The sequence below is a fragment of the Leopardus geoffroyi genome, chromosome B4 (genome assembly GCF_018350155.1).
Source record: "Leopardus geoffroyi isolate Oge1 chromosome B4, O.geoffroyi_Oge1_pat1.0, whole genome shotgun sequence".
Classification (NCBI taxonomy): domain Eukaryota; kingdom Metazoa; phylum Chordata; class Mammalia; order Carnivora; family Felidae; genus Leopardus; species Leopardus geoffroyi.
Window position 1 is genome coordinate 26,536,854 of NC_059341.1, and position 144,179 is coordinate 26,681,032.

At 43.5% G+C, this 144,179-nt stretch overlaps 2 long non-coding RNA genes and 1 other non-coding gene across 8 annotated transcripts; all 3 read left to right on the forward strand.

Annotated features, from left to right (window-relative positions):
• Positions 1 to 247: 247 nt before the first annotated feature.
• On the forward strand, positions 248 to 30,605 carry LOC123591461. 6 transcript variants are annotated; one of them, XR_006709344.1, is made up of 6 exons: positions 248 to 1,152; positions 1,781 to 2,181; positions 2,401 to 2,500; positions 6,077 to 6,137; positions 23,005 to 23,165; positions 30,218 to 30,605. It is a non-coding gene; the product is annotated as an uncharacterized LOC123591461 (long non-coding RNA). The 6 variants fall into 6 exon arrangements; XR_006709339.1 differs by lacking the exon at positions 248 to 1,152 and adding an exon at positions 5,414 to 5,503 and having other exon boundaries at positions 2,015 to 2,181; XR_006709343.1 differs by lacking the exons at positions 248 to 1,152; positions 23,005 to 23,165 and adding an exon at positions 5,414 to 5,503 and having other exon boundaries at positions 2,015 to 2,181.
• A 29,908-nt stretch (positions 30,606 to 60,513) lies between these two features.
• On the forward strand, positions 60,514 to 119,649 carry LOC123590872. The gene is made up of 4 exons (XR_006709010.1): positions 60,514 to 60,609; positions 91,278 to 91,393; positions 97,186 to 97,281; positions 119,278 to 119,649. It is a non-coding gene; the product is annotated as an uncharacterized LOC123590872 (long non-coding RNA).
• Positions 94,721 to 94,867, forward strand: LOC123592317. Its single transcript, XR_006709706.1, has one exon. It is a non-coding gene; the product is annotated as a small nucleolar RNA SNORA62/SNORA6 family (small nucleolar RNA).
• Positions 119,650 to 144,179: the final 24,530 nt, after the last annotated feature.

Below are 144,179 nucleotides of genomic sequence, written 5' to 3' on the forward strand. Positions count from 1 at the left end.
GGCTTATGGCTCTGCGTAAACTGTAAAATGCACACTCAACACTTGATACTTTTCATTAAGATTAAAGAACTCTCAAGTGCAAGTGACAGAGTATGTTGATATATGATTATAGTCATAACACTGTGCTTTTTTGTCTTCAGAAGAAAGTTTCCCAGTCATGCCTTTAACCTGACATTCAGACAACAAAGCTCCCTGATTACATTTAATAAGAAAATTTAATAACCCCCTTATTGAGTATTTTTGCTTCAGCCTTGGATTAACCTTTAACAAATGAAGCTTTAGTTGCCACAGAGCCTCAAGAATGTTTCCCTGTGATGAATGTGTCTGTCTGTGTGTATTCGCGCGGACCCTGGGGGCTGGGAGAGTCACACTGTGGTCGGAACGACCCCTAGGAAGCCAGCTCGACTGAACTGACCATGTTAAGATATTAGGAACGATTTCCAGGGCCCAGAGCCCCCTGATGGCCCTCTGCCACTAAACTACCAAATACAGAGAAAACTATTTCTCCGGCAATATAAATACTAGACACATCCAAACAGCAGAATAGCCCCCAAAAGATTTCTTTGTAAATGGTCATCTACTTAAAAATTGAATGATGGCTTGCCGTGGGTCATGGCATTGTTGGGGGTGATGATATGACTGAGCAGCTGGTGTTGTCATGGAAACAAATTTACATAACACAGACAGGAGAAAATGGATCAAATACGCCCCTCTTTCATGTTGTGAATATCTCATCAATGCTATGAAATGAGACTGACTTACTGTTTAGAAAAAGTCCAGATGTACAAGCTTGAAGAGAATTTGGAAGAATTTAAAGGAAAACCCGTAGAAAGAATAGATAATACTGCAGGATCTTTCCAAATTCTCATTCCATCGCTCTTTGGTTTTGTTGGATGAAATTACAGCAGAACTTCCTATGTCATTTTGCCATGCTGCTCCGTAGATCAACAGGAATTTTGATTAACTATGATTTTTATAATGACGGCTTTGAGGATCTTGTAAAGAAATGTGCAATGCAAATTTGTATTTTGTTTGGTGTGGTTAGATTGGATAAAGTTTGAATTATGTTTAGTCTTTAACAGAGTGTAATGTTATGAAATTTTTTTTAATTTTCAGGTACGTGTAGAATTTTATGATCGACACAAAATGACAGTAAGTACTTATTACCTGCTTCAGTGTATTTGTATGATACAAAAACGTTTTCCAGTATATATCAGTATACACACACACACACACACACACAGTATATATATTATATATAAAATATGTGTGTAATATGTAATATATGTAGTTAACACTTATTTGTTCTAACAAAACCTTATATCCCGTATTATTATGTACTAGATCTTATGTGCTAAAAGTTCTTTTTTGTACCATTGGGTCTGTTTGAAATCAAGATCTCTGGCTTGCAGATATATTTTTAATCGAGAACAGATGTGCCCCTGGCCATTCTGGGTAAATTATTTTTGGCTGTGGTGTGTGTGCCTCTAGACTCTGCACCCAAATGCCTGTTTTCTGCTCCCCCTGGGAGGTGACTGTAAGTGTTAGGGAGGGGTCAGCTCAGAGGTCCCAAGGCCTGGGGAGGACAAGTTATGGTTCAAGCGAACACGGAACATCTCTCAATAAGCCCTGTCCTCTCAGGCTGGACAGACGGCGAGGAGGGAGCCAGCCTGGTCCCTGGGGGAGTCTGCACCTATATATCTGTTCTCATCGTGTAAACTAGGAGACCCCTGTCTACTGTCGGGACTGGACAAGCCCTGGAACAGAGTGTTTCCTTTAGCTTCCAGATTCAGTGTCCACATCATTGACTCCAGGAAAATCTGTTCATCTGACTCTACACGTGCAGCCAGCGAACAGACGTCCAAATCCCAATGTTTCTTTGTTGAGCACGGGCTCACGCTGTAGCGGAACCCTCGGAGTATGGGCTGGTGCCACGGGGAAGCCATCTTCCAGGAAGAGAAAGACAAGATGGGTGGAGCAAGCCGCTAGGAAAGCTCTTCTCTCTGGCTCAGTGTTCTGTAGAAGATGGAAGTAAAATGGGCGCATGTGGACTCTGCCGTTAGCCTGCCTGGGACTTTGTGACCGTCAGTCACCGTGGCGACTGTGACCAGTTAGGCCACAAGAACACAGCAGCCTCCCCAGCTCCCGCGCACCTTCAGATGCACCCATTCACGCAGCAAAGTGAGTGGGGCGTGGTTGGTGGGATCTCCCAATCTCCCGTCCCTCTGGGGGGCGTGTGGGCGGGGGAGGGGGCACTGCTAATGGCCTCCTCCAGTCTTCCCCCAACTTCGCACTTGCCCATTCAGGTCACATACACGGCTGCGACTTCTTTCTCCTCTTTTCTCCTCCCCCTTTAACTTCACAACCCAAACCCGAAACACACCTGTCGTTCTCTTGTAGGTGGACGTGCCTGCCCAGACAGCCGGAGTGAAGATAGTTACTGGGCCCGGGGGAGAAAAGCCCCACCATCTCTGGGACATTGTCGCAGGCCTGTGGGAACGTAAGTTATTAAACGGGAGCGGCCCCGTCCTCACTGTGACTCAGATAGGTAGCACGATCTGTGCCCCCAGCTCGTCCCGGGGCCGCGTCTTCAGTGTGAGCAATGCCAAGGCCTTAGCGACCTATTCCTGAGCCCTGTGGGTGTAGGGGCGAGGGGGGCCCAGCGGATCCGGCCAGCCCAGCGCCGCAAGCAGGCCCATGCCCAGCCGCCCGCTGTTTGTGAAGCAGCCCCGTAGAGAGAGCGCAGGAGAAAAACAGTCCTCTTATCTGAGCAGAGGGCATTCACCAGTTGCCAGAGTGATCTGGTCCGAGGGCTTGGCGGCAGGTGGCCGGAGGAGGAATCATGAAGCGAACTGGGAGGTCGGAGTGGACACGGAACAGCGATTAACGGTCGCGATTCCTTTGTCAGGCTCTCTCTTGGTCGGCGGGGGGCTCTCAACTTGAGCTTGCGTGGCAGCGTAGGGTTAGGGATTCCAGACACTGAGCTTCCGCAGCGAGAAAGTCCGCCCCCGCTCACGGGGAGCGCTTCCATTTACAAGGCTGATGCTCTGGTTTTATTTCAATTTTCTGCAACATGAAAAACACTGCACATGGGGAAGGCAACGCTTCCTCATTATGTATTTGCCCACTAATGACGCACGCTGGTAATGCAGTCTGGTTGAAGCAACAGAAACATTAAAGAAAGAACTGTCCATAATTATGTATGTGCGTGTAGATATGTATCTATAAATAGATAATAGCTTAGATCTCTCTTTCTCTCTGTCTCTCTCTATCGATCAATGTATCTATATACCCAAAAGCAGCTGCATGTTTTACAGATTAACTATCCAACTGGTCAAGGGCAGTTAAGCTTAATTAATGTGAACTTAGCCCCTTAAGTTAATGACCTCTCCTCTGGAGCTGAGTGGGGACCGGGAAAGGAAGCTGTTTAATAGCTAACTTGATGGCTAGTGCTTTCTTACTGTACCATTTTCTAGATTGTTTTCATACTAACAATGAAGTATTGTTTTGATTTCTTTCTTAATCGAGAGTTAACACATTTTCTTGTTTTGTTTCGTTTTGTAGAACTAAACAAGTCATTCATATAGCTTTTCCCGGAGATTGGAGTTTTTTGTTTCTTTTCGTTTTTTGTTTGTTAGCTTAGCAGTAAACATTTGGCTTAGCATTTTTTCTTGGGCCTGTAACCCCAAAAGGAAACACATTCCTGTTGGATTACCTACACTTTGATTTTGGTAAATACTATTTCAGCTAAGGTGAGGGAAAAGTCTGTAAAGAGGTCAGTGAAAGCCCAGGTTCCCTGGCCCCCAAGGCTGTTTTTAGTAATAAGTGCAGAGCTTACAGATCTGGCTTCTGCACTTAACATCTGATAGAATTAAGAATCTTTTTTGGGTGCCTAATAGCCTGTCAGAGAGGGACCTTAAATCTGGGAATTTTAGGCATTTAAATGTACTTATTGATTTAAATTCAGTTGTGGGAAAACGAAGGGAGAATTCTCTTTAGAATCATGCGACCACCAATAATAAATATTTTTTATAACACTTTACTGAGGTAAATTTATTTATTTATTTAAAAATTTTTTTAATGTTTTCTTTATATTTGAGAGAGAGACAGAGCATGAGTGGGGAGGGGGCAGAGAGAGACGGAGACAGAATCTGAAGCAGGCTCCAGGCTCTGAACTGTCAGCACAGAGCCTGATGTGGGGCTTGAACTCATGAACCACGAGATCGTGACCTGAGCCAAAGTCAGACGCTTAACCGACCGAGCCACCCAGGCACCCCTACTGAGGTAAATGTAAATGCAGTGAAGTGAACACATCTCAGGCCTAAAGCTCAATGATATTATATGTATGTCCACAGCCACATGGCCCCCATAACGGATCAAGATTGAAAGCTTTTCTGGCCCCTTAGACAATTCCCGTTTTCATTTAATGTTATCACCCCAATTTAACTACTATTTTGATTACTTTGACTATAGATTAGTTTGGTCTGTTTTTTGACTTTAGATAAAAGGAATGCTTTCTTTTGTATGTCTGGCTTCTTTCATTCCAGGTAAATAATTTTAAATTTACATGCAGTTGTGTTCACTTTTTTCTATGTATACAGTTCGTAGATGTTACACACGTATAGATTCCTGTAACTATCACCCAGGTGCCCCCCAAAGATGCCATTCTGTGAGTTCCTCCAAATGTTTTATAGTTTAGCCTTCACATTTAGGTATTAGACCCATCTCCACTGAGAATTATTCTTTTTTTTTTTTTAATTTTTTTTTCCAACGTTTATTTATTTTTGGGACAGAGGGAGACAGAGCATGAACGGGGGAGGGGCAGAGAGAGAGGGAGACACAGAATCGGAAACAGGCTCCAGGCTCTGAGCCATCAGCCCAGAGCCCGATGCGGGGCTCAAACTCACGGACCGCGAGATCGTGACCTGGCTGAAGTCGGACGCTTAACCGACTGCGCCACCCAGGCGCCCCATCCACTGAGAATTATTCTTGCGTGTGTGTGTGTGTGTGTGTGTGTGTGCGCGCACAGTGTGAAGTAACAGGACATCCAGGTGATATCCACAGCTGCTCCCACACTAGATCAATGAGTTTTCTTTCCCCTATTGATTTCACTGGTGCCTTTGTTGAAAATCAAATGATCGTATACGTATGGGTCTATTTGGGGGCTTTTTATTCTGTTCTGTTGATCTATTTGTCTGTTCCTATGCCAATACCACACAGTTTTAATTAGTATAATTTTATAGTATGTCTTGAAATAATGGTAGTACAAAGTCCTTCTCTGCTGCCTACCCATCTTCTTCCTTTTCCTCGTCCTCCTCTTCCTTCTTTGCCAAGATCGTTTTGGATATTTAGATTGCTTTTAGGTCACATAAATTTTATAATCCATTTGTTTATTAAAAAAAAAATCCTGCAGGAGTTGTCACAGAAATTGCATTGGACCCACAGATCAACTCAGGCAGACTTGACATCCTAATAATATTGAGTGTGTCTGTTCCCAAATGAGGTAATTCTTTCCATTTACTTATAAAAAATACCCTTAGTAGAGCACCTGGTGCCTCAGTCGGGTTAAGCGTCTGACTTCGGCTCAGGTCATGATCTTGTGGTTCGTGGGTTCGAGCCCCGCATCAGGCTCCGTGCTGACAGTTCAGAGCCTGGAGCCTGCTTCGGGTTCTGTGTCTCCCTCTCTCTTTGCCTCTCCTCCACTCATGCTCTGTTTCTCTGTGTCTCTCAAAAATAAATAAAAAACGTTAAAAAATGTAAAAAAAAAAAAAAAAGAATCTCGTTTAAAGAATTCCCTTAGCAATGTTTGCATGTTTTATAAAATTCAGTATAGAAGACTTGCACATCTGTCATTAATTTTATTCCCAGGTAGTTGATGATATTGTAAACGATATTTTTTTTATTGTGATAAGAAAGACATAACACAAAATTTATCATTGGAACCATTTTAAAATGTCCCCTTCGGTGGCATTGAATACATTCACATTGTTGTGCTACCATCACCTACTTGCACCCCTTTTTTTTGAGCTGGAAGTCTGTACCCATTAAGAAATAACTGCCCATTCCTTTCCCTTAGCCTCTGGCAACCACATTTCTACTTTCTGGCTCTAAGAATGTGACCACTCCAGGTGCCTCGGGTAAGTAGAATCATACAGTATTTATCCCTTTGTGTGTGTTTCATTTCACTTAGCCTGATGTCTTCAATGTCCGTCCGTGTTGTAGCAGGGGTCAGAATTGCACCCCTTGCTACGGCTGAAAAACATTCCATTGTACGTGTATATCACACCTTGTGTATGTACTCATCTGTCAATGGAAATGTAGCTTGTTTCCATCTTTTGTCGATTGTGGATGATGCCGCGTGGACTCTGGTGTTGAATATCTGTTTGAGTCCCCGTGTTCAATTCTTTTGTTTAGATTACTGGATCTTATGGTAATTCTATGTTTAACCTTTTTGGGGGATGTAAATGGCATTTTAGACTTTTATTTTTTCCATTGTTTTTATTGTCACTTAGAAGTAACATGGATTTTGGGGGTGTTGACTTTATACCCCACCACCTTGCTAAGTTCACTCACCGGTGCTAATCTATTGTAGATTCCTTTGGATTTTCGACGTGGACGATCACGTCATCTTTGAGTAAAAACAGTTTAGCTTTGTCTTTGCTAATGTGTATGCTTTTTAATTTTTTCCCTTATTTCACTAGCTGGGACCTCCAGGGCAATGTCAAGCCAAAATGGTGAGAGTGGATGTTCTTGCACGCTTAATCGTAGGGGAAAGGAATTCACTATTTCACTACTGTTATGTCAGCTACAGAACTCCTTTGTCGGATTGAAGCAGTTCCCTTTATATTCCCAGTTTGCTAAGGATTTTTATTTTTTACTATATTGTCTTTCTTAAATGTTTACTTATTTATTTATTTTGAGAGAGAGAGATGGAGAATGCAAGCAGGAGAGGGGCAGAGAGAGAGGGGAGAGAGAGAGAATCGTGCCCTCAGCACGGAGCCCAACTCCGGGATCAGTCTCATGAAAGGTGAGATCATGACCTGAGCTGAAGCCAAGAGTCGGACGCTTAATTGACTGAGCCACCCAGGCACTCCACTCATCATATTCATGATTATACGAATATGATAATTGGAGTGAATGGTAATTATTCGACAAATACGTATTGAGTATCTACCATATGCTGGTAAATAGCCATAAACAAAGCACATAAAACAAAGCACATAAAACAAAACACATAAAGCTTATGTGTCGTGTACAAAAATAAACAGATAAAATGTATATTATACTGGAAGGTGGTAACTGATGTAAGAAAAATAAAGCAGCGGATCTCCTGTTCCCCTTCATGGGTAGCCCCGAGTTCCTCAGCAAAGTGTCGTTCTGGCCATGAAGAGGTTTGTTTGTTTGTTTTTAAAAACAGCATGATGTTTCAAGGAAAGCCAGGTATTTCATCGGATATACTCTACCGTAGTGCTAAGAATCTTTTCTATACTGAGGAAAAATAGGCTGTGATTGGCCTTGCCAGTAAATAGTAAATTGAACTTCATTTTGTACCTTCTTAAGGAATTTCAAAGGCTATTTTTGGCTCTATGTAATTTTTGCTACAAGGAATGACTTTACTCCATCGAAAGAAATGGTTCCTCTATGATCTCAGAGCAAAGGATAGTCCTTTAAACAGAATATTTCAGCCTATGGGAAACATACTTCATTGCCTTTATTGTTCTCATTGTGTTGTGGATGGGTAAAAATTTCATTATGGATGGTCATCAGTTCTCAGCCCTGCAATTAAAACTCAGTAATTGAAGGGAAGGGCTCAGTGTTTCCATTTGGAAAAACACTTGGGATCTTGGTGTATGAGTTATTTCCTGACCCAAAGTCTCAGACAGTGGATGTATCATCTCCTTCTTCCCTGGTGTTCTTGAGAACAGAATTAAAAGCGGTAACATATGCAACGGCTGGGCACAGAGCCAGGCACAGAACAAGGGGAGAAACGAGTGTTAGTTCCTTCTCTTGCTTTGTGATCCTTGCCCTCCTTGATCTCACTTCTAAATGTCATAGCTGGATATTTGTAGCTGTGGCTAGACCAAGAGATGCCAGATGGTGGAGACAGGTGAGTCTTGAGTCCCAGCAGAGGTCATTCTGAGGTGTCCGAGTGGAAATCCTAGGCAAGTTCAGGGTCTAGAAGGCAAATTGAGCTGGTGTCTTAGGTTATAAACCTTGATGGCAAATGTGGACAATAGAAGGTCCAAGAGATGGTTGGTGGTTACCAGGGTTCAATTTGGTATTAAGAAACAGGCAAGCAAGGCAGATTAGCCGAGAACAGTGATTCCATTCAATTTAACAAATGTTTATGGAACCGCCCCTATGTGCAACTAAATGCTCTTAAGATCTCCGAGTTCGGAACAGCCTAGCACGTGGCACGTATAAGTGACGTTTGATCTGTGGCAAGGACGAGCCTCTGCTCGGGCTTTAGTAACCCGGTTTGGGCAGATAAGTCTTACAGTGAGAGTTGTGTGGGAGGTTGGGTAGGAATGATGAATTTCTGCATGTGCCGATGGTTGTGCCCAAAGACAGGGTCCCTGGGAGAGGTGGGCTGTGCCCATTTGTATCTGCCTCTCTCTGGTGCTAGGTTTTTTGTTTGTTTGTTTGTTTTGGTTCTCTGTGTTTCTAAAACTAGAGTTTAGGTTGGAAGGGACATGCTGTTGTAGTTTGGCAGTTGACAACCATATTGTCATTAAGTTCCATTATTTGGCTTGCATACCACACCTCCCTCACCTTGTGAAGCAGGCCATTGACTTCAAGACATTACAGAATATTATGCACGTGGAAGAAAATATTTCGATTGTCTTTTTCTTTTTCTTCTTACTGTGTAAACAACCACTTTGGAGGGAGTAGAGCTGAAATAATCCCACCAGGAATGGGCACTGGGTTTCTGGGAACTCACGGCCAACACCTTTTTTTTTTTTTTTTTTTTTTTTTTAATACAGTGTGCATGTCTGGGAATTAGGGCGAAAGAAGCTTGTTTGTTTATTTTGTTTCCAACTAAGAGTAATTTTGGAAATGCTAGAGATTTTGCAGGGGGAAAACCCTCTTTTCACTAAATGATTGATTTTGAAGAAAACTTATTTTTATTTGTTTTGAGAGCCAGAGAGCTAGAGGGCAAGCGGGGGAGGGGCAGAGAAAGAGGGAGACAGGCTCCCAAGCAGGCTCTGCGCTGTCAGCACAGAACCCCATGCAGGGCTCGAACCCACAAACCTGTGAGATCATGACCTGGGCGGAAATTAGGAGTCTGACCCTCAGCCAACTGAGCCACCCAGGCGCCCCTGAATGATCGTTAAGCGATGTTTGGACGTGTGGAGACTCAGCTTCTTTGAACTTTTTGCATGCAGCACTTTTTATTCAGAAGCAACCCCCGACGTCTGAGAATTTGTTTCTGGCAAGAAACCTATTCAGATTAGCGTTGCCTCTTCATTATAAAAATCCCCACAATTGCGTGCCTGCTGGAACCATAAAGAGTGGCGTCCTTCCTCCTGGTCACCTGTGGGGGGCTAGCCGGCCAGCCTGTGAATGGGGGGCGTCCAGCCGGACACCCACCACTAGGCTGAGAGGCCTCCCTGGTGGCAAGGCTGACCTTGTGTTTTGAAGAGAGGGCACTATTTGCAAAATCTGATTGAGGAACCAATGGGCTAAATTTAACATTATGAAAATAGATGGAAAGAAAGGCATTTGGCAAACAAGTTTCCCTCGTGGGAGGGGAAACCCTTCCGGGCCCTGGGCCCTCCCCCGCAGAGGCCCAGGGAGAACCTCTGAGGAGCCGGAAGGCGACCCCAGGGCCCTGGCAGCCCCCGCGGAGCTCCAGGCCTCCATCCCCGGGACGGCCCATCGCGTCCTGGCAGCGCATGCGCTGCGGTGACGTCACCGCGCAGGGTTTGCCCCTGGAGCCAGCGTCACCAGGAGCCAGCGCAACATTCTGCATCCCGGCCCCCGGCACGGAGGGAGGCCTGCGGAGCGTTTCCAGGGGCACTTCCGTTTCAGCTTGTTTCTATTTTCAAGCCTGGAGACAATTAAAGACCAGGGTCTGGTGCCAGTATTTTTTTTTTTTTTCCACAGTTCGCGCTATTCTTAGAAACAGTTGAGCCGGTGGTGGAGTCTCAAGGCTCTGGAATCTTTTCTTTCGTGTGGCGACAAGTTCTTTTTCCTGGGAAGGCTCAGTGGTGCTTTTCTTGGGCTCAGCAGTGCGGCTGATGCGGCCTGGACAGTGTAGACAAGAGGCGCGGGGAGGACACACACGACCCTTTGGAACTGACGCTGGACGGGCGTCGAGGACGGGCCATCCCTGGGCAGCTACTCTAGAGCTCCGAAAGTGGTGTTTGTTCAACTACCCTGAACTTTTGTGGAAGGCCAGATGCGGGCACTGCGATAAAAGTGCTGAAGTAGAGTGATAAAACTTGTAATTTAAAAATTCTTTTTACCAGGCCATGTTGCTAAGGTTGTGTTTTGGTAAAATAAACTGCTTTTCCTAGGGTCGTATGGAATTAAAGCTTCATTCATCCGGATTTGGTTGAGCACTTACTGTGTGCGACCCAAGGCTATTTAGCGTGTGGTTTTTGTCTTCAAGAAGAAATAAGACACGCGCATGAATTTCTAGCATAAAAATAACCAGGGAACACTATTACCCAAAGGCCGTTTGCATGTTGAGCTAGGAACTTTTCAGAATGATTCAACGTGAAGCAATGTTTGCTTCTGGAGATGTTTGGAGTTCTCTCTAATAAAAATCAAAAATTAAGTAAAAGTTAACAAATTAAAAAAAAATTGAACAGGAAAAAACCCCTGTGGAGTGCAGCCTAACTGGGACTTTAAATGAATATTTATAACCTTTGTTGCATCCATTAGAAAATGAGAAAGACTAAAACTCATGAGCTAAGTGCTCAACAGAATACAGTAAAAAAAAAAATAAATAAATAAAAAAGCAAGCAGAAAGAATGCAGAAGGAAGGAAATCATAAAGATAAGGTTAGCAATTAATGAGCTAGAAAACAAAGTAATAACACAGAAAATCAACTAAACTAAAAACTAGTTCCTTGAAAAGAGTGATAAACACTTCTGGTGAAAATGACCCAAGACAGGAGGAGGCATGAAAGAGACATGACGTAGCTACAGATGGAGATTTAAGAACCTATCTGAGAATAAATATTGTGGACGAGTTCCTGACAATATGTTGGGAAACTTCCAGAGAAATTGGACAATTTCCTAGGAAAATGTCAATTACAAAAACGTAACGAAACCAAAAAGGCTGAATATACCACAAAAGAAGTGAATCAAGTTAATCATCTGTGGCTTTCCCCTGGCCCCGTCCCCTCTTTAGAAAACAAGCCAGACACAGCCAAGATTACAAAATCTTCAAAGAACAGATAAGCACTACTTTGTATAAATGTTTCCGAAGAATGGAACCAGAACAACTCCCCACAGCACTTTATATGTATGATCTTGATAACAACACTGAGCAAGGGAGATAAAACAAAGTGAAATCGTTGGCCCATACGAACATGAATGCAATGATCTGAAATAAAATGTTAGCAAACTAAATCTATCAAAATATTAAAATTTTTTTTTTTTTTTTTTGTCCAACGGGTATTTAGTGCTAGTGGTGCAGGTGATCTTGTAATTTACCTCATTACAACAGAAGACGAACTGGAACAAAGATTCAGTTAGAGGTAACATTTCTTAGAACCAGTGGTCGAGTCCATTGGTAATTTTTTTCTCTATTTTTTTTCCCCGAATTGTTGAAAATGACACAACTGAACCTTTTTAATTTCAGAAAACAAAGAGAAAAGGCAAAATCCAAAATTTAAATACATGGTGACTGGCAGTGTTCTATGAATCTTTTCCGTATTCGTTGGCTTCTGCCCTAGAAGATGTTCACTTGATAATTCACTTTGCTTGTAAGACTAAAGAAACTGAAGGGAACGTCTTCGTGGCTTTGGTTATTCATAAAATGTGTAATCACTTTTGTGATTGGTATTTTATTTTATTTTATTTTTAATTTTTTAAATGTTTTATTTGTTTTTGAAAGAGAGACAGAGTGCAAGTGGGCAGAGAGAGAGGGAGACACAGAACCCGAAGCAGGCTCCAGGCTCTGAACTGTCAGCACAGAGCCCGACGTGGGGCTTGAATCCACGAACCGTGAGATCATGACCTGAGCTGAAGTTGGACGCTCAACCGACTGAGCCACCCAGGTGCCCCTCTCGGGGTGGACTATTGGGAAAAAGGCATCCCTGTCGACTGATGTAGGCAATGACCACAGCTTGGCAAGGAAACAGGGCTGGGTTTGGACACCTGCTTGTCTCTCGCTTTGGAACTTTTTAAAAAAAATGTTTTAATTATTTATTTTTGAGAGAGAGAGAGAGAGAGAGAGAGAGAGAGCAAGCAGGGGAGAGGGGCAGAAAGAAAGGGAGACCGAGAATCCAAAGCAGGCTCCAGGCTCCAACTCAAACCCATGAACTGTGAGATCATGACCTGAGCTGAAGTCGGATGCTTAATGACTGAGCCACCCAGGCACCCCACTAGCTTTGGAACTTTTATGTGGCACACATACTTCCCAAATGACTGCCATGCCTGACGGTGCCCTTTTACTGTGTTTGTAAAAATATTTTCTTCCTTCCCTCCCTTTTTTCTTCCCTTCTTTCCTTTTTGCTTTAGAATAAAAAGCTTTACCTTTCTGGTCATTATATTTCATTTTATAGTCTGTTTTCTAGCCGTTCAAGACAGTGGTTGGCCTTTCATTTGCATATATTTGCATCTCTTCTGCATCTTGCTACCAGTAAACTTGATAAACCTCCCTTTTCTTTGTGCTTCTCAATTTTCTGATTCTGACCTTTCCCGCTTTCGATGATATTTAAGTAAATATCTTTCGAGCTGAGAACTTAAATTCTCTCTAACCTTAAGGTTCGAGAAAATTGACTCTTTATGAAAACTCCTGTCTGACTGGCTGCAGAGATTAATAGAAAAATTAAAAAAATGAAAAGATCCAAGGTGATAAGAGATAAAAGTGTAACTTTCTTTAAAGTTTATTTATTTGAGAGAGAAAGAGAGAGCGTGAGATAGAGTGGGGGAAAGAGTGGGAGGAGGGGCAGAGAGAGAGTGAGGGGGAGAGAGAATCCCAAGCAGGCTCCACACTGTCAGCGCAGAGCCTGTTGCAGGGCTCAATCTCACCAACCACGAGATCATGACCTGAGCTGATATCAGGAGTTGGACACGTAACCTACTGAGCCACCCAGGCACCCCACTCCTTAAACTCTTTAAGCTTGTTAACCATCCAGTGTCTTTGCTCCCAGGGGATGGCCTTGGTGGCGCCCGCTAATATTTGAGTGGGTGCTGGGGTGAGTTGGCAAACAGCCTGGAGGCCTGCAGGGAGCAGACACTGGGCTAGATGCTCTGTCATTTAATGTTCGGGTCAATCCTGGGAGGTATCACTCCCATGTTACAGAGAGGTAAACCGAGGCTCCAAGAGGGGTGTGATCTGTCCAACTTCTAAGCAGCAGGTCTCCTGGTTCCCAGACGTGAGACCATTTTCACTCATCGGAGTATTTGGCCCATTTAAGTTCACTTTTGTTTACTTTTGACCCGTTCTTGAGACTTTGATGTGCCAAACTGGAAGGAAGTGCTCATATTGTCAACACAGTGACAGTAAAGTCCTCTATCACTACCCCCAGCACTGCCCCCAGATTCAGGACAGAGCTGTCTTTATTTGTGACAGGTGATGATATTTTGAGTACAGTATGAAATGAAGGGGGGAAAGAGCTTTCTGAGGGCGAAAGCTTGGAGAAGGCTGAAGTCCGGGAAGATGGTGTAAAGATTGGATGGAGATAAAGATTGTATTTTATCTCTGGAGTTTTAAGGAAATCTCTTCTCTTGAAGCGGGCTCATTTGAGTCTGATCCCACCAGCGATGCGATGATGGATTCTCAGAGTCTCACGAGCCCTAACTGCTCTTGAAGATGATTCTCCCCTAATCTGTGAGAAAAAAGAACCAGGATGGGGGCCGGACTCCAACACAAAGGCCAGACACTTTTTAGGAGTGTGGGAGGGGCGCTTCTTTTACGTTTTTCTCTTTTATGTCTAGTGAATGAGGTTTTTCTAGTGACCTGGAGTGCCCTGCACAGAATAGATTGTCTCCTCAGTTTTAAGTTTTTCCTTAACTACCCTTCTGTCCTGCAGTTATTAATGTGACTCCATCCAGCGTTCACCAAAACTCAAATTGATTATAAGCCATTGACTGGGAACTTTCTGTTTGCCCCTGCTCCCCTGGGAATGTTGCCATCCAGAGGTTCAAAACCGATAAGTGTGTTGGTACTGAGTGGGTCAGCGATTTTTTTTTCTGGTGTGGACTCAAGGTCCTGGGTTCTCCTTCAGTCTTTTTGGGATGTAGGAGGAAAGAACCATCCTTAACCTTTGGGCCGATGGTGCGACCTTTCCTCAACAGAGACTCAGTAAAACAGAAGACACTCTTCCAGCCAAGGTTGGAGGCTGGCTAGCCGCGTGGCCAAGAGGACAGCAGGAGAAGGGACATGTTAATTGGATAAATCTGTCAAATTTCGGTATTTCCAGTTTCCTAGCTGTTTGTTTCTTTGTTTGTTTTTAATGTTTATTTATTTATTTTTTAAAATTTTTAATGTTTTTATTTATTTTTGAGACAGAGAGAGAGACAGAGCAGGAGCAGGGGAGGGGCAGAGGGAGAGGGAGACACAGAATCCGAAGCAGGCTCCAGGCTCTGAGCCGTCAGCACAGAGCCCGATGTGGGGCTCGAACTCACAGACTGTGAGATCATGACCTGAGCCAAAGTTGGGTGCCCAACCGACTGAGCCACCCAGGCTCCCTGTTAGCTATTCATTTAGAAAAAATCTTTTCTACTTGTCCTCAGAGAAGTCACATCAGACCCTCTCAGTCATAGCCAGGTCTCTCTGCATTTGTTGCTTCAACGTGTATTTCTTGAGTGTGCTGTGATCCAGGCCTTCTCCTCTGCTGAAAATGCCATGGGGAATGAGACCCACAATGGGGGGGGGGGGTGTTCAAAATCCTTGAGGACTTTGCCTCTGCCTGGGTGGGACAGATAAGCACTGAAGGTAGAGGCTATCGCTGTCACTACTAGCTTTATTCTTCCTACGATTTGCGGTTCATGTTTTTTCTTACATCCTAGTTCGGATTCCAGCTCTCTTGGGAAGACTTCCCAGATTCGCCTCTCCTCTGGGCGCAAGCATGGCATGTTGTTCCTGGGTATGTGGGCCTGGTACGTAACCCACCCCCGCATGGTTTGGGGGGAAGACCCGGGGCGGGCGAAGGGACCTGGGTGTGCCCCCTGATGCCACATCTTCTTGGTTGTGTGACCGCACTTCAGATCTGTTCCTCTGTCCCTTCATTGCAAATGGAGGATAACGTGTGTGTCTCACAGAGCAGTGAGGAGAACCACGTGGCATCAGGTATAAAAGGTCACGCACCATACGTCCTCTGCGTTCTAGTAGCCGGTCATTACATATCGGGTTTTTTTCCTCCTGTTTTTCGTGTCTTCACTTACTCACGTATTAAAGGGTTAACCTATCATTTCTAATTTCTCCTCTGCCTCCAAGATGCTGAGATGCTGATGTATTGTTATTTGATTATTATAAGAATAGTTCTCTCATGGGTCTGTTTTATGTTTCTGGCAATCTTCTAAGTCTCTCGAGAGTTGTTATAATTTTGGCAGCCCTCGCTATGGTCAAGTCAGTGGAGGGCTCTCTGTATTTCCAGTGGATATCTTTTATGTATGTGTCATGATATACCTATTATGTCTGTCTGTCTTGTTTTCCATCACGAAGCACAGACGCTTTGAGACGATTTCCTGGCCCGCTACACTTATCCAGAGGGGTGCTTGACAAACGCAAGAACGGATGGGGACTACCAACTGTTCTCCATCCTAGGGTCATGTTTTCTTTACACGTTATCTCTGGAATTACTTATATTCACAGTAATTAATCTTCCGTGGAAACTTTCGGTCGGAGTGAAACATTCCTCAGATCTCCTGCTCCGATAATAACACGATTCCAAGCCGCTGCCATTTTATTCACCTGATCCATTCCTGAAGAGTGTCCCCATGAGCTGTTGACATTCATGCGCTCGCCATAATTGAATTTCAAATCTTAGCTCTCTATTATAATCTGATAGGTATTCCTACTGTGCTTTGGCTCCGAATATAATACAAATCACATTTCAGGAATCCAAACTTTACCTCCAGGGATATTTCTGCTCTCGTTAACGAACGGTTTGTGTACATTGAACTCTTCTGAAAAAGTTTAGTCAAATGGGCCTCAAGACCCTTACTCTTTGGAAACTCATTATAGCACACACTCAATACAAAACAAACAGCAAATCTTTTGTTATTGGAAATTCTCCCTGGGGCTGAACGAGGTAAATATTTAAGAAGTGACGCTCAGGGGCGCCTGGGTGGCACAGTCGGTTAGGCGTCCGACTTCAGCCAGGTCACGATCTCGCGGTCTGTGAGTTCGAGCCCGCGTCGGGCTCTGGGCTGATGGCTCAGAGCCTGGAGCCTGTTTCCGATTCTGTGTCTCCCTCTCTCTCTGCCCCTCCCCCATTCATGCTCTGTCTCTCTCTGTCCCAAAAATAAATAAACGTTTAAAAGAAGTGACGCTCGGCCATCGTTCAGAAAACTTCGTTCTATCAGTAAACACATACTCGCTTACCGTTTTCACAGACAGCAAATATGACGAAGATATTACAGCATTTCCTTCTTTGCACTCAAATAGTAAAAGTACCACCTCTTTAAGCGAGATCTTATCCCCTGTTAACAATTTAGTTAATAAGTAGTTAGTTTAAGCCTCTCCTGGCCCTTAACACTTGACTTAAGTAGGCCCTCGGCCCCTGGTAGTCTCGAAGATACCTGGAGATTTAAAAAAAAAAACAACAACAAAAAACTAAAGTTTAGGAACGTCTAAGAAGAGTGCTCTCGATATGAACCTTTTTATTTTTCTTTCTTTTTAAGACAATAGCCAGAAGTTTGCTTGATAAATAATCTCACTGTATATGACATCTCCAAATTTCCTTGAAATCACTCAGCTTGTGTCAAGGACTGATTCTGAATTCTTTGGTCTCTAACAGCTATACCTGATAACTTGAAAAGATTGTGGTTCGTTGTGGGTATGTACCAGATATTAAAATAAATTATTATTATTTTTTTAATAATTTTTAATCGTTATTTATTTTTGAAAGAGAGAGAGACAGAGCACGAGCAGGGGAGGAACAGAGAGAGAAGGAGACGCAGAATCCGAAGCAGACTCCAGGCTCCCAGCTGTCAGCACAGAGCCCAACACGGGGCTCGAACCCACGAACCGCGAGATCATGAACTGAGCCAAAGTCGGACGCTTAACTGACTGAGCCACCCAGGTGTCCCAAAATAAATTATTTTGATGCCCAGTAGCTTTTGGACTAGTTGGAGATATTAAGGGTTAAATTATGCCAGTCTAATTAAGCATGCTTAACTGCAGGTTCTTAAAATAAGAAGTGAGGTCTCTTTTTATATAATTCTGACTCATCCATTCCCCCACCTCCCATCCCTCCTTGCCCTCATAACCTGAGCATTTTTCCTCACGACGGAGCGGGCTTAGGACTTTGAGAGTCTATGCCCTTTGGATCATGACCTGTCTGTCCTGAGCACCTAATGATGTTTTTTCCCCCCAATTTTATATGCTTACTTATTTATTTTGAACTAGAAGGTGAGTGGCGTAGGGGCAGAGAGAGAGAGGGAGAGAGAGAGAGAATATCCCAAGCAGTCTCCGCGTTGTCAGCACAGAGCCCGATGCAGGCTCGAACCCATGAACTGTGAGCGCATGACCTGAGCTGAAATCAAGAGTCAGATACTTAACTGACGGAGCCACCCAGGCGCCCCACATCCATGGATGTAAATCCTTTGTTTGGTCTTCTAAGAAAAATTTTCGGGCTTGGATACATGGTCATTTATTTCTTATAACCCACTCTGTGATTAGGAACTATCATTTCCCCCATTTTATAGATGAGGAAACAGGCTCAGGGAGGTTCAATAATTTGCCTCAGATACTAAATATTGAAGCTGAAATTTTGAAAAAGCGAATCTTGCCTCAAATCCCTGATCTCAACCATTTTGTCATAGATAACACACAATATATTCAGCTAAAAACATTTTCATACTGCAATCGAAATTCCCCCTGACCCCCATCTTAAATCAAGCCCCCTCCCAGAAGCACCTGCTCTTAAGATTTTCCAAATCTTTCATGAGTTCGAGCCCTGCGTCGGGCTCTGTGCTGACAGTTCAGAGCCTGGAGCCTGCTTCCGATTCTGTATCTCCCTCTCTCTCTGCTCCTCCCCTGCTCACACTCTGTCTCTCTCTCAAAAATAAAGAAAGATTAAAAAACATTAAAAAAAATAAAGTTTTCCAAATCTTCATTTTTATCGTGGGATAAAAAAAAATACAAGCCATCTCACACTGTATCTTTTCATCGGTAACTTGTTTTTTAATGTAAAAACACATTTTAGAGATTTTTCTAGTTCAATGCAAGGGTTGGGCTTTATTATCACTATTATTTAAAAATTTTTAGATATTTATTATTTATTTTTTTGTGAGGCAGAGTGTGAGGTGGGCGGGCAGGGAGAGAGGGAGACACAGAATTGGAAGCAGGCTCCAGGCTCTGAGCTGTCAGCACAGAGCCCGATGCAGGGCTTGAAGCCACAAACTGTGAGATCATGACCTGAGCCAAAGTTGGACACTTCACCGACCGAGCCACCCAGGTGCCCCTTTATTATTATTTTTTAAATGGTTGCATAGTATCCTATGTCATGGGTATACTGTGGAATATTCAATCACTTTTCTATTGACAGATGGTGATTAGCCTTTTTTTGTTTGTTTTTAATATATAAAACCAAAGGGCTTCAATAAACCACCTTGTGTGGGCCCCCTATGCAGACTCCTCATTCCCTTTAAGAGGGTAATATACTAACATTCCGTAGTATGATCCGAAAGCCCTGACTTCCTTTGCCTTTTCTTGTCTTCCCAGCAAGAGAAGTTCAGTTAGAACCTTAGACAATGTTTCACTCATTCGCATTCTTGCCCCTAACTGTTCTGGAGTTCATAGGGTAGCACAGGACATCCAACCCAACATAAGACTTAACCACGTGGCCACAATGAAGTGAGTCCTTTGCCCATGGCCAAAAGCTCACTGGTTTCTTCTGCCTGGAGGAGAAAATGACCTGGCAAGGGATTTCCTCTACCATGCCAGCTTTGGTCTCCCCTGAACACCGGCCAGGGACCTTTCTTCTCTTGGATGAACCACTGTAGCTCAGGAGCACACCCCTCGCGCAAATGCACCTTGTGTAGGCTCTACCTCCGGCAGGGAGTACTGGCTTCTGACCTTCCCATCCAGTCCGTGGATGGTTTAGTAGCAGCATCGGTGGCTTTGCTCCCCATGATGTCACTGAAATGTGCGAGCAGATCCTTGGCTTCTTTCGAAACCACGTTTCCATGGAGAACCACACATTTTTGCTCCGTAGTTTCACACCAGAAAATTTCAACTTTTGCTAAAATTTTTCTCATCCAATAAATAGTTTTTCACACTGGCCGAACCACTTATGAAAGCAGTTCCCAAACGCAATTTTTTTTTTTTTTATGTCCTTGTAAAGAATATGCAGGACTCCTTTCTACTATAGATCTGAGCTAACGACAGAGCTCTGTATCCTACTCTTTATCTAAAACTCCTTATCAGGACCCTTGATTTTCTTAGGTATCATCACCTCTTTAATTATCACTAATACTAACACCAACAACTCTCCCAAAACTAGCTAATTTGTCCATTTCTCGTCTTTCAAGTAGGACAATTTATTTGTTTTTAAGCCCTTCCCCAGGACTTTGTCAATTTATGTAGAATATGGTAGCATCCTAGATTTGGTCATTTTTCGGACAGTCATCGAATTTGCAAGCAGGCATTGTTCCAGCTTATCATTTACTTTCCATAAGAGACTGGTTACATGAGTTTCCTAATGATAGACTAGAACTCAGCTCACCTCACTCCAGTTCAGTGCTGTTCCATCGCACTTACAGTGACCTGAGTTACGGAGCCGGAACTTGGTGCACAGTTTACCCTAGAAGGAGATCCCAGTTCTCTTGGCCAGTGGCTAGGGCTTTGTTGAGGGGGAGGCGGGGGGTAAAGGGAACGGAAGCGTCCGTGGGGTGACAACGCGCAGCCAGCCCTAAACGTAAGTAGAGGGCTCCTGTAGATTGTGGTAGTTGGTGGTTTTGAGTGTATCGAGAACCACTGGGATGTTGGTGGTAGTGGGTGCTTTTCTCTTACCAGTGGGAAGTATTGGAAGGCTAGGGGCCTAGCCCTCATGAAAGATTTGGAAAACTCTTAAGAGCAGGTGCTTCTGGGAGGGGGCTTGATTTAAGATGGCGGTCAGAGGAAGGGCGGGGGCAAGGACATAGGAAACAATCAAGGAATCAGACCCTACTGTTCGTGCTAAGTTTAGAAGGCAACACAACATCCTAGAGAAAAGAAGAAAAGCATCTCTAAGAGTTGCCTGTGATAACTTTGCTTCCTGATCTGTCCTGGGGGCACCCGTGTATGTGAGCGTTTTCCATTCAATATTGACGATATCATAACTGCATCGCAAGGTACATTTTCCTCCAGCCTGACCACAAGAGGAAACTATTCATGATACGGCTGTGAGGATATTCCACATTCTCAGCATATTTTTCTAATGATTCGCTTTTATTCTCCAGGCCACAATTACCTCCACCCCTTTTGGACAGGGGAAGACAGCCTTTCCCTAAAAGCACCCGGCAATGTGTCAGGGTGCAAATGTGGGCTAAACTTAAATGTGTCTTTAATTAGTATTAAATCAGAAGTCAGAATGTGCAAAGCACTGCCTTTGAGACGGCTCCAGATTCTTCATTATGGAGTCTATTTTCTGTGGCTCTCTGGCCCCAGAACTCTCTTTTTTTTTTTTCCCCATTTCTCTTTCCCACTGAGCCTCATGTGCCGGATATAGTGTATCCTGTATTCGCCAGTTATGGCTTTTGAGGTGAAATTTAAAAATGAAACATGGCTTCTCTGAGACTCTGGGAAATTGAGTCTATTGATTTGCCTTTACCAGGTAGGAAAAGGCTTTGATTTATCTACCTTTTTAATCTTCTCATTTTGGCACCAAATAAAAGTGACACACGAAGGAGAGTTTTGGTTCTGTAAGACAAATTGGCCAGGGCGTTTTCCATCCCCTTCTGGGCTGTGTAAGGGTAAAGTTCTGATGGGAACAGACACCTTCCAAATGTCATGACAACGCAGGGACTGAGAGCAGGACCCTGGCAAGGAGAGCAAGGGGCTTTCCAGGTCTGGAATGTGGTTTGTGGGGGCACGAGGAAGGAAAGGCATTCTTCCCCACGTGTCTCCTACCAAGCAAGTCCCACAGCATCTCAGATGCTGAAATTTGAGATGAGCTCTCCCAGGTTAGGTACCTTTTCCTCTGGGTCCTTACCAAAAGAGGGAAACACGCAGATATTGAAATATATTGTCACTAACACTTTGGTGTCAATTTATTTCTCAGCCTCGGCAGCTAAAAACATCGTGGAAAGTATTTAGAAATTTATCGACGAGGCTCAAACAGCCCCCTATTTTTGCAAAAAAATCCTCACCGTACGCAGCCACGCCCATGAATTTATATATTGTCTGGGGCTGCCTTCACCCTGTAGTAACTGGACTGAGGAGTTGTGAGACCATGTGGTTCTCAAAGTCTGAAATATTTATTATTTGGCCCTTTTCAGGAAAACTATGCTGAACAAAGTTGTGATCGCCAAGAGAGTAGCCAGTAGTCACGTATACCTATCCAATGATAAGTTCCTTAAATTAAATACAATTAAAAATTCAGGTGCTCGTTTGCACTAGCCAGATTTCAAGTGCTTATTAGCCACTTGTGGCTAGTGGCTACCATATTGGATAATGTAGATATAGAACATTTTTCTCGTTGTAGAAAGTTCTATGAAAACTCATATATTAGTTAATAAGTTGCATAATTAGCATATATTAATCCACTAACAACCCAAGCATATCAAGTTCTTTGATCTCTATCGCTTAAAAAAAATTTTTTTTCACGCTAATTATTTTTGAGAGAGAGACAGAGACAGCGCGCGAGTAGGGGAGGAGCAGAAAGAGGGCAGAATCTGAAGCAGGCTCCAGGCTTCGAGCCATCAGCACAGAGCCCAACGCGGGGCTCACACCCACAAACCATGAGATGGTGACCCGAGCCAAAGTCGGAAGCTTAACCGACTGAGCCACCCAGGCGCCGCTCTATTACTGTCTTTAATCCAAGATAAAAATCATCTCAGGGGATGATAGTTACATTCACTGACTGTCTCTGGGCAGTATGACATGTCTTGTTCCATGAGTAATTGCCATCCCATGGACCCATGATCTGATTTGCAGAAGTGATTATTTTCTTCTCGTATGTGAGTCCAAAAGCTATAAGCATTCTAGTATAGTCTCCACATCTTTCCTCCGGCTCCTGCATTTCACAATTCCTTGCTGGCCTTTTGGTGAGAGAAACAGACTCCCCGGACCGTGGACCCGACCTCCCTAGCTTGGAAGGAAGGTCACTTCGGACCCGGGCCTGAGAGCCCGTGGCTATGCCCTGGATGAGAGCCCAAACTTTCCCCCAGGGACTGCTGGAGACATCCCTGCTGCTGAAAGTGAGCCGCTTCCCGAGGAAAGATTTTCGAGGCTGGGGGAATCATTGCCATCAGTCTGGATAAAGGTTGGGCTTTCTGCGAGATGTTATGTGATGTATGGGGAGCCGGTAAAGAAGAGAGTAGCGCCTGGGGAAGCCCCTTCTGATGTGGGCCGAGAATCGTTGTCTGTATTAGCGTAGAAGGCCAAGTTGTTATTCAGAGACTCAACAGTGCAGTGGCTTAAAAGACTAACAAGTTTATTTCTTTCATGTGACAGTCCAAGGTGAAAGTTCCAGAGGCAGGCTGCTCTGACCCACTGCTGTTTAAGGACACAGGTTCCTTGTAAATCTTTGCTCTGTCCTCCGCCGTCGCTGACTCCCCGGAATACTTGTCATCTGCACGGTTGAAGGTGGTTATGCGCACATCCAAGTTCAAGGTGTAAGAAGGGGAGCAGGTATGGAGGAGGTGGGCCCACTCGCTCCGCAGAGGCCTGGGCCCAGCCACGGTCCGGCGGCCCGGACAACGACATCTAACTGCAAGGCGGGCTGGGAAGGGCAGCCTGGACCTGTGTGGACACGTGGAATGTGGATTTGGGGAGACCGCTGACTCCCCACTATCCTATGTAGTTTGCCTTTTAAACATCAAGGCTCCACACGCACCAAGAAACTGTATTGTGGCTCTTCCCTTTCTACCTTCCTCTCTACCTTCGCAAAGCATTCCAAGGAAGAAAGGGAATTCGATTTTCAACCTTTTTGTTACCGCTGAGAAAATGACAAGGCCCCAAACACCTACGCCTAGAGCTGAAAACGGATCGCATTTCTGTAGGGAATGACCCCTTTCTGTGAATGCTAAGGCTCCGGAATGGGAGCTATTTGGTGTTTTTCTGGAGCAGGGGTGTGTGGAGCCGCTCTCATCGTATCTTCGACGGCCGGAAACAGAGACTCAGGCGGAATGTTCTTCGGGGCCAGTGAGCCGTGTGCAGGCCTCCGAGCTCCTCATTACTTTTCTTCCCTTCATTCCACTAGAGCAGCTCCAAGTCGTGACAACCCGTGGGGATAATTGACGTGAAAGTGCTCAACCCCGAGTGCCCAAGCTTCCCCCGGACAATCGCTGGATTGTTCCGGGACCTGTCGATGCCACAAACCTCATGCTGAGGAGTTGGCCCCATAATTAGCAAGCAGCGGCTGTCAAGCCCATGAAATGGTTTTAGGTGACGAAGCGAACGAGACAAAGCAGTTTCTTCTTCTTCTCTGGCAGGGAAGACAGCCGGTGTCCGAGTGGGGCTGATGCTTCTGTAAAGGAAACTAAGTGAATCTGGCTTCCATTTCACACTCGTGCTTTCCAGACCGATACCGACTCTGTGGGGCTCATCTCCTGAGCCTGGTTTCCCCCGGGTTCTCGGCTGATGGGGCGGCAAAATCCCGCTGCAGCTCAGGGAGGGCAGTAGAGGCTGCGGGCCCGTAAGCCCCACCTGCCGCCCGCTTGAATAACCCTTAAAAACCTCTGGGGATTCTCAAAACGGAGAGTGTTTTGCACTCTCTCAGCACTGAAAGGAAGCTCCATATGTGAGAGCTCTAGCCTGGATGTCGACTTTTTATATGGGGGGGACGCTGGACAGGAGGTAGGGAGAAAGAAAATCTGGGGCTGGAAAATTCACGGGGTACCTGTGATTCAAACAAACGTGAAATATATCTTATCGTTTACCTGCCTCGAATGAAAACATACTCTCGTAAACAGACATTGTGGCACGACGGGAAGAACAGCAGATGAGGGGGAGCCGGTGGAAGTGGTCCAATTTCTGTAGGCCTTGGGAGCCTCACCTGTGACTGGGAATGCTCAGTAGACAATTCGATCGGATCCGGCTCCAGATAGATGTGAAGAGATGTGACTACATCACCAAGCATGGTAATAATCAGTTATGTTCTTGAGGTGGTTTCGTATAAAATCTCCCTCTTTATTAACACGTATTTGTATGTTGGGATATATGGATATCAGGAAGCATTAGGGACGCACTGATGCTTTAGAACTTTCCCCGATGTGTGGATATCAGGTAGAAATACAGGAGTTTAAAATGTGACGTGTAGGGCTCCTGGGTGGCTCAGCCGGTTGAGCATCGGACTCTTGGTTTTGGCTCAGGTCGTGATCCCAGGCTCCGAGCTGTGTGTGGAGCCTGCTTAAGATTCTCTCTCTCTCCCTCTCTCCCTCCTATGCCTGCGTGGGTGCATGCTCTCTCTCCCTCTCAAATAAAATGTGTCCCACGTGTTTCTGAGTTGAATGAGAATGGAAATCAGTTACTTAGCCTTACATATACTGATACCCACGTAGCCCTTGTTATTGATATCATCCTGCTTATACCCAGGACAACTATCACACTACAAGTGAGTTATCTAAAAAGCAGAAAGTCTGGGGACACTTTACGTGCGCTAAAGGGACTGCGAGGGGGAGTTTTCCAAAATAGAAAAATTTCCAATTACTTAGACTCTCGTGGCAAATCTAGTTCTTAAAAAGCCTTCAGCCAATCGTGTCGTTACAGAATTGGGGGAACATATCCAGCGCGTAATTGTCCGTTGGTTTTTATACTTTCCAAACCAGGCCATTTCTTGGTAGGCTTTAAATTGTAACCAGGTGACATGAAATCAAACCGCTGGCATCGGTAGCACACGGGCACCTGTGAAATGAATCGAATGTGAATAGGTATTTGGGAATTTTGTTTGTAATTTCCCTCTGTTTCAGATTATATAATAGCACAACAGAACAGCTGGTGCATGGCCTCTAGGATAATGTAGTGAAGGAAAAATACCCCTTGTAACTTAGAAAAACAGCCAAGTTGCAGGGTAAAGGAATAGAGTTTTATTTTTCAATTAGTACACTTAAAAAAACATTTGTTTTAATGTTTATTTAGTTTTGAGAGAGCGAGAGCGCGCGAGTGACGCAGGGGCAGAGAGAAGGGGACAGGGGGTCCGGAGCGGGCTCTGTGCTGACAGCAGCGAGCCCGAGGCGGGGCTTGAACTCACAAACCGTGAGATCATGAAGTGATCTGAAGTCGGACGCCCAACTGACTGAGCCACCCAGGTGCCCCGGGAACGAAGTGTTTTAATGTCAGCTAAACATAGCCTGTGAGGTTGTCTGTCATGGAAGAGATTCAGATTTACTTACTTGGACTCCGTAGAGATGGTCTGCAAGATTGTGCTGGAATCTGCATTTCCATCCCGTTTCTCTCCGAACCACAGACTTGAACATCCCTGTTGGAACCGAACAACATTTGTTTGCTTGTCAATGACTTCAAACTATTTGCAGAATACCCACCGTGTGTGGAGCACGCCGCTGAGTTCTGGAGATTCAGAAATGAGTGACACAGGTCCTGCCCTTCGTTGGGGGGTTCTCAGTTTGTCAGGGGAAAGGAACACATAAAGAGACACAGTGATGAGCAGGAGATCTGGAGACGGGCTCCAGCCTTTTCTGGCCACATGGCTGTGGGTCAATGCTGTTTTAGTTTCTTCACGAACGAAGTGGGCAGTGGCATACACGTATTGATAGTAAATGGCATATTTGAACTCTGATCTCTTGGAATCTCACGTCTGCTGTGTCCTTTCTATTGAGTACAGCTAATTAAAGTAGGCTGCAATAGAATTATCCTTTATCACCATATCTGGGTCCCTTCCTGGTTCGGATTCTCCCTCCATCACGTCCTATGCCCAAAGGACTCCAAGGCTGGCTTTTCTGCTCATGGGTGCCTTTCTGCTTCTTGTTGTTTTATATTGGGGTTTCTCCGTTTTTCTCTTTCTTACCCCACTGTAAAAACAGAACGTAGTCTTGGTGCTACTTTTCTGCCCTGCTGTACCTGAAGCGAATTTACAGCTGGTTTGAAATTTCTGTGATTCTTTTCCACAGTTGCCGGAAGCAAAAGTCAAGGAGGGCATGTGTGGGTTTAAAAGTTGGGTGCGAGAGTGCACTCCCTTTTGGGTTGTTGCTTTGTTCGGTCATTCCTTACAGGTTCAACTTTTTTTTCTAAGCCACGAGTTTTGTTGTTGTTTTTATTTTGTACAAAGGAAAAAAACACATCAGGTATATTGCAGAGAAACGTAAGATATCAAGTAAGTGTCTTGGGGTGAAGAGCATGAGAGAAAGAGAGAGAGAGAGAGAGGGAGAGAGAGAGAGGATTGATGAAGGAATGAATGTGAAGACATTAAGAATGTTGAATGTTGCCTTAGAAGGATGAGGTTGATAAATGTGGTGATTTTTAAAAAAGACTGCAAATTTCTTTTTTTAAAGTTCATTCATTTATTTATTTTTCCAACGTTTATTTATTTTTGGGACAGAGAGAGACAGAGCATGAACGGGGGAGGGGCAGAGAGAGAGAGGGAGACACAGAATCGGAAACAGGCTCCAGGCTCTGAGCCATCAGCCCAGAGCCCGACGCGGGGCTCGAACTCACGGACTGTGAGATCGTGACCTGGCTGAAGTCGGACGCTTAACCGACTGCGCCACCCGGTGCCCCTCATTTATTTATTTTTGAGAGAGCGAGCGAGCGAACGAGAGAGAGACAGGATCCCAAGCAGGCTCCATGCTGTCAGTGCAGAGCCTGACGCAGGGCTTGATCATGACCTGAGCTGAAACCAAGAGGCGGGTGCTTAACAGACTGAGCCACCCAGGTGGTGCCCCACGACGGCCGAGGGTCTTGACACCATTCTTACTGAGAGGTGGGGGTCAATGTCCTCTCTCCTGAAGTCTGGGTCGGTTTGTGATTTGCTTGTAGCCAGTACAATACTGCACGATTTTCACGACTAGGTGGAAAGTACAACGTAGCTTTCACTTTGTTGGAGCTCAGAGCTGGCGGGAAGCACAGACTACATGGAGAGGACATATGTAAAGAGGCAACTGACATCTCAGTGGACAGCCAACATCAAACACCAGATATGTGAGTGAAGATGCCTCCAGAAGATTCCATCCCCAGCTGCCGAGTCACCCTTAGCTGTGGAGTCTTCCCAGTTGAGATTCTAGATACTGCTGCGCAGACATATGCAATTTTCATTGTACTCTGACTAAATTCCTGACCCAGAAAATTTGTGAGCATAAAGAAATGGTTGTTTTAAGCTGTTAAGTTTTGGGGTAATTTGTTATGGAGCAATGGGGCACGGGAATAAGGATGTGGAGGGGGAGGGAGTGACAGCCGGCATGAGGTGTTACCCTCCCTTTTCCTTTGGCACCACGTATTCTGCCACGGATGGTTTTTCCCTGAATAAACACTTGGGTAAAAAAAAAAGAAAATTGCGGATAAGGGTCCAGAAGAGACCTTAGCATCCATTTTAAGGTGAAGAAGGAGATAGAGAGGAAGTTCTTATGGCCAACAGCTCCGGGCAGCCATTGTAGGCAACCCAACAGACATCCAATGTAAACAGATCGGTGGGGACCTCTACAAAAGTCCCTTTATAAGAACCAAAGTTTCAGGAATGGCGATTCTATTTTTGCAAACTCAGAGATATTCATCGGTTTCCTGGTCCAGACTTTTCAAAAGGCAGGTTTCAATGGCGACTGTGGGAATAATTATTCTTTCGAGTGTCTGAGAGTGGAGAGGAACAGCGCAGGTGAAATAAAATCAAGGATCCTCTGTTCAGGCAAAGTGAGGTCCATGGAACCTAAGCAGAGAGAGTGGCTGTGATCTCAACCCAGAGCTGGGCCAGCACTTCTGCTCCAGAACCTCCCATCTTGGGGTACATCATATTTCTCATGAGGCATTGAGATATCCTGCTACACAAATAAAAAGTGCATAGGGATTTGGTGCTCACTGTCCCTAGCACGAAGTTTTCCTCTAGGATATAATTTATAGATGAATTAAAAAAAAAAATAAATAAATAAAATGATCTCAACCAGGGGAGAAAGGCTTCCAACCCAGTAGATTTCTTAAATTGTTCTTATGAATAGACTGTTTTTCTAATTTCTTCCCTAAGTTTGTGTATGATATATTATTACACCAGAATGTGAAGCCAGCCAAATGAGCCCCAGGAAAGAAATGTTGCTCCAAAGTAAATATAGGAACTTGGTTAATGCCACATGATCAGATATCTTGCAAATAAGACACACAATTAAAAAATCATCGTGTATGACATTGGGAGTTACAGATTATATGAGATAGTCCTCCCATGCTGAAGTGGAAATTTGATATCCTTATTGAGCCTTGAGACGAATTCTGGGAAAATGGAACTTTGAACTATATGAAAAGGAGCGAGTGATTATGTACAAATGTGGCCAAAACCTAGGGGACACACAGGAACAAAAGCGGATCGTAAATCTCTAATGTAGAGCAAATGTTCAGCAAACCGTTGTCTCTGTGTGAAAGGATATGACATTTGTAGACGTGAGACAGTTCTCAAATTTTAGTTAGCACCAGTCAACGCCAAACTGCCAGGTGAAATTCTCTTAAAGCATACCTATGTATTTAAAAGGATCCTCTGGTAGAAAGGAAATGCAAACTGAAATAGCCACCCACTTATTTTAAGTAAAACAATGAAGCTCCACTAAATGGAAGAATTAAGGGGAGGGTGGCATTTTTTTTTTTTAAACTCACCATACTGTGATTTTACCTTGCAAAGTGTATCATTTAAGAGATGCATGAATAAGTTTATTTTTTATTACCATCAGAAAAATAAGGGTAGGAAAATGGAAACCATGAGTGACAATAACACAACACTCTACGAGAACATTTTCTTATCGCACAGCTTAAAAGAAGTCACAACTTGGGATTGGAAAACTTGTTATTGTAAAGACTTTTTATATTGTGATATTATTTTACTTTAATGAACCAACCTAGACGACGTGGGATATATATTTAGATAAAATGTTAGGAAGGGGACTGTCTTCAAATGAAGGTCATTAGACACAAAAGGAGATTCAAAGGTTTCTCTAACAACCTCATGCTAACCTTTCCCCATCTCTTCTGCTGGGGGAGAGTTCATGTAAATCCTTCCTTTTATGGGTAACGATCAGCTTTGTTCTTTGCTTAATGTACATGGAACCCTGTTTTCCTGACACTGTGCATTTTTACATTTTTAGGGATAGTAAGGCTTTTCCTTCTCTGGAGTCTTAAAACGATTGACACTAGTCCAGCAAAGCTGTAGACCGTGGTCTTAAAGGATCAAAGACTGAAATGGAGCTAATTTCCTACGGTGATTCTACAGCCTGGGGAATTACTTAAGGAAAAAGCTGCCTATTGCCATTTATTGAACTAATTAAAAATAAAAACATAGCTTTCAATAAAAAGTATATCTCAGAGCATGATACTAATTAGGTGTTTTTTTTTTTTTTCTTTGCCTTGAAAAAAAAATGTAACCTGATCTTTCTCTTTTGAAGGGTGCCAATGCTCAGTACATTTTGTTAATTGGTTTATTAACTTTTCTGATTCTGGGATTGTTCATGTTCAGACTTTCTCATATAGGCTCACACTGATATCCCTGTGTAAACTCTGACTGCAGATTGGGGTTTTCTTATTACAGACCAACAAAAAGAAGAGAATCCGTGTTGGAAAGGAACTTGAAAGATTATCTGATCATCTCTGCCTTCACGCAAGTGTATTTATTGTAAGCTAATGAATGAAGACGTGCAGGTATATACTCAGATGTGACTGAGGTTAGACCACGGGCAGCTGGTGAAGTGAAGATGAGACAGAATCATACTGCCTGGGTTCACGATCCAGAAATCCAATATTTACCTATTTCAATAATAATCATGCTGTGGGGAAGAGGGCGCAAACTCACGATGCAGATTTCCATCAAACAGAATGACAACTGCTAGAATTACTTTAGTCTAAAGAGTGCGTTTCAGGGGCGCCTGGGTGGCTCAGTCGGTTAAGCAGCCGACTTTGGCTCAGGTCATGATCTCGTGGTCCGTGAGTTTGAGCCCTGCGTCGGGCTCTGTGCTGACAGCTCAGAGCCTGGAGCCTGTTTCAGATTCTGTGTCTCCCTCTCTCTGACCCTCCCCCGTTCATGCTCTGTCTCTCTCTGTCTCAAAAATAAATAAACGTTAAAAAAAAAAAAATTGGGGCACCTGGGTGGCGCAGTCGGTTAAGCGTCTGACTTCAGCCAGGTCACGATCTCGCGGTCCGTGAGTTCGAGCCCCACGTCGGGCTCTGGGCTGATGGCTCAGAGCCTGGAGCCTGTTTCCGATTCTGTGTCTCCCTTTCTCTCTGCCCCTCCCCCGTTCATGCTCTGTCTCTCTCTGTCCCAAAAATAAATAAACGTTGAAAAAAAAAATTAAAAAAAAAAAAAATTAAAGAGTGCGTTTCCAATGACATTTGATTGTAGGGTCCTGCCTTCCCAAAGCTGTGTGTTGAGGTCCTACAGGCCTTCTATTCACCTTTTCAGGAGTTTTTAAGCAGATGGTTAAGTTAGGAGATACGCCCCACCAGCCAGGTCTGTTAAGACCTTATATTCTATCTTTTAATATAGTGTTTGAATGGCTTTCCTGGTCTTGGAGAAGTGTGTAACCTTGTATTATAAAACCGTAGGCCTTTGAGTAAAGAGCCCTTGCTAGTTTTGACTCATTCAAGGTTTCTAAGGGGAACACGTTTTCATGAACACTTTCAGCTGTAACCAAGGAGCCTGGAACTCAGAAGCTAGGTTTTCCTAAATACTTGTAAGAAAGAGACAATCGTGGGACAGATTTTATCTGGAGCACTGAGTACTTTTGAAGCCTTGGTTAAGACTGGACATTTTGTAGGCTTTCCTTTGTATGTCAGGGAAATTTTCAGCAAGCCAGGCAGCTAGATAAAAGAGAAACCCTGGCCTGTTCGGAGATGAAAGTCTTCAAACGAGGGCATGCCAAATTCATCGGAGAATATCGCCTCAAAGGAAATATTTGCTTTCTTTTGAAAATGCATTATTATAAAGCCCATTGTGTGATTAGGCCACTTGTGCGATTATTGGGAAACAACTCTAAATCATATATGAGTGCCTCATCAAAGGCATGTTAATGTTGGGTGATCTTTTTTTATTGAAATTGTAAGATGTGTAAATCCTAAATGCCTGGCTTCCTGATGAAAAGACACAATCTTTACCCATCGGTTACTAACTAGGAAAGCTCTTGTCCAGCTATGGTATGGAGAAAAGTTGAGGCTTTTAAAAAAAATTCTTGGGAACATGGAAAATATTTTACATCTGAACTTCACAAGAAAGATGTATTTTTTCTGCTTTGGTTTTGGCTCACCAGAGTGGTCCTGCCCTTTCATAAATGGCAAAGTTACCTTGTTAACCAGTGCTGAGCACTGCTCGGGCTCTGCTCTGGGCAGGAAGCATTTTTTTTTTTTTTTTTTTTTTTTTTACCCCAGGCCAGATCTCATATTCAAGACTGAATCTTGGGAGATCTTGAGGCCCTAAATCCACAGCTCTTACACACTCAGTCCTGAAAAGGAGGAAGTTATCCAAAGGAGTACCGGTGAAGGCAGGTGACCGCAGATGAAACTGCTTATTTTCCAGAAGAACAGCACGCTCTGGTCTGGTGATGCTCTCTTGACATTCCCCAGATCTTCCTCCTCACAATCCCGTTTGGGGCCACGCTGTGCCTGTCATCAGAATTTCGTTCTTGAGACAGGAAAACAAGCGAAAAAATTCACGTCCCACTAACCAAGTCAACATGCCTGTTGGGCCAAAAATAATTGCCTACACTAAAAAGAAAGAAAAATCATCTCGAGAAGACATGAATATCACGTAGAACCTCTGTGATCAGACGTGGCTTATTACTTCAACAAATGTGTTCCCTCTCCAACCCCCACCCACACACCTACCTAAAACAAGGAACTCAAACATAAGCACAGAGCTTTTAAATACAGAAAGGGTCCTTTGATTAAAATATACAAAGGAAGGCATGTTATAATAAGAATGAGGAATTGAGAATGGAAAGACCATTTCCACCAAGAAGTCATCCAGGATTTGGCAAGAATAGCATTGGATTTTTCCCCCCTATCATTGTATGTCTTCTATTTAATGCTGAATGTTACAGCAAAGCCAAAGAAAACATATTACACAGGCCTTGATTTCAAAGCTTCAGGAAGCTCAGATCCCAAAATAGCAGAGAGGGAGGAGAACTGAAGCATTTGCAAAAGTCAGATAACTATCAGACCCAATATATGCAAATGGATCAAATTTCCCTATCAAAACAAGGCTTAGGCTTTTTTTCCCCTTTGTACAGAAATACTTTTCCTAATGTAACAGAGAGATTCACAGAGAGTTGTGTGTAAATCAAGCGTTTGTAACTGCAATCATGTTTGAAATACTTTACTTTTTTAAGGGAAGTCTATGACAAATCCTTCCTACAGAGCAGGATTATTTTGTAATATGCAAAACTCCCTCTAAAACATGCGAGTGTTGGAATTTTTTATGTTAAAAGGAGTCTTCTCTGTACGAAAGCTTTACCAAGTGAGTAACTCTTTGTCTGATATGTATTTTTCTATTAACTCCTTACATTTAATTCAGTTTACTGCTGGTTCCACTTTTGATCGTGTTTAAGGCACGTCTACACCCAGGGAGATGGGAGACAGTGGAGGCTATGCCTTGAAGTTGCTTACAAACCCAAGGAACCATAACATCCCCCTTCTGTGTTTGCTTCATGTATGGGTTTCCACGTCTGTCTGTGATAGGTTCATACACCTTTAGAGACCAAATTTTAATCTATTAGCTATTGAAAAAAAAGAGACGCACGCAGGATTCAATCAGTAGAATAAAAGTAACCTCACCCACAGATGAATTCATCTTGTCTAGACTGCTGACCACTGTGCTATGTACTTTTACAGAAGCTAGAAATCAGGACAATTAGTTCAGAAGTCAATAAAAGTCAGATCACTGACTTAGATCAGAAGACACTTGTGTATATTTCTGAAGCGTGCAACTAAAACATCCAGCTTGGTGAAAGACCCTTTGGAAACATGTCCTTCTAAAATCAGTGGCCTATCATTCCCAGAATGCAGTAGGATGACATTGGGGAGGATAGGAAGCAGGGCCTTCCCTGTTTGCAGGAACCTGAGTGCGAGGCCGACATCAGGGATCCAGGCGACCGTGGTCTCTTTGGGATGAAGCAGGAAGTCACCACACACTAAGCCTCTGAAACGTGTGAGCCAGGAAGCTCCAGGTCCGGGGCCCAGACTAGAGAGTTCTGACACTGTGGAGAGAAGCTCCAAATCAACGAGAGTTGCTACGTGGAAGCCATTTTTCCTGACGGAGGACTCCCAACACTGCAACCAAGAGATGAGTTTGTCTTTTCAAGGAATCCTGGGTAGAGTGCGTTCTGTTCAATGACATCTTAAAAAAAAAAGAGAGAGAGTAAAGAAAAATCAAGATCCCTGTGGTAGGTATCGGTCATTGGTTTCCAGTTACTCAACATTTTTACAAGTCTTAAGGATCCTATAAACTTTGAAAGTTGTAGTAAAATATTTATAGAGCAAGTCAAAGAAAAGTATAAAACAGTAGTCTAGGTGACATTTTGACATGACTAAAATTCCTTTGTACCTCTCTTACTTTTTGATTCGTGAGGGCTGTAGGTACCTGGCCTGGTGAAATTTCAACTCATTTCACCCCATAGACTCAGAGCTGTGTGATTTCCACAGCTGCTATATTATTTCACTTTTTTTTTTTTTTTTCCTTTCTAGCGTTTACTTTAGAAATCCAAGAGATGATTTTGATGAGAAATGACAGTCCAAAGTCACGGTGCCACTGCTGAAATCTCTCAGGTCATTACCCCTTCTGAATTTCCAGGGAAGGGGCGTTGGAGCTACTTTTCCACTGGGCATGAGCGACCCTAGAGTAGCAATTGCTGTTTCAGGTTTCTGGGGCAGATATAAAACGGAGGCCTGAGTGGTGAATTCTGCCACCCCAAAGCCCCAAGATAGTCTTTACTCAAGCAGTCATAGGACCCTGGTGGACCTCCATCTGGAGCAGTCACATTATGTCTTTGTGCCTTCCCTTGACTGGCCAATGAATGTTTAGGGTCCTTCCCTTCCTGGCCAGGGTTCAGGGCCTCTAATAATAGGGTGCTACTCAACAACCACTGTAATGCCACGGAACAGTGGGGATTGATTTTAAGCAAAGTAGTATGGGGTTCATAAACATGCACGGGGCAGGAAAATGCTATCGCATATAAATGTGTGCAATATTATTCCAGGAAAAACATATGAATGTTTTGGAAGTCATAAGGGATTTCCTAAATAACTATGGTGCATGGCAGCCAAGAGGTTTTTGCTCAAAGAAAGCCCCAGATCATAACTGAAAGTGCGTTATGAGGCAAAGAAAAGGTCGAGAACCATGGGCAAAAGTAATGTCTTGTTTGGTCCTGCTACCATAACTTTAGGGGTGAAATGAAGTTCATGTCCTTTTATGCAAAACTATGCTTATAAAGTAAATGGGGTAGGAACCTCGACAAATATATCTGAATGAAAGCCTCTGAGTAAGTGTGGCCTTCAAATTAGCCATGGTGGAGACTCTCATCACTATGACATATACATTTGCCTACACTCCTTTTTGTTGTTGCTTAAACCATTTTTGAAACTCTTTGCTCAACCCCACTCATTCCCTAGATTAAAAAAAAAATCCCCCTTAGATTGTGATACATACCATGCCTCGGAGACTCTTGAGGTTTTGTATCCATTACTATTGGAAATATGCCTATTTCACTGTATAGTGAGTTATTTTCTGGGTTTATGCCCCGTACAGGAATGTATACTGGCACAGAGGAAACGTGTACAAAAAAGCGTGTTGCGTGAATGACCTTCAGAGGCAGTTTGTAACCCACGTAAGAAAATTCGCCTAATGTTGTAGACTTCTGTGTGTTTTATCCCGAAGCAGTATCACCTGATTTGATCACCTATATTCACCAGCTCGGTTTCCGAATGAGTTTTGGGTGACTTTAAGAATCAAACGCACCTTCTTGGTATAAAGATTTATAACCACTGAGACTATTTTAAAAGAATGTGCTCTTGGCTCTGGAGGCATTCCCAAAGGAGGAATTTCCAAAATATTTTGAGCCATGACTGCATCATTGTGTAGTGATGCCCAGTGGAAAAATATTTTTTAAAGTAATAGAACCATTCTGTAAAAGTTACTAAGAGTTACTAGAGGCTGGGAAATCAACTCGCCGTTGCGGCAGACCTCTTTTGTTTGGGGGAAAAGTCAGCAGAATTTCTATTTGTCCACAAACAATCCTTTGTGCAATGAGAATCATTGTCAGTTTGACTCTGGGTATTGTAAGATGAGATGTGATGTGTTCTCTTTAGTATCAATCAAGTCTAGTTTTCGTAGGACACTGTCCGCGCAGCTTCTCTGACTCTGGATTTAGATTTCAGTGGTCGTCTCTAACGTTGTTCCGGGAAAAGGTGTGCGTGTGTGTGAGTATGTGCGTGTTGGAACACATGTGCATTTTGGCAAGTTATTTGTTGAAGGACCTTGCAGAACCCAGAAGGTAGCGTGACCCTCTCCTCGCTTCGCATTGGGGAAAAGCCTGGGAAGAGCAATTGAAACAGGGGTGGCCCAGTGCTCTCGGGGTCAGAGCCCCAGGCGTGGTGCTATTAAGGCCAGTGGATGGAAAGAAGCCATTGATTATTGTGGCTGGTGTTTGGAACCACGGAAGCTGCATCGCAGCTGGTGCGGGTTTAAAGGTTCCCCTTGTAGGAAGGGGAAGCTCCCCTTGCCAGTCATCTTGGGGTGAAATAAGCAGGCTTGGCCTTGAGGCCTGGGGCTCTGAAGCCAGCACCGGATCCAGGGGTGGGAAAGAGACCTGGGGATTTGTCGAGAAGAGGCTGAGCCAGCTCACTCATGTGAAAGTTAGCCAAGAGGTACAGGGAAGGTCTGAGGTTGGCTTTTGGAGCTGTGAACCCCTGGAGGAGCCACTTTTAATAAGCATGTAAATGTTTCTCTGAGTGCAATGGTGTCAACCCTGAGTTGTGCTTTGGGGAATTAAAGGCAGGGTCGGTGTCTGCACTTGACTCGCTGTGCAGGAAGGGAAGGCGGAGTGGCCTGGAGGAAGTCAGTTTCCAACCCCCTCCCAGCGACGTATAGAGCTGGGTGTCGGGACAGCTGGATGGATGACAGATGGCCCCTGGGACAGGTGGGTGGCACACCCAGCATGTCAGAAATTCTCCAGAATGTTCACAGAGGAAAACCAGGGAGAAGGTAACTCTTGAGTCATGCAGTTGGGCCTCAAAGTGGTGGCCTTTTTGGTAATTCCAGGCGGGTGAGGTCGGGGACATATTGATTCTAACTGGAATAAGTCGACCGACATATAAGGTAACTGCTATGAAGGTTTTGTCTTTGATACCTGAGAGCTAATGAAAAAGAAAACTTAAGAGTGGAGAAGAAAATAGGGGCGCCCGGGTGGCTCAGTCGGTTAAGCGTCCGACTTCGGCTCAGGTCACGATCTCGCGGTCCGTGAGTTCCAGCCCTGCGTCGGGCTCTGGGCTGATGGCTCAGAGCCTGGAGCCTGCTTCCGATTCTGTGTCTCCGTCTCTCTCTGTCCCTCCCCCGTTCATGCTCTGTCTCTCTCTGTCTCAAAAATAAATAAACGTCAAAAAAAATTTTTAAAAAAGAATGGAAAAGAATTAAATCCCCCATTTCACCTGTATTTAGAGCTTCTCATTATGCAGGTGAAATCCTCACAATTTAACTGAAATATTAGTTCTCAGTGAGTTGTTGGATACTCTCCACTGTAATCCTTCTTCCTCTGCCCTTATAATTTCCCACTCCCCACATCTAGTCTTCTATGTGTCAAAGACGCCTCACATTTGTCCCTTCTCTCCATCTCTGTTGCTATCACACTAGTCCCAGTCACCATCCTCCCTCCTTGGCTTTTGGTAAATGGCTCCCTAACAGCATAGTCCTTGGAGGGCAGCAGAGAAAGCTTTCAAAAAATGTGAGCTAGAACCCGCCATTTCCTGCTGAGAACGCTCCACGAGCTCCACGAGCTTAGAACCCCAAAAGGCCTTGTTCTTCTGATTCCCTCCTCTAAGGGAATCCCCCCGTCTCCCCTTTGTTCGTGCCTTACAGCCACGCAGGCCTTTTGCTGCTATTGGGTTTCCCTGGGACCAGCTCTTTCCACTTTCTGGAATGGTTCTTTCTTGGGCTTTTGACCTGACAGCTCTTTCTCTTCAATCGCATGTCACCTTAATGTCACCTCCTCAAAGAGGTACTCCTTGACCACCCCATGCAACATCCTCCTTCTACCCCAGTTCCTTCTGTCACATCACTGTGCTTATTCTGAGAAGTTAGCGTGACTTCCATGAATCCATTACCTTTTGTTTGTTTGCCTGCTTCCAGTTTATAAGCTCCATGTGTTCCAGAGCTTGTCTGTCCTGTTCACTGTGGTGTCTGTCCCTCACACCTAGCGCATGGTTGGCTTCATAAAATAAGTGCTAAATAGATTAAATAATGAATGTACATTGGGGACATTGGAAAGGCACAACAGTGGAGACCATTACTACGTAAAAAGCTTTATTGCTAGCTGAACAAGTGTATACATGGGGTCAAGAAGTGTGGGCTATACATATATCCTAGAAGGGTGGACTCTAGGAGGATACACACACACACACACACACACACACACACACACACAGCTCTTCACTTCAGGTTCAAGGTGTCCCTGCCTTCCATTCAGAGTCCACTTTGGCTGGCATTTGTTGACGTCAGTCCACACACCCAACCTGCTCCTCCATGGGCAACGTGGAACTTTATTCTCCATTCCTCAATTCTGAGCTCTGCTTCTCTGGATCTATTTGGGAGCCTCTCCCATGGGCCTTCCAGTGTTCCTCGGTGTCCTCAACCCTTCTGGTCCATCCGTGGGGCCCTGCCCACCGCCACTCATTGTTCTAGCTCTTCCTGTCTTTGGCCTTCTTGTTGAAGTCTCAGCCATTCCATTTCATCTTTTCCTCTACCCACTGCCCTGGATGGAGCCGAAGGTTCAGCTCCACTTGTTGGGAGAAGGTGGGCGAGGGACAGCAACTCTCCAGTCTGGGCTCAGCCTCCACATAGATGGTCTTCAGACTTTTCCAACTGCTTCCCTAGAGAAACTCTTGGGTATGCTTACACTCAGAGTCTCTTTTTGTCTACTTTAAGTTGTTTTGCAAAAGATCCCCTAGTGTGACATCAAGAGGGAAAAATGCATCACACTACACTGATACAAACAGAGAAGTGTCTCAAAGATGCTAATTGCTTCTTGATTTTTTTTTTTTTTTAACCTACACAAACATTTGGGATGTGTGGGTGGCACAGTTGGTTAAGTGTCCGACTCTTGATTTCAGCTCAGGTCATGATCTCACGGTTCATGAGTTAGAGACCCAAGTTGGGATCTGTGCTGACAGTGCGGAGTCTGCTTAGGATTCTCAATCTCTCTCTCTCTCTCTCTCCCTCTCTCTGCTCCTCCTGTACTCTCTCCCTCTTTCTCTTTCAAAATAAATAAACTTGAAAAAAAATTGATCGACACAAACATTGAAAACTCATGAGGTGCTTCCTAAGTATCATCTGACACATTCAACATCTCTGGATCTCCAGGGCACCCAGCAGAGCTGAGAAAGCTCTGCAAGTCAGCTTTCCCCTTTTCCCAGGCCCAGGAAAACCAACTTGCCACAGTTAGGTTACCTTCTTGGTAGAACTGAGTGCGAAGTGCTGTCAGCAATTTTCCAGCAGATGGATTCCCACACAGGGAGCAGTTTGTGTATCAGCTTATTCTGTTGCGTTACCACATCAGAAGATTGTCTGGTCTACTTACGCGGATTCTTTAAAAATAAGAGACAATTTAAAGACGTTCTTGTTTTGCAAGACACTCTTTGAGGAAACTGTCTTAGGAACGGGTTCGGAACTTGGTCTGGAATTATGCCTGGTTCCTGTCAGTGAGCCTGCCCCTGAACTGCAGAAAGAATCACTTTATGGTGCTCAAGTGTCCTATGTATATGATGAGGTGGGTGGAGGGCCTTGTTAATGGTGATGTCACACTCAATGACCTTCTTATGTTCTTATGTCCTGATTCCCAGGAACAGCAACTTCATAAAAATGTTCCTCTCACTTAAACTACCCATTAACCTTTCTAAGCTGGCTAATGATTAATGTCATTAGCTTCGGGATGGGATTGACAACTCCCAAAAGGTTATGGCACCCACAAGGGGGTGGCTGTAAGAACTCTAGCCTGCTGTCCTCGGTCTGTCTGGGTGTGGACATAATGGCTTTACCCTTCCATCAGAGCCGTTTATTGCAGTCATAATTATGCATCTGTTCCGTCAGCACCTGCCCTACTAGAGGGAGAGAGAACCCAAATAACGATGTCAAGTTTATTAGACCTGCGTGATGTGGACATCACAAATGACGTGGCAACCTTGTGTTTGGGAACCACAGTCTTTAGTTTCTGAGTCTACTCTGATTTCTTTTATCCTTGGCCTCATTCTATCAGGTTAAACTTTTACGATATTACCATTTTCATAGGTCAAAAATGGCCAAATAGGAGAAATTTCATAGGTTCAACCCAATATGTTTTGTCCTCGATGGTTCTTGACCATAGGTCACGGGTCAAAGGTAGCAAGTGAGGAGACTCAAACCCAAGTGAGAGAAACCTCCGAGTTAGGGATAGCCCATCTCAAATTCTAAATTGCCCTGGAGAAAACTGTATGGTTTTTGCACACTTCTGTGCCCATGTTATATGCCTGTGGCTTTTGAACTGTTTCTACTTCTTGGGTTGAGACATTTAAGGCGATGAGTTCATAAAGTTTCATGTCATGATAAAGCCTAAAAATAGTTTCCAAAGCATTTGCATCAAGTTATGAGGGACAAGAAGGTTGTATTTACAAAAGAAATGGTTGCAGTCTTAGCGGTCATGTGCGACACTGCAAATCATGAAGGCCTACGCTCGGGAAGACTTGTTTGAATTAGTAGCAGGTGTACTTCGAGACAGCAGAAGGCACAACTTGTCCTGCTCTTTAGTGATGGATAAGGGAAACAAGAAAGGAAGAAGAACTTGTGTTGCTTTCCTACCCTGTGACTCATCTTTCTGTGGATTTTATCTTTCCATCCTCATAAAAATCCAGTGGGACAGACATTGTTATCACCCGAAGTGACCGATGCTCCAAGCAGGGTTAAAAACAGTGCCAAGGTCCATATCCCTAGACGTTGGCAGAGCCAGAGTTTACACACCCAGATCGGTCCTATTCAAAACCTCACCATGTCCTTACACCTGGAATGATTGGATGACCCAGTTCCTGGGATGGTCCGGGTTGATGCCTTTGGTTCAAGCATACTCAGGAGTGCAGTTTGGAACTCTGCTTACTGCTAGTACTCCCCTAACTCACTGGTCCCCTCAACACATATTTAAGGAGGCCTCTTCCAGGATAAAACACTGTGTTTTGGGGTTGTATCAACATTTTGCCTCCCGGCATTCCTCTCCAGGGATCTTAACTTTAGGGGCTGCTGCTCCCAGGGGAGCTTGGAACTCATAGTCAAAGAAGCATATTCTTTTAGTAGTGTCTCTGATGGCTGTGTTAGCTGTATTTTCTCGTCAGAAATCCAGGATAAAAAAGATTTCTAAATCACTTTGGTACAAGACAAAATGGAACGGTGTTGGAACCCTAAACCACCAAATTGTTTGTGGGTCACGTGATTGCTATGAGTTGATGAGCCGCGAAAGCAAGTCAGCTATGCCAGGCACTTGAGAAGGAGGACGGGGGAGAGGGAATAAATAGTTTTGATGCTGGCTTTATGGTTGTGCTGCTTCTCAGAGTGATTCTGTTTTAATCAGTGCCCATGGTAAGGATCATGGGTAAATCCCATTTTCACATGTGCATGCAAGTACTAAACTTGGAACTAATGAAGACTAATGCGGTAATTTAATACATATTAATCTGTTTGCTTACTTATTCTGCATCTGTCACAGCCTATAAACCCCAGCAACCTAGAAGTTGCTAATTCTACTCAGTTGCCAGACACACAAAATATAGAAATGCCAAAGAGAAAGCATGGAAACTTAGCTTGTCCGTGGATGGTTAAGTGGATCCATTGTTACTCACAATGGCTTGTCTCTTTATTCTGTTTGAGCTTGGGTCGGCTGTGTGCACAGAATTTCCTCAGAAAGGGAAAACAAACGTACATTATGTAGCATGCACTGCATAGTTTTGGCCATTTGCTCCTTAAATGACTAGCTGTGACAAGTTCCAGCAGATTTAATTCAGCCACTGAATACAAGGTCTGGCATAGTAGGAGTTCAAAAAACATATCAATGGTAAACATTTGCTGAGTTCCTATCCTTATATTATCCAGAAGAAGTATAAGTACTTATGGTGTTTTTCTGGACATGATGGGCATAAATGAAGTAGTTAGACATGAGGCATTTACAGAGCAAAACTAGAAAGGTTAAAATAAAGTGAATTGAAGATAATCAACAGCCAAGTTAGTTACTACAGACCCCAAAACGGTAATATTTGTCCAGTTGGTTGCATTTTGTGTGTGGGGGGTGGTGGTGGGGGGACACATGTTTCATGGATCTGAGCTCCAAGGCAGAAAGGGCGTGGACAGTGGAGTCTGGGTCACCTACACTTAGTCATTGGACAGCTCAGAATATTGCTTTTCTCCTCTCCACAGTAAGGCTAACAGTATCTACTTTCAAGGACTGTTGTAGAGATTTGCAAAAACGTGAGCAAGGCTGTGTGCAATGTTTGGCTGAAGCAGGAGTCAACACATGGTAGCTGTTATAGCTGTTACAACCATTGTGGAGGAGGTAGGACTTGAAATGGGTCTGAGAGACTGATCAGAACGTCAGTAAGTGGTGAGAAAGGGTAAAGGCGTCTTCCATGCTGATGTGTGGAGTTCTCATTCATTTATCGTCACAGTCATGTAGTTTTTCATTACATGAATATTCCACAGTCTATTCAATCTTATTTAAGTTATTCCCATTTTCTGGCCCCTATGAACAATATGATGTATTCGTTTTCTAGGGCAGCCATAGTGAACTGTGCAAATGGGAGAGCTATGGACAATGGAAATTTTTCTTTCACACTTCTGGAAGCTAGAAGTCCAAAATCAAGTGTTGGCAGGGCCATGCTGTCTCTGAAGGCTCTATGAAAGAAACTGTTCCATGCCTTTCTGGTAGCTTCTGGTGTTATCAGCAGTCCCCAGTGTTCCTTAAGTTTGCAGACTTATCTTCGTTTGTCTCTGCCTCTGCTGCCATATAGGATTCTTCTTGTGTGTATGTGTAGCTTTTCTACTCTTTTTATAAGGATCATGATACCGGATTCAGGGCCCACCCTGTTCCAGTATGGCTTCATCTTAACTTAAATAATGATATTTGCAACTACCCTATTTCCAAATAAGGTCATATTCTGAAGCTCTGGGGAGGACACAAATCCATACAGCTATGAACATTCTTGCACCTGCCTCCCGGTGGACCTGAACCAGGTGCTTTGAGCCACCCCTCCATGTAGATGTTCTTCCACTGAGATCACTGGGTCCTAAAGTCTGTGTATCTTCACCTTTATAAGATTAAGCCAAATTGCTTTTCCAGTTAGTTTTGCCAAATCACTCTTCCACATGCAGTATGTAAGAGCTCCTGCTGCTGTCAGAGCTAAAAGAAATGTTGCTAAACTAGTGTTTGTAAAGCGGTACATAGGTATGGCTTAATTTGCATTTCCCTGATTAATGTCCTCATTAGTTTTCTCCTTTGTAAAATACCTATTCATATCTTTTGCCAATGTGGTTGTTGGTTGGTTTGTTTTATCCTTAACTTTTTGGAAAAATTCTTTCCCAGTTACGTAAGTTGTGAACATTTTCTCCCGGTTTGTGGCTTGCTTTTTTACTCGATGGAGTCTTTTGATAAAAAAAAGTTGTGAATATTAACGTAGTTCTTTTTCTCTAAGGTTGGGGATTTTGGGTCTTAAGAGCCCCCACCCTCCACTTTGAAGCCATAAAGATCTTTCCCTCTATTTTCTCCTGAAATTTAAAGTCTACCTATCCCATTTAAATCTGTAGGCCTGGGGCGCCTGGGTGGCGCAGTCGGTTGGGCGTCCGACTTCAGCCAGGTCACGATCTCGCGGTCCGTGAGTTCGAGCCCCGCGTCGGGCTCTGGGCTGATGGCTCAGAGCCTGGAGCCTGTTTCCGATTCTGTGTCTCCCTCTCTCTCTGCCCCTCCCCCGTTCATGCTCTGTCTCTCTCTGTCCCAAAAACAAATAAACGTTGAAAAAAAAAAATTAAAAAAAAAAAAAAATCTGTAGGCCACCAGGAAGTGACTTTGGTGGACAGCGTGAAATCAGGATTCAATTTCATTTTTTTCCATGTATGGATTACCAATTATCCTTACATCACTTTTCTGTAATTTTTTTAACGTTTATTTATTTTTGAGAGAAAGAGAGAGAGACAGAGCGTGAACAGGGGAGGAGCAGAGAGAGAAGGAGACACAGAATCCGAAGCAGGCTCCAGGCTCTGAGCTGTCAGCACAGAGCCTAATGAGGGGACTCAAAGTCACAAACCGTGAGATCATGACTTGAGCTGAAGACGGACGCTTAACAGACTGAGCCATCTGCGTGCCCCACTTTACATCACTGTGATTCCCTGTGATCTCCTGTGTCACCCCAGTCACGGTACTTAACACAGGTAAATCTGTTTGGGCTCTCTAACCATTTGTCTTCTGGTTGGTCATTTGAATTGTCTTCAGATTTTTGCTATTATAATGATCGTGCATGACTAACAGTTTTGCACGTATGTGTTTGGTCCCCCTCTGCCATTTATTTCCTTAAGATGACCATCTAGATGTGATTTTGCTGTACCAAAGAGTAAGCACATTTTGGTTTTCTTACTTTTTTCCCATGGCTGGACACCTTCCTCACCCTGCTGCCCCCCACGTGGGTGTTCTCACCTCACTCAGGCTCTGACTCCTTGCACAAGGCCAGCCCCGCCCCGTGTGGACACCGTCCTCACCTCTGAACCGCTCGCACTGCATATTCCCAGGGCCACTGTCCTCCTCAAGGGCCCCTCTCCCCACCCTACTTGCCTTGTTCTGCACCATCTGTGGCTTTCAGATAAAACTGTTCAGGAAGGAAAGGGAAGAGAAAGGAAGACAACTGGAAGGATTTGGATGCATTTTAGAGGGTTTTTAGTGATAAATTGAGAAACCACTGTCACAGAGGCTCTACCAATTCCCAGTTCCACCACTCATGTATGGGGGGCGCAGGTGACTTGGGGGAGGCTCCAGGAAGACAAGGGCTGGTCTTGTGCACCGCTGGATCCTTCACAGAGTCCCTGTCACAGAGCCGATGCCCGATACAGACTTGTCAAATGCATGACTGTATTTCTGATTTTCACCAGCTGGATTCTATCATTAAAAAAAAAAGAAATCCACTTCATCGATGTGGTGTCAAGATGGTGCCATCTTGGAGCACCTGAGTGGGTCAGCCGGTTGAGCGTCCAACTTCGGCTCAGGTCATGATCTCACGGTCTGTGAGTTCGAGCCCCGCGTCGGGCTCTGTGCTGACAGCTCGGGGCCTGGAGCCTGCTTCGGATTCAGTGTCTCCCTCTCGCTCGGCCCCTCCCCCGCTCATGCTCTCTCTCTCTCTCTCTCTTAAAAATAAATAAACGATACGGCGCCATCTTGTCCTCCCCAAGGCCCAGCACGCTGCTCGGAGAACTCCGTTTTCTGCAGTGATTTCCATCACCTCAAATCAGAAGTCATCTTCCCAGGTCGTCTGCTTCCCGAGTGAAATGTAAGACCAACGTGTGCCCAGCAGGTAACTGGTGACGTGATCTTCTTTACGCCATTGTGGGCGAGGCCACCAGCCAGGGAATCTAACAGATGTGGGTTACATGCTGGCCCCCCCTACGTGGTAGCTGAGAAACCTTGGGAAGTTTGATCTCTCCCACCCTCAACCACAATTTCCTCATTTGTGTAACGTGGATAATAATGCCTGGCACGGAACAATAACGTCCCCAGCCTGCTGCACACAACAGTTAGGAGCCTCATAGGAACGTCAGCCTCGGAGAGCGGGGAGGGCCTGCTGGCCTCAAACTTCTTCACTAGCTCAGTGGAAATGGAAACGCATTGCCAGGGGTGTCGAAGGACCAAAAAAAAAAAAAAAAAGCTTCATTTTTAATTTGGTTGAACAAACTGCCTCTTAAAGTTGTTGTTGCTGTTACCGAGGGCTTTGATCCCTATAAATGTCTCCTGCCTTGCCCAGGAGAAGTGTACCGGGGGGGCCAGTAATGACTTCATAAAGACAAGTGTTAGGATGGGGGGCAGGAGCTAAGTCACTAATAGGCTTCCCCCCCGCCCCCCCACCCCTGCTCCCCGCGGGCTGTGCCCCTTCAAAGCTCCAAATCATCCGCGGTCCATCTCCCCCCCTCCTCTGTGGTTTTGCCTTAAAGCACAGGTCATCAAAAGCCACTATCCCGGACTTCCTGACACACAGCTAGATGATAATAAGGTAGGGAGGGTAGAAAGGAACTCAAAGACACTGCTCATTAAAGCCGAAGTGGAACATAAGAAATCAAGCTAAGAAACGGTGTCCTTGCAGATGCTATAAGAAGTCGGAAGAGGTTTTGTGAGCTGTAATATCCTTAGGAGGACTTTTTTTTTTTTTTTAAGGGTGTCTTTTTTTTTTTTTTTTTTTTTAATTAAAAAACCAATCTTTCATCTCTGACCAGAAGAAATAAAAATTCTCTTTCAATGGGACCCAAGACGGATGAGCCCCTCATTAGCAAGGCTATCTTCTTCCCTGCCTCGGAGTGAGCGCAGAGATAAGAAAACAATTTATTTTTCATTAGTGGAAAAATGATACGACTTCTAGGAATCCGAGGTAGTTGTCGTCTTGCAGGCTTGGCAGACTGGGAGCTCGCTTTACTCATCAAAGACTCACTGAGCTTTTTCTCCACAGCTCTCAGGACGATGATAGGGCAGCTCCCAGAAGGGTAAAAATTAACAATATGTGCCATCCTGTCGGACTTCAAGCTTCTCGAAAGATCTTTAAGACTAGCCGTCCACGGGGCACCCGGGTGGCTCCAGCCTTGGTTGAGCGTCCAACCCTGGCTCAGGTGGTGATCTCACGGTTTGTGAGTTCGAGCCCCGCGTTGGGCTCTGCGCTGACAGTGTGGAGCCTGCTTGGAATTCTCTACCCCCCCCCCCAAGCCCCTCCTCTGCTCCCAAAATAAATAAACTTAAAAAAAAAAAAAAAAAAGACTTGCCCTTCTCCCTGCTCTCCTCACACGTGGATGGAGGCAGGAGACTTTGTGGGAGGTTTGGAAGGAAAGGAAGGGGAGGGAAGAGCAGCAAAACAGTTCTTACGACCCTTTCCTGTGCTCTCGCCCCTAGACGTTCTCCAAGCTGCCTGTCTGCTGCGTCTGCTTCTCCTGGATTGCTCTGGAAGCACCCCCTTCTCCCTCTACCATGCAGAACACTTGGGTGCGTTCCTGCCAGGACTCTCAGTGTCTGGGAGTCCAGGGCCCAGAGGCAGTAATTGCAGGGAATAGCTACCACGTCTAGGATTAGAAGGGTTTAAAATTATGAAAACACAGAAGCTTAAAGGTGGGCCTTGGGGAGCTGGCGTCTCTGAGCGTGGGGCAGGGCTCTGCAGGGCTGCGACCCAGACTCCCCGAGGAGGGGGCCTCATCCAGCGGATCCTGGGGGTCACTGAGGCTGCCGCTTGATGGAGCTGGTTCTGCAGGTGTGGAAAAAACTGTCACCTGGCTTCAGCCGTGGCCGCGGGAAGGGGCTGCCTCTGCTGGGGTGAAGTGCTGGGGTGAGGCTCCCAAGAACGAGAAACAGACAGGAAGCAATGAGCCCCCTCCTGCCCCCCTCCCCAGCCCCGCAGCCTCCTGTTTGAATCCCCTCTTGGTGGAGCCTAACACGAAGCAGGTGGCCCCGGTGCCACAGAGCAGGGGACAAGGGGGGTTTGGCAGTAAGAGATGTCAGCTTAAGGATGCACGCGTACCCAAAGCTGTTAGGGCGCTCGAGAAAGTCCCAGGGCTCCCACCCGGCACGGGTCACCTTTCCTGGTGCACAACTGTGGTGATCAGTACCAGCAGCGACACGATGCCCTGTCACCATCATTTTAGACAGGCAAACTTTTACAATTTAGTTGCTCCTTTTGGCTGCATTTATTTACCTCCTTCTCTCCCGCCCATCCCTCTCGCTCGCTAGGATTAGATTCACCATCCATCAGTAAGCCTCTTATGGTTTGCCTCCTTCTCTACTCACATCTTCTTCGCGCTTTGTATAACACAGTTTGCCCCTTTGCTATATTAGAATATACTCGGCGAGTTTTACCAATAGTTTTATGTACTAATGTTCTAACTCGTCAGCTAACGCAAACCCTTTGTGTCCTTCCTGCCCTCCCTCCAGGCCCCCTTCCTCCCTCCTTTCCTCTCTTTGCATGACACGGCATTTGCTTCACAAGAAGTACCAATAAATAATACATATTTATGGACATGACACAAGTCTCAGTACCTTCTTGCAAGTGATACAGCTACGCTTATTTAAGAATATTCCGCAATTCCTCCTTTTTGCTAATCACACAGGCACCTCTCCTTGTTTACAGTATTTCACAAAAACACTGAGTGGTGATTTTGGTCATCGTGCGTTACGTGTCTTTTTCTCAGTCCCCAGGTGATAAACGAGAAGCTTGTTTCTGAGTCAAGAGACTGGCGTCCGAGAGGGGCAGTAGGTCCTTGCTGCGCTTGGTTTTGCTCCCGCATTTTGCTCTGGGCGTTTCCTGAGGCAAGGGCAGGGGTGGGCTCTCTCTCTCCCGGAACCTTGCCCTGGGATCTGCCCCGATCCCCCCCGCACTGCTCGGCTTCCAGCTGCCTCTGCGGCCTCTCGGCTACCCAGCGGTATCTGGACCCTTCTGGGTCAGGCTTGCCTCCACCCTGTGGCTGGGAAGACGGCACCTCTGACTAGAGTCCCTCGGCAGGCAGAGATGGCCTGGAAGAATCGGCGGGAGGGGACCAGACTGTCCCAGCCATCGGTGTCATTCAAAGGCAGCAACGCAGTGAAGGTGTTGTTTCCAGGATTTCCTTCCCTTGGTGCCAGTGGTCTTTCCCTGTCACAGAAACCTAGCTAGCATCCCACTGTGGAGGAACTGGTGGGGCGAGGGGCAGGGAAAGGGGGGAGAGAGGAAATATTTAAGGTACGCTGCCTCCGCTCGCTTCTGCCAGATCCTTCAGCGTGCACGATCGAGTCTTCTAAGCGCTCCTGGGATTCCAGTGGAACCTGACACAAACCCCTGCACAGCCGTCCGCTCTAGCTGGGAAGCATTCCCCTCCCCAGCCACATGGAACTCTGATGGTTGCCTCTGGCCCCTGTTCTCCCGCCTGCTCTCTGCATCTAGCCCGCCGCACCGCAAACCATCCCCTATAAGGCCCTGTCTCTGCTGGTGGCCCTGCCGGCCTCCCCCCCCCCCCCCCCCCAACAGTCATGACAGAGTCACGGTCTCCTGTCCGTCTGGTTTCAGGCCTGTCGATTAGCCTCTGCCTCTCAGAGTTGGGGTCTTGGCGCTCTATGGATGTGAGGTTTATCTCCTTCGCAATCATTTCAGATATGTTTCCTGTCGAATCATAGGGTTTTCTGGGGCTCAGAGAGGTCAAGCAGCTTGCCCAAGATCACACCGCCGGGCAGTGGTAACGCTAGGCTGGCAACGCCTGACAGTTTGACCCCCAAATAAGCGTTTGGTCTCCTACGCGGAAGATGGCGATTACACGAACCTTTGTTACGACTTCGCCTTCCCCCCGTATGTCACCCATGAAGGAAATTGGTAAAAGATGCACTCCTTTCTGCTGATTGAATTCAGCCTCAGAAGCCCTCCTGACACAGTGCTCCCGGAAGCCACTGGCAATGAACTGCAGTTGGCAGAGGAGACGAAACTTGCTGACCATTGTTGCCGTGAGCCAGCCTGTTGTTTTTTTTTTTTTTAATTTTTTTTTTCTCAACGTTTTTATTTATTTTTGGGACAGAGAGAGACAGAGCATGAACGGGGGAGGGGCAGAGAGAGAGGGAGACACAGAAACGGAAGCAGGCTCCAGGCTCTGAGCCATCAGCCCAGAGCCTGACGCGGGGCTCGAACTCACGGACCGCGAGATCGTGACCTGAGCTGAAGTCGGACGCTTAACCGACTGCGCCACCCAGGCGCCCCGAGCCAGCCTGTTTTCGACGTAAAGGAGTGACTCCATGGTGTTAATCAGCGGAGAAGCTTCTTTTCTCCTGTCTCTTAAGGCAGGAATCCTTTTGGGTAGGATTTGAGGCTTGGCAGCGTGCTCCAGATCAAAGCACAGGAACTTGTGGTGAAGGGAGGTGGGAAAGGTGGCAGGGTGACCACGCAGGAGAATATCCCCTGGGTCCCTGCGGTGGCAGGAGCCCCCCGAGGGCTCCCAAAGGAAAGCTGCGCTGCCTTCAGCGCCCGGGGTTTTGGACAGCCGCGGTTGCCTTCGGTGAAACCCGATGCCTGTCAGGCCGGCTCCCCGGGCCACCTCAAAGCTGGACAGGAAAGAGGTAAATCAGATCTTGGCGAAGGCAGCCGACTGGCCCCTGCTGCTAGAACAGGCCTGCCCGCGGCGGATTCCGAGCAAGGTATCGTTGACATCCTGGGGGGGGGGCCCTCTAAGGCTCCCCAGGGTTTGCATCGTCCAGGGCACTAGTCTGCGGAGGTGGGGTTGTTGGGGGGGGCCCAGCTGCTTCCTGTCCCTCTCCCGCTCCGCGGGACTGGGTGTCTGAGCGACGTGCCAGTGCAGTCCCGGGGTGATGCCCGCGGTGTCTGTGACAGCAACTGTAGAGCAAGGCGAACAGGGCACTGCAGCGTGTTGGGCTCAGCCGAGGGAAATAAGGCGGCGGGGCTGGGCTGCGCACTGGAGTGGGGACCCAGCTTTCCGCAGGGAGCATCCAGGGCAGAAGTAGCAACAGACCCCCGTATTCATAAGCTCGTGCCACAGAGAGGTCACTGGAAGACCTTTGCCCCACCACCATCTCGTTTTGGGAAGTGCCACTCAACTCCCGAGTTAGCACAGCAAGGCCGTCCGGATACCTGAGACGCGTCAATCCGGGCCAACTGGGCTGAACGCGAGCCAGGCGCCCGGCCAGGGCTCAGGCTGTGATTGGGTAACGGGGCCGGGACAGGCTGCCTTGGGTTTCGAGGTGCGGGAAATGGGGGCTGTGTGGTTTCTCGAAACCCACTTGGCTGCAGAGACAGAACCGAGCGATTCGGTAGGTGGGAGAACGCGGGTTGTTGCAGCGTTCGGGAGGAGTCAGGGCCTCGGGATGCGCATTTGACGGCGTCTGATGGCCTCTGTCACCTGCCCGTGGGATTAGATCTGGGTTATTCATTGTCCTCTGTTTGCTTTACCAGCGTTTGGTCAAGGGATCAGCTGGCAGGATGCAAGTGTGTGTGGCAGGATGTGTGTGTCTGCGGTGGGAGGATCCGTCAATAATTTCACTCATTTTGGGATTCTCTGGGAAGCTTGATATTATAAATAAATATACCTGAAATTCCCTGGGTTTCCCAGGACTTAGGGAGGGATTTGCTTGCTTACCTATCCCAGGTTTTCGGTGCCCACTTAGATAGAAATAGGGTGGGTGGGCGTGGTCCATAGAAACCTGGGAAAGGGTGGGGGGAACTGATGTTCAAGTCCTCCCTCCACACCACGTTGTGCACGGAGGCTGGTGTGAAATGTGTTTCCTGCAGTGAGTTCCTCTGTCGGGATGCAACAACGCTATTGTGTTATTTAGAGTAACCTTGATGACGATCTTTTAGGATTCCCTTTGTGGTGAGTGGAAGTAATTTGTTAGTTTTAGGTCCTTAAGGAAAGAACACCGTAAGAACACCCTATCAGAAAGCTGTCCTGATCTCTCCTAATTTCCCTCATTGTCTTCCGAGCTGTGTAAGCTTTAACAAGATTCTTAACTTTTCTGGGCCTTATCAATACACACACACACACACACACACAGATACATACATATACACACATGTGTATGTATGTATATGCATGTATGTATATACCCATATTCATATCGCACATTCCTAAAAACTGCAAACATTGTGATGTGAAATCATTGACTGGATTTGCGTTCCAATTAGAAGTTAAAGATTAAGATATTTATATGTACGTTACCAGTGTTTGTTAGGGATTGAGACTATGGCTGGTCGTGGTTAATAATAAAAGTCCAAGTTTCTGATGATCAGCATTTCTAAATTTTCTTTCCTTTTAGAAAATGAGCCAGTGGCCAGTACACTTAGGGAGTGTGAGTAAAATATCAGCCCTGTAAATTCTATTGTTGACGCTTGAGGAAGAAGTCATTTGTTCCTGTGCTCGGGAGGAGTAAAACCGGGTGTCTGTGAACATGAACTGTGGAGGTAGATAAAGCAGAGTTCAAGTTATGTGTCTACTGCTAATAGCTGTGTGATCTGGGGCAAGTCACTGGACTTATCTGAACATACCTACAAACTTCCCTGTCTATAACTTTCCTTATCTATAGAATAGAGATGATAATGCTTAGCTCATGGGTGGTTGTGACCAGATGTGTCCACTGGATAACGTCATGTCTGGTTGTGGCTGGTTGCAACCGTGGGGGTCAAGCTGGCCTCCCGAAGATGGTGGAATTGAAACATGCAAAGGATTCACGTCCCTGATGACATTGTTGAGCTACTGAATTCATCAACCTTGAAGCCACTCGACTTTCAGACTTCTTGGCATAGGGCTTGGTATGATTCCTTACTAGTTTAAGCCAATTGAACTGATGTTACAGCTGAAAGCTTCCTGACTAATACAACCCGAAATGGAATCACTTCCTCTTAAATGAAATTTGGCTCAATATAGTAAAATTTGGACCAAATCCAGGCAGGATGCCTAGGTACATCCTAGATAACGTTAAGGTGATAACAATTGAAGAGACTCTCAAAAGATACCCTTCCAAGGAGAGGGATCACAAAGGTAGGTCTCTTTGCTTTTGTTTCAGGAGGTCTTTAAAAGGTCTGGATCAGGAGAGTGCTACATTTAAAAGTTTTCAGGGTGGTATGCTCCTGAGTTGTACGAGTGGGGACAATGGACTGGAGTGAGTGAAGATTCCTGGCAGGGATGTTTCCCAAGAGACTGTTGTGATAGTCTAGGGAGCAACAATGTGGGTTTGAACTGTTTTGTGCCTGTGGGAACACAGGAGGAGATTTGAAGGTTTGGTTCACTGAGCAGGAATGTAATCAAAGATTCATTTAACATAAATACCAGGAAATAACGTATCCCAGAAACCAAAGGAGGAGAGAAGAGACTATCATGAATGAAACAGTGATCACCACCATTGCTGGGCACAGAGTGACCAAATAGTGAGGGCTTGCCACATGACAGACACTGTTGGAGACTTTACATGTATTATTCCATTTCATCCTCACAAGAGACCCATGACATAGGGTCTCCAGACCCTCCAGTCATTGGGCTCCAGGCCCTCCAATCAGGGCCTCCAGATTGTTCCTATTTTCTGATTAGGACACGAGATGTTGGAGAGGTCAAATCCCACTACTGATAAAAGTGGACCCAGATTTCAGGCTAACTGCTCCTGAAGCCTCTTGGGTTAGCCAGGGGATAAGCCCCTGATATACAGTGATGCAGAATGTCAAGCAGAAGGGAAAGCTGTCGGACTTGGCAATTAGGAAGTCACTGGTGAGAGAAGCTTCAGGTTTGGAAGTGTGAAAGGCAAGGGAGAGAAGGCAGTGGGTCTTTGAAGAATCCTATGCACGGAGATAGGGTGTTCTTGCCTAGAGGGCAGATGAGGGCATAAAAAGATTTTTCCACCGGGTGTCATGAGAATTGCTACTGTATTTATTAGTCGTGATTTTAGTGGTTTGGGAATTACATGCAGAAAGAGTTCACCCCAATGTCACTTAGAAATCAAAGTGTTTTTTTTTAATCCCTAAAGCCAATTTTTCTTTCATTTCTTATTGAATTATAAGTAGGAAATTCAGCAATTCTAAGTCTGGTTAGACTGGGAAGTCAAGAGAGCTGTTGGTCAGTCGTGCTTGGAAATATAGCCTCCGTCTCACCATGGATGTTGAATGACCATCCTCTGGTTAACCAAACAATTATCTAATCAAATTGATAATATCTAGTCAAAACTGAGAGCCCCTCAATCACTAGCCCAGTGATGATTTACATGTATGAGATTTCTCTTGTGGGGCGGACTCCTTTTGGCAACACCTTCTAGTGAAATCCAACTCAATGTACTAGACAAGCATTCTGGCTGGGTTGCTGGCTCCACGAGCCAGTTACAAATGCCAAGATTGCCATTGAATTGCTTTGGTGTAAATCCCGGTTCTCTTCTGGGGCTCCTGAAGAATCAGAATCCTTATGGTGTTCCCAACGCTGCTCTTGTCCCTTGGGAGGCTGTCTACTTGGTAACGGGGAAGGGGTCTCACTTCCTTAGTCTGAAATTAGGAGAGAGATTAGACACTGAATTATTACAACCGCTTGTTTGCTGAGGGTTAAACGAATCTGAAGATCTGGCTTTCTTGTTTCCTTGGATTGCGTGTGACTAGGGGAGAGGAACCTTTCTACTTCTGTAACCCCTCCTTCTCCATTATCTGGAAACACTCCATGAAGAAGTGGAGGGCAAGTTGAGGGCATACTTTCCAATTAAACAGGAGGTTTCAACATGATGATGTAAATAACTAAATAATTATACTTCCCCAAGGCATTGTTAAACTTGTCCTTTAAGAAGAAGGCAGAACTTTTAGTTTCTTTGTTGATGAAACAAATTTTGTGTTAGCAGGCAAGCTTCTTGAGGCCAGAGACCAGGTCTTTTGGCTCTTTTATAGCTCTAATAATCATTACTGCTGTTCATGAACTATTTCCAGGTCTCTTCCCTTCCAGGCACTGTGGGATTCCACTTCCTGCTCCCTTGCGGGTGGGTGGGGCCCTGAGACTAGTCAGGCCAAGGAGATATGATAGAAAACAAAAGGCCTCGGATTTTAGTCTCCGATCAGTTTGTCTCCTATCATTTAGGGAGATTTAGCCTCCTATGACTTCACAGGATAGACAAATCTTGAATCACTATGTTGTACATCTGAAATGAATATAACGTTATGTGTCAGTTATACCTTAATAATAAAATGAAAAAATATAGAAAATGATTTGGTCCCCTGTTTGAGCGTCTCCAGAGCGTTGTTTTCTCACTGGCATGGCAACCAGTAATATTCAAGATGGTGGCTATTTTATCCACTTGGATAGCTGAATATTTATGGAGAATAAGCTCCCCAGCCCAAGTCGCCTGCTAACTCTCAGTGGACACGTGGCATTAATCACAAATAAACTTTGGTACTTTCAAGCCACCCCCAGTTTGGAATTGTTTTCTACTGCGGCAGGAATCCTGATGAGTACAATGTAAGACCTGACCTATATTTCAAGTATATATGACATCTGTTTTATTTAATATACTCTTAGGTCCACTAGGCTATAAACACCTTGAGAGCAGACACGGCTTGGTGTCCATTTTGTGTCTGTCATCTAGCAGAGGCACACAATGGTTCTTGATGAAAGTTATTGTATGAATGTTTGGATACCCGAAAAGATGGGAAACGTTAAGAGCACGAGTAACTGAAATCCACTGTTTTTCCTACATTGTATTTGCGCCAACAGCGTCGGCTTCCTCACCGCCCTTCAAGAGAATAGCTTTTGGGACTAAAATTTCACCGAGGGTATTTCCTCTGTCTCTTCACAATCTCTGCAGTCTCTAGTGGAATCATAGTAAGTCACAGTAAAATCATCTTTGGCGGGGGGGGAGGAGGACAAGGAGAAGAAGGAGGAGGAGGAGGGCGAAGAGGAGAAGGAGGAGGGTGAGAAGGAGGAGGAGGGTGAGGAGGAGGAGGAGGAGAAGAAGGAGGAGAACAAAAAGAACAAGAACAAGAAAGAGGAGGAAGGGGAGGAGAGGAAAGAGGGAGAGAAGTTGAGAGAGGAGCTAGTTGCTGCACGGTTGAGAATTAGCTACGTTTAGAACAAAGGCACTCTTTCTGTTTTGGACAATAGGAACAGGTTCAAGATCCATTCTGGAGACAGAAGTGACCAGTCTTAGGGGCCTCAAATAGTTCATCTCAAGTATTTATCACTCACAGGCACCCAATAACTTCGTAAGTTCTAATTCCTTTTTCCAAATTTCAATCAGTTGAGTGCATTGGGATCCCTAGTTTGGTTGACTGGAGAGTGGGAAAATAAGTAGAACCACATCAAAGGGTTCTATTTCTAGTCCAAAGCTAAGAGTCATTTTTTTTTTATTTAAAAAAAATTTTATTTTCAACGTTTATTTATTTTTTGGGGGACAGAGAGAGACAGAGCATGAACGGGGGAGGGGCAGAGAGAGAGGGAGACACAGAATCGGAAACAGGCTCCAGGCTCTGAGCCATCAGCCCAGAGCCCGACGCGGGGCTCGAACTCACGGACCGCGAGATCGTGACCTGGCTGAAGTCGGACGCTTAACCGACTGCGCCACCCAGGCGCCCCGAGTCATTTTAATTAACTTATGCAGGCAGAATGCAGTGTCTATTAAGCTTTCTGAAATATTGACAATAACTGGAAAGATCTCCACTACTCCCTTTGAATAACAGCCTAGAAATTGCTGTGGCTCTCTCTCTCACTTCATCCAAGCCCCTGGCTATGCTACCTAACATAGCCCTAACCTCACCTCTGGGACATACCCCTTTTATTCTTCTTACAGAATTTATGACCCAAACGTTATTAATTATACTTGTTTACTTGGCTATTGTCTACTTGTCCCCACTAGAGTGTAAGCTGCTTGAGGGCAGGAGGAGGGTCATTTCTGGCTTTCACTCTGGCACCTAGGACAGTGCCTGGCACACATTCACCACTCAATACATGCTTGTTCAAGGAATGAACACATGAATGAGTGAATGAATCCATTTATTTAGAAATTACTTGAATCAAAGAACTCATATATCCATAGAAACAAAAGGAAACCTAGAGTTTTCCAGTCCAAAGCCTTATAGATCCGCAGTTGTGGGTCATGTCTAGGATCACAGAGGTTTGTGACAGAGCCAGAGCAATGACTCCTCGTCCAGTGTCATTTCCATTTCAACATGCAAATACCTGCTACACAGCCACTGGAGAGTGGGTAGGTGGGAGGACGGTGGAGACACCTGGAACGGATAAGGAACTGGTGGGGACAGAGGCTGTTAGCATGTGTCCCATCTTCCCATTGCTGTCCAGCAGGCCATTATCAAAGGTGATGACAAAAGGTATGAGGATACAGGAGGGGAGGAGGGAGAAGGATGTGTGGGGAGCACCCACAGGAGAGGAGGATTAAGAAAGAAGCTGTCCTCCCCTGCCCCTTTTCATCATAAACTTAGCATGGCTCCCCCTCTCCCTGTGGCTCTTTTTAAAATTACAAGCTACTAAGTATTTTAAATGGGCTTTCTGTTACATCATAAATATTCAGACCAGGAATGGTAATTGTTCCCTATGATTAATTCTGCTTACTCGGTAAAGTTGTGCAAGGTTTTCACTGGAGGGTATGTCTTTTATGTTTTAATGTTACTCATGTATGATACAATTTGTCTTCCACTGCAGTTGAGACAGTGGACTTAGGTTAAAGTTTTGGGGGTCGTTTTTTCCCATGGCGGTATTTGGAAGTACTAAAACTGGGTGGTTTGTGTTACTCCTCCCTGGGCTGAGATGAAGGTAAGTGATGGGGCTCAGGGCCAGAAGTTCCTCCTGGCCATTCCAGTCGTAGTGGTCTGAGGGTAATGGAGAAAAGCGCCATATTGAAGGTTACGGCATTTCCCTTTGCTTCCGTTTTAATGATATTTGCCTGCCAGTGTTTTCTCTTTGAAGAGCAATTTAATAAACAATCACTGCGTTTCATGTCGAGGGCAAGATTTGTAATGGCATTCATCTCCCCAGGAGTTCTTCCTCAGCCTGTGATTGGATCAAGCCCTTTGCAATGAATACAGTGAAGTGCTTGGTGGCCCTACACACGCCCTGGGTCCCCCCCCCTCCCCCCCACTGCACAGGATGAAAAAGGGCTGGGGATGGAGGAGGGAGACGATTTCCAGAATGATTCTGGACTCTGCCTAAATTTCTCTTCCTAAATTTTTCTAAAGGAGGCACACGTGAGCTTGTAATTACACTAGGACTCTTAAAGGGAGGTCCGAGGTGGGCAGTGAGCACACAAAGTTCTGGAATGTCACCTTAGCCGGCTCTGTATTTTTGGGTAAGAAGGAAGCTGAACAACCAAGGGCTTTCGTTGTCAAAGATGACAACTGACAAGGAAGGTTCTTCTGAAATGGTGCTTATTAAGCACCCCTATGAGTAAGACACCGTTCTGGGTGCTATACAAAGCGAGCCTAGGCAAGGACTTGCATTGCACGCATCTGTTTTTGATTCAGATCACATGTAAATTTGTACAGCCAATTAAGGGAGGTCTTGGGCTCCCGTGAAGGTGCTCTGCAAGCCAAAGTGGGGCTGAGCCCGGGCACCCACGCTGAGAAGTGAGGAGTTTGACAGTCTTCTGGCTTCTCCTGTGTTGTAATTAACGACAACAGCAATGTTCTAGAAGGAGCATGCTGAAGAGGGGAGAGCCTCCGAGGGAGACCGTGGCAGGACACCAGGCTGTGGCTGAGGGGGCTGGTAGTCATTTGTCTACGCGAGTGGTGTCGCTCTGTATGAGGCCACAGGGACCCACATAGCTCGTCCTGAAGCCCGTGGCAATGGCAATTTCTGTAGGATCAGAGGTTGGCAACATCACAAATGTGGCAAGCCACTGTTTTTTACTCTTCTTTCCTTTGACATGTCAGGCTTGGAGAGAAAAGTGTAACCAGACATGACTGTTTAGGGTTCCTTTGAGAACAGGGAGTGTGACTTTTAACGGCAGGGAAGGCTGGCCGCAACCAACATGCAAATGCTTCTCAGAAGGGATGGTGATGGGCACGCTGGGGTGGTAACTCACCCACATGGTTGAGAGTGGCCATTCCTGTGGCTGTTGACATTCATGCTGTAAGCTGCTACATCCTGTTGGTCTTTGAAGAGAATCCCACCACAACAAAAAGATGCTCGAAGCTTCGGCCGGTGATACGCTTATTATAAGTCATGATATAAAACGATCACAGAGTGATTGTACAATAACGGGCATGGCCTCTTGTTGATGGTGGAAATGAGTCGTGACTTATGAGTATGAGAGAAGGTGTGGCCAGTGCATGTTAGGAATGGAGCTCAGGCCAATGAGCTCCTGAAATAGCTTTACAGAGTCAGCCTGTAGACTCGTGCTTTCTTGGGCTGAGCCACCCACAATATCCAACGTAGAATAAAGAATTAGGGTCAGAGCAATGCAACCTTCCTCCATTTTCCAATTGCCATCCACTCACCCATTTTTATGCCTCAGAATACACTCTGAGATTTGTCCTCTAAGACTCCAATTACATTGGAATTGGAGTAATTGGAGAAGAATGGGTTTCCCCCTTTCCTTTTCTGAGGATGAATTAATTCTGATTTTCGTGGAGTCTTCTAGAACGATACTGTATGACCACGCACCTGTGATAAATGGAAGGACATGATTGTTAAATGAGAAAGTTATTAGTAGAGTCATAAAAGGCTGAGCTTTCATGGCAAACCTGAAAGAGTTTAGGTAGAGTGTTAGCAGCTGAGAGAGAGCTCTAGAACTCTTCACCTGGGTTCTAATCCTAGGTCTGCCATTTACTAGGTGTGTGGCCTTAAACAAAGGGCTGCACTTCTTCCTGCCTCCACTTTGGCATCTGTAAAATGGACACAGTATTACACTTACCACAGGTAAGTGAGGGCCAAGTTATTATAAGGATTAAATGAGTATAGTATGCAAAAACACTTGCACAGTACCTGGCGTGTGTAAATACTTGATAAATGCTACTAGTGTTCCTCCTTAATCCAGAACTCAGATAGGTATGTATGCTTCCTTTCTTCCCTCCCTCCTCTGTTGGCTGAAGTCAACTATAACATATAACATGACTATAATATGGCGCAGAGCCCAATGCGGGGCTCCAACCCGCGAACTGTGAGATCATGACCTGAGCCAAAGTCAGACACTTAACTGACTGAGCCACCCAGGCCCCCCACAGCAGAAAAACTTCATAGAACACCAGAATGTGTCCGCGATGTGGCCTGGCACTTGCACATCTAAATTCTCCAGATGATTCTGAGGCACAACGAGGTGAGAACCACTGCTATGAACAACCCTAAATGTGACAAATTTAGGTAAGTACACAGTCCCCACTGGTGTAGTTAAGCAGACTTGAAGCGAGTACCACTGATGGGACGGCTTTCCCATCGAAAGGCATTCTTCCTGTAATATATCTCATTGTAAGATTACCGATTTTCCTCTCTCTGGAGAGGGCTAGTTGGCAAAAGGAACTGGAAAGAAACCAGGCGCTAAGTGGTTATGGAAATCGAAGCCTCGCTAGGCGTTACATTCGTGACTCTCCTTATCAATCGGGGTGCGTCCGTTAATGACCTTGGCAGTCAAAAGTATCCTAGCACAGTGCAACTCACTCAATCCATATTCATTGAAAGGGAGCCCAGGAAACAACGCAGGTAAGTCTGCAATGGCCACTGAGCTCTGAACTTTCAGAGACGCTTTCCCGTGGGGTACCCCACGGGGCCTCCCCTCGCCTTCCACACCGCACCAATCCAGCGGCCTGGTTGCGTGCTGTAGAGTGAGAACTGCCCCTGATGAAGGGGGCTCTGCGGACCCCGGAGGAAGGGGTCACGTGCTCACGGTCCCTGCTCAGCACCCGCCTGCCCTCGCCCAGCTGGAGTCCAGTAGAGCCGCTCACTGGCTCTCACTCCCCTCCTCCCCACCCTCCGGCTCAAAGACTTTGCAAGGAAACTACCTACGAACTGTTTCCCTTTGGGAGTCCCGAATTCACCGATGGACGGAGTTATTAGAAAAGGTCAATCAAAAGATCATTCCTTGGCCCTGGAGATGAATCGGATAGTTTGATGCCATGAAACCCCAAACTAAGAGTCTTTATGAGAGGAGCCCCTTTGGGGGGTGGCGCCTCTGTCCACGTGAGAGTCCTGGCTTCTTCCGGAGCCTTCCAGGCAGCTCACTGCAGTTAGTCGGAGGCCGCCACCCTCATTAGGTCATGTTTACTGAAGGTGCTTGTTTTCTGTCTCTCCATTCAATCGGTTACAGGACACTGACAGGACAAAGCGTGTAGTAACTGACCACCAATGGAGCTGGCTCTGTTCAGGGATTACGGTTGCCTTGGGAACCAGCTTAGCTGAACTCACCACAGCAAACATGGAATGAATGGCTGGGTCAACACCCCAGATAAAAAGAGGGTTATGCAACTGTTTGCTGAACCCTTGGCAGGATTTTTTTTTTTTTTTTAATCTGGACATTTCCCAGAATATCCCCATATTCACAAATTCCAAATGAAGAATTCTAATTTAAACCCGTAACAAGCATGTTCATTGTTTGCAGAAAAGAGCTGTTGCTTTTGGAAATATAAATGAAGGTCTGTAGAAGATCTGAACTGGGTGTTGCATCAGTTTTGGTAACGGCTAGAAAGCGTGTTTAATGATAAGCTTTCCCTAGACAGGAAACCAGGGAGGCCACTCATGTATTTCTAATGATCTACATAAATAATTTCAGCTACTTAGATTCCAAACTTCGGTCATTAAACGGTTTTATTCTCATCTCAGCTAAATAGAGTCTTGAAAATGAATTTTAAAGTGCAGAAATAAGCTTTTGGAAAAAAAAAAAAAAACAACTCAGAGACAGGATGGAGCCTCTCTTTGTGGAAAAGCAAATTGGCAAACAGGACAATTTATTTCAGTCAGTGAGAACAAAGGAGCAAGGTTCTGGGATCTCCTAGTTCCTCAAACCTTTTAATTCTAGGCAAACAATTAAATGGTAACATAATCCAGGTGTCCGTGTAGTTTATGTTTATTTCTGTCCCGGACTGGAAGGAAAGTATCTCACAGGGTAAGATAGTAACAGTTGTTATGACTAGTACCTGGCTGCTGGACAGTTTTTCTTCTGTGTTTTCCCCATCGGTGACTTTCTCGTACTCATGAGCTCTGACTCCCGAGCGCGTTCTCGTCTCGATTTCTTCCTCTTTTCACTTTTTCTTTCTCTCCCCCCAAACCCGCACACACCGGGTGAAGCTCGTCTGGTGTTTTATACAAAGTGGGCCCTGAGAGCTGGTCGTTGCCTTCCACAGCTCATACGAGATGGCCTGCATCGAGGGTTTCTCTTCCTTTTCTCCGGTTTGCTCCTCAAGGCCCAGACGTCATCTCCAGTGAGGCTGCCTACCTTTCTTTAAACTCACGTTTACCATCCTCAGTCCATATCACTTTGTTCTGCTTTCACGGCCACCTAAGGGGGTGGGGGGTGGGCAATGAAATAGCTGGAAGATCGCTGTTATACACACTTTTTTTTTTTTAATTTTTTTTTCAACGTTTATTTATTTTTGGGACAGGGAGAGACAGAGCATGAACGGGGGAGGGGCAGAGAGAGAGGGAGACACAGAATCGGAAACAGGCTCCAGGCCCTGAGCCATCAGCCCAGAGCCCGACGCGGGGCTCGAACTCACGGACCGCGAGATCGTGACCTGACTGAAGTCGGACACTTAACCGACTGCGCCACCCAGGCGCCCCTATACACACTTTTTTATTGCTTGCGACCTAGTCGAATTACTTTAGATTGGGTGATTGTTAGGTTTAGCAAAGTATTTAATAACCACGTAATTCTAAGATGTCTCTCTTTTTATTGTGCTACATTTCCCATTTTTTATCTGGATACAGCCTGTTCTTTCTGGGAAATTCTGGAGAAAAATAATAAACAGAAGTGCAGGCGCATATGCGCTTTTTCCTGAAGCAAATATTTTATTTATTTTATTATTTTATTTTATGTTTTTGAGAGACAGAGAGAGACAGAACATGAGCAGGGGAAGGGTAGAGAGAGAAGGCAGAATTTGAAGCAGGCTCCAGGCTCTGAGCTGTCATTATAGAGCCCGATGCGGGGCTCGAACCCATGAGTTGCGAGATCATGACCTGGGCTGAGGTTGGAGGCTTAACTGACTGAGCCATCCAGGCACCCCTGAGGCAAATATTTTATTTTATTAAATTTTTTTTTTCTGAGGCAAATATTTTAAATAGCACTTACTATATTATCTTTAACTTTTCACTTTGCAGTAACTATAGATTCACAAGATGTTCCAGAGAAATGTACAGGGAGGTTCGTCACCCGTTCCACCCATCTCCTTCCAAGTGAACATCTTGCATAACTATGGTATAATATCAAAACCAGGAAATCGACATTGGTACTCCACAGAGCTTATTAAAATGTCATCAGTTATACAGGCACTTGTGTGTGCGTGTGTGCATGTGTGTGTGTGTGTGTGTGTGTGTGTGTGGCTGAATGCAGTTTTGTCACACGTAGCTTTGTGTAGCTACCACCATGAACAGGACCCACAACTGAAACATCACCACAGGGCTCCATCATGCTGCTCTTTCAATAGTCACATCTACTTTCTCACCTCATCTAGGCAAACTCTGATATGTTTTCCATCTCTGTAATTATGTTATTTCATTAACATATGGGTGGAATCATGCAGTTTATATCCTTTAGAGACTGGCTTCTTCACTCACTCACCAGCAGTTCCTTGAAATTCACCCAGCTTATTGCGTGTAGAAACGGTCTGTTCCTTTTTCTTGCTGAATGGTGTTCCCTGATCTTGAGGTGCCACGGTTTGGTCAACTACTTACCCACTGAAGGGCATTTAGCGTGTTTTCACTTTTTGGCTCTTATGAATAAAGTTGCTTTAAAATTTGTACACATTTCAACATAAAAATAAATTATTTTCCCCCAATCTGGGATAAATGCCCACAAGTACTATTGCCAGGTTATATGGTAAGTCCATTTTTAGTTTTAAAAGAAACTGCAAAACATTTTCTAGAGTGGCTGTTCTATTTATATTCCCACCAGTGATGTATGAGTAATTCACTTTTTCCACATCCTTGTCAGCATTTGGTGTTATAACTCCTTTTTAATTTTACCCATTTTAATAGGTACATAGTGATAAATCATTGTGATTTTAATTTGAGTTTCCCTAATGGCCAATGATGTTGAATATCTTTTTATAATAAAGCCTATTTGCAGTCTATATATCTTCTTCAGTGAAAAATCTATGCAAGTCTTTTGCCTATTTTCTAATTGGATTCTTTTAAATGTTCAACTTTGAGTGTTCCTTGTATATATTTTAGATATGAGTCCTCTGTTGGATATGTGATTTCCAAATATTTTCTCCAGTTCTGTAATTTGTCTTTTCATCTTAACAAGGTCACTCACAGAGCAAGGTTTTAAAATTTTGATGTGGTCTGGGGCACCTGCGTTGCTCAGTCGGTTAAGCATCTGACTCTTGGTCTCAGCTCAGGTCATGATCTCACAGTTTGTGAGATTGAGCCTCGCGTTGGTTTCCATGCTGACAGCATGGAGCCTGCTTGGGATTCTCTCTCTCCCTCTCTCTCTGTCCCTCCCCCCCTCATACTTTCTCTCAAAATAAATAAACTTTAAAAAAAATCTTTAAAATTTTGATGTGGTCTAATTTATAAATTTTTCTGTCTCCGGGTTGTGATTTTGGTATCAAATCTACAAAATCTTTGCTTAGTCCTAGGAGCTAAAGATTTTCTCCTATTTGTACCCCCAAAAGTTTATTTTTATAATTTATATTTAAGTGTATGATGCATTTTGAATTCATTTTTGCATAAGGAATGAGATTTAGTTTAGGGTTTATTTTTTTCCTATATGGATTTCTAATATTCCAGTATCTTTTTTTTTTTTTAAAGAAAGTCTGCTTTTTTTTTTATTCAATCATTTTTGTTTCTTTGTGAAAAATTAAATGGACATATTTGTGTGAGTCTATTTACAGGTCCTCTTCTCTATTCTGATGTAGGTAGCAGTCCACCAGTATCATACTGTCTGGATCATTATGGCATATAGTGGATGCTAATGTCATGAAGAATGAGTCCTTCTCCTTTATTCTTTGTTTTCAAAATTGTTTGGGCTCCTTTAGGGCCTCTTCCTTTCCATACAAGTTTAAGAATAAGCTTGTCTATTTATCTAAAACATTTTGCTACAGTTTTGATGAGAATCGCTTTTACCTATAGATCAATTTGGGAAGAATTAGAAACATTTTTACATTGAATCTTCCAATCCATTAACATGGCCTCTCTCTCCAATGATTTAGGCCTTCTGACTTTTTAAAAAATGACCATTTTGTGATTTTTCAGCATATAGACTCTTACAGTTTTGTTAGGTTTATACCTATGCATGTAATCTTCTTAGAGTAATTGAATATGGTATTACACTTTTAATTTTGTTTGAATGTGTTCATTATTGGTGCACAGAAATATAATTGACTTTTGTGTGTTCATCTTGTATCCTGTGAATGTGATGGACTCACTTATTTGTTTTAGAAGTTTGTTGTGGATTTCTTGGAGGTTTCCATGTAGAAAATCATCTCATCTGCCAATAATGAGTTTTATTCTTTCCATTCTAATCTGCCTGTTTTTTAATTTTTCTTGCCTTATTGCACTGGCTAGATCTTCTGTTACTATGCTGAATAAGAGTGGTGAGAACAGATATCCTTGCCTTGTTCCTGATCTTGAAGAGGAAAGCATTCAGTCTTTAACCATTAAGCATGATGTTAGCTGCAGAATTTTTGGAGATGTTCTTTATGAGGTTGACAACATTCCCCTTTATTCCTAGTTTGTTGAGAGTATTTATCATAACTGGGTGTTGAATTGGGTCAAACACTTTTTTGTATCAACCAATTTGGTCTTGTTATTTTTCTTCTTTAACTTGTTAATATGTAATCCGACCTGGTTGTAGTATACTATTCCTTTTTTGTATTTCTAGATTTGATTTGCTAATATTTTGTGGAGGATTTTGTTTAAACTTATGAGATATATTGATCTGTAGGTTTTTGTTTTGTTGTCCCTGAATTTGTCTGGTTTCAGTATTAAGCTAATACTGACCTCATAAAATGAGTTGGGAAGTGTTCCTTCCTCTTCAATTTTCTATAAAATTGGTGCGAATTCTTCTAATATTTGGTAAAAATCTTCAGTAAAACTAATTTTTAGGAGCTTTGAAATTACAAGTGCAATTCTTTTTAATGTTATAGGGCTATTCAAATTATCTGCTTAATCTGGGCTGAGTTACGATGGTTTGTGGTTTTGAGGAATTGGTCTATTTCTTCTAAATTGTTGAACTTATGATCATAAAGTTGTTTGTGATATTCCTTTGTTATCCTTTTAATGGTTGAAAGGTCTGTTGTGGTTTCCCCTGTTCAATTATTGATATTGATGATTTGTATCTTCTCTCTTTTTGTCTTTGTCTTGCTAGAAATTGGGTTTTCCCCAAAGGACCAACTTTTTGTTCCATTAATTTTCTCTATTAGTTTCCTTTCTAAAATTTCATTTATTTCTGCTCTGTTTTTGCTGTTTCCTTCCTTATGCTTGCTTTAGGTTTATTTTGCTCTTCTTTTTCTAGTTTCTTGAGATAGGAACTAGATTCTTGACCTAAGAACTTTCCTCTTTTCTAATATAAACATTTAGGATTATAAATTTCCCTCTCAGCATTGTTTTAGATGTGCCTCCAAGATTTTGATATGTTGTATTTTCATTTTCATTCAGTTCTATACACTTTATTTAAACTTCAGTTATATATTTTGAGAGAGAGAAGGTGTGTATGTGAGCAGGGGAGGGGCATTGAGAGAGAATCCCCAACAGGATGCATGCTGTCAGCATGGAGCCCCACACAGGGCTTGATCCCACAAATTGTGAGATCATGACCTGAGCCCAGATCAAGAGTTGGATGCTTCACTGACTGAGCCACCCAGGCACACCAGTTCTCTGTACTTTTAAGAATTTCCTTTGTGATTTTTTTCTTTAAGCCATGGATTATTTAGAAGTGTATTGTTTAATTTAGATGTGCTTGAAGATTTTTCCATTGTCCTTCTGTTACTGATTTCTAGTTTAACTTCCATTATAGTCAGAGGTATACTCTGTATGATTTCAATTCTTTTACGTTTTAAAATTTCTTTTACAAATCGCAATATGGTCTATCTTGGTGAATGTGTGATGGACTCTAGAAACTAATCTCTATTCTGCTGCTGTTAGGTGGAATGTTCTATAAATGTCAATTAGACCCTGTTGGCTGATGGTAGTATTGAGTTCTATGTCCTTGTTGGTGTTCTGTCTATTAATTCTATCAATTGGTGAGAGTGGGATGATGAAGTCTCTAACTATATTTGTCTGTTTCTCCTTTCATATCTGTTGGTTTTGTTTTATGTATTTGAAGCTCTGTTGTTTGCTGCAAAGACTTATTTTTAATAGATAATACTTCTAGAAAACATTTAGCTGTTCATGTTTTTTTTTTAAATAATCTCTGTCGGGCACCTGGGTGGCTCAGTCGTTTAAGTGTCCAACTTAGGCTCAGGTCATGATCTCACGGTCCATGAGTTCGAGCCCATGTCGGGCTCTCTGCTGACAGCTCAGAGCCTGGAGCCTGCTTCGGATTCTGTGTCTCCCTCTCTCTCTGCCCCTCCCCCACTCATTCTCTGTCTCTCTCTCTCTCTCTCTCAAAAATAAATAAACATTAAAAAAAATAAAAAAAAATCTCTGTCAATGACTGTTTTTTAATTGGTGTATTTTGGTGATTTACATTTAAGGTAATTCTTGATATTAGGACTTAAGTCTGCCTTTTTATTTTTTAATTTTCTGTTTGTTCTCTGTTTCTCATTCCTCTATTTCCTTTTTGTGTGTGTGTGTGTCTTATTGTGGACTACTTGAGCATATCTTAGAATTCTATTTTGATTTACTTACAATGTTTTAAATATCTTGTTTGTAGAGTTTTCATATATATGCTTATATATGTAATATATATAAGTATATATATAATTATATATAATCATAGCCTATGGGTATTTATGATTTACTGCTTAGAGTGAAGTAGTGAAACCATTTAAGTCCCTTTACTCTCCCCACTTTTAAAAATATTTTTTAAAAAGATAATTATCTTCAGCATTTGTTCTACCTAAATTAAATACCACATAAGATGGTGATGTGTTACACTTTTTGCTTCAACCGTAAAATGTCATTTCAGAATATCACAAGGTGAAGAATAGTCTATTATAATTACTCTTAAATTTCACCTATTTGGATGTTCTTTTTTCCCTTATGAAGGCCCCAGAATACCAGCCTTCTGTTATTATTTGTTTCTATTTTGAGTGCTCATTTTTTAAGGGTAAGCCTGCTAGCGACAAGTCGTATTAGTTTCATTTCACTTGAGAACATTTTTATTTCCCCTTTATTCCTAAAAAAAATGGTGTTGTCAGTTAAAGAAACCAAAGTTGACAATATTTACCTTTTAGCACAATATTTATATTGTGTCACTTCCTTCTGGCCTCCATGGTTTCAAATGAGAAATCTGCTTTCATTCAAATCGGTGTCCCTCTGCAGGTAATATAACATTTGTCTCTGAGTGTTACTAAGACTTTTTCTTTATCTTTTGTTTTCAGAAGTTTACTTGTAATGTCTTTTGTGGCAGTCTCTTTGAAGTTACGCTACTTGGGTTTGTTCAGTTTCTTGGATCTCGTGGTTTGAATCTTTCACCAGATTGGGGAAGTTTTCAGCCATTATTTCTCTGAATACCTTCTTAGTCCTACACTATTTCCTTTTATTCGGGAACTTCAGTGATACAAATTTTTTAGCTTTTATTTTTGCCCTGTAAGTTCTATGTATCTATTCATTAAAAGTCTTTTTTTTTAGTTAGTTTTTTTTTTTAATAAAGTCTGTTGATCTGTCTTCGGCTTCGCTAATTCTGTTATCTCCACTTTACCACTGAGCTTATCCAGTGAATTTTTTTTTATTTCAGTTTTTTTTTTTTTTTTTTTTGCGGTTCTGTAATTTCCACTTGGTTCTTTTAAAAACACTTAAATTTCCTTGTTAAGCTTTTCTATTTTTTAAAAAATTTCACAAAAAATCTGATTGTGAAATCATTTTTTTAATTTTATTTTTTATTTTTTAAAATTTACATCCAAATTAGTTAGCATATAGTGCAACACTGATTTCAGGAGTAGATTCCTTAGTGCCCCTTCCCCATTTAGCCCATCTCCCCCTCCCACAACCCCTCCAGTAACCCTCTGTTTGTTCTTTGTATTTATGAGTCTCTTATGTTTTGTCCTCATCCCTGTTTTTATATTACTTTTGCTTCCCTTCCCTTATGTTCATCTGTTTTTGTATCTTCGAGTCCTCATATGAGTGAAGTCATATGATATTTGTCTTTCTCTGAGAAATCATTTTTACAATGGCTACTTTTAAATTCTCATCAGATAATCCCGTTATCTGATTCATCTCAATGTTGGTATCAGTTGACTGCCTTTTCTCAGTTCAGTTGTACTTTTCATGGTTTCTCATTTGATGGGTGATTTTGATTGTATCTGGACATTTTTTTTTTAATTGGGGTAAGATTGGTTTATAATATTATATAAGTTTCAAGCTTATAGCAAAATTATTTGATATTTGTATCCACTACAAAATGCTTGCCATTGTAAGTCTAGTTAACATCCATCATTTTATGTATGTATGTATGTATGTATGTATGTATGTATTGGAGGTAAAACTGGCAACAGTATATAAGATATCCTGGACATCTTGAATGTGATGTTTGGAGACTTTTGATCTTATTTCGGCTTCTAATAAGCAGCCACTCTAGTTAGATTTAGGTTCTGAATTGTTTTCGTGAACTATCATTTCAATGAGAATTTAGTTTTCAGAGTCCCTGCAATGTTATTTTGGTTGACTTCATTCTTCTGGCTCTGTTCAGCTCTTACTTAATTCCTGTAGGGCTGCCCAGTATAAATGGATGGGTGGTTCTGGAAACATTGGGTTTTGGTTGCTGTTGCTGCTACTGATTGAGCCTGCCATTGCCTCAGGTATGGATTAGGGTAGATCTCTCCACTAGGTCTTGCTGGGGTGTCCTGCTCCTGGTTATTCATCTAGAGAGGGCAACCTGTTCTATTTGTCTATGCCTGAGGTTGAGTCCAGGTTGTAGATCTCTGGTGCCGGGTCTGTGATATATGGACCCTAGAAAGAACCTACACGAGACTCACTGTGATGATGATCTCAAAAGTCGTGAAGTCTTTGGGCGCCTGGGTGGCTCAGTCGGTTAAGCGGCCGACTTCGGCTCAGGTCACCATCTCACAGTCCGTGGGTTCGAGCCCCGCGTCGGGCTCTGTGCTGACAGCTGAGCCTGGAGCCTGTTTCAGATTCTGTGTCTCCCTCTTTCTCTGACCGTCCCCTGTTCATGCTCTCTCTCTCTCTGTCTCAAAAATAAATAAATGTTAAAAAAAAAAAAAAAAAAAAAAGTCGTGAAGTCTTTAGCTAGTGCATCTTCTAATTCCAAGTCTTGGAAGTTGTTTTTAGATTGTCTGAAGAATCAGCTCCAGGATATTTAGTGATATTTACAGGGAGGAGCAGGGAAAAGTGAGTCTATGGCACATTGTGCCTGAACTGGAAAGCACTTACTATTTTTAAAATGAAGAGGGGAAAAAAAAAACCCCTTTCTTCCCTCTAATAAGAATCATCTCTTTTATTTGTTGAAAAACTGAAAAACAAAGACAAACAAGAAGTAGAAAATAAAAGTAAATACCAATGTTTTCACAAATATATACATTATTAACACTTTGATGTATGCCCTTCCCGATCCCCTTCTGCGCATATGTAATTTTTGAAGAATTATCCAATTTTAGACTTATTTTTATACTAATATTTGTTAAATATATTTATAGGTCCATATATAATCTTTTATTTATACTAACCACTTTTAGTTTGCAAAGAAGACACACAGCTAGGTTCCTTAAGAAATGAAAGCTACGATTAGAATATGGAGGAATCAAGAAAGCTGTCTTCGTGGCAGTTCAGATATTCTGGGGATGAAACATTAAGAAAAATTGGAACAACGATTCATCTTTAAGATATAAGGCCAGCTCAGTGGACCTCCACCGATAGTGACTGGGACTTTCTTTCTTTCTTTCTGCTTTCTTTCTTTCTCTCTTCTGCAGAGATCCATTGTTCCCTGCTACTTTCTGCTGTCTTACAGTTCCTAAGACAAAGAATCTGTTTGGATCAATTTTTAAAATCATTTAATGTGGAGCATGTATACTGGGCTATGAGCCAAGCCACATGATAGAAAGATGGCCTCCAAAATGACCATCTCACCCAAGTTCACCTTGATCCCTCTTGGCTCAACCCCAAGTCTCATCTATTGTGACCAGAGTAGCAGGGTTCCTATAACACAATATAGGACTTCACATCAAGAAGAAGAAACTACCTATTGTCAGTTTTTCCATAAGGGAGCTGTGGGAGGGGAGACACATGGAAAGATCCCAGGCCCATATATTCCAAATACATGGGACATTTGGGATGATTTCAGTTTTTCATGCGTTTGAATTAGACTGCAGCAAATAGCCCTGTGGTTAATCTTTGCACTAGTCTTTTACATCCTCATCGACATGAATGACTTTCACAGGTCGTGACAATAACAATACAAATCATAATTGCTAATGTGACCTATAGACCCTCAATAGCTGTCAGTTAAAGAAATTCACTCACCTTGCTATATTTTTGCGGAATTCTTATACCTAAACGTCACATTATAAATAATTGAATATATTTCAGTGGAAACTGAGGACCCTAGAAGTATCTAAAGGTACATGATTAGACTAGTGAAAATTCTAGAAGTAGATTCCGGGCCTGGTAGCTTCTGGTCTATACCGTGCTGCCTTTCTCCTCTTAAGAAAGTGTCCTCTGGATAGCCAGTCTATCGTGCTCTTTAGAAGTCTTTTAGAATATTTACATTTTAGGAAGATTTTCAACAACAAAGGTAAACCAAAAAATCAGGTTTTTCTAGTTGACTCTCAATGAAATAGGAATGAAATGAATTAGAAAATTCCCATCCGAAGTATTCTAGTAAACTGCGGATTTCCTATAGATATGATATTTATTTGATGTCTCCTGTGGATAAGTCTATTAGTCACAGCTGCTTGAATCCCTAGAAGGTTGTAGGATTCTCCATTTGCTGCATCATTAACTCCTCTGGTCATATATATCCAGGAGTCCTGAGGGAGCTCATGATGATTATCCCAAAGTTTCTACTTTTTGGGGAATCTCTGGTACATTGCTTTAGGCGTAGAAGCTTAACAAATGAATATTTCAACATACTAAGTTTGTGTTTGAGGTAGAAGTCCTGAAATAAAGAGACAAATGAGAATTTCCTACACATGCATGTATTCCTAAGAGTCAAATAATTTAGCCCAAATTCCCTTCCGGGAGCGGAAGCTGTTACTGATGAAAGTTTTACTTCTCATTTGGATGTTTGGTATTCCACAGAGTTCATCTACGGGGTAGAAGAAGAAAGTGAAAAGCAGCGATCCAGTTGGGCACACCAAATAATTAAAAGAAAGTTTGTCAGGCATGGGGTAAGGGGTGGGTGGGGAGAAACTAAGATTTTTGAGCAGCTAATAGGTGCCAGTTACTTTAAATTGTTATCTCTCTCAATTCTCAAAACAACCCTTTGACTCCATTGTTTCCTTATCAGTCCATTGTACAGATGAGGAAACTGAGGTTTTTGAGAGGTTTGGTGTTTCTCGCAAGGTTCATGAGCTAGAAAGTCATAGGGAGAGGAATAAAATCAAGGTCTGTGGCTTTCTGAGACTTGTATCTTTCTTTCCATAATGTGCTTCCTGAAGGTCTCAGGATTAAAGCATATTGGATTCTGGAAATAAAGGGTATCTCTTTAAATTCATCGGGCATGAATCTACTATAGGGTTCTGCTCAGGTGAATTCTAATCAGTCCATCTTTAAAACACATGCAGGTGGGAAATTTGAGTCTTTAGTGTCATGAGAGCCCAACAACCTGGGACTTGTTGGGTTTGTTGCAAGGCTCAAGGCTAATGTGCCTCTAAATCCCTTAAAGGCACATTAGTGGGTAATTACAACAAATAAAGGCTAATGGGAGAACCACATCTGTTTTGTTGATTTGGCTTAGAGAAGAATTCTGGGTTAGGAGATTTAGTCAAATGGCTTGACCCTCTTTAGCCGCCCCTACCCCCCCCCCCAACCCCCAATCCAAAGCATACCTGCAAGGGGCCCATTGTCTAGTGGAAAGATCTCTTGACCTCATGTGTGCATAGGAAAAGCATAAGCAGCCTCATACTGACACGGTGACCTGGCTGATGACTTTAGACAGGCCACACATTTTCCTGACCCTGGAAAGGCCATAGAATGTGCCTAGAAGGAGGAATGTCATGAATAGATTTTTATCTTTGCTGTCTCCCAAGGGACCCAAAGTGTTTTTGCAAATGAACTGACAAAAATCCATTTGAGAGAGAGAGTCTTCTCTCCTTTAATTGCTCCCAAGGTATCTGTAGTCCAGGTGCTAATGTGGTGTAACTGTCCAGGTGGTCAAGCTCTTATTTTTTGAGGAGTTGGTGTAACAACACTTTCACTTGGGACATAGAGAACCCGTTATGAATTTTTTAACGTACGGAGTAATTGCAAATCTGTTCTTAGAGGCTTTTCCTATTAGAGGTGTAATTCTGGGGTAAAGACAATGCTGCACGGTCACTCAATTCCATTTAATCTTTCTCTTCCTGAGTATATGGGATGGGATGACGATACTTCTCAACCTCCCTTCCAGTTAGAGTGGACCATATGCCTGGCTCTCACCAATGAGGGTAGACATCAGAGTTGTAATCCATTCCCAGATCAGATCTTAGAAATACTACATCTGAGCATCCAGCCTGCTCTCCCCCTGACTCTGTAACCAGAGAAGCCATATGTTGAATCTATCTCATTAAAAGATGAAGGTGGCCTGAAATGCCTGAGTTACCCTATGGAAGAGACATGCTTTGTAGAGTCACCTTCCCCGGCAGACTGTATGTGAATGAAAATCAAACCTTTTCTTGTGTTAAACCACTGAGATTTATGGATTTATTGGTGCCATGGATAAGCCCAGGCTATAGTAATCAATGCATTCTCCTCTTCATACGTGCCATATTTTGTGCTTCCAGAGAAGTCTCACAGAATCTTGGCTTTTTATTCGGGCTCGAAAAGTTCTTAGTGCAAACAGCCATCTAATGCTGGATTCACTTCTGCCAGATCCTAGTCAAGGGGATTTCATCTCCTCCTATAACTGCCATTTAGAACAGCACTGAGTTTTAGATATTCTTTTTACATTGAGCTATATGTCAAATAGTGTCTGCTATATTACCATTATACCAGACTTCCAACCAACATTTCCCCCACCCCCGACTAGTCACATCTCAACCATCCCACAGAAGAAAGCCACAAATGCTAAGAGATATTATAAGCATTTGAACAGTTTTATATTATAAGTGTTTGAACAGTATTCCTAAGTTCACATCACCATGTTTGGGCTTGCTTTCTTCACCAGTGCCCTCAGACTTTGCAAACATTAAAGCGTCTGCTCTCTGCTTTACCTCATTCTAACTCTCTGCTCACCATTTAAAAAATGGCGTTTGGGGCGCCTGGGTGGCGCAGTCGGTTAAGCGTCCGACTTCAGCCAGGTCACGATCTCGCGGTCCGTGAGTTCGAGCCCCGCGTCAGGCTCTGGGCTGATGGCTCAGAGCCTGGAGCCTGTTTCCGATTCTGTGTCTCCCTCTCTCTCTGCCCCTCCCCCGTTCATGCTCTGTCTCCCTCTGTCCCAAAAATAAATAAACGTTGGAAAAAAAAAAAAATGGCATTTGTTTATTTTCTAAAGAGAGACAGAGCAAGAAGGGGGGAAGGGCAGAGAGAGAGGGAGACACAGAATCCGAAGCAGGCTCCAGGCTCCGAGTTGTCAGCACAGAGCCCGATGCAGGGCTCAAACTCATGAACCGTGAGATCATGACCTGAGCGGAAGTCAGACACTTAACCGACTGAGCCACCCAGGTTCCTCTGCTCACCATTGACTTTGGTGGTCTCGCATTGTTTGCCTCGTGTCCTCTGATGGCAGCATCTTCTCTTGTCTCAGGAGGGGATCCTACCTTAACTCTCAGCTTGACAGAATCGTGTCCTGGCTCCTCTGTAGTGCCCTGGTCAGATCAGTCTAGGTCTGCCTTTCTTAGCCTTCCCAGCCAGGAGCTGGAACTATTTAGGATTAGAGCAGGCAACTCATTCTACACAAGAGCCAAGAGTCAAGTCTAGTACGATACACAACAAGAGATCCATCAACCTAGAACATTAGGGACTAGAAGAAGCCATTCTGTCCTGGGAAACCTTTTTAAAGATAATTGTGAAGAATTTTAGGAAATTTGAGATACATTCTCAGAAGTCATCTCATCTGAGAGACCTTCCCTGACCATCCTTTTCTGTTTATTTTTAAATGTTTATTTACTTATTTTTGAGAGTGAGAGAGGGAGAGGGGCAGAGAGAGGAGACCGAGAATCCCAAGCAGGCTCTGTGCTCTCAGTGCGGAGACTGATGTGGGGGTCGAACTCACGAACCATGAGATCATGACCTGAGCTGAAATCAAGAGTTGGACACTTAAATGACTGAGCCACTCAGGCACCCTTTGACCATCTTTTCTATCCCATCCTTCATCATACTCTTACTCCTACCCTGGACTATTTTTCTTCATAGCACTTTCCACTGCTTTGATATATGTTTCTTTAGTTTTTCAGCTCCTATCAGTAGAAAGTAGGCTACTTGAAGGCAGTAACTATTTGTTCACTGCTATCGCCCCACACCTAGGACAGTACTTAGTGCATGCTAGGCGCTCAGTAAATATTTACTGAATATTGATTAAATAGCAGAAGGGAGTCACTTAAAGATATGGAAAATTAAGCTAAGGCATTCTCTGAGAGTATAGTACAAAAATCGCAAAGAGATAGAAAAAAATGAAAGAAAAATGAAGAGAGAAGGAGGATAGTTTCAGAAGTTTTAAATATATCAAATTTAAGTTCCAGGAAGAGACCAGAGAAAGGCTGAAGTGGAAGAGGGGAGCAATTCCCAAAGTAATTGCAGATGAAAATTTCCCATATCTGAAAAAAAGACAACGGTACTGACGTTGAAAGTGCTGAGTTCCAAGTACAATAAATGAAAAGACACATCATAAGGAAATTCCAGAATCATCAAGGGAAGGTAAATCCTCTAAGTATCTAGAGAAAAACATCAGATAGCTACAAAGCAGGAAGAGTAAGACTGGCATCTTCATGGGCACAGGTGACACTCATGCAAGACAATGGGACAATGTTTTTAAATTTGTAAACATCAGTTTGTATCACCGTTTTTATTATCACTCAGTGAGGCCATGTAAAGATGAACAAAAGTAGAAATAATGCGTAAATAGGGAAATGAGAAAGTAAAGAGTGGAATATATATATTCTAATATAATAATGTAATATATATTCCACTATCTGTACACACACACACACACACACACACGCTGGAATGTTACATAGCAATAAGAAAGAAGCAAAGCAGGGGTGCCTGGGTGGCTCGGTTGGCTAAGCATCTGACTCATGATTTCAGCTCAGGTCATGATCTCACGGTTCCTGAGATCGAGCCCCACATCGGGCTCTGTGCTGACAGCACACAGCCTTCCCGGAATTTCCTCTCTCTCTGTCTGACCCTCCTCTGCTTGCTCTTTCTCTCTCTCTCTCTCAAAATGAATAATCAAACTTAAAAAAAAGAAGCAAACCAGCATATGATAGCAGGGATAAATCTTAAAAACTAGCGTTGGTTGTTAGTGATCTCAAACTGATACTAATATATGACACCATCTATGTGTACTTTATTTTTTTTCAACGTTTATTTATTTTTTTTGGGACAGAGAGAGACAGAGCATGAATGGGGGAGGGGCAGAGAGAGAGAGAGACACAGAATCGGAAACAGGCTCCAGGCTCTGAGCCATAGCCCAGAGCCCGATGCGGGGCTCGAACTCACGGACCGCGAGATCGTGACCTGGCTGAAGTCGGACGCTTAACCAACTGTGCCACCCAGGCGCCCCATGTGTATTTTAAAACATGCCAGTTCTATCTGTTGTATTTGTTACTTTTGTGTCTATCCATTCATTTATCCATCTATCTATTTTTCTATCTGTGTGAATCTTGGAAAAATGGTTATTTTGGTAAGGGAGAATAAGAGAAGATGGGGGTTACTTTAGCTGTTTCTGTAATGATTTCATTCCTTTACAAAAATAAAGGATCTCAGACAAATATGGCAAAAAATTTACCTTATTAAATCCAGGCATGGACTGTAGAAGGACTTTTTCATATCTGAAATAGTTGTAATTGAAAAATTAAGACATTTTCCAATGTAAAGGGTACAGAAAATCTACCACCGTCTCTGAGAGTGCGGCTAGAGAATGAACATCAACAGGAAGATATGTATATTGAGAGGAGGAGGGAGTAAGAAGCAAAGAGGAGTAAGGAAAACCAGAACACTCACTCTTAAAAAATAACAAAGTGTTAATTATTTTAAAAAATCAGTAGAGTTGTGGAGCCCAAATTATAGTAATATCAAAATCTTCACTGATGGTTGCAGTAAGGGAGGTGATGGAGGGAGGTGTTAAGGAGATGGAGAAATGTCTTAGATTCCTGTCTTGTTGGAGGGTAGGGATTAAATCTAGTTGTTCATTGAAATACACACTTAACTATGTACTTGAAAATCTAGGGGTAATTTGTAGAATAAAAAAGGCAGAATATATAAATTCTACAGCTTTGGAAAGGAAAGGGAGGGAGAGAAAGAGAGGAGAGAGGTAGAGATGGGGGAGAGAGAGGAAAGGGAGAGAGAGAAAGGGGGGGGAAAGGAGGAGGGGGAGGGAGAAAAAGGGAGAGAAGAAGGAGAGAAAAGGAGAAGAGGGGGAGAAGGAGGAAGAGGGTGAGAAGAGGGAGAAAAAGAGAGGAAGAGAGAGAGATGGGAGAGAGAGAGGGGAGGATGGGGAGAGAGAGATAGAGAAGGAAGGGGGAGAGAGAGAGGAGAGGGAGGGAGAGAGAGGAGAGAGAGAGGTAGAGGGGGGGGAGGGAGGGAGAGAGAAGACCAAAGAAAATTCAAATTCTCTTACACACACCACACACACACACACACACACACACACACAGAGTCCTCAAACTAGATGGCCTCACAACTGATTCTGCTCCATGTTTATTTATTTATTCATTCATTTTTAAGTTTTTATTTATTTAATTTGAAAAAGAGAGAGAGAGCAGGGGAGGGGCAGGGAGAGAGGGAGAGAATCCCGAGCAGGCTCCACACTGCTAGTGCAGAGCCTGATGCGGGGCTCAAACCCACAAACTGAGATCATGACCTGAGCTGAAACCAAGAGTCAGGTGTTAACTGACTGAGCCACCCAGGTGCCCCATCTGTGCCATGTTTAAAAAACAAGTTATACCAATCCTTTACAGACCTTTCCAAAAAAGTACACGAGTGGGAAATATTTTAAAACTTCTTACTCTGGTACCAAAATCAAAGATATCACAAGAACACTACAGACTGATATCTCTATAAATATATGCAAAATTCTCCCCCCGCCCCCCCCCGCCAAATACTTTCAAACCAAATTAAGCAACATACCAAAAGGATTATATACCATGGCCATGTGAGGTTTATCCCAGGAATGGTTCAACATACAAATCAATCAAGATAATATACCCTAATAATAGAATAAAGGGCAAAAAACATATGATTATCTTAATAGACACAGAGAGAACATTTGACAATATCCAACATCTTTTCAAGATAAAAACACTAAAAAAAAAACAAAAAAAACCTAGAAATAAGGGAGAATTTCCTCAACTTGAGTAAGGGCATCTACAAACAAAACAAAACAAATTTTGAAAGATAGAATACTTTCACAAGGTAAGGAACAAGACAAAGTTGTCTGCTCTTACCACATCTAGTTACATTGTACTAGAGGTGCTAGCCAGGGAAATTAGACAAGAAAAAGAAATTTAAAGCATCTAGAGCAGAAAGGAAGTAAAATGACCCAAACTATTAGCACTAATAAATGAAGTCAGCAAGGTTGTGGGATCACTATACAAAAATCAGTTGTGTTCTCTACAATGAAAATGAATAATCTAAAAAAGAAATTAAGAAAACAATTCCATGTACAGTGATGTCAAAAAGAATAAAATACGTAGGCATGAATTTGGTGAAAGAAGTATGAGGCTTATACACTGAAAACTACAAATATCATTGGAAAAAATTAAAGAAAACCTAAAGAAATGGAGACCTCCTATGTTCATGGATTGGACAACTCAATATTAATAAGATGGCAATCCCTAAATTGGCTTACAGATGCAATACAATCCTTCCCAAAAGCCAAGCTGCATTTATTTTGGTCGCTATTGGCCAGCTGATCCTAAAATTCATATGAAAGTGCAAAGGGCCCAAAATAAGAAAATTATTTTGAAAAAGAAGAACAAAGTTGGAGAACTTATATTCCCTAATTTCAAAGCTGACTACCAAGCTGTAGGAACAAAGTGTGTTTGTGTGTTAGTGGCATAAGGCAAAGATTAACGTAACAGCATTGAGAGTCCAGAAGTAAACTCTTACATTTATGGTCAATTGATTTTAGACAAGGGTGCCAAAACAATTTAATGGAGAAAAATAGTGTTTTCAATAAATGGTGCTGAGACAATTGTACCACAAACCACTGAACTATGTACTTTAAAAAATAAACTTGAAAATAATAAGAACAGGTTAGTTAAACCTTCAAGAATTTAAGGATTCTCAGAGTAAGCTTTTCAACATGTCTCTATATGCTCCTCACTGGAAGCTTAAAATTAAGGGCCCTGGTCTTCAACTGATCATAGACAAAATAGGGTTTGAGGGAAAAGCATGTGAAGTGATGTAGCCTTATTTCATACTCCTAAAAGAAACAGGCTTCTAAGAAATTTCACAGTTTTAAATCTTTATGTGTTGAGCATAGATTCAAAATACACAGACAAAAAACTGATAGAAAGACAGGAGTACTTAAGAAATCCACAGTCACAATGGACTATTTTTCACTTTTTCAGAAATCAGCAGTTACAGTAGACAAAACTTATTCAGGAAAAGGAAAGACTAACAACATAAAAAGTGTTGTTTCTAATGCAAGTATACAATCTTTACACATATACATGAAGCATGTTTAAACGTCAACCATATGTTAATCAAATATGTTCATCAAGTTCCAAAATATTATCATATTGGTCATTTTGTAATAAACAGAGTGCACATAATTGCAAATTAATAATAGAAAGATACCATAAAAACCGTACACTTAAAAATGGGAAAAAAACACTTGTAATTATTTTGGAATAAATAGGAGATGAGGGGCACCTGACTGGCTCATTCGGTTAAGCATCCGACTTCAGCTCAGGTCATGATCTTGTGGTTCACGAGTTCCAGCCCTGCATCGGGCTCTGTGCTGACAGCTCAGAGCCTGGAACCTGCTTCCAGATTCTGTGTGTCCCTCTCTCTCTGCCCCTCCCCCACTCATGCTCTCTCTCTTTCTCTCTCTCTCTCTCAAAAATAAATAAACATTAAAAAAAATTAAAACAACAGGAGGTAAATAGAAATTATGCAATATTTAGATATTAACATTGAGATTGCATAGCAGATTTCTGTGATGCAATCAAAGAAGTTCTGAAAATTTATTACCTGAAGTGCTTTATTTGAAAATAAGAGGGATGAACATGAATTACAACTCCAACCAAAATGTTAGAAAAAATAAAAGCAAACTAAACCTAAAGAAGGTAGTGGTTAATAGAGAAAAGAGAACTGAAATCAAAATTACATTTTGATTTTACCTTAGGTAATAACTGTCATTAATAACGATTAAAAAATCATTCAAAGATGTTTCTTTAAAAATACTAATAATATTTTTTTAAATGGCAATTGTCAGCATAAAACAATTAGACATGTCCTCACAAATAATAGTAAGCAAGTGACCACAGAGAGAGGAAGTTGTAAAACTCCTAAGAGAGGAAGGTTTTGTATCAATTAATTTGGCAACCTTGACAAAAATAGGGAATAAAAGGAATTTATCAAGATGACCAACATTGGATCAAGAAGAAGTAGAAACCAGAGGAGATAATAAAAATAGGTTAAAATCAAACAGTAGGCATGTCCCCACATTCAAATTAGTTTTGAGAGAAATTCTACAAATTTTCAAAGAATAAATGATTGCCATATTGCCATCGTTTACAAGATGTTCCAAATTATTTTAAAAAATTAGAAAGGTAGCCTAACATGTTATGAGACCATATCACTTAGGAATATGGATTTCAGTTTTTAAAATTACATATTAGCAAGTCGAATCTGGTAGTGTATTAAAATATACATCATGATCAAATAAAATTTATACCAGTAGCGTAAACATCAGAAAATCTACTCATATGATCTCTACATTAACAGATTAAAGATAAAACATACAATGCTGTCAATACATATTGAACCCAATTTTTATAATATTCAACATATAATCATGATTTGTAAAGAATTTCTGAACTTTCAAAAAACCTTATCAAATTAGTTACAAAAGATGTTGCCTTGGGCTGCCTGGGTGGCTCAGTCAGTTAAGTGTCTGACTTCCGCTCAGGTCATGATCTCGCGGTCCGTGAGTTTGAGTCCCATGTCGGGCTCTGTGCTGACAGCTCAGAGCCTGGAGCCTGCTTCGGATTCTGTGTCTCTCTCTCTCTCTGCCCCTCCCCTGCTCATACTCTGTCTCTCAAAAATATATAAAAATTAAAAAAAAAATGTTGCCTTGACCCAATAAAATATATCAATTAGAAATTCACAGTGGAAAAAAAGAAGAAATTTACAGCAAACATTATATGGAATAATAACACTTTAGAGTCATTCTCACTAAAACCAAGAAAAGTTCTAGAATGCTTGCCATCCATAATTTTTATTCTACCTTTTAGAAGCAATACTAATCAATGAAATCATACACACATATACACAAAGAAAGAATAAGAACTTTGAAGAATAAATGTCATGCCATTATGTGAAGATAACATTATCTACTTAGATATCCATGAAAATCAAAGTACAAGGGGTTAGAGCTAATATGGGAGTTTAGCAGCATGGCAGGATATGATATCATCATTTAAAACAGCCTATTACTATTGTGTACCCCACCACTAACTGTTTAAAAACTATAAATGGTGTGTGTGTGTGTGTGTGTGTGTGCTTGTGGAAGGAGGGAGGGTGCAAGAGACATAGAGATAGAGATAGGGACAGAAAGAGAGAGACAGAAAGAGATAAAAACCATTAAAGCCTTAGGAATTAATTGTACAATAAATGTTCAAAATCTTAGATCTTTAAAAAAATAATTTAAAACTTTACCAAATCACCTTAAAGAACATCTGCATAACTGATACAGTTTTATGGATAAGATTCATTGTTATAAGATTTAATTCATCATAAAGTAAATCTCTATATTTAATGCAATCCCAAGGAATATTCCAAAATAAGCTTTTGTGTTAGAAAATTTATGTAACAATTTGGCAAAAATAAATGAAATGAAATGAAATGAAATGAAATCTGTACTTAAACTAATTTTAAAAATAAACTCCATATAGATTAAACATGTAAATGTTAAGAAAGTAGAAATGTAAATGCATTAGAAGAAAACATTGACAAGTATGTCTGATTTTTAGAACAGGGAAAGCATTCTTTTTTTTTTAAATATAATTTATTGTGAAGTTAGCTAACATACAGTGTATACAGTGCTCTCTTAGCTTTGGGAGTAGATTCCCATGATTCATCGCTTACACACAATACCCAGTGCTCATCACAACAAGTGCCCTCCTCAATGCCCATCACCCATTTTCCCCTCTCCCCTGCCACCTCTATCAACCCTCAGTTTGTTCTCTGTATTTAATAGTCTCTTTTGGGACGTCTGGGTGGCTCAGTAGGTTAAGCATCTGACTTTGGCTCAGGTCATGATCTCACAGTTTGTGGATTCGAGCCCCACGTTGGGCTCTGTGCTGACAGCTCAGAACCTGGAGCCTGCTTCGGATTCTATGTCTCCCTCTCTGCCCCTCCCCTGCTCGCACTGTCTCTCTATTTCTCTCAAAAATAAACATTAAAAAGAAAAAAGAAAAATATTTAAAAAGAGTCTCTTATGGTTTGCCTTCCTCTCTGTTTGAAACTATTTTTTCCTCTTCCATTCCCCCATGGTCTTCTGTTGAGTTCTCAAATTCCACATATGGGTGTAAATATATGATATCTGTATTTCTCTGACTGACTCATTTCACTTAGCATAATAGCCTCCAGTTCCATCCACATTGTTGCAAATGGCAAGATTTCATTCCTTCTCATTGCCCAGTAGTATTCCATTGTATATATAAACCACATCTTCTTTATCCATTCATCAGTTGATGGACATTTAGGCTCTTTCCATAATTTGGCTATTGTTGAAAGTGCTGCTATAAACATTGGGGTACAGGTGCCCCTATGCATCAGCACTCCTATGTCCCTTGCGTAAATTCCCAGCAGTGCTATTGCTGGGTCATAGGTAGATCTATTTTTAAGTTTTCGAGGAACCTCCACACGGTTTTCCAGAGTGGCTGCACCAGTTTGCATTTTCACCAACGGTGCAAGAGGGTTTCAGGGAAAGCATTCTTTTTTTTTTTTTCCAATGTTTATTTACTTTTGAGACAGAGAGAAAGAGACAGAGTGCCAGTGGAAGAGGGGCAGAGAGAGGGAGACACAGAATCCGAAGCAGGCTCCAGGCTCTGAGCTGTCCTCACAGAGATATGGCCATCTAAGCGCATGAAGCTCAAAGATCCCTGAACAGATTCAATACAAAAAGATCTTCACGGAGACACAGTATAGTGAACATCTCAAAAATCAAAGAAGAGAGCATTTTGAAAGCAACGAGAGAAAAAAAGGCTAGTCACATATATGGGAACCTTGATAATGTGATCAGCAGTTGTCTCCTCAGAAATCTTGCAGTCTAGAGGAGAGTGCTAAATGCTAAAAGAAAAAAAAGAATGCCAAGAAGAATACTTTCCATGGCAAAGTTGTCCTTCAGAAATGGAGGGATAAAGACTTTTCCAGACAAACAAAAACTGAGAGAATTTGTCACCAATAGACTGACCTTACAAGAAATGCTAAAAGGAATTCTTTAAGCTTAAGTGAAAGGACCCTGGTTAGTACCATGAAAACATACTAAAGTATAAAACTTGCTGGTAAACATGATAAACATATAGTAAAATTCAAAGTACTCTAATATGCAATGGTGGTGTATAAATCACTTTGGACTCTAGCATATATGTTAAAAGACAAAAGTATTAAAAATAACAATAGTTACAATATTTGGCTTATGGACACACGATATAAAAACATATAAATTGTGGCATCAACAACATAAAATGTAGGATAGACAAGTAAATGTGTAGAACTTCTCTATGAAATTGAAGGTAAGTCGTTATAAGCTTAAAATAGACAGTTGTAAGATGTATTGTGAAAGCCTCATGGTAATCACAAAGCGAAAACCTTAACAGATACACAAATAATAAAGAGAAACAAATCAATCCCACTACAAAAAGATCATCAGTTTACAAAGAAAGAGAGGAAGAAAGTAGTAAAGGAACTACTAAACAATCAGGAAACAATGAACAAAATGGTGGTAGTAAGCCACCATTCACCAAACGTGAATGATTTAAGTTCTCCAATTAAAAGGTGTAGAGTGGATGAATGGATTAAAAAGAAAAAAGAAGAAGAAGAAGAAGAAGAAGAAGAAGAAGAAGAAGAAGACCTAACTATATGCTACCAATAAGACACTCACTTAAGCTTTAAGGCCATTCCTAGGTTGAAAGTGAAGAGATGGAGAAAAATACTCCATGCAAACAGAAACCCAAAGAGACCAGAGATAGCTATACTGAAATCAGACAAAATGCCTTTAAGTCAAAAACTGTAACAAGAGACAAAGCAGGTCATTATATAATAATAAAGGGGTCAGTTCATTGAGAGGATATAGCAATTGTAAATATGTATGTACCCAGGATTTAAGCTCCTAAGTAGATTAAACAATTATTAATATATCTGAAAACAGAAATAGACAACAATGTCATAATAGTACAGGACATCAATACCCTACTTTCAACAATGGATAGATCATACAGACAGAAAGTCAATAAGGAAATAATGGACTTGAACTTCACTTTGAAGCCAAATGAGCCTAACAGTCATATATACAGTGCATTTTATCCAACAGTAGCATATTCTTCTCAAGCACTTAAAGAACATCCTCCAGAGCAGATTCCATGTTGGCCACAAAGCAAATCTTTAGAAATTTAAGAAGACTAAAATCGTATCAAATCTATTTTCTGACCAGAATAGTATGAAAGTAGAAATCAGTAACAGGAAGAAATCTGGAAAATTCAAAATATGTGGAAATTAAACCATACACTCCTGAACAAACACTAAGTCAAAGAAGAAATCAAAAGAGAAATAAAAAAAAATATCTTGAGGAAAATGAAATGCAAATACAACATACTAAAACTTATGGGATGTGCAAAATAATTCTAAGGAGGAAGTTTATAGAGGTAAATGTATGTACTAAGAAAAAAGAAAGATCTCAGATAAACAACCTAAACTTATACCTCAAGGAATAAAAAAAGAACACACTAAACCCAAAGTTAGCAGAAAGAAGGGATAATAAAGATGAAAGCAGAAATAAATGAAATAGAGACTAGGAAGACTAGGAAGAGAAATAGAGACTAGGAAGGAAATAGAGACTAGAAGAGACCATTAAAACTAAGAGTTGGTTTCTTGAAAAGGTAAACAAATTGACAAACCTTTAGCTAGACTAAGAAAAAAAAGAGAGATGATTCATATAAATAAAATTATAAACGAAAGAGGAGACATTACAACTTGTTTCACAGACATACAAAAACTCACAAGACTACTACGAGAATTGTAAGCCAACATCAGATAACTTAGAATAAATAGATTCAAACCTAGAAACACACAACTTACCAAGACTGCATCATGACACAATAGAAAATCTGACTAGACCAATAACAAACAAGGAGATTGAACACCAATTAAAAATTTCCCAGCGAACAAACCCAAACCCAGATGGCTTCACTGGTGAGTTGTTCCAAACATTTAAAGATTTAGTACCAATTCTTCCAAATTCTTCCAAAAAATTGAAGAGGAAGGAACACTTCTAAACTCATTTTATGAGGCCAATTTTACCCTGATACTGATACCAGATGAAGACACTATAAGGAAACGAAACTACGTGCCAGTATCCCTCATGAAAATACATTAAAAAATTCTCAACAAAATGCTAACAAAATGGAGTTCAAGAGCACATTAAAGGGATCATATGCCATGATCAAGTGAGATTTGCCCCTGAGTTGCAAAGATGGCTCAACATGTGCAGATTAATAAATACGATGCACCACATAGAAAAATCATATAATCATCTCAACAGAGGCAGAAAAAGCACTTGACAAAATTCAACATCCCTTCGTGATAAAAACTTGCCACCAATTAGGTATAAAAGAAATGTACCTCACCATAATAGAGGCCATCTATTACAAGCTTGCAACTAACATCGTACTCAATGGTGAAAAGCTAAAAGCCTTTCCTCCAAGAACAGGAGTCAGACAAGACTCAACACTACTATTCAATATAGTACGGGAAGTTCTAGCCGGAACAATTACTTACAAAACAAAAAAAAGTAGCCAAATCAGAAAGAAGTAAAATGGGAGGCATTTGCAGATGACACTATTTTATGTATAGAAAACCCCGAAGACGCCAACAAAAGCTGATAGAACTAATAAATGCATTTCGTAAAGTTGCAGGATACAAACTCAACACAGAAATCAGTTGCATTTCTATACATTAACAACAAACTATCTGAAAGAGAAATTAAGAAAGCAATTCCTTTTCAATAGCATCAAAAATAATAAGATAATAGGGTGCTTGGGTGGCTCAGTTGGTTGAGCATCTGACTCTGATTTCGGCTCAGGACTTGACTCCAGGGTCGTGGGATCGAGTCCCCCGTTGGGCTCTGCACTGAGTGTGGAGCCTGCTTAAGATTCTCTCCCTCCCTCTCTCTCTCTCTCTCTCCCTCCCGCTGCCCCTCTCCCCTGCTCCTGTGCTCACTCTCTCTGAAATAAGATGAAAAATTAAAAAAATGAGATACTTAGGAATAAATCTAAGCAAGGAAGTGAAAGATCTGTACACTGGAAACTGTAAGACTGATAGAAGAAATAGAAGAAGGCACAAATAAATGGGAAGATAGCCTATGTTAATGGATTGGGGAATTAATATTGTTAAAAAGTTCGTGCTACCCACAGTGATTTACAGATTCAATGCAATCTCTACCCAAATCTCAATGGCATTTTTCACAGAAGTTCAAAAAAAAAAATCATAAAATTTGGATGGAACCACAAAGACTCCAAATAGCGAAAACCATCTTGAGAAAGAACAAAGCCAGAGCCATCATATTTTCTGATGTCAAACTATATTTAAAAAGCTATAGTAGTCAAAACAGTATGGTACTGGCAAAACTATTCAATGGCACAGAATAGAGGGCCCAGAAATAAACCTACACATATATGTCTGATTAATTCAGAACAAAGGAGCCATGAATATAAATTGGGGAAAGGGCAATGTCTTCAATAAATGATGTTAGGAAAATTGGATATTCACATGCACAAGAATGAAAGGAAACTCCTGTCGTACACCATTCATCAAAATTAACTTGAAATAGATTAAAGGCTTAAATACAAGACCTGAAACCATAAGACCCCTAGAAGGAAACACAGGCTGCAAGCTCCCAACACTGGCCTTAGCAGGGATTTCTTAAGATAAGACACCAAAGCACAGGCAATAAAAGCAATAATAAACGCGTAGGAGTATATCAAACCTAGAAACTTCCTCACAGCAGAGGAAGTCATCAATAAATTGAAAAGACAATCTACAGAATGGGGGAAAATATTTGCAAACCATGTATCTTATATGGGCTTAACATTGTAAAAATATAAGAACCTCATAGGGGCACCTGGGTAGCTCTGTCGGTTAAGCATCTGACTTTCGGTTTTGGCTCAAGTTGTGATCTCGTGGTTTCTTGAGTTTGAGCCTTGTGTCGGGCTCTGCACTGGCAGCATGGAGCCTGCTTGGGATTCTCCATCTCCCTCTTTCTCTGCCCCTCCATCACTCACGCTGTGTGTCTTTCTTAAAATAAATAAGTAAACTTTAAAACAATTTTTTTAAAAATATAAGGAACTCCTATGACTCAACCTTAAAAAACCCTCAGACAATCTAGTTATGAAATGGGCCTGTGACCTGAGTAGACATTTTTCCAAAGAAGACATACAAATGGCCAACAGGTACAAGAAAGGGTGCTTAATGTCACCAATCATCAGGGCCATGCAAATCGATACCCCATGTGAGATATCACCTCACACGTGGTAGAGGGCTATTAAGAAGACAAGAGCTCACAAATGTTGGCAAGGATGTGGAGAGAGGGGAACGTTTATATACTGTTGGTGGGAATGTTAACTGGCGCAGCCACTATGGAAAACAGTATGATGGTTCTTCAAAATATCACAAATAGAACTATCACATGATGCAGCATTCCCACCTCTGGGTATTTATCTGAAGGAAACAGAATCAGCATCTCAAAGAGATACCTGCACTCCCATGTTTATGGCAGCATTACTCCCAATAGCCAAGACACGGAAATAACCTAAATGTCCATCAGTAGATGAACGGATCAAGAAAATGTGTCACTCTCACACACACACACACACACACACACACACACACGCACACACACAATTATTCACTAAAAAGGAAGAACATCCTGTCATTTGTGACAACACGGATGAAACTTGAGGGCATTACGTGAAGTGAAATAAGCCCGACGGGGAAAGACAAATACAGCACTGTCTCGCCAATATGTGGAATTAAAGAAAATAAAAAAGCCGATTTCATAGAAACAGAGAAGGAGAGAAGGGAGGTTGCCAGGGGAGATGGGGAGGGGGGGAAATGGAGCATGTAGGTCAAAGGGCACACATTTTCAGTTACAAGATGCGTAAGTTCAGAGGATCTAATACAGCATGTTGACTATTGTCTAACTCTATATAGGTGACTATATAATACAGTATGGACACTTGCAATTGGCTGAAAAAAAAAGTTAACTATGTGCCATGATGGATGTGTTAATTACCTTGCTGTTGGTAACCATTCCACAATATATATGTATATCAAATGATCACGTTGTACACTTTATATGCAATTATGTTTGTAAATTATTCCTTGAAAAAGCCGGGAAGAAAAAGTTAAAAAAGGAAATCTTTTCTGTAAAGTAAAGCAGAAAACATAAAGCCTTCCTGTACATTTTCTATAGACATGACTCTACGTTTATATAGACATATACATGTAAATGTATGGAAAAGGACACTTACAAATGGATGATAGCAGTTGCCTCTGGAACGCAGACTGGGGCGGGGTTTGGACCCATCACAGGAACTCAACTTGATTTGCATTCTTCGCCTGTCTGTGAGATATAGTCATGGCATCGTGAATTTAGAGCTTGTAGAGTTAAGTAAAGGCTACTCTAAAAACTTTATTGGAAGTTTGAGGAGTATCATGTGTGACTTGATTGAGGCAAAGTGCTATCTTCTCTTTTCTAAGTTCTAGTTTAAAACCTGTAATAGGGGCGCCTGGGTGGCGCAGTCGGTTAAGCGTCCGACTTCAGCCAGGTCACCATCTCGCGGTCCGTGAGTTCGAGCCCCTCGTCGGGCTCTGGGCTGATGGCTCAGAGCCTGGAGCCTGCTTCGGATTCTGTGTCTCCCTCTCTCTCTGCCCCTCCCCCATTCATGCTCTGTCTCTCTCTGTCTCAAAAATAAATAAAGGTTAAAAAAAAAAAACCTGTAATAAATAAAGGGTGAAGGAGACAGTGATGGAAATGTGGCATTTTGTTGTTGTTTCCACCTTCCCAGGTATTCATCATTATTATTAAGTCATGGCAGGAATCTTCCCTGCCAATACAACTGGAAGGTCAGTTAATAAAAATAATGATAATATTACGAGACAGAAAAGCATTGAAAATGCTACATACATACTTTGAAGCCATTTTGACTCAAAATCTGCAAATCCATCGGCTCATTCATCAAGCTTTTGACGCGATGCACGACTGAGGCCTTAGCTCCAGTATGGGTCCACTCCTCTGGGTTCTTTATCCTTTCTCTTGCCAAAGCGACTTCTGTAAACCAGCATGCTTCATCTCCACTTTTGTTTTCTTTAAACTCGAGCAAAACTGAAGACACTTGCAAACAACCAGAGTGCAGAGTTCTTGTGGATTTCCGCGGCTTTCTACCCGACCATTTTTTTTAGTTGTCTATTTCTCACCTGCTTTGACAACAATGTTTGTCGTAGCAACGCGCTTGAATGTAGCTTTCCAAAACACTCAACTTACTTTTAGAAAAGAAACCCTCTGTTGCTATTTATTCTTCATTAGTTTACTGAATCCAAAATTAAACCGCACAATGACACTAATACAAATGTTATAAATGGTATTAGCCAACAGAATAAGCAAACAACTCAACAGTTGGGAAGAGGGGAGGCCAGGATTCACCCCCAGCTCTGCGAGCCAAGGCCACGGTTCTGTTTGTTTTACGGTGGGAATGGGGACACTAGGTGTGTGTATGCTGTGGATCAAACAAGTTGGTTGGGAAAGCTTCTGCAGTGTTTCCTGATATGACAACTAGCCCCACGAATGCCTGGATCCACCTGTCCAAGCCTTTCCGAGGGAGATACACATCAGAAAGAGGAACACCGCTTCTTACCAGCAGCATGACTCACGGGGAAAGAGGAGTTGGTGGAAAAGCCATATTTTACGATCTCTCCACTGTCTGGCGAGCCTCCGCAGCACAGGAGCCCCGCCTCAGGACCAGCACACATTCAGGCCTGGATGGGGAAAGAGGGCTCCAACCGGCCCTTGTGTCCACTTGTTAACTCAGACTCACAGGAGAGGACCAGAGAGGAAGTATGGAACCAAATAGCTTGCAGAGTAGATTTACCCCCCCGACTGCATGCGAGGCAAAAGTGGAACAGGAGAGAAGGTGGTTTTGGTTACTGCTCGTTGTTGTTATTGCTTTTAGGAACACGGCGAATGGCCGTGAAGCCACTGCCCGTATCTCAAGCCTGAGAGGTACCTGTGACTTACGTCTCTCTGTGTGCTCTCCTCTCTCCCAGCCAGCGTCTTCCGCCAAGAGTAGCCAGCATTTTGGGCCTTGAGTCGATCATGCCTTTAATGAATTTTTCTTTGTTTTAAATATACATACGCTTCTGCCTTCTCTTAACCAAAGTTGAAAAGCAAAAATCTTACCTCTTGCCCTCTTATGCCTGCCCTGAAACTCTAAGAAAAAGGTGGTATACAAGGTCCAGTGGAAGCCTGAACATAATTGCATTACCCAGGGGAGATCGGTTGTCTGCAAGAGAGTAAGAGAGAGAAATTGTAAATAGTTACCTTAGTTTCCTTTTGATCTAAAGAATCCATGATTGTCTTTTTTTTCCCTTTCTTTAGTTTCCTTTGGTCATACCAAGGAATGACCCGGTAGATAAACTGCACTGTCTAATGGACCAAGAGTATCGCCATGGTTGAACTGGATGATCTGTTTAACTGAAGCCTTTGGAGCAGAGGTAACGTTTTCTTGTTAGGGGACATGGTATGAATGTCACCCTCATGATGTGTTATATATATATACATATATGTGTGTACATATATATATATGTATATACATATACATGATGTATACATATACATATATATTCATAAATATATTCATAATTATATTCATAAATATAATTATATTCATAAATATATTCATAGATATATTCATATATATTCACACACACACATGTATATATGTATATATATAACGGCATATGACTCAGCCATAAAAAAGAATGAGATCTTGTCATTTGCAACCACGTGGATAGAGCTAGAGTGTATTATGCTAAGTGAAATAAGTCAGAGAAAGACAAATACCATATGATTTCACTGATGTGTGGAATTTAAGAAACAAAACAGATGAACACAGGGGAAAAAAAAAGATGGATGCAAACCATCAGAAAGACTCTTAGGTAGAGAGAACAAACTGAGGGCTGATGGAGGGAGGCAAGTGGCGGGGATGGGCTAAATAGGTGATGGGCATTAAGGAAGGCACTTGTTTTGATGAGCACTGAGTGTTATATGTAAGTGATGAATCACTAAATTCTACTCCTGGAACGAATATTACACTCTATGTTAACTAACAAGAATTTAAATAGAAACTTGATACATTTAGAAAAAAAAAATGAGACTTTCAAAACACGTGGAATATTCTAGAAGATCTCAACAAACAGGAAAGTGGTTTCAATGTGAATTTGTATCTCAAATATATGCAGTTAGTTCTGTTAGAAAAATGATTAAAGATGGGGCGCCTGGGTGGCGCAGTCGGTTAAGCGTCCGACTTCAGCCAGGTCACGATCTCGCGGTTTGTGAGTTCGAGCCCCGCGTCGGGCTCTGGGCTGATGGCTCAGAGCCTGGAGCCTGTTTCCGATTCTGTGTCTCCCTCTCTCTCTGCCCCTCCCCCGTTCATGCTCTGTCTCTCTCTGTCCCAAAAATAAATAAACGTTGAAAAAAAAAAATTTAAAAAAAAAAAAAAAAAAAGAAAAATGATTAAAGAAAGCAACTTAAGTGATACAAACTTTCTGTAACACTTCATGAAGTGGGCGGTTTCTATTTGGAGGACTGCAAAATAGGGCAGAAGGCAGGAAACTTTTACAGGATAAAGAATACAGAACAAGAAAGAAAAGTAGAAAATATCTGATTGGTGGGAGCCATATAGTCAACCTTCTGGGCAAGAAGGCCCAGAGTTGGTGTGTCCTTTTGGGGATTGGCTGACTGGATATACTAGGTTGCTGGTCAAGGGGAGCATTTACGGGAACACAGAGGTTATCTAAGTCATGGGTTGCCAATATGGCAACCTGGACAGGAGTGGCTCCATCTTGGGCCTAGAAATTCATTTCAACACTTCTCTCTAAACTTCCCTCTTCGTCCTTTCTTTTCTTCGAGGGAAAATTGCCCTCACCTCCACCATCTGTGCCCTCAGCTGCTCATTCTATCAGCTGTCCTGAGGCCAGGGTTAAGATGTCCGTGATTCCTCCTGGTGTCCTGCAAGATAGCCTGTGTTTCCTTCAGTCTGGAATGGAAGAAAAGATAAGGCAGCTCTTCAGAGGTCCTGGAGCCTGGACCTCCCGTACCTGGCGTGAAGGGGGTTGATGTGTCATTTACTCAGGTCTGCAGGAGTCTGAGTCCGTTGGCGATGTGAAAACCCTATTCAGATGTCTGGAGTCTGGCCGTTGCTGTTCACACAGCTGGTTCCCCTGGCTGAGATCTGAATCGGTGGTGGAGAGAGGCTTAAGGGGGATGACTCAGCAGAGGCTGATGGTAAACTAAGAAAATTCCGTCTGAGTACCTCCATAAGGAAAGTGTCAGCTCGCCTGGGAAGACAGTTATCCAAAGGAATAGCTCACTTCTCATGACCCACCCCCTCCCTTCATGGGTTGATTTTTAGGCACTTGTCTGGGCACAAGGGGTGGGGTTGCTAAATAAGACAGATTCTCTCTTCACAAGAAATATACAATCTAAATCTAGAAGGGCACAGTAAGGCACGCCAATGAGTGATTCAGATTGAATGGGATGACTGTCTCAGGAGGCACAAAATCAGGCTTCGAGGGTTTTGAAGAAAAAGAAATGGGCATTCATTGAGCACCTATTATGGGGTGGACACTGTGCTGTGATGTGTAGTTTCAGACTTCAGCCCTTGCTCAGCTCTGGTGGCTTCTTCAGGAACCTTATCACCATTACAGCGCAAACCGAGGGGACAAGATACTCTTGTTTCTCATTAGTCTGTCCCATGAGTAGGTCCGTATGTTATTTTTCAGGGGACTGAATGTGAACTTTGGAATGTATTGTTAAAAATCCCCATGGGGCGCCTGGGTGGCTCAGTCGGTGAAGCGTCCGACTTCGGCTCAGGTCATGATCTCGCGGTCCGTGAGTTTGAGCCCCACGTCGGGCTCTGTGCTGACAGCTCGGAGCCTGGAGCCTGTTTCAGATTCTGTGTCTCCCTCTCTCTCGGACCCTCCCCCATTCGTGCTCTGTCTCTCTCTGTCTCAAAAATAAATAAACATTAAAAAAAATTAAAAAAAAAAAACCTTTAAAACAATCCCCATACATTTTTGTAGTTATGGCCTTTTATGTTTTACTGCGGATGACTTTCACTTGTGTATCTAATGAGATGGGGAGATAACCTGTAAAAAAAATGTTAGAAATGAAAGAAAAACGATAGGCGAACAACAACAACAAAACGTTGGTTGAGCCTTTTTTTTTTCCCCCCTTTCATCTCTTGGTGCCTTATCGCTTCAGATTTAGAGAAGTCCAAACCGTGATGCAGACTTATTGCGACTGATAGAGAATTTTCTAGTGCAATCTAAAGGGGCAATGCTGATACCAAAATCTTTAAGCCTAACTGAAAGGAGAACTGAATAATCGTCAGTTGGATCAGGACAGAGACCTAAAAGTGGTTCTGCACCTTGGCTGCTTTAAAAAATGCAGGTGTACCTGGTCATACCTCCAGCCAATTAGATTAAACCTTGTCATGGTGGGATCCAGACTTCAATATTTTTATTTTATTTTTTTATTAAGTTTATTTATTTTGAGAGAGAGAGAGAGAGAAAGAGAGATTGAAAACGCATGTATGCTGATAGGGGAGGGGCAGAGGGAGAGAGAAAGAGAATCCCAAGCAGGTTCCACACTCAGCACAAAGCCCAGCGTGGGGGTCCATCTTGCAAACGGTGAGATCATGACCTGAGCTGAAATCGAGAGTTTGGCACTTAACCAACTGAGCTACCCAAGTGCCCCAGACTTCAGTATTTTTTAAAGCTCCAGATGATTCAAAGGTGCCATCGGTGTTAATAAATACTTCCGCACAAGAGATATTTAAATCTAATCTGCTGGTTGCTGAACTCACCAGCGTAGGTCGTGTGCTACGTGATGGGAGAGTCATCCGCTAACACCACAAGGGTCTCTGGCCCAATGGGTGGGGTCTGAGAGTAGTTCTTGCCACAAGTATAATTCAAGTGTGTCAGAGCTTTAAGGAGAAATGAAAACGTTTTGAAAAATGGTCTATGTTTTCCTCTGCTTTTCTCCATATTTCCTAACTGCTTGGGCCTCTTAGGCATCACCGGGCCCTTCTGTTTTCAGAGCAACTTGATGAATCCTGTGTAAGATCCCAAGAAGGGAGCTCACCCAGTGGCCTTCATGAGGTGGATGCTGGGGAGGCTGCGGCCACGAAGAATTCCAGGGCGAATGGCCTGCTCTGGCTCCTGAGTTCATTGCTACTCAGCCTGAAGTCGCACTTGGGTCTGAAGGCCTGTGGGTGCCCTCGGTGCCTATTCAGCAGGTTCCCTACTGAGGATGGGAGCCCTCAGCCTGCCACTGAAGACTGGTCTGCAGCTCCCACAACTGGGGGCCACTGAATGGGCACGACCAACCACGGAGGGATCTTAAAGAGCTGCTCCTCCACAAAGGCAAAAAAAAAAAAAAAAAAAAAAAGGAAATAAGGTTGCCTGAAAAGGAACAGTTCCTGAAACAAAACAAATTTAATCTGCATGCGAATCCCCCAGATGTTGCTAAAATGCAGATTCTAATTCAGCATTTGGGGGTGGAGATGAGGCCTGGGCTTCTGCCTTTCTGCCAGACCCCATGGGTTTGGAGAACACTAAGAGATTTCTGACAAAGCCCTGGCGCTGTTGGTTCCTAGACCACACTTTGAACGGCCACGGTGTAAGTGAAGCGTTTCCCAGAGTGAGTGCAGATCCCCGAGTCAGAGTCATTGGGGTGGAGACGCTTGCTCTAAAGCAGATACCTGTGCCCCACCCCCAACCTTCTTAATTAGGCTCTCTGGGGGGTGAACTAAGACTTAACCGCCTGGGGAATTTTTGTTTTTTTCTTTGAATGCTCAGGTTCATGTCCAATAATCTCACCTTGCCTCTTTCCAGATTGTAACTTAATTGATTTAGGGTGGGGCCTAGGCACTTTTAGCTCATCAAGGCACCTAGTGTGCAATCAGAACATGAGAAACCCCTAGAAAGACTCAAAAATCTCCTAGCGTCTGTGTGCCACCCTCAGAGACTGGGATTTCACGGGCCTTGGGAGTGGCCTAGGTACTGGAACAGTGTCCCAGGTGATTCCTAAGGTGCAGACAAGCTTGGGAACCATGGGGTTAGCGTGTCCCTATGTGAGCACGTCATCCAGGCAGTTCTTAACGCATGTTAAAGCTTGAGAGCCTCTGATCTGGAAGGAAAGTCAAAGACAACTCTTTTGTTAGCATAAAGGGTAACTGTCTGCAAGGACTCTGGTTATAAGTCTAGGAGCCGTCTTAGAGCTATGACTAAAACTTCAGACATGTGTTTGATTCACTGGGTGTAGGAGGATGTGGGTAAGCAACGGAAAGACAAGGTAGAAAGAGAAACGATACACACGCTCTAACTCTTCCAAAGGGTCTTACTCCGATCTGCTTGCACGGCACAGCTGTTGGATTGCTAGGCCTTATGGATACAACAGAAGATTAATACAGAAATTTTCTGATTGTAAATACGTGCTATTATTCCTTTAGGAGTTACCTTTTCGATCATCAGACTGATTACGTGTATTTGTTTTAGGGGAGAGTTCTGTGCTCAGAGGAGAAAAACAAGCCCGTAAAAGCTAGTAGACATCTATTGTTTCTGACTGCCCAGCAGACCTTGTGTACTTCTAGAAAAACAGTCCATTTTTTTGAGCTAATGATTTTGCTTGGGGGTTAAAATGTTACCCTTGAGTTATATGTCCAGCCTTGTGTCATAGAGCCTGAACTCATTCGTTCCTCAACACCAGATCTCAGCCAAGCCACCTAGAGGTCTTCTCTAGGATTTCTCAAGTCAGAGTTGGTTTCTCTCTGGTTGTAAAGTGACGTGCCGTGGGCACCCGTGGCGTGGAGGGGAACTTGCCTGCGGTGGGAAAGAATTAGGCCAACCCAGTGACAGAAGCCAGAGGAGCCTGGGAAGGGAGACACCCTAGTTCCCATCCCTGAGGTCCCTGCAGACACCTGCTTATGTCGTCTTATCTTCGGTTCTGTGAGCTGTCCTGCTACCATTTCAATAAATCGCCTTTTTTTGCTTAAGAGGATTTGAACAAAGTGTCTGTCACTTACAAGCCAAAGAGGAATGCCCGGTTCAATATGGCACCATTCCCTTAGTATATTGCTCCAGCTGTTCAGGAGGAAGCACCGACCTCCTAAATTTAGCCTTTAACAAAAATCGGAAGTCTTGATTACTGAAAATATGGAGCCAGGACATTGCAGGGCACAGGATTGTTTTTCTGTTTTGTTTTGTTTTGTTTTTCCCATCAGAGATGGAAGAGGAGCCAAGTGGCTAGAAGCAAAAGAGAGACTCTCAAAGTGTTGAGGAAGGAGAAGAAACCTTTGTGCAGATACCAACAGGGAGAAGTAAGACTGTGGGTTTTCTGCGATGCTTACCAGAGCCATCAGGTCACACAACGTGAGATCAGAATTATTAAACAAGTGTCCCTTGTACACCTTGCCACAGGCAAGGATTCGGCTGGGCTTTCAAGGCCACGAGCACCGATACGTATACCACACTTGAAAATTTACAAAGTGTTTTCGGAAATATTATGCCATTTTCCAGATGAGGACGAGTGCTCAGCAAGAGACTAAGGCTCCCCCAAGATCCCAGCTCCAGAGAATTGGAAGCAAGACTCATATCCAGGATTTGCTGGGCCCAACCCTGTGGTCTTTATCAATGCGCCACTGTATCTGCCTCCGAGGAATAGATGATATCAGTGGGTAGACATCAGCAATTCAATCCACTAGGGAGACCTCTCCAGGAAAATGTTTCTCCAGTGTCGTAATGCACGCCAGTAAGAAAAGAGGAATTCCTGCCACTCTTGAGTGACAGATGTGTGTTAGATAACAGAAGTGGGCAGCGACTGTGATAGGAATCTCTGAATGAGCGTTTGTCTCAACAGATCAGTTCAACTGAATTATGCAAAGGCAGCTTTACAACCAGAAAGACCACAAGAGGAGGAAATCAGGCATCTGGATCCTAATCCAATGCCATTAGATGCTTGTACAAACCGCAGACAAGCTTTTTAACCTTCCCGGGCCTCAGTTTCTTCATCTGTAAAATGAATGGGTTGGACTTGATGATCTCTGAGGGCTCTTTCAGCCCTATAATTCTATGTTATTTGCTAGAATGCTCGTAGCAAATATGTTACACTGTGGTTTATAGCACACTATAATTACAGGGTTCAGAGTAGGAGAGAACACCGAATCCTAAATCAGCTCAACGTCTAATTCCTGTTCAGTCACGTCAGGCCAGATTGTTTTTATCTACATGAAATGAAATTTACGGCACTGCCTGCTTTTAGGGGGGGGAGGTGAGGAAGCTCCAGGAAACCTGTCCAGGTGAAGAAGTCCAGAAAGCTATAAATAATAATGAGACTAAGCACCAACTGGGGCACCTTCTACTTTTTTCAAGGCATGCTCACAGTAAATCCATAAGATAGATGGACAGTGGTTGCTTTTTCTTCTCTTTCTTTCTTTCTTTCTTTCTTTCTTTCTTTCTTTTCTTTCTTTCTTTCATTTCTTTCTTCTTTCTTTCTTTCTTTCTTTCTTTCATTACCTTTGTCAGATGGGGAAAGTGAGGCACAGGCTGGTTTTTATGATTTGACCAAGATCTCCTTATGACAGAGCCAGGACTAAGACCCAGATTTCTTGACCCCGATTCTAGAATTCCTTCCAACAGTCAGTGTTTCCTTCAGGGAGTCAGGTATCATTATGTTCTCATTAGCAAAATGCTCCTTCCTGATGACTAGGAAAGTTGCTGGCAAGCATCACTTCTGTTGACAGGTGTTGGAGAGAGATGTGTCATGGGGGGGTGCGAGGGCCACTTGTGAATGTTTTCTCTCACCTTTTCAATATCTACAGAGGCAAATATCGATGCACGTTAGGGTCTTCGGCTCATGAGCTGAAATAAAAGGAGAACTCAAAGCGCATTTCGATAGACCTATCATTATTTCAAACTGTATCCAGCCAAACAGAAATGGGGTTTTTAGGATGTCGTCATCTGTTCTATCCCCTCATTACAAGGCTTGGTTGGAGCTCTTGCTGACTCTTTCATCTGAGCCCGTTTGTAATTTCGCCTTACATGACTCATCCTAAACTTTATTATCACATTCATTTAATAACGCTGGTTGACAACACTTTAAATGGTTGGCTTCCCATGATACAAGGCAATTACTTTTTATATTGGATCTTTAATACAAAGTATGGAGACAAACTCTTTAAATATCAAAACAAAGAGGTAATGGTTTGGGGGCTACAGGAATTGGGTCCAGACAATATCAGAAAATCAAAATACAGAAACAAGGGAAAGAGAGACAGAGTGGGATGAACGTTGATAAGCATGGGGAAGAGATTGTGACCAAGGTGGTCTCGGCATTTCTTTCTAGAAGCTTGGAAATGTGGAATGGTCTGGTGGTTTTTATGATGAGGTAGACACTGTATTTGAGGTTTATTTCTCCTATATTTCTGGAAAAAGGATTTAAAAATGACAAGCCCTAGCTTCCAAGGATTTTAATAAAAGGGACCCATAAAGGACAAAGAGGAGGGATGATAAATCATCCTGAGTAGAGAGGGATTTAAAAAGATGGGTTCAAAGCCTAATCCAGACAGAACTGAGTTCTTATTGCCTCGGGGTGTGTGGGTGGTGGTGGAGGGCTTTACTGAGAGGCCGGGGTGGATGGCAAAGTGCAGAGGTGGAGGCAGATAGAGGCATGCAGGGAGGTAATGACACCAAACAGACTAAAAGGCATTTTTTTCTAGCCCCAGAGATTTCCAACAAGGAAGGGAAGAAGTCAGGGAAGTTTGTAGAAGAAGGAGATTTCGCTCCAGACTCTAGAAGAGATCTGTTGTCCCAGCAATGGTCGGTGGTATTGGGAGGGTTCATTGCAAAACTGTGGCCGAAACCATTTGTCCTTCCAACTACATCCCTACTCCACTGACTTTCAGTAACCCTTGCCCTTCTCCTTTGAACTTATAGTGCCCATGAACTTTCTCAGGTCAAGGGTGATCCCATGAGTTCTACAGTTTCATTACAAGATTTGATTTGAACCCTCTCTAGTTTTCCCATCTGCTTCCCATCTGATTCATTGTCGGTCATTTTAATTTAATTTCACTTTTTAAAAAAAATTTAAAAATGTTTATTCATTTTTGAGAGACAGAGAGAGCGAGTGTGAGGGGGGGAGGGGCGGAGAGAGGGAGACACAGAATCTGAAGCAGGCTTCCGAGCTGTCAGCATAGAGCCCAACATGGGGCTCGATCCCATGAACCGTGAGATCATAACCTGAGCCGAAACCAAGAGTCTGATGCTCAACCGACTGAGCCATCCAGGAGCCTCTTTAATTTTAAATGCAAGAGAATGCAGTCCCTCACCCACGGGTATTTGCACTTTAATTTCACAGCTGGGGACAGCGGGCAAAAGCTGTGTCTCTTGGACTGTCCCAGAGTCCCTTAAATGATGCGAGCTAGTTGGTGACCTGTTCTACCTGGAGTAAGGACTGTTACATAGCTCAGTTGCTTAAAAGTGCCGTACCTGCCTCCTCCAACAGCTCCAGCTGCCCTGTCACACGTTCTTTATTTGAAGACAAAGTTGCAACCACTCACCGACTCAGCCTCACACTTTGCTGTGTCCTCACCTGGACCCTTCCTGACTTTCCCAGCATTGACTTGGCTACTTGCATTTGACTCTGTTCTTGTCCTGCCTGTCCAACCTCACTTTGCAGCCTTCCTGGCCAGGACTTTGACTTCCTCTAAGCCTCATCTTCCTCCCATCCCACCAGGGACTTTGCCAGCCTGTGACCACGTCCCCTCCCTGCCTACTTGGACTCCAGGGGTTTCCTACCACCTGGACTCCACTCTGTGGGCAGTGCTCAGACTGCAGAGGGCCAGGTATGCCCCAGCCTGTTTCACCAGAGCAATTTCACAAACCTCCGTTAATTTATGGGCTGGAGCAGTGGTTTTTGGAAAAGTTTTTTGAGCCATAGGTTCCTCTTTTCAAATGAAGTCTAAAGTGGAAGTCCTCATTTGTAAACCAGAGAGGGCTGATCTACCATACTTAAAATGAAGAGTCGAGTCTCCCCTGCTTACCCCTCTCACTGCCCCTCCCTCCCCCATAGCATGAGAAACATGGCTTTGAAGCCCTTGAACCAGAGGACTCGCAGCTCTTTTATCCCAATCACACTGTCCTTGCCCAATCCCACCCACACTCGTGAATCAGCTGCCAGCTTGTACTGGTGAATCTAAATCACTGTCTCCTGATTTACCCTCACTTCTGGTGGCATGGTTCCACTTCCTCACTAGACTTTACCCCACGGAGGCCCGTAGGTTCCCCAACGTGTCTGGAATATCACCCAGTTATCTTTCCTGCCCTGCCCACGCCCCACGTACCTCTTTTCTTTCTCTTTCTTTCTTTCTTTCCTTCCTTCCTTCCTTCCTTCCTTCCTTCCTTCCTTCCTTCTTTCCTTCCTTCTTTCTTTCTTTCTTTCTTTCTTTCTTTCTTTCTTTCCTTCTTTCTTTCTGTCTTTCTCTTTTTTTTTTTTAACATTTATTCATTTTTGAGAGAGAGAGAGGCAGAGAGAGAAGGAGACACAGAATCCAAAGCAGGCTCCAGGCTCTGAACTGTCAGCACAGAGCCCGATGCGGGGCTCGAACCCACGAACCGGGAGATCATGACCTGAGCTGAAGTCGGATACTTAACTGACCGAGCCACTCGGGCGCCCCTACCTCTTTTATTTCTTGCTTCCTATGTACACTGATGGAATTTTAAGGAAGTTTGCGATCATCCTAGAGTGCTTCTGTGATCTCAGCTCCTGCATAGCTAACCAACCAGTCACCAACTCTTATGCTTTCTACCTCCAAAATCTCACTCGGATTTAAAGCCTATTCTCTATCCCCCCTGCCACTGCCTCAATTGGGCTTTGGTCATCTTGGGTAGGGATTATGCCGTTGACATCCTGACTTCGTGCTCCTCCCTGAGCCATTCCTCAGTCCGTAACAAAGAGGAAGCCTTCACAGACGTGAGGCTTGGATTTCCCATTGAAGAATGGGTAAGATATTTATAGGTCTTCCTTTGGCCAATAATCACGATCTCGCTACATTCTAAGAGGATATCTAAGAGTATGAAGCTCATTTGAGGTTTCTCATGTAAACGTCCATCGAGGGAAATGCAAATATAGACCATTCATTGATGTGCTTTTTGTGTCTTCTTTCCTGTTAGAGTGACTTTTTCCTCAGGCATGGGCGTTGTGTCATCGAACAGCTGTTCTAGTGAGCAAGGAATCCCATGGGCAACCTACCACCAATGCCCGTCATTCACAGAAGACAATCTTACTGTGTTTCTCATTGTGCTTCATGATTAACCGGCTGTAAGAGAAAACTAACACACAGAAGTGATTGTTCTGTCTCCCGTAGGAAGGGTCCTTATTATGACAGAAAAGTTATTTTCTTTTCTGTGGTTTCTTAAGGGTTCTCTAATTGGGTAACCCCCTGCTGACCCCTGGCTATGGTAGTTTCTACGTTGACATCTTTGTTCCACTCCTTGCACACAGAAGCCAGAGACGAGTAACTCAAACCAACACAGAGCATGAGATAATGGGGCTCTATAACCCACCGGTATTTAAAAGGCAATGACCCCTTAAGTTCACTGGAGTTACCTTCCATTAAGAATTTTTCTCGCCTGCATATAAGAGATGGGGTGTGTGTTACAGCCCCACGTCTGCTCTCGGTGTGGACTGAATTGATCTGTCAGACTTCAGGGGCTCGAACTTGAATTGCTTTGGAATGCATCACTCTACATCTCTTTGGATGATAACTTAAAATAAGGCCAAAAGTTTTTCTTTTCTTTTTCTTTCTTTCTTTCTTTTTTTTTTTTTTTTTTTTTTTTTTTGTGTGTGTGTGTGTGGGATATTTTAAATTGGGGAAAATATAGGGGCACCTGGGTGACTCAGTCAGTTAAGCATCCAACTTCGGCTTAGGTCATGATCTCACGGTTCATGGGTTCAAGCCCCACATCGGACTCTGTGCTGACAGCTCAGAGCCTGGAGCCTGCTTCGGATTCTGTGTCTCCCTCTCTCTCTGCCCCTCCCCCACTTGTGCTCTGTCTCTTTGTCTCTCTGTCTCTCACAAATAAATAAAAAAGCGTTAAAAAGTTTTAAAAAAGTCTGGGAAAATATAAAGGGTAATGGAACAAAAACCTACATTTCTACCATCTAGAAAGATTAACTTCTCAAATATTTTCTTATTTACTTGCAATGTTTTTCTTTCTTTCTTTCTTTCTTTCTTTCTTTCTTTCTTTCTTTCTTTCTTTCTTTCTTTCTTTCTTTTGAAATAGAACATTGGAGATGAGATTGAAATCCTCTTCAGCCAACAACCCCAGGCCCTGCCCATTCCTGGTCCCCTTCCCAGAGACCGCCATCACCACGAGGTGGTGGGTGTCCATGTAACCCATTCATTTGTTTTATTTTCTTCTACCAGTATGGAGTCTATTTATTGCATTCTTATTCTTTTAGTGGTAATAAGGCTTAATTCAATTTTATTTTTTTAAGTAGGCTCCACACCCAACCGGGGGCTCAAACTCACAACCCCAAGTTCAAGAGTCAGATGCTCTACTGACTGAGACAGCCAGGAGCCCCCGGTGCAATACAATTTTTAATATGCCTACTCCTATTTATACTCTTCTTTCAAAGCCTACGATCCACCAGCATCCTTAACAAGACAGTGGAGGCAACACTCTCCCAGCTACTTTCACACACTCTCCTCTCAATGCCACGTGGTCACATTTTGCTTAGTTCATGCTTGTTTCCATGGCACTGACATTTCTTTCCTTTCTTCTCTTCCTTCCCCTTTCCCTTTCTTTCTCTTTCTGTTACTTCTCTTGTGTTGATTTATTAAAAGATATTTCATTAGGTTCTCCCCCACGTTCTTCATATTTTGTTCCCACGCCTGTTCCTTACAGTGTCTTCCTTCAGGACGGGTTTACTTTTCTTCTTGTGGCGACATCTTCTTTGCTCTTTAGTGCTTCTTCCAGGAAGCGTCCGAAAATATACTCAGGTTGTCTATGTCCTAGTGTCTCTGACGATGCGTTTATTCTGTCCTCATCCTTAAAGGAAAATTAGTACAGGCATAGAATTCTAAGTTCATGGCAATTTTGCCTCCGTCCTTTTAAGACATTACTCAGTTTTCTTCTAGCATTTTTTTCCCCCTTAATTGTTCATGAGAACTCTGTTATTGGTAGTTCTTTTGTGGGCAATCTAATTTTTTCTCTTATAGCTTCTATTGCCTTTTCTTTCCCCTCAAAATTTCTGCAGTTTTAATATGACATATAGATAAAGATATAGAGATATAGAGATATTTAAAGTTTATTAATCCCTACTGGGTATTTTTATCTTGACTTGTATCTTTCTCTTTTTCCAGAGATTTCCCCAGTTTTAGCAATTTGTGTATTTTCTCTCCTTTATTCTTTCTGTGTTCTCCTTTCTTTTTGGAAATCTGTTAATCAAATTCTTGTTCTATTCTCTGCGTTTTAAATGATTTGCTTTTTTTTTTTTTAAGTTTATTTATTTTGAAAGAGACAGAGAGCACAAGTAGGGGAGGGGCAGAGAGAAAGGGAGAGAGAGAGAGAGGATCCCAAGCAAGCTCTGAGCCGTCAACACAGAGCCTGACTCGGGGCTCGATCCCACGAACCATGAGAATGTGACTTCAGCTGAAATCAAGAGTCAGATGCTTAACTGACTGAGCCACCCAGGTGCTTCTAAATGATTTGTTTATAACTTCCATGTTTTTATCTCTCTGTTCTGTGTTCTGGGACATTGAATTTAAATTCACTAATTCTTACTTTACCTGTGTTTAGTTCATAAGTTAACATGCCTGTATTTTTCTTAGGCATCCACGGTTATTTCTTGATTTTCTTACTTTTCAGTACAACTTTTTTTTTTTCTTTTGGAATAATTTAACATTTTTCTAATATGTCTATGCATTTGGCACAAGAGACATTCCTACATATTGGAACGGAGGGGAGGGGATTTAGTGTATACTCAATCCATAATCTTGATTAGCTTTTTTGGATTATAGTACATTTTATCCTTTCCTGTATTGTGCTTAGTATTGTTGTAATGACCATATTTTCCAAACTACCTTAGTATTTCATGGTCCAGCAAAAGGATTGTTTTATAAGCTGTCAATTTATTTAAATGAAAAATCTTACAGAGGTATACAAACATACCACATTTAACAATTTGTTGAAAATAATAAAATTACATGAACCATAATAATCCCACCAAAATCCAGAGTGGAAAAGTCAGTATGAGCAGAGTAAACATACCTGAATCTGTGTTTATGCCTCAAGCAGCCACAAGGCCTAGAAGATTCCTTCTCATTCTGTTATGTTTCTAGACGTAGGAGGTAGAGATGAAATGAACAGGCACAATATTTTATAGGTTTTCTTTAAAAATCTCAAAATAAACTGTTTTCTTATGATTTACTTCTTTCTGATGACAGTAAGGCCTCGCCAAACATTCCAGTTATTTGAAATTCCTCAGTAGTCTGATGGCAATTATAATGGGGGACTTTGTTTGTATCTGAGAACTGGTCACATTTATAAACATGCAAACTGCATCCATTGTGAAATTCGTGTCCCTTCATTAAAGAGACACTTTACCGAACATTTCTTCATCATTGCTTCAAAACCATTTTTGTATTGTTGCCAAGGCTAGAAGTCAGTAGCCTCAATAGTGAAACAAAGGGAAAGGCGAGCCTTTCTTTCTTTCTTTCTTTCTTTCTTTCTTTCTTTCTTTTTGTAAGTGGGGAAAGGGATCAGATTCTCTTTGTTACTTTCAGTACTCATGTTTGAAAAGTTTTGGTTATGAAGTCAGAGAATTGTGTTACACTTAAGAGCAAATATCATATATACATCTTCCTATGTCTTTCTGGTTATTAATTAATGTGCTAATGATCCCAAGAAGTTGCTTAGCTGGAACTTATGGTTTTAAGTAGCTGTTCTGGGAAAAAAAAAAAAAAAGAAAAGAAAAGAAAGAAACTTGGCCAGATTCCCTTTATAGACCCAAAGACTTTAGTACTTACCATACAATGATGGATTTGTCCTCATTTTTGGAAAATTTTGCAAAATTAAAGTTACTTATTGTTTCGTGTTGTCTATGAACCCTGCTTCGAATGATGCATTGGGGTCATAACTGGCAACGTGCTCATCTTATATGTCCTCGGAGAGGTCAGGGGATGGCCCATGACACTCCCTACCCCCTGAGGTAATGAGCTAGTTGCAGGCATAGCTCTCTAAATGTCTCCTTGACAAAAGATACCAGTGGGCAGAGATCTGATTGGACATTTGAGAGAAGAGGCAAATCCACAAGCAAGGGTAGCATCAGCGTAAGTGATATCTAAATCTTTATTCTTTCTATACTTCAGGGTAGAGAATAAAAGGGCAGTAGAATAGTCCTTTTTCCGGAATTCAAATCAGGCCTGGACCAGAAAGGAGTCTCTGCTGACATTGACGTTTGTCTAAATCATAAGTCACTGGCATTTAACACTAAGTCCCATTAGTCACTAAGACTTGACAGCGTTTTTTTTTTTTAAAGTTTATTTATTTCTTTTGAAAGAGAGAGTGTGTGGAAGGGCAGGGAGAGAGAGAGAGAGAGGGTGGGGGGGGGGGGAGAGAGTCCCCCAAGCAGGCTCCACACGGTCAGTGCAGAGCCCATCTCGGGGCTTGGTCTTATGAACCATGAGATCATGACCTGAGTTGAAATCACGAGTCAGTCGCTCAACTGACTGAGCCACCCAGGAGCCCCAAGACTTAACAGGTTTCGATAGCTACTGTTGTCTTACGAGTTCTCTCGAATTTCTACATCTGTGAAGGTCTACACGATTGCTGTTTTCTTTCCAGATTCTTGCCTGGGACTATTCAGGATAAACATCCAGAGATACATCATTTCTTCTGGGATGTCGGCATTTTCTTCTTTGCGTCTTCATTGAAGATATAAGTTAAAATAGAAGTAAGCTAAACACTCGTAAACCTTGACAGAGAGAAAAAAATGCCTTCCGATACACGGAGTACCAATCTTTTAAGACCACTTTGTGTACATGACTTTATATATCCTTGCAAGCTTTTTTGACCTTGGGAGCAAGGAGTTTCAATTCCTTGGCAGTTACATAAGAAAGCTGAAGTATTCAGAAAAGAAATAACTTCTAAGAGGGGTATCAGCAGTCAGAGAAGGAGCCAGATACGGAGATCAGGCTCCACACACTCCAGAACCAGAGGGAAAGCTGGGAGCACCGCTCAGGACGGGGACAGTATCTGAGAGCAGATTTGCAGTGTTTGAAAGCAGATTACACGTAAAGGTGTTTCATGTGAAAAGTAGACACAGAAAGTGAGCGCTTCCTGTAGAAGAAACTTACCGAAGGTTACTGAAGTTACCTCACGCGGCCTTGACAATAGATTGCATACCGAAAGCTCTTGACGCGAAGTTTATGGCCTTTTTTCATCCAAAGGGCATCTCCCTCGCTTATCATCACACCAGATTTGAACTTCCTAGACGTATATTTTGAATGTTCTCGAAAACACTGGGTGGTTGCAACCTGATGGCTTTAGGCTGCCAATCCCTGGCAGGGTTGAATAACCAGGGATATCCGCCCCCCCCCCCCTTCCCCGTCCCTAACCCCTCACCCGGGGCGCGACAGGAGGCAGGCAATGGTGGTGGCCTTGGGGTTGTATCCAGCACCCTCCTCCTGCAGGGCCTCTGGGTCCCCACCTCCCGCAGCATAATACCTTCATTTACTAAGCATGTGCCTGGAAAGCTTCCCAAGAGCCGCATTCACTTACGTCCACACTTTATAGTTGTAGAAATGGAGACCGAGCACGCAAGTGCCCCACCTGAGTGAGGGTTTTGAGAAACATTCCCAGTCTTCCATCTCCTTTTGAAATGTCTGCTTCGGGAATAAGGGCGGAGAATTAGGGAATCCATGGGATTAACGAAATTCACTGCCCTCTTATTCCTTATTTTTATAACACTTCGGGGTTTTGTGTCTCATTAAGAACCTGGCCAAGCACGCTGCTTCAGCAATACCATGTTACCGATAGGAGTAACGTGCTCTGTTTCAATTTGTGGCTCATTTGTTTTCCATGTTTCTTTAGCACCACAGGCCTGAGCGCCAAATCACCTCCCCCGAGGAATGAAGGAACTGGCTTCAGGAGAAGGTGTGCTAAGATCACCTCTGTTTCAAACGTGCAAAAATCCTTACCTCCAACTCTATTCTAATCTTTGCGACCAATTGTGTAGGCCCTGCCAACTTTTTATCAATATTGCCTTCTTTCCTGTCTCCTTCTGCTTCATTAGCCTGTAGCAACAAGCCAACAAACACAACCACCAACAAAGAAGCCTAACACAGAAATGGAGAGCTCCTTCTCAGACAACATGCCAGCCAGGAGCAGGGGGAATGGAGGGATGGAAAGCAGAAAGGGGACATTGAAAGGGGACATTGAAAGCTGGAGGTCATGTTTTTCTACATTCTGTTGCCTGGTCCCTTTCAGTGAGCTTTGGTTTCCTTTAGTCCCGGGAAGGGGATTTATGCTTATTTTTTTCTGACTAGGTTAACTATCTCTAAATACAGTGAAATAATTCAGAAACTCTATTTCAAAGACCTCAGGAAATATGGGGAAGAAAGGAAGGAAGCAAAGCGTGAGCCACAACCCACAGCCTTGTGAAGGGCTGTGAACTGTTCCGTGCGGAGGCTGGAGGCCAGATCTCCAGTGGAAGAAGGAACTCACTTCTCCCAAGAGGGTACAAGGGGAAGCTGCCGCCGGAGAGTCTTCCGGCATGAGCTCGTGTCACTGCCATCGCGCCTTTTGTGTTTGTGTCCTAGGCCTGTTGTACCACGCGAGCACCCATGGTGGCTTAAAACAACTGTAGGGGCACCCGGGTGGCTCAGTCTGTTAGGCCTCCGACTCTTGGTTTCAGCTCAGGTCATGATCTCATGGTTAGTGGGTTTGAGCCCCGGATTGGGTTCTGTGCTAACAGTGCAGAGCCTGCTACGGATTCTTTTCCCTCTCTCTCCACCCCTACCTAGTTCTCTCTCTCTCTCTCTCTGTCTCCAAATAAACAAATAAGCATTAAAAAAAAAAAAAAATTCTCATCTCTTCCACCACCATCACCCCTGTCTATCACCTCCCATATACATGACTGTGGTATCTCTCCAACCCTCCACCTGCTTCTACAAGGAAAGAAAGAAAGAAAGAAAGAAAGAAAGAAAGAAAGAAAGAAAGAAAAAGAAAGAAAGAAAGAAAGTAAGAAAGAAAAAGAAAGAAGGAAGGGTGGAAGGAAGGAAGGAAGGAAGAAAGGAAGGAAGGAAGGAAGGACAACACAACTGTAATCTCTCATAGTTCCAGAAACCACAAGTCCAAAATCATCTTAGATCAGCCTGAATCAAGGTGTTGGTGGGCCATGTTCCATCCTGAAGGCCTGTGGGTGAATCTCTACCTCTGTGTCACATCACCTTCTCCTCTTCTTTCTGAAATCTCCCTCTGCCTTGCTTTTTTAACACTTGTGTTCACAGTGAGGGCTCCCCAGATCATCCAGAAGACTGCTTCTGTTTTAGGATCCGTATCTTTATCACATCGGCAGAGTGATAAGCCGACACGCACATGGTCCAGGGATCAGGATGTGGGCTTTCTGGGCGGCCGTTACCCAGCCGACCACAACACCCCCTGTTGTCTGGCACTCAGATGTTGGGGAAGTGGACTCGCTCGCCATCTCCCTGAAGAGTAGTTTGTTCCAAATACTGAGGAACCCATTTTAGAAGTTGTGGTTCTCAAGGGGCGCCTGGGCGGCTCAGTCGGTTAAGCATCCAGTTTCGGCTCAGGTCATGATCTCACTGTGGGTGATTCGTGAGTTCCAGCCCCGCGCCCGACCCTGTGCTGACAGCTCAGAGCCTGAAGCCTGCTTTGAATTCTGTGTCTCCCTCTCTCTGCCCCTCCCCCACTCACGCCCACTCGCTCTCGATCTCTCTCTCACAAAATAAGTAAACAGTAAAAAAAAAAAAAAATTTAGAGAAATTGTGGTTCTCAGGCCAGATTGGGGGATTAATGGTCCAGAGTAGGATTTCTAAGGCTAGGATTTGAGCTGGAGGAGGTGTGGTCACTACACTCACCTCAAGTCTCCCTTTAATCTCCTGGGTATGTGGCAGGACCCTGTGTGCTTTGAAGGATGTGGAATTATAGGGTGTTTCCATTGTCTGCAGCTAAGCCTGCCTGTGATGCTAAGAGCCTTGCATGAGGCAGGACACAACCTGACACTGGGAGGGGAGGGGGAGGAAAGAAAGTGGCAAATGGGAGATGGTCGTGAGGGATGGATGGCATTTGTGCCAAGGCTGATTCAGAAGATCCCTCTCATATTCTTCAGGACCTGGCTTCATTTTCTCCGTCTTAACCCTTCTCACGTCGCCTCTAGTAGTCTGTTTGCCTGGCTATCTCCCTAATCAGGCTGAGGACGAGGGTCTGTCTTCTTTGTCCCCTCAGAGAGCCCCAGCTTGTGGCATGGTGCGGGGCATGTGACAGAAGCTCAATAAACACGTGTTCGATTGAATGCATGAGTGGAGAAGGGAAAGGAGGAGATTCTGGGCAGAGGGTTGGCAAGAGAGGATGCTTGGTGGCACGGCAATTGTGTGCAAGTCAATGCTGGGAGAGTCACGGGGAGGAAAGGCGGGCCGTGAGACTACGTTTGGCTCGTGGGATGGCCGTTCTATCTTTACCATGGCTGGCAGTACACCTGTGACTCCTCTGGGCAGATGTGCGGGAGGTGACGGGCGGTTCCTGGCCCGGCACACCCCCCAAGGCAACAAACTGTGTCGGAGGGGACAAGACAGCAGCTTAAGTCATGCAGCTCAAGTCCTGCGTGACCTTGGGTATGTCACTTACGCCCCCCAGGCTGTGGTTTTCTTGGCTGCAAAATAAAGGTGCCTCCAACAGCTCTGACCTATGGATTAATGGGACCAGCCATGTCAAGAGTGCTGCAGTGTCCGGGGGGTAGGTAGAGCTATTGTTATTGTGATTATAATAATCTGTCAGACGCCCGGCTGTGGGGCTCAGAACAAACCGTGTGTGGCTGGGTGCACCTCGGTCCACACTTCTGCCTGGTGCTGGCATCTGAGCCTTCTTGCCCTCCCTGGTTGCCATGAGTGACTGGTGGCTTGTGGGTCTGCGTCAGGCTCCAGGGGGATCTTGATGAGGAGTCGAGGGGTTCTGGAGGGCGAGGCTCTCCGTGCCAGTATAAACAGCAATTGGGGTCTTTCCAAGGACTAAGTTTTGGCCCTGAGTCCATAGCTTGTTTCCAGCTTGCAAAGCGCTTGTCTTGTAGCCTTGAGAAGCTGAGCCAAGGGTCGCTGGGCGCTTCAAAGCATCCTAGCTCCTCTTGAAGAAAAGGGTCAGATGAGGCAAGCTTTGGTGCCAATCCGATTTGAGAGCCAGACTGTGTCTTTGGACCTACCTCTCAAAGAGATTAGACCAGAGATCAGAGCCAGTGGGACCTTTTCCAGTGTTAATTGGGATTAATTATAAATAACAACACAGAAGCCCCTCACCCCTGTCTCTCCCGGTGTCCTATCTTACATGGTGAGCTACAGAACTTGAATACAAATTTTGGAGAAATGCGAGCTGCTTTCAGAGTCTCCGCCCTTGTGGTGAGGGCTGCCTAGCAGGTTTCCTCCTTGGCAAAAGGGCTAAAGGTCAGAAGGAACATTGCATTTCAAATTATCCAATGGCATAGGTAAAACCCATTTAACAGTTGGAACATTTTTTTAATAGAGGAGGCCCTCACCAGAGTCCTAATTAAAAATCAATGTGATATATAATTAAATTCAAGTGATCACATATGCACCAGCTCGTCTCTTTAGCTTTTAGCCAGAGGCAGAGAAGGAGCACTCTTATTGATCAACTCAGGAGCCCTCGAGGTTGGTCAATACGAGATGTCTCGTCTGAGGGCTGGTGGCTGCTCAGCTGGGCAGCGTCCGAGCGCCCAGCCTGAAGGACACTCCCAGCGAAGCATCCCACATCCCCTGATGACCGAAGTGCTCTGCCCGGAGGGCCAGGACCCCGTCCGCAGGCCGGCCTCCACCCTGCCTTCCGTCTCCCTGAGCAGTGAGTTCCAAAGAGGAGGCTTTACAAAGAAAGAGGACACAGGTCCATGTCGTACAGACTCAGGCTGTTAGCTCAGCTCCCTTTCCCCAGTCCACCATGGACACGCCCCCTTGTTATTTTCAGCGTGGGCTGTCAGGTACCAAAAGGGCTGCTGAGTCAGGAAGATGAAGGTCACATTGGTACCGACTTCCGTGAAGACAGCGAATGCCTTTAACCGTTCAGGCCAGTCCTGGGATACCTCGCATCCTACCCCTTTTATGTGCAAGAGGATTATTGATATTGTCCTTAAAACAAAAAAAGAAAAGAAAAGAAAAGAAAAGAAAAGAAAGGAAACGAAAGGAAAGGAAAAGAAAAGAGAAGAAAAGAAAAGAAAAGAAAAAAGAAAAGAAAGGAAGAGAAAAGAAAAGAAAAGAGTGATGGTGACAGGTATACAGTCCTTCTCAAAAGACTTCCACATTTTCGATTTTTGTCCTCTCGTCTGATCCCGGTCACAATATGGTGACGTGAGGCATCGAGTGTTATTTTTATTTCCCCTTTATCTATGAGCGGTTCCTCCTCTGAGCCACAGAGGGCTAACGATGTCTCTGGGTGCATGCAGCCTGACAGATTTCTGGAGTGGAAGGGAGGTGTCTCTTCTCCATGTCCTGAAGTGAGAGACCACGTCTCTCAGTGACCACTGTTGACCCTTGTCCATGCCAGGGTCTCCTGCTCTCCAGACAGCTTTCTCTGTCTCTTTTTGAGCTGAGGTTAGTCAATATATTTTTAATTGATGGCTTTCCGCCCTCCCCCCCCCCCTTTTTAGATTTTATTATTGAAATATTAACATATTTTTGTTGTAAAAGATTTAAGTTATGTGTGAGAATATAGAGCACACATTGAAAAGTCCACTCAGGGCTTGGAATACATTCACTCCCACTGTCCTGTCAGGCCACCTCCCCCTCCTCTCGTCCCTTTCCCTTCCCCTACCCCTGCTCCTTTTTTCTCCCTCTTTCTCCCCTCACCTCTCTCTCTCTCTCTCTTTCTCCCTCTCTCTGTATATGTGAGTAAAACAGAGATACTACTTTGCACAAAGAAAATAATGGCTTTAGAAGTCTGGCTTGGGGGAAAGCAAGAATTTTGTCAAATTCTCTCCTTTATATGAAAGAAAACGCCTGAACACCTTAGGTCTCGGAATTCTCCCAGAGAGGCCCCTGGGTGGCTCAGTGGGTTAAGCTCTGATTCTTGATTTTGGCTCAGGTCAGAATCTTACATTCGTGGGATTGAGCCCCGTGGTGGACTCTGAGCTGGGTGTGGGGCCTGCTTGAGATTCTCATTTTCCCTCTCCCTTTCCCTCATTCTCTCTCTCTCACACACACACAAAAGGAATTCTCCCAGAGTGTAGAGCTGGAGCTGAAGTTAGAAAGGACGAGGCTACAGCATAGATGAAAGACCGGAGAAATCTGATGGTTCACCGCCCTCGGCTGTGTGGGGAGACAGGAAGAAAGATAAGTAAAACCCCGCGAATCATCTTTGGTTTCTCCCTTTCCTTCCCATCCCATATGCTGTCTCTCAGCAAAGCTTCTCAGCTCCATCTTCACAATATTTCCCAAATCCGATCCCTGTGGACCCCTCCCACTCCCCACCAACATCCTGGCCAAAGCTGTGAGTATCTCCCCTGGGTTATTGCAGTGGCCTCAGTGGCAAGCCAGAGCCAAATTTTGAAATGACGAGAGCTGATTCTTAAAGTCCCAGGAACTTTGCAAGGTGGTTGTTAAGTATAGCCGTGGTTAAACATTAAATAATGTCCGTATATATGGTGGAATATTATTCAGCTATGAAAAACAAGGAAACCCTGCCTTTTGTGACCGCACGGATGGACCTTGATGGCGTTATGCTAAGTCAGATAGAGAAAGACAAGTACTGCATGATCTCATTTATATGCAGAATCTAAAAGCATCGAACTCACAGAAACAGAGTAGAATGGTGGTTGCAGAGGCTGGGGTATGGGGAAGATAGGATGTTGGTCAAAGTGTACAAAATTCCAGTCGTAAGAGGAGTAAGTCCTGAGAATCGGTTGCACCTATCATGGTGACTATAATAAACGATCTCGTACTGCATACTCAGAATTGCTAAGGGAACCAATCTTAAATATTCCCACCCAAACAACAACAAAATGGTAACCATGAGAGATGGTGGACGTGTTCATGAAGCTTACTGCAGTAAACATTCTGCCATGTACGTGTGAGTCAAATCAACATGTCACACATCTTAAACTTACACATTATTCTATGTCAATAAAGCTGGAAGAATGAAATAATATAAACTTATCATTAAATTACAGAAACCAAGGTAATGAACATTTAAAGTCATCACTTCCCTGGGGCACCTGGGGGGCTCAGTCGATTAAGTGTCCGACTTTAATATCGTAATAATGCTTCCCTCCACCTTACAGATGAGGAACCTAAGAAACTTGCTCAGCTCACACAGCTGGTAGGCAGAACTGGAAGTTAAATCTGTACTCTTTCCAAGAGGAGGAGGTTTCAACAGACTTTATTAGAGAAAAATGTCTGAGGTCCCCATGAAAAATTGAATTTTCTTGGGGACTCTAAATGATATTGGAGAATGCCCATCGGGGCATGATGGAAGTTCTGCTGTCCAGATAAAGAGACCATGAAAGGAGGTATAATGACTTTCTCAGTCACCAGATCCATATAAGGCTTTCTGTGTTCCAGACATTTGTAAATAGGGGAGTAAGTACTATACTCTTGGGCTGGCCTATTGGAAGTGACTTGCCTTGGCTTCTCCGTGGGGGTCTCAGGTCAGGGCAAATGGCAGCAAGGCAATGGTAGCCCTTCTTGCCATGGGTGCTATGACAGGACTCATGGGGACTTCAGAAGTAGTAAGTAACACATGGGTTTTAAGGGTCCTCTTCTTCTGGGCCTCTTCGAATTATAGGCCGAGGCTGTCATAGTGTTCTCAAAGTCAAGTAAACCCAAGTTGCCCCAGAAGCATGGTGGGCCCATTTGACCTTAAATTTTTCATCTCTACTCATACATTTACATCGTGTCTTAGGACAACCTCAAAAAAAACGTACATGGCTGTTGAGATAGATGGTTTAAGTTGGAATCGGGGCTTTGGATCTTTCTGGTTATTGCCTGCAGGCCAGTTATTTTGCTTCTCTTGACCTCAGTTTCTCCATTTGCACCACGTGGATGCTGTTGGAAGGAAATGAGACGAAGGGTCTGAAGAACCTGCTGAAGTGCCTGGTGCACGCGGTCCGTGGGCATCAGGTCTGGGTTTCCTTCCAGAAATGCAGGTCAGGGCCCCTCAGCAGGGATTTGTTTGGCCCCACCTGACGTCGTTCTCCCCACCGCTTTCAAACTGGGCTGCTCGCCTGTGGCCAGGGAGTGTATTCCAAAGCATTCCTGCTTGCCAGCTCAGGCCTTGGGGCTGCTGTGAAGCTACGATTCCTTTCATGGAGCTCATGTGTGTGACAGGGTGTGCCCAGCTCTTAAAGTGCTTTGATGAAAATGCCTTTGTGCTAAAAGCTCTATAAATATAAGGAGCAGACCTGGGCGTGGAGTTTCCAGAATACTCCCAACGTTAGCTGTCATCAAAGGCTCAGGTCATAGAAAAGTTGGAAATGGAGGTGGTTTGCCAATTCGGTGATTCTCCAAAGCAGGGATGGCTTTTCTTTTTCAACTGCTATTTCTTGACTCACTGTGCTTGATCGTACAAGGCCCATCTTGCCTTTCTTGTATCTTCTGAGCTACAAAAACCTGATTTCAGGTATCTTTAAAAAAAAAAAAAAAACCCTGCTAATCACATAGTCTCCCTACCCACCTCCGTACCCCACCCAACCTACTTACCATCCAACAGCACCCAACAGCACCCCCTGGTGGCCATCAGGGAGCTTCTCTGATCCCACACCTTTACCAACTCCTTATCCTTCAGTAGGAAATGTACCCATTCGTTTGTTCGTTCATTCATTCATTCGTTCGTTCATTCGTTCATTCATTCACTTGTTTCTTCAACAACTTATTGATTAATTATGATGCCCCAGGTGTTGCAGACACTAGAGATACCAACGTGAACAGATACGATTCCCGTGGGAGTCACAACTCAGTAAGAAAGCAGATGGACAAGTAACTGATTATAATCGTAAAATGACCGCACCACACGATGCCGGCGACAGGACCAGAAGCATACATATCTTTATTTCTTCTACACTGATATTCTCCTTGTCATATTCTTCTTTGTATTAGGTGGCATGGAAGCAGCCAAGGGAACTTTTATAACTTTTATAAAAGGAAGATTGAGTTTGGGATGTATTTTGCTTGGGTCTAGTGAGGGATTTTTAGGTGGCTTATAGTTAAGTTGCTGTTAGCCCTCCTCATGCAGAAATGGCTTCCAGAAATACTTTTGTCATTCACTGTTGTGACTCAACAGGCTGTGTCGTCAGGCTTCACGATCGGAGGTTATATCACAATTTAAACATGTCTCCTCACTCCTGGCACCAGGGCTATGGGCGAAATGGAGAAATGTGATTTAAACGTACGGAGCCAGCAACTGGTCTGTGGGATGTTCTTCGGGTCATCAGACACGTCTGGGACGTTGTAAGGGGAGAGTTTGGTTATGGAAACACTTGACCAAGGTCTCCCTAGATTTGACAGCGATTTTAAAATTGTATATGACGTTTCTAATATTGAGCTGTGAAGCTGAAAGAAATGTTTTGAAACAACCTGTAATATACACCAAGTTCCCATCAACTGCGTTAGAGGCAAGAGAATGGATTCTTCTTTTCTCTGTATAAGACACGGAAGATCTAAAAACACCTCATGAAGAAGTGATGAAGAGTACGCAGGTAAATAGTAGAGGGAAGATGGGGCGCCTGGGTGGCTTGGTCGGTTAAGCGTCCGACTTCGGCTCAGGTCATGATCTCACGATCTGTGAGTTCGAGCCCCGCGTCGGGCTCTGTGCTGACAGCTCAAAGCCTGGAGCCTGTTTCAGATTCTGTGTCTCCCTCTCTCTCTGACCCTCCCCCGTTCATGCTCTGTCTCTCTCTGTCTCAAAAATAAATAAACGTTAAAAAAAAAAAATTAAAAAAAAATAGTAGAGGGAAGAAAACTATCATGGAGGCTACAAACTCTGTAGTATTTGTAAGAATTATAATATTTGTGGTATTTGTCAGGTGTTGTAGACCTATACTTTGCCGCGAATGTTCTTCTCATTCTAAATGACGCACACACCTAATTCTCTCTTTCAATTTGTATTCTTTCCTCCCATACTGTATCAACTCCAGACCCTACAAAACTTGAATCAGACCTCAGAAAGAGACCCTGAGGTTGCCCCGGGGATCCGTGAGAGTTCACGGAGCATCCACGTATGAGCGGAGAGATGGAAGAAATATACGAGCTTGCCAAGTGGCAAAGGGGGGGGGGGCGGGGAACCTGGTGAGGGGACTTTCCAGGCAGAAGGACAAAAGAGAGAGCCCATGAGAGCATTTCCACACAGTATAGGAGGGCATTGCGATTGTGGGCACGGGAGACCCTAGAGGCTGGGCCAGGTCATGAAGAGGGGCTTCTGTTCTACTAAGAGGTTAAGCAATGGAGAAGCATTAGGGAGTTTTGGCAGGGGATGGACAGGTGCGGGTCTGGGAGGGCTCCAATGTTCCTGTCTTTGTCCCTTGCAGCTTTTGGCCAATTCTGCCTTTTTCAGCCTTTCTTATCTCTGTGTACACATCTCCTTTAACCGTTCCTTCTTTCTTATGCTTTGGGTTAATTCAGAAAAATGTTTCCCTCGTCCACCCTCCTCTCTGTCCCGTGCATGCAAATTCTTAATCTCGTCCCCCCCATTCATTTGTGAAATGGGAATGACCTCAGTCATCAAATAGAATAAAACAACATTGGTGAGCACTCACTCTCTTAGTCTGTTTGGGCTGCTATAAGAAAATACCACAGGGGTGCTTGGGTGGCTCAGTCAGTTGCGCGTCCGACTTTGGATCAGGTCATGATCTCGCAGTTTTTGAGTTCGAGCCCTGCGATGGGCTCTGTGCCGACAGCTGCTTCGGATTGTGGTGCCTGCTTCGGATTCTGTGTCTCCCGCTCTCTCTGCCTCTTTCCTGCTCACACTCTGTCTCTCTCCGTCTCTCAAAACATAAAATAAAATGTTAAAAAAAAAAAAAACCCGAAAAATGAAAGGAACATACCACAGACTGAGTAGTTTATAAACAATGGAAATCGATGTCTCACAGTTCTGGAAGCTGGAAGTCCAAGATCAGGGTGCCAGCCTGGTACAGTGAGGGCCCTCTTCCCAGTTCCTAGCCAGTGCCTTCTCGCTGTGTCTTCACACAGGGGAAGGGACTCTCAGCTGTCTGGAGCCTCTTTTATAAGACACTAATCCTTGGGGCGCCTGGGTGGCGCAGTCGGTTAAGCGTCCGACTTCAGTCAGGTCACGATCTCGCGGTCCGTGAGTTCGAGCCCCGCGTCGGGCTCTGGGCTGATGGCTCAGAGCCTGGAGCCTGTTTCCGATTCTGTGTCTCCCTCTCTCTCTGCCCCTCCCCCGTTCATGCTCTGTCTCTCTCTGTCCCAAAAATAAATAAAACGTTGAAAAAAAAAAAAATTAAGGCACTAATCCAATTCGTGATGGTTCTACCCTCATGCTGTAAGCACCTCCCCAAGGCCTCACCTCCTGGTACCATCAACTTTGAGGGTCAGGGTTTCAACATATGAATTTTGGAGGGGGGGGGTGGAGAGGGACACAAATATTTCCGTGTGTGTGATGGGCTGAGGGATTTAGTTGCTAATGAGAAGAGCAGAGACCCTATCTCTAAGAATTAGCTTGTCCCAGGGGCGCCCGGGTGGCTCAGTAGGGTGAGCGTCTGACTTCTGCTCAGGTCATGATCCCACGGTTCGGAAGTTTGAGCCCCGCGTCAGGCTCTGTGCTGACAGCTCGGAGCCTGGAGCCTGCCTCAAGTTCTGTTGCTCCCTCTCTCTGCCCCTCCCCTCCCTCTCTCACACTCTCCCTCTCTCTCTCTCTCAGAAATAATAAATAAACATTAAACAAAAAAATTAAAAAAAAAAAAGAATTAACCTGTCATAGAGAAGCAAGTATCTTTGACATTAAACGAGAAGAGAACATAAACGATATACTAGTTGAATGAAATGGCATCGTTTTACCAGACAGATAGAGTAATCTCTTTCAAGAGTTTTATAGTCACTTCCAGACCTTTTCCTCTTTCTCTTTAGGAACTTGAACGAGTGTCTGGAAAGCACTCTATGAAGCAGCAGGGGAAGAATTCTCTCAAGTTGCTAAAGTCGGGATGCCATGGTGAGCCAGCCTTTACCAAACACTCCACACGGAATATGTACAACTTACAAGTTCAAAGGGAGGTGAAGTAAACGTACTTTTAGGAAACGGAAATATGTTTGTCAGCGAATTTATATTTCCACAAATCTCTTATGCGGACACTCAGAGTAAGAAATGTCGATAGGAAGGAGACCACTCAGACCTGATCACATGACAAAAGCAGCCCCATATTTAGAATCTTAGGCTTTACAAAAATTTTTTTCAATGTGCATTTAATTTTTGAGAGAGAGAGACACACACACAGAAAGCGAGCAGAGGAGGGGCAGAGTGAGAGAGGGAGGCACAGAATCTGATGCTGGCTTCAGGCTCCGAGAGCTGTCAGCACAGAGCCTGCCGCAGGGGCTCGAACTTGCAAACTGCGAGGTCATGACCTAAGCCAAAGTCAGACGCTCAACCAACTGAGCCACTCAGGCGCCCTTAGAATCTTAGGTTTTGCAAGTTGAAAGAAACTAACATGACTTCATCTTTCCCCCCCCGTGTTATAATTTCTTCCAGTTTTCTTTGTTTGGATGAGGTGTCTGTATCCATGATGTTTTCAAGAAGCATGCTCAAGCCCTGGGATGTTTATTTCATTTGCGTAAGATGTGAATATTTATCCGTGTGAGCTTGTCCATGCTGCCGATCCTCCCTGAAGTGAATCTGTCGTGTTCTGTTTCAATCCGTCTATGCGATCTGCTGAGCGAATCTCCCTGCAGTTTGCGATTCTTTCTTCCCAAACATGTGTCTCCTGTTTGTACTTACGTGGAGACACTGTCCTCCATTGATTTTTTCTGGTAGTGATTCCCTTACCTCTTTATGTTCTGACATTAAAAGGGGTTGGCTTAAATCATGTCTCCAGGGTAAATGGCATAAAGATCTTGGTCACTTAAGCGTTTCCTGCCTGTGTGCATTTTCAGACATCGGCAATGGCTACCCCGTGAAGATACTGTCCTCAAAGATCAATGATTTCTGGATTTTCAGGGCTCATCTTTTCTACCAATTAAGCCACGGGCCTTTCCTTTTCAAACATACATTTGCTTTGGTATTTCATTACATGAGAACGTGGATTCAGCCATTTGAGCGTATGGATGTTAGCGTGGCAGTGACTTCTCTACGGAAAGATAGGAACATTTGCATCTTCTCCCATTTATTTATTTATTTATTTATTTATTTATTTATTTATTTTTAAATCCTTGCATATTTTTATTTTTATTTATTTTTTAAATGTTTATTTATTTTTGAAGGAGAGAGAGAGAGAGACAGAGTGTGAGTGGGGGAGGGGCAGAGAGAGAGGGAGACACAGGATCTGAAGCAGGCTCCAGGCTCCGAGCTGTCAGCACAGAGCCCGATGCGGGACTCGAACCCACGAACCGTGAGATCGTGATCTGAGCTGAAGTCGGACGCTTCACCAACTGAGCCACCCAGGTGCCCCGCATCTTCTCCCATTTAATCCCAGTAACATCTTTGGGGTTTTTGTTTGTTTGTTTGCTTTTTTTTAATGAAGGCCAAACAATTTATAATCTAGAAGAATGAGATCCTTAGGAGTTGTGCATCTTGGCTGCACCATATCCCTGTATAGTTATGGTACTGTACTGTACTGTACTGTACTTATGGGAAAAATATCTGCATACAAGTGGTACTGTACTGTACTTATGGTCCATACAAGTGGACCTCGGCCGTTCAAGAGTCCGTCGTATTTGCAATTTGGACCCCCAAATAGCGTGCATTGTGTAAATTCTCCCTTCCTCAAGAATTTGCTCCCGAGACAAATATTTATTGACGGTCCACTCTGCGGGAAGCCCTGTGCTGGCCCTGGGCACACAGATGTCTTACAGCCAGGCCTTGTGTCCTTAAAGAGCTTACAAAGTTGCCAAAGGGGAAAAAGCAAAGAAAAATGTAATCGAGGGGCTATTTACATACAAACGCTAAGCTGCCAAGTTGGCAAATTTAATAATGGCATCCCCAAGTTAATAGTAAACAACTTTCCAGCCCCGAAGGCTTTGTGCCCCTGCTGAGGCTGGATAAATGATTTTACCACAAAATATTGGATTAGAAGAAATTCATTTATGGTTTCCATGGGTTCTAACAAAAATGTGAGCGCCGCTCTGACTAGTTGAAACTCAGAAAAACTTCTGAGCCTTTTCCTTTCAGTAAAGAAGTCAGGATCTTGAAGACACAGATGAAGGGGAACTGGGGTTTACCCTTGTTTGTTTCCTTCCCTGTCGTGACCCCTTTCAGGATGCTGAGCCACAAGTCCTAGAAATAAAGAGATACAGTTCGTTGCCAGAGGTTACTTGGCCCTTAAGTAGTTTTGTTTTGAAGACTAGCCAGAAATACAGAAACCATCTCATTGACCTTTAGATCAAAAGCCACCGGAAGCTCATAGAGGAAGAAAGAACCAAATGACGATGGCTGGCTCTTTTTGGGGACAGGAATGCAGCTTTCTGTATGGTTTGGGTTTTCCTCTGTGCCTATAAGAAGTATCATGTGGGCAGGTAATCTGTGTATCCACATTTGTTTTTAGAAAGAAGTGGGGGGGGGCAGTAATGTGACGCGGGCACATACCTACCTCCCTTTAATAGTTCATGGATCATGTTAACATTCATAAGCCATAACGTTTCTACTGTTCGAGAGGCCAAATCTGGAAACAGCATTTCTACAAATTCATTTTTGAGGGGCCTTCACATCTTGAGGGATGGCTGCCGTGAATTAGCTCTATGACTCGCTTAGAGGGTGGTTGAGGTTTTAAATCCTACAGTCAACGCCTCGTTCTCATGGCTTCTTCCCATTTTTTCTCACATTTCTCTCCACAGTGCGTGAGTCTGGTGAGGATTCATCCATCGCTTGATCGCTACTGTGTTTCCTTAGTGTTTTTCTATCTTTAAAACCACATCGTTATGGGGCGCCTGGGTGGCTCAGTCGGTTAAGCCTCTGACTTCAGCTCAGGTCATGATCTCATGGCTCCTGAGTTCAAGCCCCACGTCGGGCTCTGTGCTGACAGCTTGGAGCCTGGAGCCTGCTTTGGATTGTGTCTCCCTCTCTCTCTTCCCCTCCCCCTGCTCCTTCTCTCTCTCTCTCTCTCTCTCTCCGTCAAAATAAATAAACATTAAAAAAAATTTTAAAACCCACATCGTTATAATTAGTAGCATAGATTTTTGTACCTTTTGGTCTTCCGTGAAGGCTGACCTAGAAGTAGAGGGTGAGGTTCGGAAAGGCAGGCTTTCATTCAGTGAGAGGACGCCCTTTGTAACCATCAGGGCTGCCCCGTGGATTGGCCACCTTAAAAGGGAGTGAGCATGACGCCGGTGGGGCTGCATGGTGACAGGCTGCATTGTGGCACTAGGAAGATCAGAAAGAGGATGCTAACTTTCGGAGAGAAGTGGTGAAAAATCATCCCTCGGGTCCCTTCGGACCCTAAGCCTTTTATACTTCTGTGTGCCCAGCAGTACCAAGGAAGGCAGTTTTTACTTTAAATTTTTCATCACCAGGAAAAGCATCACACCTCATATAAGAGGATGAAGCTGTATTTTATGTTTGGCCATTTGCTCCTAGGGATTTTTTTTTTCCAGCTTATTTTCAGATCCTGAGCTGTGGTGGATACTGCCTGCTGTGGCCTGAATGTTTGGCCTCGATACGTTGAAATCCCGACAAAGGCAGTGGGGCCGTTGGGGGGCGGGGATTAAGTCACTAGCGTGGAGCCCTCGTGAATGGAATTGGTGCCCTTGTGAAAGAGACCTCAGAGAGCCCCTTTGCCCCTTCCACTCTGTGAGGTTATAGATAGAAGATGCTGTCTATGAACCAGAAAGTGGGCTGGCACTGACTGCAGTCCCCCGGAGCGTGGACTTCCAGACTCCCGATGTGTGAGAAATCAGACTCTGTTATTTACAAGCCACCTAGTCTCAGATAATCTGTTGGAGTGGCCTGCCTGGACGAAGACACCACCTAGCTGGACTTTGAGGACCGACGTGTGCCTATGCGGTTTCCACACACGCCGTCCGGTTTAGCCATGCAGACGAATTGCACCATCACTTAGGTTAGATAGGCGGTTGATCGGGCAGAACGTCTAAGCAGGTTCTCCTGTGGCGACTGACTCTGCAGACTCTGGAGAAATGTCTTAAGTGTTAGAGTCGAAGTTGAATTTAAGGTACGGTGGGGTAAGGGAGCTTTGGGCGGGGAGAAAAGCAGAAGATCTTTCCTATTAGGAGGGGATAGATCACATCACATGCCAATGCTTCGGAAATCTATTTATTTAATTTACTCATTTTTTTTTTTTTTAGTTTTATTTTTTGAGACAGAGGGTGCAAGTCAGTGAGGGGCAGAGAGAGGGAGAGAAGCAGGGCTCACCTGAAGCAGGGTTCCTGCTCACCCGACGCGGGGACTCGAACTCACGAACTTGAGATCCCGTCAGACCTTAACCGACTGAGCCACCCAGACGTCCCTCAGAAATGCATTTAAATGCAGTCACACTCGCAGGCTCTGGACCAGTGGGAATCTAAATGAACATGGGAGGTACTTTCTGCATTCCCGGATATCCTGGGACAGCTTCCCCAAGGGAGCGCCCACCACGTGGACTCAGTACATTCTGGACCCTGCTGCTCACACAGTAATGCCGTCTGAACTCCTGATTTGCAAACACAGAACCACCTCTTGTGAGTGACAGCCGGGCTGCCTGAGGACACGTCCTTCTAACGCGGCTTGTGTGGAACAAGACAGGATCCGCTGGAGGCTGCTCTGGGACCAGAGGTGGCGGGTCTTCCTGAGGTCTTCAGAGCTTGTCCTTCTCCAGTAGAGGACTGGGGAGCATCCGTTCTGTCCCCTCCCTACCACTGCCCCAGCAGCCAGCCCGTCCCAGCCCTGCTGTGCACGTCGTCCCATCTCCCTCCAAGGACACTGACTCAACACCCTCTAACTAAATCCAAGCCTGCACCTTCAGGCTCTAATGGCTGCTTTTTATTAGTGCCACATAGCTATAACTGAGAACTTGACCTCCAGGTTCAATGCATATTATGATCTTCTGTTAGTTGAGATATATATATATATATATATGTGTGCATATATATTTAATTTAAATTAATTATAATTTACATATTTAATTTAAATTACATAATATTAATATAGAATATAGAATAATTCAAATTATATAATTAATTTAAATTAATATATATATTTAAATGTTTATTCATTTTTTTTTAATGTTTATTTTTGAGAGAGAGAGAGAGATTGAGAGAGCACAAGCAGGGGAAGGGGCAGACAGAGAGGGAGACACAGAATCCAAAGCAGGCTCCAGGCTCTGAGCTGTCAACACAGAACCCGACGCGGGGCTCGAACTCACGAACCGCAAGATCATGACCTGAGACGAAGCTGGGCGCTTAACTGACTGAGCCACCCAGGCCCCCCAAATGTTTATTCATTTTTGAGAGAGACAGCGTGAGCAGGGGAGGGGCTGAGAGAGAGGGAGACAGAGGAGCCGAAGCAAGCCCCACACTGAGAGTGCACAGCCCAATGCGGGGCTTGAACTCACGAACTGTGACATCATGACCTGAGCTGAAGTCAGACACTCAACCAACTGAGCCGCCCAGGGGCCCCTGTTAGGTGACATATTATTATCTGCCTGACACAAATGGCCTGAAGCAAGCTTTGCCTCGTGTAAGAAGGGTCACTCCCAAATAATATAAGAACATTGGAAGAGGGGATTCCGTTATTTTCTGTTTCCAAAAGAAAGAATTTACCGAAGATCCACTCATGGAATGAACTGTTTTCATGGTAAATATTTGCCTTTTTATCACAAAACAGTATATGATATTTTTGTAGATTTTTGTATTTTTTCTACAATGGCTCGATGTTTACAACATTCCATGACCATTTTCCATGTCATCAAATATTTTTCTATAACAATATTTGAATGGTTTTACTGTGTTCCATTCTACGTATATACTATAATCCACTGAATTTCTTCCTCTTGCACACTCCCGCTATTTCCAATTTTGCTTTTTTTCTTTTACTTTTTTTTTTTTTCAACGTTTATTTATTTTTGGGACAGAGAGAGACAGAGCATGAACGGGGGAGGTGCAGAGAGAGAGGGAGACACAGAATCGGAAACAGGCTCCAGGCTCTGAGCCATCAGCCCAGAGCCTGACGCGGGGCTCGAACTCACGGACCGCGAGATCGTGACCTGGCTGAAGTCGGACGCTTAACCGACTGCGCCACCCAGGCGCCCCTCCAATTTTGCTTTTTTTTAAGTTTATTTATTTAATTTGAGAAAGCTGAGTGAGGGAGGGGCAGAGAGAGAGGAGAGAGAGAATCCCAAGCACGATCTATGTCATCAGTGCAGAGTCTGAAGAGGGGTTCCATCTCACAAACCATGAGATCATGACCTGAGCAGAAATCAAGAGTTGGATGCTCAACCCGCTGAGCCACCCAGGGGCCCCTCCAATTTCCCTTTTTTAGCAATACCACAAGTACGCTTCTCCCAGAAATGTAGGCTAGCACCCATTTCCCCCCAAAATTCTTTACACAAAGTATAATCATTTAAACTATTTAAAAATTAATTTAATAAGCAAAGAAAGCATTCTATTGTTGCTTAAATTTGCATCTTTTTAAATAACTTTTAGGGCTAATTACATTTTCAAGTGTTTATTGACCATCTGTGTATTTTTATGAATTTCCCCTTTTGGTCTCTGCCTATTTGAGGAAGGGGAATGAATGTTTTCTAATAGAATATAAGAAGTTTGAAAATTATGTAACAGATGGGATATGTTGCCAATGAATTCAGCGTTTTGTCGTTTGCCCTTACATTGTATTTACGGTGTTGTTTGTTTTTGACATACAGAAAATTTTAGCTTTAACATTATCACAACTGCCTGAGAATCCTCGAAGACACAATAAATGTGCAACCCACAGTCTCTTGTCTTTAAGGAGCTTATAGTTCAATTGTGGAAATAGCTATAAATGTACATAAAATAAGCAATACGATATTTAAAGCAGCAGTCTTTCAAGGAAGGGCTTAGCCTCTAGGAGATGGGGCTGCTGCTTGCTCAGAGTTTGAAAAAACCCCTTACGTGCTCCTGATCATCAGTTGTCATCGCTTGGTTGATGATCACAGATGTCATCATCAGGCTGGACAAGAACGAAGAGCGTCTCCAGGCCGCGTGTGATTAATGGCCCACAAATGTGACAATGCACTCAGGCTGACCCTCCTCGCAGTGCTGCGTTATTTTCTTTCTCTCTTCTGGGCAACTGATTGCACATTTGTGTCAGCACCCTTGATGATGTCAGTGATATTAATTGTGTTGATCTCCGCGTCTACGAAAACTTAGAAAAGCGTCTAGGAAAAAAAAAAAATTGGAGGAGAACGAGAACAAACATTAGCTTTTGTTATCTTTTTATTTTCGGGGTAGCGTTCAAATTAGATGGTGTTGCCTGTGAGAGGTGAGGTCTTGCTTGTCTCCGTGTGTCTCTGGGCACTCTGAAGTGCCCAGCACATTTGTTAGAATTTGCAATGTGTCTTAAAGAGTCCAACCCGATGAGACCTCACCGCGTGTGTGCGTGCGTGTGCGTGTATATGTGTCTCTGGGGGGTGGGGCAGACAGGGGGAGGAGATGAGGATTGAAAGCCTGGGGAGGCAGCTGCCTGAATCGACTCCGGTCCAGTGTGAGGGGCTGGCTGAGGGGCACTGTGGGAAACATCTCTCTGGATGGTACAGCAAAGCAACAGGACGTGTCCAGAGAGCACGAGCCTTTCCAGCTCTGGTGGGCTTCAGCCAGTGGGGTGCTGGCACTATTTAACAACCAGGTCTCTGCCGGGGAACGAAGTCCTGATGTGAAGCATCTGCTGATTTCAATGGGGTGAATACTTTCCCTGTGGGCAACTGCAAGCTTCCACCGGGAAGTCGCGGAGTGTGGAGCTAGAAAGAGATGTGCGCTGCGGGTCCTCGTGAGCCAGTCGGTGTGAGCTGACAGAGTGTTTCTGTGCAATCCATCCATCCATTCATTCATTCGTGGCAGGACCACGACTACTTTGTGAGGCGGGAGGCATGGAGGGGGGCAGAGTCCAGCACGGCATGGGAGTGTGTCCGGGAAGCAGCCCTGCAAGCTGGAATGGGCCTGGCTGAGAGGCAGCAGGACCTGGTGCTAAGCTGTAAAGTCCAGGCCAGGGTAGGGGGACACCTGCACTCAGAGAGGCTGCAGGGGCGCCAGCACTCATCTCTGGCCAATTTCAAAACTGTCAACATGACCCAGGGACTGGTGCCCAGTGACTGATGCTGTGGATGTGCTTCCTCTCCTGGTCTGACCTGGCTCAGGCACAGACCTGGGGGAACCAGCTGACGAAGAGCCCTAGGGACTCCAAAACCAGGGCCAGATGGGCCAAGGACTTCAGTGAACCCCCAGTGAGTGAATCTGATGTCTTCATTTATCCACATCCGAGGAAGGAAACAATCCTATTGTTTCAGTATTCAGACCTAATTAGGAGTTAACATTACATCTTTTACTCCATAAGCGAATATTTTTAAGTAAACAAGAGGGATACGATTTTGCTGTTATGGAGTCTGCATTCTTGTGAAGGGGACAGATGACAGACATTTTCACTCTCCTTCCAACTGGGGACAGGCATACTGCTTTAGATAGGGTAGTCATGGTCCTTCTGAGAAGCCACCGTTTGAAGTGAGGCCTGAAGGATGAGAATGGACCAGTCATTCCAAGAGCTGGGACAGAAGGTAAAGTAAGGACCAAGGTCCTGAGGCAGGAAGAAGGAATTGTGTTTATCTCCAGTCTATGAAAACTTAGAAAAGTGCCTGAAAAAAAAAATTTAGGGGGAATGAGAACAAACATTAGCTTTCACTCTTTTTTTTTTTTTTTTTTTTTTGGTGGCATTCAAATTAGATTGTGTTGTTTCTCAGAGTTGAGGTCTTGCTTGTCTCTGTCTCTCTATGCACCCTGAAGTACCTAGCACATTAGTTAGAATTTGCATTTGCATTTAGGTCTTCAATCCATTCTGAGCTTATTTTTGTGTATGCTGTAAGAAAGTAGTCCAGTTTTATTCTTTTGCATGTTGCTGTCCAGTTTTCCCATCACCATTTGTTAAAGAGATGTCTTTTTCCCATTGCATTTTCTTGCTTCCTTTGTCATAGATTCATTGATCATATAAGCATGGGTTTATTTCTGGACTCTCTAGTCTTTTCTTTTGATCTATGTGTCTATTTTTGTGCCAGTACCATACTGTTTTGATTACCACAGCTTTGTAGTATTTCTTGAAATCGGGGATTGTGATACCACTAGCTTTCTTCTTTTGTGGTTCCATATACATTTTAGGATTATTTATTCCCGTTCTGTGAAAAATACTGTTGGTATTTTGATAAGGATTGCATTAAATCCATAGACTGCTTTGGGTAGTATGGACATTTTAACAATATTTGTTCTCCCAATCCATGAACATGGAATATCTTTCCATTTGTTTGTGTCCTGTTCAATTTTTTCATCAATATTTTGTAAGTTTTCAGAGTACAGGTCTTTCACCTTCTTGATTAAGTTTATTCCTAGATATTTTATTCTTTTTGGTGCAATTGTGAGATTGTTTTGTTTTGTTTTGTTTTGTTTTGCTTTGTTTTCTTTTCTTTGCAAAAGGCTAAAGAAGTACAAGTACTTTATTTATTTATTTATTTATTTATTTAATGTTTATTTTTGAGAGAGAGAGAGAGAGAGAGAGAAAGACAGTGAATGGGGGAGGGGCAGAGAGCGAGGGGAACAGAGAATCCAAAGTGGTCTCTGCTCTGACAGCAGCAAGTCCGATGTGGGGCTTGAACTCACAAACTGAGATTATGACCTGAGCTGAAGTAGACACTCAACCGACTGAGCCACCCAGGCACCCCGATGAGGGTGTTTTTTTAATTTCTCTTTCTGCTACTTCATTGTTAATGTGTAGAAATGCAACAGATTTATATATATTGAGTTTGTATCCTGTGACTTTACTTGAAATCATTTATCACCTCTAGTAGGTTTTTGGTGGAGATTTTAGGGTTTTCTATATACAGTATCATGTCATCTGCAAAGAGTGAAGATTTTACTCCTTCCTTACCAATTTGGATGACTTTTATTTCCTTTTCTTGTCTTACTGCTGTGGCTAGGACTTCTAGGACTATATTGAAAAAAAATGGTGAGAGTGGACATTCTTGTTTTCTTCCTGTTCTTAGGGGAAAAGCTCTCATTTTTTCACCATTCTTTGAGTGAATTTTTTTTTGAGTGAATTTGAGTTTGTTTTTTTTTTTTAATGAGTTTGTTAGGGGGTTATCAATTTTGTTGATCTTTTCAAAGAACCAGCTCTTGGTTTTATTGATCTGTCCTATTGTTTTTGTTTTGTTTTGTTTTTAGTCTCTATATCATTCATTTCTGTTCTAATTTTTATTATTTACCTCCTACTACTGGTTTTGGGTTTGTTTGTTCTCTTTCTTGTAGCTCCTTTAGGAGTAATGTAAGGTTGTTTGAGATTTTTCTTGCTTTCGAGGCGAGCCTGTATTACTATAAACTTCTCTCTTAGAACAGCTTTTACTGGATCCCAAATACTGGAACATTGTGTTTTCATGTTCATTTGTCTCCATATTTTTTTTTTTTCCTGCTGAAAATCAGCTGATAGCTTTATGGGATTTCCTTTGTATGTAACTGTTTTATTTTTCTCTTACTGTTTTAAAATTCTCTCTTTATCACTTAATTTTTGCCATTTTACTTGTTAAATCTTGGTGTGGGCCTCCTTGGGTTGATTTTGTTGGGGGATCTCTGTGCCTCCTGAGTCTGGATTTCTGTTTTCTTTCCCAGATTAAGGAAGTTTTCAGCTATTATTTCTTCAAATAAATTTTCTTTCTTTAAAACATTTATTTACTTCAATACAATGTAATATTGGTTTCAGGAATAGAACCCCTTGATTCATTACTTACATATAACACTGAGTGCTCATCCCAACAAGTACTCTCCTTAATGCCCATCACCCATTTAGTCCTTTACTCACTCACCTCCCCTCCAGCAACCCTGTTTGTTCTCTGTATTTAAGAGTCTCTTATGGTTTGCCTCCCTCTGTTTTTATCTTACTTTTCCTTCCCTTTCCCTATTTTCATTTGTTTTGTTTCTTAACTTCCACATATGAATGAAATCATATGATATTTATCTTTCTCTGACTGACTTATTTTGCTTAGCATAATGCACTCTAGTTCCATCCATGTAGTTGCAAATGGCAAGATTTCATTCTTTTTGATCTCTGTGTAATATTCCACTATATATATATATACCCCATCTTCTTTATTCATTCATCAGTCGATGGACATTTGGGCTTTTTCCATAATTTGGCTATTGTTGATCATGTACTATAAACATTAGGTTGCATGTGCCCCTTTGAATCAGCATTTTTTGTATACTTTGCATAAATACCTAGTTGTGCAATTGCTGGGTCATAGCATACTTCTATTTTTAATTTTTTGAGGACTCTCCACACTGTTTTCCAGAGTGGCCGCACCAGTTTGCATCCCCACCAACAGTTCGAAAGTGTTCCTCTTTCTCTGCATCCTCGCCAGCATCTGTTGTTTCCTAAGCTTCAAGTAAATTTTCTTCCCACTTTTCTCTTTCTTCTCCCTCTGCGATATCTATAATGCAAATGTTATTACACTTGGTGGTGTTACTGAGTTCTTTTAATCTATTTTCATTCTTTATTTTTATTTTTTCTTTTTCCTGTTCAGCTTGACTGCTTTCCATTAGTCTTCCAGGTCACTGATTGGTTCTTTTGCTTCCCGTAGTCTACTATTTATTCCCTCTAGTGTATTTTTAATTTCAGGTATTGAGTTATTCATCTTTGGTTGGTTCTCTTTTTATATTTTTTATCTCTTTGTTGAAGGTCTCACTGAGGTCTTATACTCTTTTCTCAAGTCCACTGAGTATCTGTATGACCATTACTTTAAATTCTCTATCAGGCATATTGCTTACCTCCATTTTTTAAGCTCCCTTGCTATGATTTTGTCCTGTTCTTTCATTTGGAACATATTCCTCTGTCTCGCCATTTTGTCTCTCTGTGTCTGTTTCTATGTGTTAGGAAAGTCAGCTATGTCTCCTGCTTTTGAAAGTAGTGGCCCTGGGGCGCCTGGGTGGCGCAGTCGGTTAAGCGTCCGACTTCAGCCAGGTCACGATCTCGCGGTCTGTGAGTTCGAGCCCCACGTCAGGCTCTGGGCTGATGGCTCAGAGCCTGGAGCCTGTTTCCGATTCTGTGTCTCCCTCTCTCTCTGCACCTCCCCCGTTCATGCTCTGTCTCTCTCTGTCCCAAAAATAAATAAACGTTGAAAAAAAAAATTAAAAAAAAAAAAAAAAAGAAAGTAGTGGCCCTATGAAGAAGAGGTTCTATAGTTCACCAGTGCAATGTTCCCTGTTCACCAGAACCTAGTGCTTCACAGGTGTCTACTCTAGGCATTGGGTGGGCCTTACTATTGTGGCTGAGCTGTGTTTGCCCTCTGTGCAGTTGTGTGCAATGGTTCTCTTTAACTACTGTGGGCAGGGCTTAGTCCCTGTCTTGTTAGTGAGCCAATCTGGGGCTGCCTGGGGCTTGAGTTGAGTCAGACAAGGCATTTAGCAGAGCTTCAGGTACATTGAATTGCAATGCACTTTCCCTGTGTTGCCCCTGAGGGGTTTCGTCGGTGGGCAGAGCCTGGAGTCAGACCAGATGTCTTCCCTCTGCTGAGGCCACAGAGGAGCTGGTGTGTGTGGCTCTCTTCTTTCCCAGGGCAGGGGTTAATTTGGACTGGTGTGGGCCCCCGTCACAACTGCTTGCACGATGCTGGGCTTGTGGTGACACTTGGGATGGGCTCCTACCAAGGGCAGGTTGGAAGAGACGGATCTTCAGGAGAATACAAGGTGGGATGTATTGTTACGAAGCATTTTCAATATGGCCTCTTTTCTACGATAAGCAGTGGACAGTTTGTTCCCCCAGTCTAAAGGGCATGTTCTGGGTTATTTACACTGATGTGGATGTTATTTAGGTGTATCCATGGGGTGAGGTGAGTTTAGGATCCTTCTTCTCTGCCATCTTCCCCAGAAGTCCAAACTAAAGACTTTTGATAGTGATCAGGAGACGTTTTTCTTACATAACAGATAATTAAGCAAATTTTTTTTACGTTTATTTATTTTTGAGACAGAGAGAGTGTGAGCTGAGAAGGGGCAGAGAGAGAGAGAGAGAGAGAGAGAGAGAGAGAGAGAGATACAGAATCCGAAGCAGGCTTCAGGCTCTGAGCTGTCAGCACAGAGCCCGACGCGGGGCACAAACCCACGAACGGTGAGATCATGACCTGAGTCGAAGTTCGGCGCTTAGCCGACTGAGCCTCCCAGGCACCCCACAGATAATTTTTTTAGTTACACTTTTTATTTTGAGATAATTATAGATTTACACGCAGGTATAAGCAACGATACAGAGAGATTCCATATGCACTTGATACCCCGGTTTCCTCAGCGGTAACATCTTATAAAACAGTACTGCAGTCTCACAACCAGAATATTGGCACTGATGTGGTCAAGATACAGAACACTTCCATCACCATAAAGATCTGTAATGTTTCCTTTTTTAGCCACACCCACTTACTTCCCGCCCACCACCATTCCTAGCAACTGGTACTGTGTTCCTCTTTTCTGTAATTTTATCATTACCATTTAAAGAATGCTATTTGGATGGAATCATTGAATTTAGCAATTCAAACTTTATGAACACCACAGAAGCTTGCTTTCCCTTTAACATTTTTTTTCTTCTTGATATGATGAAAATCATATTTTTCAAGATTTTTTTTTCAAGTTTACGAAACTCCTTTTGTTATCTTTTTCCACGGAAAGGATGTTGTGTTGTCGTTTTATCCTTCCTGGATCTGTTATGGAATGCACTCTTGCATAGCGAAAATGTTTGCTTCCATTCTTAAGCTAACTTACTAAGAATGAAAAGAAGTCACAGGTCACAATTTGGCTAGTGAAGGAAACACTTTTTTTTTTTCAATTTTTTTTAACGTTTATTTATTTTTGAAACAGAGAGGGACAGAGCATGAACAGGGGAGGGTCAGAGAGAGAGGGAGACACAGAATCTGAAACAGGCTCCAGGCTCTGAGCTGTCAGCACAGAGACCGACCCGGGGCTCGAACTCACGGACCACGAGATCATGACCTGAGCCGAAGTCGGACGCTGAACCGACTGAGCCACCCAGGCGCCCCAGGAAACACTTCTTTGTGGCGTTAGGTATAACGCAGGAAGCTGTTGGGAAACAGCAGAGAATGGGACTTCAGGTTGGACAGCCAGGCTTTGGCTCTCTGCTGGCCCTGTCTCTTCCCTGTGTCCTGCCTCCCAGACCTGCAGCCAGCTGGTGTTCAGGCTATACTGCAGGGTCAGAGATCTTTCTATTCCTATATCCCAGTTTCTCTGTGGCTACCTGGCATTGCAGATCTCCGACGAAGCCTCCGTTCTTCCCTGATCCTGCCCAACCTATTTGCTTCTAGGTCACAGCTTTTCACCCAGCCTGCTCAGTGGAGACTGCAGGACTGGGAGACCAGCAGTGTTGTTTTCTTTCTTAGATCTTCAGGCCCTTGGGTTTCTGAGTGCATCTCTACTGCTTACCCACTTAGCCTTGCCTGTTACAGAACTCTCCTGGGTGTTATATATCTGCTCTAAAAAAAAAAAAAAAAAAAAAAAAAAAGAGCTTCAATCCCAGGTCCTACTACAAACCACAGAATGGAATGAAAATCTGGCAAAATATCTAGATGTCAAGTGGGGTGGGCTTTTGATTGTTTACTTTGTTTGCTTTGATTGTGCATGTGGGTTGTCTGCTCTGATCAACTCTCTTTGGTAACTTCCAATCCCTTCTTGTGCTCTAGCTTGTATTCACGTACCTTCCTGTGTGTCCCTGGGTCTTGTTTTAGTCTCCATTTCTGCATTTCCTCGTTGAGAGATGAAGCCACGAGTGGCATTGCCATCCAGGATCAACGTATGAGGAGAGTAGTTCATAGCTGCACAGTATTCGGAAAACACCTTTGTGCCCCCTTTAACCATCCAATACTCCCAATTGGACTCTGACGCTCCCCTGAAAAGCCCAAGCGACTTCACAGTCTTTATCGGCAGATTTCGTAAGATGCAACATGTCCTGGGTTGACAGTCATTCCCGTGGGTAGTTCTGCATTTTATTGATAAGGGGCTTTTACATAGTTTTGAATGAAAACGATCTTATGCACTTCGGCTCACAGAACCCTTTGAACATCCCAGGTTCTGTGAGGAGCACTTGCGTTTGTTGCTTTGATTACTAATATTTCCCCAACTGACTTATGTCTTTAAATTACATTAACAAAGACCCCAGATCTCTGGGAGCGAGTAGGAATGTAAGGAGAATGGATGGCCAGTCCTTCTCAATGAACAAGGCTGGAAAAGAGCTGGGTACTCTCCCTAAGACAGAGCCTGAGTACGACTGTGCCGTAAGGCTCATTCTTTTACCAAATTTGTCTCAATCAAGTGGTATTAATCAAGATGGGCAACTTCAGATATTATTTTGCCTAGACTGTATCCTATAAGAAGCTTATGGAAACTTAGTTTGAGTTTTGGATGATTAGAGGGAAGAAATATAAGTTGCTGCCTTACAGCAAGATTAAGCCTAAAAACAGTCTTTAAAAGAAGGGACATTCTTATAGCTCAAGGCAACGTAATGGCAGCACAGCCTTTCCTGGTCGCTGTGGTCACGCTGACCGTAGACAGTGACAATGATCACCTATCAGATGGGCCGGCATTATCTTTGTATGGTCAGCGCCTAATGATTTAAGCAAGTGATGTTCGTTTTGGACTGAATTTGCACCCCTGGGACAAGGGGAGGGGTGAGTCCCCAGACCAATGGCCATCCATGAAGCCTGTCCATTTATCTGTGTTCCTTTTTACCAACAGCAAAAAATATGTATTTATAAGATGTGCACACAAACAAGATTCTTACGGGCACATTTATGTCTCTCTGTCTAATTATCTGTGTCTGGAAAAACAGCAGTCAATTGATATTTCTAGTATTGAAAAACGGTGCAAGGTGGTGTCGCCACAGCTCGAGTTCATGCCCATGTACAAAGATGCAACGAAACACTGGTGAAGATACGATTCTAGAGAGACACTTGGAAAAGGTAGGGAATAGACAGGAAGTGTGAAAAGAAAAAAAAAAGGTAGCTATGACCATCAGTACACAAACTAGAGATGTATCCTTTCCTTCTGGGAAAATCAGAAGTGCCCACTGTATGTTCGCTTCCCTTTTCAGGAATATACAGGCATCATTCAGTGTCTACTCCCTTGTCAACACCAATAGCCTCTCTTGTATCACTTGCACCCGATCCCTCTAATCCATAGGGGCAGAGTCCGGACCATGAATCTTACTCTAAAATAGGCTACTTTTGGGCTTTGTGCTCAGAGCCTGGAGCCTGTTCAGATTCTGTCTGTCTGTCTGTCTGTCTCTCTCTGCCCCTCCCCCACTTGCTCTCTGCCTCTGTCTCTCTCTCAAAAATAAATAAACATTAAAAAAAATTTTTTTAATGGGGTGCCTGGGTGGCTCAGTCAGTTAAGCGTCTGACTTCGGCTTAGGTCATGATCTTGAGGTTCATGATGAGTTCAAGCCCCGCTTTGGGCTCTGTGCTGACAGCTCAGAGCCCAGAGCCTGCTTTGGGCACTGTGTATCCCTCTCTCGCTGCCCCTCCCCCTGTCACTCTCTGCCTCTTTCTCTCTCTCTCTCACTCTCTCTCAAAAATAAACATTAAAAAAATTAAAATAAAGGGGCGCCTGGGTGGCGCAGTCGGTTAAGCGTCCGACTTCAGCCAGGTCACGATCTCGCGGTCCGTGAGTTCGAGCCCCGCGTCGGGCTCTGGGCTGATGGCTCAGAGCCTGGAGCCTGTTTCCGATTCTGTGTCTCCCTCTCTCTCTGCCCCTCCCCCGTTCATGCTCTGTCTCTCTCTGTCCCAAAAATAAATAAACGTTGAAAAAAAAAATTAAAAAAAAAAATTAAAATAGACTGCTTTTGGCATACAATGATAGATATTTATATTTGTGTGTTCATACCTTATTTCTTTACTTCGGTTGTGTACTTCCTAAGGTCAGGGCCAGTGTCTCCCAGTTCTTCCCAGGATGGCACTTTGCACCGGTTTAAGTGCCCCTGAATGTTTTGAATGATGATGGTGAATGGAAAAAAAGTAAAGATTTAAGGAAAAAGAAAAATGCTCAACCTTGACCCTTATTTATAAAATGTAACATTAAAGAAATGTAAAGTGTCAGAGGAGTTCGAATGGTGCTTGCACTCTGCTCACGCAGACTGTTTCTAGAATGCCCTCCCGAAACAGTATAAAAATACCATCACTGCTCTGTTTCATCAGGGTACACATCGTTGTGTGCTTGCAAGCTGGCGTATGTACCAAATTATAGGATCGATTTAAACGTAGTGATCGTATCTTGAGGAGTCAAAGAGTAATTGGGGAAGGCAAGATTGGTTTTATAGCAAACGATTACGGGAAATCTTACCTGAATCTTTTCAGTTTATCATTTTACTATGCAATGTGTCATTAGCTGATTGTTACTGAGACAATGAGGGACTCGGTTCCAAAAACAGTCAATTACTTAGTCCAATTTGGGTAATAAAAACATTCTATGAATTGAAATATAGTTTACTTTGAAAGGAAATCCTGTCTCCCTGGAGGCTGTTAAATGGTTTGGGGAAAATGGTTCGACGACTCGCCTTTTTGTTGCAACATTATATGTTGGAAAAATACGCTTAATTACATTTGGTTGGCTCCAAAGACCTTCTGATGCAAGCGGCTCTGGATATTAACAAGAAAAACTCACACGCACGGAACCTGGGGCCCCGGGAGGTGGTGGGATACGCCCAGTGTGCACACGCCCTGTGCCAGAGCAGACCTGAGAGCCTTGATCGCCTGACTGTGAATCCAGTTGTCCTTGTGTTATTACTACATGCAGTAAAACCCACGAATAAGGAAATACTCAAAAGGAGTATTTCCTTAGTGTTTAGGTGGTGTATCCTCTGTGAGGATGCCTCGTTGGGAATTTCGAAGTTGTAAACTGCTTTTTTTTGAAATCATGAATTTGGCTTTTTAGTAGTAGAACTGCATATTCTACTCAACAGCTATACTAGACTACCATAACGTTTATGTTCCTCTTTAAAAAGCTTTTTGATTGCTTCTAGGAAGGTCTACAAATGAATCACTGTCATAAAACAATGTGTTTGGGAGACCTTAATGTTCTTGAAAGGTTTCCTTGGCCAGTATTGTCTTTTCTGCCATGCATTTAAGACAAATCCCTCCCCAAACGCCATCACTCACCAAGCAGCTTAGGAGGAGAGTTTTCTTGGGACATAAGGATGGTGAAGGTGGTGGCCCAATTCCTATGGCTTTTTAGAAAAGTTTGGAAAAGAGAGAAATATTTTTCTCTCTTAAGAAAAAAAAAATCTGATATTTCCTCTAATCCCCGTGGCACACATGGGTGCGTGCACACACACGTGCTCCTGAGTCCCATGTTATGCTACAGCTGAGCCTTGGCTTTCTCTAGGACCTGACTCATTGCATAGGAAAGTTCTGGAGCTGCCTGGGCCTTTATCTGCATGCCTCATCTGAAGGGGCCTGGGCTCTGTTTGCTTACGAGGAGCTATGTCTACAAGTGACCTATTTGAGGAGTCAGAGAGCTTATCTAAGCATGGAGGACATTATCCAAGCCTTTGCTCTGGGCTCATAATGGCGCCCAGCGGCAATCCTGTCTATCCGGAATTCTTTGCTCAGTAACGTGCCCTTGAGACACATTCTGTTTTGACGCAAGAGTAAGTGCCAAACTGTCAAGCCTGCCTTTGGGAGATGTCAAACTGTGTCTGACTTCAGAGCCTGTCTCTGAAGGAACAGACACGGTTCCAAATACACTGTATTTTTGTTCATATGATGAAATTGGAAGCAATGTAATTACCAAGGGGTGGCGACTATGACCCATTTCTCTGCATCCCACCTGTTCAAGGGTACCTACAGTCCCTTTCATACTGCTGAGCACATAAGTAGCTACTCAATTTAATGTTGTTGGGACGGAACTATTGAAAAAATAGAGAAGTCACGGTCTGTCTACAGAGGGTGTGGCTGCCTGCCACTTTTCAAAATCGCATAATATATTAAAGTTATACATTTCCAAATGGTCTGCGTTAGATGGATTGAGTCAACGGCCCTAATGCATCCTGGATCCAGGCCTTTTGCAATGCGTTTGCAGTTTTTCCCATCAAGAGGTGGAACACATTTCTAATTTGCTTTGGCCAAGGGGATGTTAGCAGATGTGAAATAAGCCGATTTGTTAAGAGGCACTCGTGCATTTCTGCATCTTCCCCTCGTCCTCTGCCTTCACGATGAGAACGTGCCCGTGCTGGAAGATGAGTCGGCTTGCCCCAGTTGTCCCAGCCGAGGCCACCGTAGACCACCTGGTCACCAGAGCACCCTCAGATCTAGGAGACAGCCCAGCCAAGATCAGCAGAGTTGCCTCGCCAACTTCGGGCGACTGTCAGTGTAAGAGCAAACCCAGCCCGATCTGCAAAGAGAGCCCAGCTTTTTATAGAATCATAAGCAAAATAAATTCTTATTAGGTTACACCACTGAGTCTCAGGGTATTTGCTACGCAGAATTATTGTGGCAACAGATGATTAATAAAATATTCAATGGGGGCACCTTGGGGGCTCAGTCAGGTGAGCATCCACCTCTCGATTTCCGCTCAGGTCATGATCCCAGCGTTGTGGGAGCGAGCTCTGCATTGGGCTCCAGGCTGAGTGTGGAGCTTGTTTAAGACTCTCTCTCTGGGGCGCCTGGGTGGCGCAGTCGGTTAACAGTCCGACTTCAGCCAGGTCACGATCTCACGGTCCGTGAGTTCGAGCCCCGCGTCAGGCTCTGGGCTGATGGCTCGGAGCCTGGAGCCTGTTTCCGATTCTGTGTCTCCCTCTCTCTCTGCCCCTCCCCCGTTCATGCTCTGTCTCTCTCTGTCCCAAAAATAAATAAACGTTGAAAAAAAAAAATTTTAAAAAGACTCTCTCTCTGCCCCTCTTCCCTGCTCTCTCTCTCTCTTTCTTTCATATAAAAAATAAAATAAAATACTAAATACAATGTCATCTTTCTTTGACTCCTATGTCACTTCAGAATTCTAATCAGAGTAATTGTTAGGAAAATTACGTACCTGTGTCTAGTTATAGGGATAAGTAAAATACAGGGGATTGAGGTGAATCTGCACAGACCTTGTTAACATAATGACCAGGTATATTTCCACACTCATAACTGGGGCATGTGGTATGATAAGCATAAGGGGTGTTATATACAACAAATATATTTGAATTGTTGTCCGATGCAAAAATGTACAAGTGTTCTACATCCCGAGTTACATAAAAATGAAGAAACAACAAAAGCCAAACCAAAAGCACTCTTTGGTTTCCTGTCCTTTGTCTTTTTCTAATAAAAATAGGGGGCTTGTATTATTTAATTTTATACTTAAATGGATTCCAGATAAGTATAAATTAATGGCTTACATTCACACACTTAGTATATAGAGTAAAGTTGTATTTGTAGCCAACAGATACTGATTCTGCTTAGTCAGAATAGGGATTTATTAGAAGCGTGTTGGGGAACTCACAGAACCAAAGGGGGGTCTGGGGAACCAGCACGGAAATGGACAGAAATGAAAGCATCTCTTAGGATCAAACAGGGAAATGCATGTAAAAGTACACCAATTTTTAAAAAGGTCAAGTCCGCTGGGTACGGCTTTAGTTTTGTTTTGTTTTTGTTTTTTTTCCCACCACAATCCCTACCCTAATTCCCTTATATTGGGGAGAAGCAAGGTTGCTTTGAGTTCTGTTGAATGGTGAGAAAGCTGACTGGGCAGTTGTCTAAAGATAACTAAGTAAGTGAATCCGCCCCCATAGTTCCTGTTGTTAGAGGTGAAGCCAAGCCCCAAATCTAAATCCCCTGGTCTGTGATTGGTGACACTTACACTGCCCAGGAAGCCCACACTATTTTTCCCTGACAGGCAGAGCCAGACAGGCATGGTTTCGGGATGAACAGGTAGGGACCTACCACTTAGGAGTGGGGACCCAGGTGAGTTTCTCCACCAGTCTGAGCCTCAGTTTCCTTATCCATAAAATGAAGATTAAAAAAGGCATCTGCCACATAGGATTGTTGTCGAAAAACTCACCCACAACCACCCACCTAAAATTAGCTGGGTTCTACTCAAGGGGGGGCCTGGCAGGAGGATGAGTTGTCTACATTCACAAAGCATCAAGGCTGAGGTGGGTGCTGAATCTAAGGACCACGGGCTTTACGCCAGACCAGCTTGGCTTCCACTCCTGATTCCACACCAGTGAAATGTGTGACCCTGGGCAGTGTTCTTACCCTTTCGGTGCCTGGGTTTCTCACGTGTAAACTGAGATAATGTCGCCCTTGGAGGATTGTCAGGAGGACTGAATGTCTGGAGCCTGCTCAGCCATGTCTGAAAGGTGGTGGGTGTCCAAGAGTGAGAATCCCTTCCTTCCATCGCCTTAAGGTGCCTGTGTTCGTTCCACCCTCATGTAGCCCTTAATGGAAAAGTGGAACAGAGAACAGAACTCAAGGTGTTCATTTTACTGCATCTTCACTTCCAGGAAGGCACGGCAGCAGGTTACAAGACGGGTCTAGAACCATCTGTTGGAGGAGCCGATGTGCCCCCCTCAGAGCCCTGTCTCCAAGATCACGTCTTACTCTGTGAGTGTCCATTCAGAGCAGTAAAGGACAGCAAACTCTAAGAAAGCTGAGCGATTCCCCCAACGACATCTCAGTAGGCATCTTCCCTTCTCTTTCTCCTCCTCTGCTTCCTCCTAATACTACCGTTGATGTAACTGAAGGTGCCATGGGGAGAAATGTAATCTAGTTTCTGTGTTTCATAGTTTCACTTCCATTTAAGAGATACATTTCTTTTTTTTTAAGTTTATTTATTTATTTTGAGAGAAAGGGAGAGAGAGAGAGAGAGAGGAGACAGCATGAGCAGGGGAGGGGCAGAGATAGAGGGAGAGTGGGAATCCCAAGGAGGGTCCATGCCGTCAGCACAGAGTCAGACTCAGGGCTCAATCCCACAAACCGTGAAATCATGGCCTGACTTGAACTCCAGAGTCCCACACTTAACAGACTGAGCCACCCAGGTGCCCCAGAGATATATTTCTGTGCCCAAGAGGTGCTTTAGTACAAGACAGAAAAGCGTTCAGGTGGGAACACGCACAAGGGAAACTACTCTGGCTAGAAATATTTCTGCCTTTTGCAATAATGGTCTTGGCCAAATCTTTCAACTTCTGGCTATATTCTTATGCTGTCCTGACAGTTGAGGGGCTCTGGGGATGAGGAAGGTGGGCAGGGAAAGTCCTTTTATTGAGAAAGAAGGAAAAGGGGCACCTGGGTGGCTCAGTCATTTAAGCGTCCAACTTTTGATTTTGGCTCAGCTCATGCTTCCAGGGTTGTGAGATCGAGCCCCACATCAGACTCTGTGCTGACACCTTGGAGCCTGCCTGGGATTCTCTCTCTCCCATTCTCTCTGCCCCACCCTTGCTCACATGTAATCTCTCTCTCTCTCTCAAAATAAATAGATAAACATTAAAAAAGGCAAGGAAGTGGGGAGGGTGAGGAAGGAAGGGAAGAAAGGATGGAAGGAAGGAAGCAAGGAAAGAAGGAAGAAACGAATTTCATGGAACATACCAGGGTTCAAGTTTCCCAAATCAGAATTTGTGTTCAGAAGACATGTTGGGTTAGCTCTGCTCTGAGTAATTGCGGGGGGCGTCCCTGCCTCTACGCACGGGCTGCACTTTGTAAGCGGTCTTTATCCACAACCCCCCCCCCCCCCCCCCCCCCCCGCTCCCCCCCCGGCTTTCTCTGTTTCTCCCAGGCATGCTTTTTTCTCTCTGGACTAAAATGGAGATGCTGTATCTTCTTTTTTTTTTTTAATTTTTTTTTCAACGTTTATTTATTTTTGGGACAGAGAGAGACAGAGCATGAACGGGGGAGGGGCAGAGAGAGAGGGAGACACAGAATCGGAAACAAGCTCCAGGCTCTGAGCCATCAGCCCAGAGCCCGACGCGGGGCTCGAACTCACGGACCGCGAGATCGTGACCTGGCTGAAGTCGGATGCTTAACCGACTGCGCCACCCAGGCGCCCCGCTGTATCTTCTTGAATGGGATTTCTTAGAAGAACTTAAAAAGTTGGCAGACATTCATATGAGAGCAGAGAGCTCTATTAGGGGCAAAGCTATGGAGTGAAAAGATAATGGAACTTGGGAAATCTTGTTCAGTTTAATATCTGGGATGCATTTGTAGAATGAAGGGAGAGCACAGGTTCTTTCTTTAAATAAGAACAAAACAGTAATTTGCTAAAATGATGGTGTTTCTCCCCGTGTGCTCCTAATGACGAAGCACCCCACAGGGCTCTCTTGGGTCTGTGCTGACGTTTCTGTTTCCACTCACCCACCGAGTGGTTCACTTGTGAGGTTTCACTCGCCCTGCTTTGTCAGGAAGCAAGGAAATTTCTCAGCAAAGATGCAAGAGTTTGGTTGATTCCCTACATTGGTGACTCAGATGATAAACTGATAATTTTACTCATTTCGAAAAATGTGTTAGGAAGGCTCTCCATCATTCAGGCCCAATTTCCTCTTAGTCTGTGTTTTTGTTTTGTGTTGTTTTTATTTTTTATTTACTTAAAAAAAAATTTTTTTTTTCCAACGTTTATTTATTTTTGGGACAGAGAGAGACAGAGCATGAACGGGGGAGGTGCAGAGAGAGAGGGAGACACAGACTCGGAAACAGGCTCCAGGCTCTGAGCCATCAGCCCAGAGCCTGACGCAGGGCTCAAACTCACGGACCGCGAGATCGTGACCTGGCTGAAGTCGGACGCTTAACCGACTGCGCCACCCAGGCGCCCCTGTTTTGTGTTGTTTTTAAAGTAGACTTCATGCCCCGTGTGGAGCCCAACGCGGGGCTTGAACTCACAGCCCTGAGATCAAAGCCTGAGCTGAGATCAAGAGTTAGATGCTTAACTGACTGAGCCCCCCAGCCACCCCTCCTTTCATTCTTTTAAAAGAAATATTTTTAACATTTATTTTATTTGTGAGAGACAGAGAAGGAGTGAGGCAGGGTCAGAGAGAGAGAGAGGGAGACACAGAATCTGAAACAGGCTCCAGGCTCTGAGCTGTCAGCACAGAGCCCGACGAGGGGCTTGAACTCTTGAACTGTGAGATCTTGACCTGAGCTGAAGTTGGACGCTTACCCGACTGAGCCACCCAGGTGCCCCACCCCCTCCTTTCAGTCTTAATAAGAGCTAAGATTTATGAACCGCTTTGAGGGCTTCTTTTGCTCCAGGCACTGTACTAAGTGCTTTTGGTGGGACAAGTCATGCTAAGACTTGTGAATACCACAGAACAGGGGTCTGGTTTTTTTTGTGGATATATCCCATGAGCCTCGTGGGATATAGTGCCAGGCAGATAGTTGATGCTTGACACACATTAGTTAACGATTAGAAATCCCTCATTACAGTCCTGTGAGGAAGGTAGTTTGTGGATGAGGAAATTGGGAGCCAGAGAAGCTAAGTGATGATCCCAGGGTCATGTGGCTAGGAAGTGGAGAAGCTGTTGGAGGGCAGAACCTGGCTGTTGACTCAAGAGCCGTAAGTCTCAGCCACTGTGGGGTGCAGTCTTACTTCCCCTTAACCTGCTCCAGGAACCTAGTGATCCAGAAAGGCTGGTCCCTGCATAATTATACCACAGTGCT